Below are 144,179 nucleotides of genomic sequence, written 5' to 3' on the forward strand. Positions count from 1 at the left end.
ATTTCTGTCTGCATGATATCTGGTTAAGTTTATTTTCGTGTGTATATATATATATATATATATATATATATATATATATATATGAAAGATGGAAATCTTTCGCTGAACTTGTTTACTTAGTGACTGCAATGAATGTCAATTTTCATGGGGCCCAATTGAATTTCTTTGCTATGAATCAGAGTTTCGTTGTTATGTTATTCTCCCCAAACATCAGTGACATCATCAAATCGGGGGCAGACATGTATCAGCCGCTCCATAGGGAGGGAGAGAACGGATCAACGTCTGAGGTTAGTTTGGAAGAGTATGATCTGCAAGCTTCAATATGTATAGTCAAACGACCACACACCATCATTTGAAATTCGGATATATATTGCAGTTTTGGGTTGCACTGTATCCAACTCGCTGATGCTGGTGTTCCTTCTGAGACCCGATGTACAAATATTGATGCTTCTAAACTTTAATAGAAATAAAGACGGTTATGGATTGTGTATCGATATTTCCAGGTATTCATGGAATTGACAGTATTTGATCAGGATCTCTGGGAGTCTAGATGTATCTTCGGGGGGCGGGGGGTGCAATGTAAATGTCTACGAATTTACAGATCAGGCATCTGTCTGCATCTATCGAACCCATGTCCCACACTTACGACCTCACCCCTACCCCTCCCTCCCAGAACAGTTTCAGGGTTGTCCTCGCCCCCACTTTCCACTCCTGCAGCTTCCAATCCAAAATCTTATTTCCCTCAAATTTCCGCCACATCCAGCGTGATGTGACCAACCAAACACATCTACCCCTCCCTTCTATGTCAGCGTTCCGAAGGGACCATTCCTTCTGAGACACACTGGTCCACTCATCCATCAACCCGTCAGGCTTATTCCCTTTTCCACGGCACCTTCCCATGCAATAGCACGATTTGTAATACCTTTTACCTCCTCTCTTCTCACCATCCAAGGCTGCAAGCAATCTTTCCAAGTGAAGCAACGATTTAGTTGTACTTCTTTCAATTTAGAATAGCGTTATGACCAAGAGTTAATTCAGTCTCACAGCTCCACAGTTCACAACATATCAGTAAAGCTTTCCAGCTACCAGAAAAATAATCACATTAAACACTTTCTTTGCACCACTCCCGCAACACAAGCCCCCACAACCCCCCAACGCCCCAAGAATAAAGCATACCAAACCAGGTTTCTTAAACAACAGAATTAATTATTTTAATAAATTAAATCCTAAACAATAATGAAACAAATCTGCATATGATAAGATTTTATAACTTCTTACTCTTCCTAACTCTTATGCACACACACATATACATTCAAACACCGCTTAACCGGAGAAAAAGGGTTTTCTCTTTTGAACTGTTTCCTGAGAATAATAAAATAACTTGGTCATAATATTCTGGTCGGATATTCCCGGGTCGGTGATGTGTCCCAGAGTCCAATAGTCGGATGCAACTTGAAATCTCTCCAGGCGGGTTTAATGAACAGTCTGTGATGGTTTGGCGTTCATGGAAATTCGTCTACAGTAGGCGTCCCACATATCTTTCAGCAAAGGGTGTAGCAACAGGCCTACTTGTATTTTGAAGTAGCTGTCTAGCAATATAAGCTTTCTTGAGCTTTCTGGGTCTTTTAAAATATAAGAGGCAACAGGAATCACTCTTGAGGCAGAGAGTTTTCAGAGATTGGGGGCAATATTATCCTATTCCTTTAACAATGCAGGGCGTCCTTTCTGCAAAGTAGTTTTCCAAGACAGAATGTAACAACTCCTCTTTTCCTAGGTCTTTTCTCTCTCCAGGGCTCTTTATCCCTCTCCAAGCACCTCACAACCACTCCGCAAAAGTAAGATTTTTTGTTCCAAGTGAGGAAAATCTTATTTTTTCAGATAATAACTCTTTTCCCTTGTCTGCAACATCGGTGCCTGCCAGCTCGCTGCAATGCTGCTCAGCTCATTGATCTCTCACAGTGCAAAGTGAAACTAAAACCCGAACAATAAGTCATGTGACATTCATAAATCTTCTTGTCATTTCCCTGTTGAGCTGCTTGGCAACAGGTGCCGGCCATCTGAACTCAGTTCCAACACCAAGTTTCAGCATCCAATGTTCACAGAAAATCCTTTTGCTCAAACATTTAAAATCACACAGAATTCTCAGCATTCAATACAAAGAAATCACAGTTCTTGTGACATTATTGTCTTTGCTGTTTGACTACGAGCTTCCTATTACTTGCCATTTGAATTCCCCACCCTGCTCTCACACCCACATTTCTGTCCTTGGCCTCCTGCAGTGCTCCAGTGAAGCTCAACACAAGCTCGAAGGAAGCACCTCGTCTTCTGATTAGGCACTCGACAGCCTTCTGGGCTCAACATCGTGTTCAACAATCTCAGATCATGACTGCCATTAGTTTTTTTTATTTATTTGATTTCATTTTATTTTTAACCATGGGTCAGTTTTGCGTGCTTTTGCTTTTGGATGGAGCTTATCATTACACTGCAATTAACACCCTCTCTGGAGTAATACAATGTAATTCTACTACTACTCTTAGCACTCCATTTTCTTTTTAATCCGTGCTATCTCTGTTATTTCATACATCTGGAATGAAAAGTTAGTGTAATGATGACCGTGAACCTATTGTCGATTGTTGATACAACCCATCTGGTTCACTCAAGTCTTTTCCGAAAGGAAATCTGCTGCAGTAACCCGGTCTGGCCTACAGGAGAATCCAGACCCACAGCAATGCGGTTGATTCATAAAATGTCCTCTGAGCTAGTCTAGCAAGCCATTCAGTTGCATCAAACCACAAACAAGTCTAAGTGTGTTCGCATTGGAGTGCTGACGTGGGTTGCAATAGAGTGCAGTAATGGAAGTTTGGGAACTGAGGATCATTAAGGGTTAATTTTATCTTAAATCTAATCTGTCTTTTATTTAGCAGATTAACTTAACAGTTGCTGTTAGGGTTGGAGAAGCTTTAAACAGGGTTCACTAAGGCTCTGCTTGCAGCTTCACTTGTCAATTAGAGAATTGGCTTAAATCAGTTTTCAGGGGCTGGAGTCAGTCCGTATAAAAGTGAGCCATCTTACAGTGCTGACTTTGTTTGTACTGGAGTGCTCACTTGGGTTGCATTAGAGTGCGACAGTGGAAGTTTGGTAACTGAGGAAGTTCGGTAAGGAGGGAGTGAGGAGCTCCTTTCATTTCCTACCTGTCCTCAGAGTGAGGGGGGCCGAGAGCTTCCAAAGAGCACAGTTGACTGGGAGAAGATTCGGAGGGCGGATTTCCGTGACGATAAGCATAAAAAATCTACCTCTGGTGAAAAACAATGAAAGAGACTTCACAGGAAAGCTGTGACCTGAGTGGCTGGCTGGGCATTTTTACTGAATTTGAAAATAAAACATTGATGAAAATTGATTAAAAGCCTAATTAACAAATAAGTAGAGTAACTAAACCAGAGGGAGGAGATTACTGTATTTAGCATTTAATATTTATAGTAAGCATCCAGCACTAGGGACCATATAGTTAATTACAACAAGTTAGTAAGGATTTAATAAGTATTTACTTATTTTAAATTGATGTATTAATTAGTGCTAGAAATGTCAGTTAGAGGGGTGAAGTGCTTAACCTGTGAGATGTCGGAGGTCCGTGACGCTTCCAGCGTTCTAGACGACGACATCTGCAGGACGTGTACCCAATTGAAGCTCCTCACAGACCGCAGGACACTTAGGAGCATGCAGGTGGCAGAACGCGTCATAGACAGGAGTTTTAGAGAAGTGATGCCACCCAAGGTGCAGGCAGATAGAGGCGTGACCGCGAGAAGGGGCAGGCAGTCAGTACAGAAATCCCCTGTGAATATCTCCCTCTCTAACAAGTATACCGTTTTGGATGCAGTTGCGGGGGATGGCCTATCAGGGGAAACCAGCAGCAGCCAGAGCAGTGGCACCACGGATGTCTCTGTTTTTCAGCAGGGAGAGACAAAGCACAGAAGAACTATAGTTATAGGGGCCTCTATAGTCAGGGGCACAGACAGGCGCTTCTGTGGACGTGAAAGAGACCCCAGGAGGGCATGTTGCCTCCCTTGTGCCAGGGTCAAGGATGTCTCTGAACGGACAGGGGGCATTCTGAAGTTGAAGGGTGATCTGCCAGAGGTGGTGGTACACATCGGTTCCAACGACATAGGCAGGAAGGGTGAAAAGGTCCTGCAGGGGGATTTTAGGGAGTTAGGTCGAAAGTTAAAAGGCAGGACCTATCGGGTTGTAATCTCGGGATTACTCCCTGTGCCACGTGCCAGTGAGGCTAGAAATGGGATGATAGAGCAGCTAAACACGTGGCTGAAAAGCTGGTGTAGAAGGGAGGGTTTCAGATATCTGGACCATTGGGATCTCTTTAGGGATAGGTGAGATCTGTGCAAGAAGGACAGGTTGCATCTAAACTGGAGAGGCACTAATATCCTGGCTGCGAGGTTTGCTTGCATCACTCGGGAGGGTTTAAGCTAGTGTGGCAGGGCGGTGGGAACCAGAGCAGTAGGACAGCAAGTGGAAGAAATGAGGGGGAACTAGCAAATAAGGCCAGTAAGACTGAGAGGAAGAGCAGGCAGGAAGATGTTGCTGAGCACAGCGGGACTGGCGGTCTGTAGTGCATTTGTTTCAATGTAGATGTATAACAGGTAAGGCAGATGAACTCAGAGCTTGGATTAGGACTTGGAACTATGATATTGTTGCTATTACAGCGACTTGTTTGAAGGAAGGACAGGATTGGCAGATAAATGTTTCAGGATTTACAAACTTCAGGCGGGATAGAGGGGGATGAAAAAGGGGTGGCGGAGTTGCATTTCTGATTAAGGAGAATATCACAGCTGTACTGCTGGAGGACACTTCGGAGGGGTCATACAGCGAGGCAATATGGGTGGAGCTCAGGAGTGGGAAGGGTCACGAAGTTGGGAGTTTTCTACAGGCCTCCCAACAGCCAGTGGGAGGTAGAGGAGCAGATATGTAGACAGATTTTGGAAAGATGTAAATGTAACAGGGTTGTAGTGGTGGGTGATTTTAACTTCCCCGATATTGACTGGGACTCACTTAGTGCTACGGGTTTAGATGGGGCAAAATTTGTAAGGAGCATCGAGGAGGGCTTCTTGAAACAATATGTAGATAGTCCAACTAGGGATGGGTCCTTACTGGACTTGGTATTGGGGAATGAGCCCGGCCAGGTGGTCGGAGGTTCAGTAGGGGAGCATTTCGGGAGCAGTGACCATAATTCCAAAAGTTTTTAGGTACTTGTGGAGAAGGATAAGAGTAGTCCTCGGGTAAATGTGCCAAATTGGGGGAAGGCTAATTGCAACACTATGAGGCAGGAACTGAAGAATTTAGATTGGGGGCGGCTGTTTGAGGGGACATCAACATCTGACATGTGGGAATCTTTCAAACGTCAGTTGATTAGTATCCAGGACCCACATGTTCCTGTGAGGAGGAAGGATAGGTTTGGCAACTTTCGGGAAACTTGGATAACGGGGATTATTGTGAGCATTGTCAAAAATAAAAAGAAATACTTCATAAGGGCTGGAAAGCTTGGAACAGACGAATCCCTTGATGAATATCAAGACAGTAGGAAGGAACTTAAGCAAGGAGTCAGGAGGGCTAAAAGGCGTCAAGAAAAGTCATTGGCAAATAGGATTAAGGAAAATCCCAAGGCTTTTTATACATATATAAGGAGCAAGATGGTAACTAGGGAAAGAGTTGGCCTACTCAAGGACAGAGAAGGGAATCGATGTGTGGAGCCAGAGGAAAAGGGCGAGGGACTAAATGACTACTTTTCATGAGTATTGACAAAAGAGAAGGACTTGGTGGATGATGAGCCTCGAGAAGAGGGTGTAGATAGTCTCAGTCATCTCATTATCAAAAAGGAGGAGGTGTTGGGTGTCTTGCAAAGCATTAAGGTGTATAAGTCCCCAGCGCCTGATGGGATCCACCTCAGAATATTGAGGGAGGCAAGGGAAGAAATTTCTGGGGCCTTGACAGAAATTTTTGCATCCGCATTGGCTGCAGGTGAGGTCCCAGAGGACTGGAGAATAGCCAATGTTGTTCCTTTGTTTAAGAAGGATTGCAAGGATAATCCAGGAAATTATAGGCCGGTGAGCCTTACGTCAGTGGCAGGGAAATTATTAGAGAGTATTCTTCGGGACAGTATTGACTCCCATTTGCAAACAAACGAACTTATTAGCGAGAGGCAGCATCGTTTTGTAAAGGGGAGGTCGTGTCTCACTAATTTGATTTTGTTTCTTGAGGAAGTGATGAAGATGATAGATCAAGGAAGGGCAGTGGATGTTATCTATATGGACTTCAGTAAAGCCTTTGACGAGGTTCCTCATGACAGACTGGTACAAAAGGTGAAGTCACACGGGATCAGAAGTGAGCTGGCAACATGGATACAGAACTGGCTCGGTCATAGAAGACAGAGGGTAGCAGTGGAAGGGTGCTTTTCTGAATGGAGGGCTTTGAATAGCGGTGTTCCACAGGGATCGGTGCAGGGAACTTTGCTGTTTGTCGTATATATAAATGATTTGGAGGAAAATGTAGCTGGTCTAGTTAGTAACGACACAAAGGCTGGAGGAGTTACGGACAGTGATGAGGATTGTCAGAGGATACGGCAGGATATACATCAGCTGGAGACTTGGGCAGCTGGAGTTTAATCCGGACAAATGTGAGGTAATGTATTTTGGAAGGTCTAATGCAGGTGGTAAATATACAGTAAATGGCAGAATGGTTAGGAGTATGAACAGGCAGAGAGATCTTGGCGTACAGGTCCACAGGTCACTGAAAGTGGCAACGCAGGTGGATAAGGTAGTCAAGAAGGCATACGGCATGCTTGCCTTCATCGGTCGGGGCATAGAGTATAAAGATTGGCAAGTCATGCTGCAGCTGTACAGAAATTTAGTTCAGTCACACTTTGAATATTGCGTACAGTTCTGTTCGCCACACTACCAGAAGTACGTGGAGGCTTTGGACGGGGTTGAGAAGAGGTTTACCAGCATGTTGCCTGGTCTGGAGCGTATTGGCTATGAGGTGAGGTTGGATAAACTCGGATTGTTTTCACTGGAACGACGGAGGTGGAGGGGCGACATGACAGAGGTTTACAAAGTTATGAATGGCATGGACAGATTGGATAGTCAGAAGCCATTTCCCAACATTGGGTGGAAAAGTCAGTTACTAGGGGACATTGTTTAAGTTGAGAGGGGCAAGGTTTAGAGGAGATGTGCGAGGCAAATTCTTCACACGGAGGGTGGTGAGTGCCTGGAACCTACTGCCGGGAGAGGTGGTGGAAGTAGGTACGATAGCGACGTTTAAGAGGCATCTTGACAAATACACGAAAAGGATGGGAATAGAGGGATACGGTCCCCGGAAGTACAGAAGGTTTTAGTTTAGGCAGGCATCAAGATCGGCGCAGGCTTGTAGGGCTGAATGGCCTGTTTCCGTGCTGCAGTGTTCTTTGTTCTTTGTTCTAGATTAGAGGACAATATAAATGGCTTGGTGCGATGAGCGGTTCTTTGCCAAATGGAGTTTTATCCTGAGAGGTGATGCATTTTTGGGAGGAATAACAAGGCAAGGAACTATAATGTGGATATCGGACCCGAGGAAATAGAGGCTCAGAGAGACCTTGGTGTACTTGTCCATAGATCACTGAATGCAGCAGCACAGGTAGATAAGGTTGTTAGGAAGGCCTTGCCTTATTAGCCGAGGAACAGAATGTAAGAGCAGGGAGATTATGATGGAGCTGTATAAAATGCAAGTTAGGCCACAGCTGGAGTACTGTGTACAGTTCTAGGCACCACACGAGAGAAAGGATGTGATTGCACTGGAGAGGTTGCAGAGGGGATTCACCAGGATGTTGCCTGGGCTGGAGAATTTCAGCTATGAAGAGAGACGGCATAGACTCGGGTAGTTTTCCATGGAGCAGAGAAGGCTGTGGGTGTGTGTGTGGGGGGGGGGGGGGGGCGGTGGGGGCGGTGCATGTTTGAGGCATGTAAAATTATGAGGAGCATTTGTAGGTTAGATTGAAAGACACACGTTCCTTAGGGGAGGGGTCAGTAACCAGAGGGTACAGATTTAAAGTAAGGGGCGATCGTTTCGAGGGGATTTGAGGAAAAGAATTTGAACCCAGAGGGTCGTTGGAGTCAGGAATGCACTGTCTGAAGCTGTGGTAGAGGCAGGAACCCTCACAACATTTAAAACGTATTTAGATGAACACTAGAAACGCCATAGCATAGAAGGCTGCGGGCCAAGTGCTGGAAAATGGGATTACAATAGTTAGGTGCTTGATGGCCGGCACAGACACGTTGGGCTGAAAGGCCTGTTTCTGTGCTGTATAACTCTATGACTCTATGATTGACCATCGCACAGTAACTTTGGAGACCAAGTCCTGTCTTTACTTTTTATGAATACCCACCATTGCGCTGTGTGGCAATACCACCATGCTAACTGGCATAGATTGAAAACAGATCTAGCAATTCAAAACTGGGTATCCATGAGGCACTTTGGGCCATAAGCAACAGCAGAATTACATTCAACCACAATGTGTAACTTCACGGCACGGCATATCCTCCACTCTACCATTACCATCAAGCCACGGGATCAACCCTGGTTCAAAGAGACTGTTGGAGGGCTTCCCAGGAGCAGCACCAAGCATACCTTGAAACGAGGTGTCAGCCTGGTGAGGTTACAACACAGGACTACTTGGATACCCAACAATGGAAGCAACATGTGATAGACAGAGTTAAACAATTCCACAACACATGATTAGCTCCCAAACCGACGCCTTCCCCACCCATATTGCCAGTCCTCCTGACTCCCAGTCTATTGCCAAAAGGCTTGAAAAATTCAGCCTGTTGAAACAGGCAAGACTTCCAGCCACATGACACACCAGATATAATAACTTGTAGAGAAAACAGGCAAGTACCTTAGTCGATGAACTCCATTTTTCCCACAGTTCATATGAAACCCCTCCACCCCCCTCCCACAAGCTTCGTGTACTCTCTTAAACCGACAAGCTAACTGTTAAAAAATCATTCTTCATACTGTTCCCACTCACTTGTCTGGATGAGTGCAGGTCCAATAAAACTGAAACAGATCTGCAGTCCTGTCGCATCCAGTCGCGAATGTTGGTGGACAAATGATCAACCAACAGAAGGAAGAGGTTCCACAAATATCCACATCGTCACTAATAGTGGAGCCCAGCACATCAATGCAAAAGACGAGGCTGCAATATTTCCATCCATCTTCAGCCAGAAGTGCAGAGTGGATGATCCATCTCGGCCTCCTGCTGAGGTCGCCAGCATCACAGATGTCAGTCTTCAGCCAATCTTATTCACTCTACCTGATATCAATAAACAGCCGAAGGCTCCGGATACTGCAAATGCTCAGGGCCCTGACAATATTCTGGCAAGAGCACTGATAACTTGTGTTCCAGAGCTAGCCAGACGATGAGCCACGTTGTTGAATTATGACTACAACACTGACATCTACCTGGCAATGTGGAAAGTTGCCCAGGTATGTCCTGTGCACAAAAAGCAGGACAAACCCAACATGGTCAACTACCGCCTTATCAGTCTACTCTCGATCATCAGCAAAGTGATGGGAGGGGAGATCAATCGTGTTTTGAAGCGGCACCTGCTCAGCAATAACCTGCTCAATGACGCTCAGTTTGGTTTCCGCCAGGGCCACTCAGCTCTTGATTTCATTACAGCCTTAGTCCAAATATGGGCAAAAGAGCTGAACTCTAGAGGTGAGGGGAGAGTGACTGCTCTTGACATCACGGCAACATTTGACTGAGTATAGCATTAAGAAGCCCCAGCAAAACTGGGATCAAAGGGCATCAGAGGGAAAGCTCTCCGCTGGTTGAGTGGTACCCAGCACGAACGAAGTTGGTTGTGGTTGTTGGGGGTCAATTATCTCAGCCCGAGGACACCAGTGCAGGAGTTCCTCAGGGTAGTGTGCTCGGATCAACCATCTCCAGCTGCTTCCTCAATAACCTTCCCTCCATTATAAGGTCAGAAGTGGGGATATTCGCTGATGATTGCACAATGTTCAACACCAACTCATAATATGCTAAAGCAGCCTGTGTTCATATGCAGAAAGACATGGAGAACATGAAGGCTTGTGCTAATAAGTTGCAAATAACATTCACACCAGACAAGTGCTAGTCAGTGACCATCTCAAACAAGAGGTAATCTAACCATCTCCCCTTGATGTTCACTGGTATGAGAATTGCTGAATCCCCCGCTATCAATATCCAGTGGGTGACCGTTGACCAGAAACTGATCTGGAGCAGCCAGGTAAACGCTGTGGCTACAGGTGCAGGTCAGATGCCAGGAATTCTGCCGCAAATAACTAATATCCTGTCTCCCCACTGCCTGTCCACCATCAACAGGGCACATGTCAGGAGTATGATGGAATAACCTACACTTGCCTGGATGGGTGCTGTTCCAACAACATTCAAGAAGCTCGACACCATCCAGGACAAAGCAGCCCGCTTGAATGGCACCCATTCACCAGTTTCAACATTCACTCCCTCCACCACCGACATACAGTGGAAGCAGTGTGCATCAAGAACAAGGTGCACTGTGGCAACACACCAGGCACATATCAAAGTCGCTACCCATACTACCTAGAAGAACAAGGGCAGCAGATGCATATGAACAGCACCACCGTAATATTCCCCTCCAAGCTACTCACCATCCTGATTTAGAACAACACCATCATTCCTTTACTGCCGCAGTATTAAAATTCCAGCACTTCATTCCTTATAGCACTGTTTGTGTACCTGCACCCTAAGGACTGCAGCAGTTAAAGAAGGCAACTCACACCACCTCAAAGACAATCAAGGATAGTCAATAAATGCTGGTCTAGTCGGGATGCCCACTCCCTATGAATGAATAATAATTTAAAAAATCTCACCTGCCCTCCCTCCGATCGCACATCTTAACTTTATTTCTTCTTGCCCCCTTCTTTTCACTTTCTAAAAAAAACCTGTTACATTTCTAACCTTTTCCAGTTCTGATGAAAGGTCATAGACCGAAAATGCTAACTATGGCTCCACAGATGCTGTCAGATCAGCTGAGTATTTCCAGCACTTTCCGACTTATGGTCAGTGTTCATTAGGTTGACTGAGTAACACATTAATAACAGGGATATCAGAAAATGACAGTGTTGGCAGAGAGATCCTCAGTTCTCTACTTTTATACTGCATTCCCTTCAGTATTTGAGAAATTCTGTGCAGATCCTGCACGTGTAATATAATTTAAATCTGTTCTTTGTTGAGTATCAGTGGTTTCTGCAAGTTCCTTGGTTAGTGTAACAATTTTCAATCTGTTCATGTGTAATTGCCACTGTTTGCAGGACTGATTAGCTCTTCACAGATACAAGAGATTGACCCACATATCTTCAATCTCCACCACGCTGTGCGTGTGTTTCATGTTTCTCTGACAACCTGTTGCGGTCAACACCCATGGCTCATACTGAAATTGTCAGTCTGTGATATTTGCAAAACACACCTTGGGGGGACAAGTCTATCAGTTTGGAAAAAGACCGGATACAGCCACAGAAACCAAACAGTTTGTGGCAGTGTTATGGCGGTCTTTACCTTGTTTGAAATCATATTTGTTCGAGATTGAAAATGCAGTTTGTGGAATTCATTGATGAAATGTCCATTTCTGGGGAGTTTCTGTTTCATTCTAAGTGAGATACGGAGGAATTAATCATTTGAGAATTTTCTACCTGTGATAACTCTATAGTGGCAGCTCAGGGGCGGCCCAGTGGCGCAATGGTTCGCACCGCAGCCTCACAGCTCCAGTGACCCGGGTTCGATTCTGGGTCCTGCCTGTGCGGAGTTTGCAAGTTTTCCCCGTGATTGCATGGGTTTTTGCCGGGTGCTCCGGTTTCCTCCCACAGCCGAAGACTTGCAGGTGATAGGTTAATCGGCTGTTGTAAATTGCCTCCAGTGCAGGTGGGTATTTGGGTACATAGTAGGGTAGCATATTTGGGTGACACAGACTCGGTGGGTCGAAGGGCCTGTTTCAGTGCTGTATCTCTAAATAAAAATATAAATTTATTGATCTGTTATAGTTCTTGAGACTCTTTTCATTGCCCAGATCTACTTTCACTCCCAAAGAAATCAGGCTGACATTAAATGTGATATAATGTGGCACATTATTGAAGCAACCCTCTGCCTTCAGATCCCCTCTTTGAATTGAATCACAGCAAGTTAACCACTGACATTGACAGAGGCTGCATTTCCAGTGATCAGATCACAGCGAGTTAACGCTTTACATTAACATAGGCTCAAACCTCCTGATTGTATTTTATTCTTAACAGTATTCCTGCTTCATTAACCTATACAGGAAACAGCCTCAACATCTCATGGGATCTTCTATTTTAAATTAAAACCACAGCGAGAATTGATGCTTTGGAGTATCTGACTTGGATTGGACTCAGAGTGATTTATCGTGACCTGTTGATATTGTGCGTTATACATTTGGAAATTGTACACCGATTACAGATATTCTGTGCTGTGATTCAGTCTTTGTGATCAGAGATACGTTTATTTGCAGACGCTAAGCTGTCAAATATTTCCAATGAATTAATGATATTGCCCAGACATGCTTCCCCCAATACTTTGTCCTTTTGGATTTTAAACAACGTAATTTCAAATTCCGAGTTTTAATATGCTGCTGCAGTATCTTGACATTACTGAGCAGCAGGCAAGAAAAACAGAAGCAGAGAAATCACCACAACGCCAGGTGCTTCCTCTCAGTTCAACAGAAAAACACGCAGTGGCTGTTCTGAGGCTCTGCAGACTGTGAGCTGCTTTTTACATATTTCAGTCATGGAAAACCGTTCTTGACTCCACGTGATCACCTTCCAGAAAACAGATTCCTTTTTTTTTTGAGGGAACACATCACATCACTCCCTGTATAGTTTAACGATGGTGAAAATTCGCTACTTATGATGACCAGTCAGTGTGGCTGTGTGTGTTCCCCGTCTCTCGACAGTCTCAATGAGTGATTACATTTCCTCAAATAGGTGGCAGGTTTCCTGATAAAGCTGCACAGTCCTTGCATGGAGTGCAGCAGTTTTGAGAGGAATGGTACAGATACACTCTGCTGTTCTACAGTGGGCAAATACAGCAAAACTCAGCAGAAAAGCAGTGACTGCTGTATTGCTGATCATGGTGGTAATGGTAATCAAGGTGACTGCCCTCGACATCAAGGCAACATTTGACCAAGTGTGTGCTGAAGTAGATAACTTTCCTGATCCCATCATATTCCCTTTTCCCAGCCTCTCCAAAGTTATTTATCTATTGTGTGTAAGTCTTTACATTCAATTGTAACCTCACCCCATTTCCCCATGACATCATCTTCGTTAAAAAGTCAAAATACTGCAGATGCTGTAAATCTAAAATATGAACAGAAAATGTTGGAGCCACTTAATAGGCGAGGCAGCATTTTTAAAAAGAGAAAGAGACGTAACCTTCCCTTCTGGAGAATTTTCTTCAGAACTGGAACATGTTGTGCTGTAGCAGTGTTTCAGTAAGCACAGAGGCTGGGAATAGGGGAACGGAGGAAGGTGATAAAGAGAGAAATTGTGATGGGGTGGAAGGCAGTAGTGATTAAATGAAGAGCAGAATCATTACCAGAACCTGCTGTCAAAAACAAATGGGGGGCAGTAGGTCCCATGTGATTTTATTTTTGAAGTTGATGCTGAGTCAGGAAAATTCAAACAGTGTCGGAGGTTGAGTACAGATGGGGCAGCTGGGAGTGGGACAGGGAATTGTAATGGCAAGTGAATGGAAGCTAAGGGACTTAATGGAAGTACTCAGCAAAGCAATTGCGGTATGTGCTTCGTCATCGCAGTGCAGAGGACAATTGTTAATAATGGATACAATGGATTAGATAAAGAGTACAAGTAAATCACTGTTTGTGGGCCTGACGTTTGAAAGAGAGGAGGTGAAAATGGAGAGGAGGATGACTGGTGGTAGCGTTGCACTGAAGTTGGCAGAAGTGATGGAGGAAAGTTCATTGAATGGAGAGGCAGGTGGAGTGAAAGTTGAGGGTAAGGGCAACTTCTTTATGGTTAAGGAAGGATGGAAAGAAAGATAGTGGAACTGGGATTGAGAGGTTCGAATGCCCTTTCAGCCACAATGGCAATGAGCTAAATACACTTCATTCTAAAACACACTTCTAAATGGAAAAGAATAATCCCGTTTGCTTTACAATGTTCGTTACATTTCAAGTAAGATGTCCTTCTGATACAGCCAGGCCTGATAAGTCGACATTAACATTCGCACCACACACATGCCAATCAATTGCCTTGTCCAACAGGAGAGAGTCCAACCCCCTCTTCTCGAATTCAAACGACAATACCATCGCCGAATACGACAACATTAACATCCTGGGGCTTACCATTGACCAGACACTTTACTGGAGCAGGTATTTATATACTGTGGCGACAGTAGTAGGTCAAATGCTCGGTATACTGCAGCCAACAACTCATCTACTGGCTCCACAAAGACATTTCGCCATCGACAAAGCACAACTCAGGAGCTGGAAGGATATTTTCCACTTGTGTGCAGAGTGCAGCTTCAACTATTTATAACAATTAGATGCAGTTTCCATGGAAACATATGGTGACTGCACGGCTCTCGGTCTGCTCACTAATATCAAGCTGCACCTTGCAGTCGCAACAGAAACGGATAGAATTCTGCGCATTGAATATCAATCCCAGTATTTATGAGGAATGAAGGACTATTTCATTGTGAAGTGTAAAATATAGTTACCACGATAGTTTATATTTTAAATAAACTGCTGTTCTAATGTGTGAACTGACAAGTTGCTACTCCAGATCTATCCAAATGTAATTGTCCATCCATTTGAAGCCCGGCTGGAACAGATCACTAGGGGGATGGTGACGGACTCGCGAATCGACTGTCCGGAGTAGTTAAGCATCTCACATTCGCCTCTCTGACTGGGAGAAGTCAATTTAAAATGTAATCGTCACTCCACGATGAACCATTACTGGGAAAGGCTTTAACGAGGATTAACTGCTGTCAATGGGAATCAGAGGGAAAATTCTCCACTGGTGGAAATCATACCGAGGACAAAGCAAGAGAGTTGTGGGTGTTGGAGGTCAATCATCTCAGTGTCAAGGCATCAGTGCAGGAGTTCCTCAGGGTAGTGTCCTCGGCCCAACCATCTTCAGCTGTTTCATCAATAACCTTCCCTCCATAAGGACAGAAGTGGGTATGTTTGCAACAGAAGAACAATATACTGGGGGATTCAACAAGTGAATCTATTCACTAATCCATTCAGAAAATGAGTGTTAAATAGTTTAGTGTTTATTCTACACCCCCTGAAAGTGAGCACTAGATTATGGAGATATTCTATCAGAGAACTGCCTAAAAGCATAAAAACGGTTTCACCTTCAATTACACTAATATAGTCTGGGACAGACCATAGTAAAGGAGAAGGTGGAAAACAAGATCAACAACTTCTTATTTATGTAGTATCCTTCCATAGTTAAAATATCCAAATCATATTATCAAAGACAATTTGATAGCGAGCAACGTTATCAGATATTATGGCAGATGACCAAATGCTTCATCAAGGTGGTAAGTTTTAAGCAGCATCTTAAAGGAGGAAAAAGATGTAGAGAGGCAGAGGTTTAAGGATAGAATTCCAAAATTTAGGATCTTGGCAGATGAAAACAAGACAACTAGCGGTGGAGCGATTAAATTTGGGAGTGAGCAAGATTCCAGAATTTGAGGAGCACAAATATCTGATAGGGCTGAAAGAGATTACAGAGATAGGGAGAGAAGAGGTCATGGAGGGATTATAAAATAAGCGTGAGAATTTCAATATTGTTAAGGTGCATGACCAGAAGTTAATGCCAGTGCAGCGGTGATGGGTGAACGGGACCTGGTGTATGTTGTACATAGGCAGAAAAGGTTTGGATGTCCTCAGGTTAACTGAGGATGCAAAGAAGGAGGCTGGCCAGGACAGCATTGGAATAGTCAAGTCCAGAGGTGAAGATAGGGCAGTAAATGCTGCACTTTCTGGATGATAAATAAATTTTCAGTTAAGGGAAAAGAGAAAGAAGAAATTCATTACAAATTCTAATTCAAGAATATAATCGAAAACCAAATAGTAAATAGAGTGTACAGGGAGAAATAGAAAAAGAATACAAGAAGGACAAAGAGAGAGTACAGAAAAGCTTAGCACCTAACAGTAAAGGGGATCACAAATCTTATAAAACTCAGAAAAGTAAAAGGGATAGTTAAAGGAATGGTGGGGCTGATTATGAAGAAAGAAACAAATATTCCTGTCGAGGCAGAGGGCATGACTGAGGTACTGAATGAACAATTTGAAACTGCCTTCATAAAAGAAGAGGCTGAAATTAATCTCGCAGTTGAGGAGAGGGAAGTAGAGATCTTGCACACGTTAAAATAGATGGCAAGGGGGTGCTAAAAATTTTAACATCACTAAATATCGACAACTTCCCTGGTCCAGATGGGAAGCATCCTAGGTTGTTAAAGAAATCTGGGTTGGAGATAACAAAAGCTCTGACCACAATGTTTCAATCCTCCTTTTATATCGCACTGGGGCCAGAGGACTGGAATTGGCAAATGTTCGAATCCTTTTCAAAACAAGAGAGGGTAAGCCTTGTGACTACAGGCTAATCTATCTAATTTCAGTGAAAGTTGAGAGAACTGCTCGAGGCCTACATCAAGGACAAAATTAATTCTCACTTGCAGAAGCATGGGGTAAGATGATAAAACCATCTCGGATTTGTTAAAGGCCAATCGTGTGTAGCTAACCTGATTGAGTTCTTTAATCAAGTAAGAGACTGAAGTGGGCCTTGTGTATGTGGGCATCCAATGTTGACGAAGTACCTCATAGCAGACTTATTCAGATGATAGGAATGCATATTATTAAAGGGACTATGTCAGCACGAGTAGTCGATTGGCTAAGAGATAGGAGGCAGGGAGAAGTTGTGAATGGATGTTCTTCTGACCGGAGAGAGTGGGGGTTGCCTGGGAGTTGGTTTTAAGACTGCTGTTTTTCTCTCTACAAACAAATTACATAGACTTGGTTTTAGAATGTATAATTTTGACATTTGTCGATGGTTAAAAACATAGCTCTGTAGTAAATTGTGAATATTATAATAGCATATTTCATGTAGACAGTCTGCTGAAATGGGCAGATCCATAGTAGATGCAATTTATTGTGGTCAAGTCAGAAGTGATGCTCATTGGGAAAACATCATGTCAGTATAATATAAATGGTACCATTTTCATGGGATGCAGGAACAGAGGGATCCGGGGAATGCATGTTCATAAATCTTTGAGGATTGCAGGGCAAGTAGAGAAGCTGATTGAAAAATTGTATGGGATACGTGTTTTGAAATTGGGGTTATTAGATACAAACATAAAGGAAATCAAGCTAATCCTTTACAAATCAATTGTTATGACTCAGCTGGCGTCTTGTGTGCAATTCCAGGCACGAATATCTTGGAAGAATGTTAAGGCCTTGGAAAGGGTACAGAGGAGGATTAGCAAGAAGACACCATTGGTGAGGGAATTCATTTATGTGGAGAGAATACAGGAGCTTGGATTTTTCTCATTAGAACAGAGAAGGTTCAGTGGGATAGAAACATAGTAACATCGAAATAGGAGCAGGAGCAGGCCATTCGGCCCTTCGAGCCATTCATTATGATCATGGCTGATTATCCAACTCAGTAACCTGTTCCATCTTTCGCCCCATACCATTTGATCCCTTTTGACCCAAGAGCTATATCAAACTCCTTCTTGAAAACATGCAACGTTTTGGCCTCAACTGCTTTATCTGCCAGGGAATTCCACAGGCTCACCACTCTCTGCATGAAGACATTTCTCCTCATCTCAGTCCTGAATGGTTTATCCCGTATACTGAGACTATGACCCCTGGTTCTGGACTTCACACCATCGGGAACATCCTTCCTGCATTTACCCTGTCAAGTCCTTTTCGAATTTTATAGGATTCTATGAGCTTCCCCCTCACTCTTCTGAACTCCAGCGAATCTAATCCAAACTGACTCAATCTCTCCTCATTCGTCAGTCCCGCCATCCCAGATTGAACAGAACTCAAACAGATGAGGGGTTATGATAGAGTAAGAATGAGCAAATTATTTCCTCTCATGAATACATTTGTCATCAGAGATCATGGCCAGGATTTTACTGACCCCCAGAGGCGTGATTGGAAGCCAGGAGGGGTGGGGAGGGGCCAAGGAGAAAAGCGGCGCGTGGCAAGGGATGTGGCAGGATAAGATCCCATCGTTTCGCCATCTTCCAGTGATCTCGGGGGCGGGATAGGCTGACCACAGCCTTTTCGCCCAGTGACAGATTGAGGATCTTAAGTGGCCTATTAATTATGGGATCATTCCACCACCTCTGTGATCTTACCAGCAGCGAGGTCCTCCACCACATGGAGAGGACACCTTGTAAAACGAGGCATTATCCCTGTGGCCTTGTGGTTGGGTTGGGGCGTCGCCTCCTTCATGGGTAATTTGTGACCCACAGAGCACCCCCACCAGGAACCAGTTCATTCCCCGGGGCCTCCCTATTTCTGCACCACAAGAACACCGCCTGGAGCATCTCATCGGGGCTTTACGGACTGGCTTTAGTGACCCCGCCTCACCTGCCTCTTCCCTGGGATTCCAACGCTGGGCTTGGGTCTGAGACCTTCCGTAGAACCGGCAGAATAACAGAATCTTGTTAAGATCTGGAAAGCACTATCTGAAAGAGTGATGAAATCAGATTCCAGAGGAATTTATAAAGACAATTAAACAAATGCTTGCAGTGGAATAATTTGCAGGGTTACGAGAAAAAGCTACATATGTGACAATAAATTAGACAGCTCTTTCAAACGTACGACTGTGACTAAAGTAGCAGAATGGCCTTTCTTGTGCATCTATGATTCTATGATCTGGACGCCAGATCAATGATTCATTTACTTTTCACACTGTCACACGTCATTATCCTCGCAGGATAGGCTGGTAGTTGGAACTTGGGTTCATTTTATCCATTAATGGTCACATTTCGTCTCATTGGTGTGTTTTACCAGCCTGTAATTCACGGTTCACACAAGTCAAAATCTATTGGTTATTTGGAAGGAAACATTGGTTTCTGCAGAAACATCTGTCAAATAATTAATTTCCACAATAGCCAGACTTTCAGAAGCTGCTGGAAGGAGCTCTTAGTGTCTCAGAACAGCGTTCGATTAATGTTCTGTTCACATCGCTGTACCCGGCGCCAGAACGATGCTGCATTCCTTCCTGACCCTGTCTCTACTGCAGCTTTTGAACTGTGAGTTACGGATTACTGAATGCATTATGTTATTTACTGATACACTGATTATTATTACAAGACGTCTGTTTTGAATATATTTAACATATTTACTGAAGAACACATTCAGGTGATGCAGAAAGTAAATAATGCTTTATAAATGTTAATGTTCTTGTGTAGAGTTTAATGAAATATCGGAATTTGTTTATTGACTTCCACCTGCTGCTCGTACAGACAGAGCAGACTGGAGTTGAAAATCTAATGGGTCTATTTAAGCAGGGTCTGTTCGAAAAAGAGCCACTTCGCTGTTAGAATAGAATCTGTCAGTGTCTGGGATCAATTTACAGAAAACGGATCTATTTTATTTACAGTTGTCTTTCATTGGGTTGGTTTGAAATGGATACTGAAATGGTTGAGATAATTTGTCGAAGTTTCATTTGATACAAATTTTGGATTGATTGTTTCCATTTTAAGTTCTATCAGCTGCAAATAGGAATAAACCTCCATTTATATAAAAGTGTCTTGCGTTTATAAAGCGCATTTCACTACGTCAGGACGTCCCAAGAGCTTGACAGTCAATTAGGTAATGTTTTGTAGTGTTGTCCATACTGTAATGTAGGAAAGGTGGCAGCTAATTTACACAGAGCAAGCTCCGAAAAACAGCAATGTGATCATGATCAGAATACTTTTTTTGTGTGTGTGGTATTGATTGAGGGATGAACATTCGCCAGAGCACGAGGGATAATTCCCCTGCCCTTCCTCCAAATACTGCACCTGAAAGGGCCGACGGGGCCTCGGTTTAACTTCTCCTCCGATAGAAAGCAGCTTGCACAGTGTAGCACACCTTCAGTACTGCACTGGGGTGGCAGCTTAGATTTTGCGCACAAGTCCCTGGAATTAGACTTGAACCCACCCTCTCCTGACTCAGAGGCGAGAGTGCTAGCAATTGAGCTATTGCTGACAGGAATATTGTTTTGGTGACAGTAAACAAGTTTAGAATATTCTACAACTAATTAACGGGTATTTTAAATTCCCTGTTGAATTTGTGTCGAACACAAAGACCGCGGCAGTTTGTTTTATTTTTCCCCCTGCATTTCTTATACTGACACAGCCAGCTGAAATTGAAATTCTAATCTGATTATTTGAAGCGAGTCTGATAGAAGTAGAGCGCTGTCTTTGTTTGAATAGAGTTTATCAGAGTCTGGGTGTAAGTTATCTCACTGAGTGTGGAACAGCCGTCAAAACTACATCTACTGCCGACATGAACCGCCACACACATTTCTGTCACAGCTATTTCTCAATACAAGTGTTGTATGCTCTCCCAGTGATACAGTTCATGAAACTAAATATTTTAGAATAATTTGTTCAATGTTGAAGTGTTACCTTCAATCTATAATAACCACTCAACTGGAGATGGAACCAATATTTTTCAATTCGTTTTCATTATTAGTATAATTATCAAGTGCACTCTGCAAAAAAATATGTTACTATAAGTTCCTTAATCTTTGGGGAATTTGCTCTGTGTTATTGATCAGTTAGTGATGATCTTCAAAATTAGTATCTTTTATATTAAATTAATTATTCTATTTCCTCCATTTTTTGTACAGTGCCTAAAGATAGTTAAGTTTCCCCAATCACATATTTTGACACAGTGTCATGTAGTGTGTAATGAGTTAGTGATAATGTTCTTTATTATTTTTCCAACGGCTCGATGTTTGTTGTTTTATTCCATTGATGATTCCATTCTCTTCCTCACTATTTACCGTGTGTGTTTGGTTACATTGATCAGTCTCTGTCTATTGGAACTTTATTGGTTTACTGCCAGGACAACTTAGTCCCAGTGTTATCAGATACTTAATGTATTTAACGAAATATATTTCCGTGAGTATTAATAAATTGGATAGTAAAACCCTATTTTGTGGATTATTTAAATAACATTTTATTCAAGTCACAGAAAAGATAAACAATGAATTGCACTTGACTCCCTTTTCCTTTTCTCCAATCGCCAGTTGCTCAGAATAACTTTTAAAAAGCAGGCATGTTTTATGACAAAAAAACAATGTTATTCTTTGCTATCATATGAAGCGAATATTGAAATAGTTTATTTCATTTGTGGAATTCACATTGAATACGGATCTTGGTCTGTTGGTTTGAGTTTACATTCCATCAATATTAAATAGGGAGCAATTATCCATTCTTTTGCTTTCAGAAAACATTGTTTTATAATATCTTCCATCTGATTAACACGTCTTCTAAATTCCCAGGTGGTACATGTGCGAAACTTTGATTTAAATCCAAAATTGTGAACAAATACCTTGGCAATTTGTTTTATTTGGTCCTCAAAAGCTCTTGTACCGATACAACTGACTGGAGTGGAAATTCTAAGCAGATAATTTAAACATAGCAATCTAGCAGTGGAACGTGATCACTGTGAGAGTAGAAGGCCTCGCAGTGTGGGGTCTGGGGTCGATGGTAATGCTGGGATGAGAGAACAGTAGTCAAAGCTAAATCTACTGCTGACTGAACCCACACGGGAATTTCTGTCCCAGTTTTTTACAGCAGAATTGCTGTCTGACCCTGTGTGGTATACTGAATGGAGCTGAAATAATTTCAATAGTTTGTTCCACGTTAGAATGTGGTACATGATCCATAAATATTGTATAATATATTAACGAGAGGCAGAACCAATATTATTTCAATGAGCATTCATTATTACTGTAATTGTGAAGTGCCTCTCCAAAAGATAATGTTACCGAATATTCCAAAATCTCCGGAGGATTTTCCATTTATTATTATTTACTTAATGATGACCTTGAACATTTTGAACTTTGTATTGGAAATTCTCAACTTACTTCACATATTCATATGTGCAGCGTCAAGTAATAATTAATGTGACAAAGTCTCCTTCCACATGCTCCTTTGATGTTTAGCATCGTGAAGTGTTTCTTGAGATATCATGAATAGTCTCCTTCCACCTGCTCGATATTGTTGCAGAGTTTTTCGGTCGATGATTCGATTCAGTTTGTCACTGTTTCCAGAGCGGGTTTGGTTATTTTTGTTAATGTCTGTCGACAACAAATGCTGGTTCACGACTGGGAAACCCACCCTTAATGTTATTGGATACTTCCATGATGAATTTTCTTTTGTTTTTGTGAAAGGGATTGTATTGTAAAATGCTGATTTTGAAGGTAATTTAAGAATATTTTCTACAAACCATAGAACGGAGATAAAGTATGGAATGTAGAAGACTCCCTGAATCTTCTTTTTTTAGCAATCGGCCGCTGATCAAAATCAATTTATAGCAAATGTGCATATTTATTTTAATCTGTCATTTATTGAGATCGTATAAAGTGAATATTGAAACAGCTTCCTTAATATGTAAATTTATAATTTAATACATTTAGTCATTTTTGATTTTAAGTGTATCAACTTCAAATAGGGAACTGCTGTCCATTTTTGTCACATACAGTAAAAACGGATCTAATATTTTTCATCTGATTAACATGCAATTGCTTTTCCAGAGGAAATTTGAGTTAAATTTAGTTTTGTTACCAAAATTGAACATAAATGCGGCAAGGGTTGGTTTTATGTTGTTTCCTATGGCGCTCGTACAGATGCAAAAGACTGGAGTTAAAATTCTAATCAGGCATTTATAACGGAGACTCCTGGAAGTAGAAAGTAGTCAGTGTTGCAATCGAGTGTATGGGAGTCAAAACAACAGAATACTGGGATCTGTATCTAGTGCACTCATCCCACATTGTCGCCTGGATTTCTCAGTGGAGTGCCCTGTGATACAGAGAATTAGATGAAATAGTTTGTACAGCATTTGTAATATTCAGAAATGACAATAAAAGTTGTATAATATATTAACTGGAGGTGGAAGCAATATTGCTTCATGTTTACTGATTATGAATAGAATTATCAATTATACCCTCCAGAAATGATGCTACTGCTTTCAGGGGGATTCGCTGTCAGAACAGTTTTATTTAGTCATCGACATTCTTCAAAACTATGCCTTTTGACATCAAATCATGTTTTCTATTTCATACATTTATGTGCACGGTGTTGTGTAGTAATTAGTGTTTCTCAGTATTATTCCACATGGTTCATACATTTGATGCAGTATTTAACATCCAGAAGTGTTTCGGAATCTCTTTCCACATGTCCCATACTTTTTATATGGTGCTTTGCAGTGCTTAATGAAAGATCCGGAGTTGTTTCCCAATCTCTGGGGAAAGGTGGTAACGTGGATCTGGGGCAGTAGATCAGCCATGATCTTATTGAACGGTGGAGTAGTCTGTGTAGGTAGTATGGCCTAATACTACTCCTATTAAATGCATCAATGTCCTTCCACATGTCCCATACTCTGGTTACCTTGTGGAACAACTCCTGAATTCGTTTGCATATTTCAATTCAACAGACAATGCCCAGAACAATTAATCTCGGTATTGTAGATGTTTGATGCGTGTTTGGTTATTTCAAACCGCGGTAACGTTTCTTCAGGCACTAGCTCATGCCTTGTAGACATAGATTGTTAAAAGTTTCTGATAATGCTGTTGGCACACAGAATCCGGATTTGTGGTTTTAACCTACAATAACTGCAATTTTATCAATTAATTTGTTTCTGAAATCCACAAGAGCTCACTTAATTGCGAAAGTTGTTCAAATTGGGCCGACAATCGTTTGATATAATATAATCATTTAGAACCTTGACCCAGCTAATAATCTGCCACGAGAATCATGGACTGATAAACTCTCTGTATTGACTGTATATTGTAACCCCTAAACCACCGCTCTCCCTGGTATTGTAACTCATTCAAGAGGTTAAATTCTGGGCTTTGAATATCCCACATTTGTCCCGTTTCAGTTCACCTCCTCTGAGTTTATTATTTTTTTATAATTAATGTTTCTTTATTACTCGTTGTGGCAATACGGTTCAATAGCAAGTTAACGTAAGTATAAAATATTAAAATAACTTAACAGTTTGGCACCAAGACCATTAGTCCAAACATCAGGAAGGTAACGGTGCGACTAATGAAATCAGAGGTGTTGGGAAGCGGGAGTCATCATAGACAGTGAGAGCAGGGGAAATGGGCGAACGGGACTGTCCGTGCCAAGATAACAGCGGCAGCAGAGTTTTAGCTCAGTTGACGTTTACCTGGGGTAGGAGGGTATAGTGGGTATATTCCCTGTATATATAGATGATTTGGATCACGGTTCAAAAAGAAATGCATTCAAACTTTTTCAAGAACAACAATGAGAGCAGTTAGAAATTGTGAGGAAGCAAATGAGAGTGAATGGAGGAATCAGCAGACATGAGGAGCACTGTAGATAAATGGAAACATAGTAATGATTGAGAAATGGGAACGAATGATCATTTCTCTGAGACCGCAAGAGATAAACTTGATGAATAGGCAAGCATGGGAGTATCAGTAACAAATTGTTTAGATTTATTTTCGGGTCCTGAGCTCGCTAGACAGGTGGAATTTACTGAACTAACCTACTTAGCCAGAGGGGATGGCGGGGTGGTTTCCTGAACAACTGTCGTCATTTTGGCGATATTGTTCTGCACCAGTGTATTGCCCATCCCTAGTTTCCCGAAGAAGGTGTGCATCAGTTTACTCCTTGAACCACTGGATTATCAGGAAAAAAAAATCCGGCGGAGCATGTGTGGATCCATGCTGAAATGGTAAATGCAGGAAGTGTACAATAAAAGACTGAGTGGATTGAAGAGGATTCACGGACCCGATAGAAGCACTGAGGTTGGTCACTGGGAAAGGGGAATTTGTGCGAGCTCACTATTATCAGGGAAAGTTGGCAGGAATGCTGAGGCTCCAGGACTCAGAAGAAGTCGCACACTATTTACATTGCATAACTCGGAGCCGAAAGAGACCAGTGAGATTACAGTTGGGAAACTGTAACTCATTCCAGATTACTCGGTAAGCACAGCTGAGGACAGCAATCGGTATCCCGTTGTCTATAATATATCAGCAGAGTATATAAAGAGACAATCGTACATGGGAGACATATTATCACCTGGGAGATGGGGAGCAGGTCAACACACCGTCTATAGTATATAATGTTGCGAATAGAAGAACACCTGGAAATCTGTGAGACACATTATCATCAGGGAGATTGGGTAAAGGTCAACGGACTGACTGCATTTTTAAAAAGCTTACCAGTAAACGGGAGGACCATTGATCGAACATCATTAACGGGTAAAAGAATAGGGCACGACGGCGAGGGCAGGTTACAAGAGAATCAGAACCGCAGGAACTTTTTAAGACACAGTCAGCACGGAGTTCGGAGACTGACAGACCATTCATCTTGTTTTGTTTTGTTTGAGGAAGCTATATATTTTATTGAACAGCAGAAAGGCCCAATTACATCTTTATAGAAACTTTGAAAGTTACAGGTGGAAGACTTTGCAGTAAAATAAAAGGCATCAACATTTACCACAAGATCGGAAAATCTTTAATTTAATTTAAATGTTCCCATTCCTTCTCGAACTTTCGATCGGAATGCTCAATTCACTGAGAGTTTAAAAGCAGATCCATCACCACCCTCTTCTTACGGCACCTACACACTGGTCATCAATGGTCAGAGCACCATCAGCACAAATTTACAGGGCGAAGGGGAAAAGAAGTGGGACAGATTAGACAGCTCTTACAAAGAGACAGCATCGGCATCATGGGCCGAATGGCATCCCTCTGTGCTGTTTCATTGTAAGATTCTATAAGGGAGAGGACCATCACCACTGCCTTCTCAGAGCACCTTCACACTGGTAATACATGGAGCCCACCCACCGTCACCACAATGGGAGAGTGTATCCGAGTGTCAGTGTGTGTATATGTTAAAACAATGCTGGATACATTTTGGCCCATAACCAATATTAATTTGTTGCAGAAACTGTATTTTCTGTTTTAAGAAATGAAATCACAGATCCTAATATTATTTATTCAGCAAAGGCACGGGAATAATGACCCTGCAGTTCGTTGTATTCGTGTTTTTGCTTTCTGACAGTTTCATTCATTTCTTGTCCCAGTGAACTCTAATTGTCAATTTCTCATTTCAGGCAGACCAGGGAACAGTCAGGCTGACCCGTCAGGTAATCGCCCTTTATTTCCACACTATCTGCTATCTCTCTGCTCTGATCTATCCCATTAAATATTAAGCTTGGACGACACTCTCAGTACTTTTTTTGATCACGGATTAACCCGCTGCCCGGTTGCTAGTCAGAAAGGGAGTGTGTCCCTCATTGTGTTAGTAAAGATCTTTAATTCCAGCTGAGAGATGGCTGCTGCCTTCATGTGGAGGGACAATAACTGAGGGTCTCTGAAGAGCAGAGTGTGAAGGATCAGCTCCACTCACACTGTTACCGAGCTGAGAGATGACTGCTGTCTTCATGTGGAGGGACAATAACTGAGGGTCTCTGAAGAGCAGAGTGTGAAGGATCAGCTCCACTCACACTGTTACCGAGCTGAGAGATGGCTGCTGTCTTCATGTGGAGGGACAATAACTGAGGGTCTCTGAAGAGCAGAGTGTGAAGGATCAGCTCCACTCACACTGTTGCGGGTCCAAAGGTCCACCTCACCAATCTGACGTGATCTCCAGTTCACATGACCATCCAGCCCTGTCTTTATTGGCTGTGGTGGTTGTGGCGGAAATTTCCTCTGCTCTTCCCTGGTGCTGGTATCTCACTGTGTTCGCCCAATCAGTACTGAGCACGTAACAATGTGATAATTACAGCCACGCTCCTCTCCCCACTTCTGCAGGTTAAATATATTCTGAGCCTGAACACACCCCGTTCCCTTTGGAGCCGTTGGGTTGGTGGGAATATCTGGCTGTCTCCCGGCTCCCTGCTCCTTTGCACTGTTTATTAGTATTACCGTTTCTTTTTTATCATGTGTAATATTTCCACCGGGTTTTATTAGGGTTCTGAATGTAGACGGATGTTCCTATCAATTCATGCCTGGTTAATGGGGAGGGTCCGTGCGCTGGGAATCTGTGGGTTTAACGCAATATGAACGCTTGATAATATTTCTGATCTTTTACAGAGAAGGTGAAGCTGAGATTAGTGAATGGTGGCAGTCGGTGCGCTGGGAGAGTGAAGATTCACTACAGGGGACAGTGGGGGACTGTGTGGGATTCCTACTGGGACCTGCTGGACGCTGCTGTTGTGTGCCGGGAGCTGGGTTGCGGGACCGCGGTCTCTGCACCGGGTGAAGCTCACTTTGGGGAAGGGTCCGGACCCGTTGTGACGGGTTATGTAGAGTGCAGCGGGACTGAGGCTGCTCTGCGGGACTGCAAATCAGATCAATGGGATCACTATTCCTGGTCACACGTCTATGATGCTGGCGTCATCTGCTCAGGTAAAATTCTTTCTCAGTTTCTCATCTCCCGCCGCAGCTAATGAATCCAGGAAGAAGTGAAAGTAAAGCAATCCGGGATGGTCCCTACCCGGAAAGTCAGATGATAATAATTCCATTAAACTCCGGTTGGAATTAATGTTAATATTCGGATCACTATTTAAAATAATATCATTAGTACTATACTGAAGAAACATTCTCCACCGGGAGCAACAAATATCTGATACTCAGCATACTTACAATACAGACAGAGCAGTTTGTATTGAGATTTTCCTTAAAGCCGCAGTGAATGATCTGAACCGCTGGAAATGTCACAATCTCAATCCAACTCTCCATTCATCAACCCAGCTGCCGCTACCGGGCATGTACTGTCAGCCCGGCTGTCCACCCGCAATGATCGCTTGGCCTCAGATCTGATATATTACACAGATTGTGAAGCTGAGACTGGGGATCAGAGGAGGGAGGGAGGTAGGTTTCTCAGCCTCGGGGAGCCAAAGTAATGGGTCCGCAGTTATTGTGGGTATCACAAGAGGAAACTGCTCTGTAACATCCCACGGCTGCCTGCGCATTGCCATTTAAATATTGAGAAAGTGAAATTCACAGAATATTAAACGAAAGAGCTAAGATAATTCAGGAAGCAGTTGCAACGATTAAACTCAACACAGTTGAACTATTCGAAGAAAAGCGGCGAGTTTTCCTGAATTCATGGCCAGTTACTGTAAGGAGGATATTGATATCCTTCAAGAGGATAAAGAAAGGCTGGTGAAATGGGCGGACGGGTGGCAGATGAAATTTAACGCAGAGAACTGTGAACTGATACATTCTGGTTGGAACACGGAGGAGAGGCAATATCACAGAATCACTGAACTGTTACAGTGCAGAAGGGAGCTATGCGGCCCTTCATGTCTGCATGGGCTCTCTGAAAGAGAAGTTCACTCATTTCCATTCCCCTGCCGTCTGTCCATCACTCTGCACATTCTTCCATTTCATATAACTGTCTAATTCCCTTTTGAATGCTACAATTGAACCAGCTTCTGCCACGATCTCAGACAATCATTCCAGATCTGAACCACTCGCTGCATGAAAAAGATTTTCCTCATGTCACTTTAGCTTCTTTCACCAAATACTTTAACTTGGTGCCCTCTTATTCTCGATCCTTTCACCAGTAGAAGCAGTTTCCTTCTAGCTTCACTGTCCAGAACCCTCATTATTATGAATAGCTCTATCAAATTACCTCTCCACCTTCTCTTCTCCAAGGAAAACAGTCCTAACTTCTCCAATCTATCTTCATAACTGAAATTCCTCATCCCTGGAATCATTTCCATGAAAAGTCTCGGTACTCTCTCCAATGCCCTCATATCTTTCCTCAAGTGTGGCGCCTAGAACTGGATGCAATTCTCCATCTGAGGCCGAACTAGCGTCTTCTACAACTGCAATATTACTCCCTTGCTCTTGTATTCTATGCACTTAGTTATGATGTCCAGGACAGTGTACGCTGTATTAAACGCTCTCTCGACCTAGCCTGCCACCGTCAATGACTTATGCACGATGAAACCAAGGTCCCTCTGCTCCTGTTACCCCTTTAGAATTGAACCCTTTATTTTATATTTTATCTCCATGTTATTCCGACCAAAATGAAACACTTCGCATTTCTCTGCTTTGAACTTCATCCGCCAACTGTCTGCCCGTTTCACCAACTTGTCAATGTCCTTTTGCAGATCTGCACTATCCTCCTCACTATTCACGATGCTTCCAAGTTTTGTATCATCTGCAAACTTTGAAATTGTGCCCTGTACACCAAGGTTTAGTTCATTTATATATATAGACTGGGACCGGAATATTGAAGGATACATGGCATTTAGGAAGGGCAGGAAGCTAGGAATAGGTGGAGGGGTAGCTCTGTTAATTAATGATGGTATTAGCACAATGGTGAGCGATGACCTAGGTTCAGGAGACCAGGATGTAGAAGCTGTTCGGGTAGAGATGAAAAATAATTCAGGCAAGAAGTCACTTGTCAGAAGTGGTGTCTCGGACACCTAACATTAACCACACTGTGGGAGGGGGTATAAATGAATAAATAATGGCAGCCTGTCAGAAAGGTACAGTGATAATTAGGGGCGGATTTTCGCCTACATTTAGACTGGAAAAATCAGATGGGCAGAGATAGCCTAGATGAGGACTGCATGGAATATTTTCGGGATAATTTCTTGGAACAATAACTTGTGGAGCCAACCAGAGAGTAGTATATACTAGACCTGGTATTGTGCAATGAGGTAGGAATAATTAATGACCACATAGTTAAGGCGCCCCTTGGTAGCAGCGATCATGATATGATTGAATTTTACATTCAGTTTGAGGGAGAGTAGAGTGGGTCCAAGACTAATATTTTAAACTTAAATCAGGGCAATTATGAGGACATGAATGCAGAGCTAGCTAAAGTGAACTGGCAAATCCGGTTAAGGGATAGGTCAATAGAGATGCATTGGCAGACAGTTAAGGGAGTATTTCAGATATTCACACAATTTCACATATTTCAACAGGAAAGAAACATTCCAAGAGTGTGTCCCACCATCCGTGAGTAAGTAAAACAGCCAAAGGTCGTATCAAACTTCATGAAAAAGCCTATAATTGCGCAAAGATGGGAGGCAGGTCAAAAGACTGGACAGAATATTTTTAAAAAACCAAAGGATGACGAAAAGATTGATAAGTGAGGTAACATTAGAGGACGAGAGAAGGCTAGATAGATATATAAGGAGAGATGGTAAGAGTTTATATATATATATATATAATTTTAAAAAAAGAAAAGAAAAGAGGGAACAAAGTGATCGTTGAACTTATTAAATGTGAGTCTGGGGAATTAATAATAGAAAATAAGGAGATGACAGATGAATTGAACAGATGTTTGGCATCGGTCTTCACTATTGAAGATAAAAGTAACATCCCAGTTTTAGCTGTAAGTCAGGAAATGGAAGGGAGGGAGGAACTCAAGAAGATTGCAAACACCAGGGAAAAGGAACTGAGCAAATTGTTGGAGCTGCAGGCTGACAAGTCCCCGGGACCTGATGTACTTCATCCTAAGGTGTTAAAAGAAGTAGCAAATGAAGTAGTTGATGCGTTAATTTTAATTTTCCAACATTCCCTAGATTCGGGGAAGGTTCATTTAGATTGGAAAATAGTGAATGCAACTCCTTTACTCAGAAAGGGAGGGAAACAGCAAGCAGGAAATTACAGGCCAATTAGTTTCCTCAGGGAAAATGTTACACGCCATTATTAAAGATGTTATAGCAGGGCATTTACAAACATTCAAGGTAATCAGGCATTGTCAACATGGCTTTGTGAAAGGCAGATCATGTTTAACCTATTGATTGGAGTCCTTTGAGGGAGTTACATGTGCTGTGGATAAAGGGGAACCGGAGATGTATTGTACTTAGATTAACAGAAAGCATTTGAGAAGGTGCCACATCAAAAGCTATTGCAGAAAATAAAAGCTCATGGTGTCGGGGGTAACATATTAACATGGATGGAAGATTGGTTAGCTCACAGGAAACAGAGAGTAGGCATAAATGGGTCATTTTTTTGGTTGACAAGATGTAACGAGTGGTGTGCCATAGGGATCTGTGCTGGGGCCTCAACGTTTCACAATTTATAGAAATAACGTAGATGCAGGAACCGACGGTATGTTTGCTAAATTTGCTAATGACACAAAGCTAGGTATGAATGTAACTTTTGAAGAGGACATAAGGAGTCTGCAAACGGATATAGATAGGTTAAGTGAGTGCGCAAAGACCTGGCAAATGGAGTATAATGTGGGAAAGTGGGAAATTGTCCAATTTGGGAGCAAGAATAGAAGGGAAGCATATTATCAAAATGGTGAGAGATTGCAGAGCTCTGAGATACAGAGGGATATGGTGTCCTAGTGCATGAAACGCAAAAAGTTAGTCTTCAGGTACAGCACGCAATTAAGAAAGCTAAGAGAATGTTCCCATTTATCGTGAGTGGAATTGAATACAAATGTAGAGAGGCTATGCTTCAGTGACACAGGGTATTGGTGAGACCACATCTGGAATATTGTGTACAGTACTAGTTTCCTTATTTAGGAATGATGTAAATGCGTTGGAGGCAGGACAGAGTAGGTTTACTTGTCTAATATCTGGAATAGGTGACCTGTTATACGAGGAAAGATTTGACAGGCTAGGCTTGCATCCTCTGGAATTTAGAAGAGTAAGAGGCGACATGAGTGAAACATAAAAGCCTGAGGGGCCTTGGCAGGGTTGTTGTGGAAAAGATGTTTCCCCTTGTGGGAGAATCTCGAACTAGTGGTCACTGTTTAAAAATAAGGGGGCGCCCATTTAAGACAGAGTTGAGGACAATTTCTTTCTCTCAGAGGGTCATGATTCTTTGGAATTCTCTTCCTCAAAAGGCAGTTGAAGCAGAGTCTTTGATTTTTTTTAAGGAAGAGGTAAGTAGATTCTTGATAACCAAGGGGGTGGAAGGTTATCGGGAGTAGGTGGAAATTTGGAGTACTCAGTTCAACCATGAACTTATTGAATGGTGGAGCAGGCTCTAGGGGTTGAGTCGCCTACCCCTGGTCCTAATGTGTATGTTCACGCTTACGTTCATATGTAACAGGGTATATCTAATACATCCTCTTTATTAATTTTAAAACACTCTTGTATCTTAATTACCTCCTCGTTCACCATTGCCTGGGGTGCACCTTCTTCCTTGGTAAAGACAGACGCAAAGAATCCAGTTAATACCTCAACTATTTCCGCTACCTCCATATGTAAATCCCCTTTCTGATCCCTCATCGGCCCCACTCTTCCTTTTACCACCCTTTTACTATTTCTCTTTCGAGAGAAAACTTTGGAATTTATTTTAATGCTACCTGCCGGTCTCTTTTCAGGGGTACAATTCTAAAGTGGCTGCAGCCAAGAGTGACCTGGGAGTATTTCTGATCAAATCGTTGGAGGTGGCATGGCAGGTTGAGAAAGTGGCCTTTTTAAATAGAGGCATCGAGTACAAAAGTAAGGAAGTTATTATGAACTTTTTTGAAACACTGTGTTCACCTCAACTGGCGTATTGTGTACAATTCTGGACGCAGCACTTCAGAAGAATATGAATGCTTTAGATTGGGTGTAGAAAGGATTTACAAGGAATTTTCAAGGGATGAAAGACGTCAGTTCCATTGATAGGTTGGAGAAGCTGTGGTTGCTCTCGTTAGAACAGAGAAGGCTGCAAGGAAATTTGATAGAGGTGTTCAAAGTCATGAGGGGTCTAGACAGAGTAGACAGAGAGGAAGTGTTCCTCTTGGCAGAAAGGTCAATAACCAGAGGACACTGTTATAAGGTGGATGGGAAAAGAACCAACCGTGACATGAGGATAAACTTATTTACATAGCGAGTGGTTAGGATCTGGAATGTTCTGCCTGCGAGTCTGATGGAGACAGATTCAATTGTGGCTTTCAATATGGAATTGGACAAGCGCCTGATGAGAAAATCTTTGCATGTCTATGGAGAAAGAGCAGAAGCATAGGACTAGTGATGTGCTCTTACAGATAACCAGCATGGACACAACGGGCTGAATGGCCTCCTTCTGTGTTGTAAACGTTCTATGATTGTATGCTGACTGCTGCAGCTTGTTGGTCACAAACTGTCTGCCCAGTTTTTAAACTTGAAACTGTGAATGTGGTTTCAAGGTAATTAATTGCATACGAAGGGCTTTGAAAGGTGATCATGACAGACTATAGCAAACTGGCTGCAAAACAGGCAACACAGTGTGGGTTAAAGGTAGTTATTAAGACTGACAAAAGTTGAGAAGTATTGTGTGACAATTCATGTCAACGGGTTAGCGCTGGGCAAATGCGTTCTATTGTTTGGTCCATTCTGAAGATTACGGCACACAACATTAAGAAGCGGCTGATCACGCAGCACAAAGCAAAAGTTAAGGGCCCGATCATACTCCAGCAGTAGTGCTGAAGATCAGTGCTCTAAAACTAGCGACAACTCTAGCCAAGCTGATCCACTACAGTTACAGCAGTTGCAGCACCAGGATTCAACTGACATGGTGTAAAGTTTCTCAGTTACACACTGCCGAGAAAAGTAGGGAAACACTGACTCGTTAGCACCCAATCAACCTACTGCCAATCAACAGCAAATCTTTCCTTGTGCTGGGTGTGACTCCCCTTTCAACATATCTCTCATAAATAAACAACAATCTTTTTTTCTGTATTTTCTAGAGCTTTGTTAACGTGTATTGCTATTTTATTGATTTGTATATCTGTACCCCTGAGTCCCATTGCTCCTCGACACAATTCAGACGATCATTGTCCAAGGAATATGGGTTCTCAGTCTTCCTACCCAAATGAGTAAGTGTACATTTATCTGCATTAAAATTCATTTACAATTTCGTTAACGTAAAGTATTTTTCTCACTATCTGCCTTTGTATTAACTATTGCTCCACGTCGATGTCATTAGTGAATGTTACAATTGCACTTCCTTTTTCTGAGTCGGAATCATTTATCTTAAATATGAACAACTGTACTCCTAACACCAGTTCTTGTCACACAATACTTCTTGCCCAGTTTTAACTGCTGATACAGTGCATGTTTCTCAGTTACTGTGACGGCGACTGGGGAAGTTATAAATAAATAAAGGAACATTTTAAACATGATAGTTCTGGCACATTATAAGCAGCAGTGATGCAGGAACTCCAGCATAATCAGTTTTGAACAGAATCTGGGAACGACTGTTACCAGATCTGTGATTAATCAGATGCGTATTGAAATATAAATATTTGTATTATTGTGATTATTAATGTATTACGCTAATTATGATATAATATGCTTATTAAGATCACAGATATCCTCGACTAACATCCGTAGACTCTCCATGCTCAGGCAGACTGGAGATCCAGTACGGTGAAAACTGGGGAACAGTGTGTGACCTTGACTGGGATTTGAAAGACGCCAATGTGGTCTGTGGTCAGCTTCAGTGTGGAGTCGCCGTGTCTGTGCCAAGATATGCCCATTTTGGAGAGGGCACTGGCCTGGTACGGACTGATATCTTTGAATGCACTGGAAACGAGACCAGTTTATTGGACTGCCGTCTTTTTCAAGGAACTCAGCAGGAGTGCAGCCATAGGAACGATGCCAGTGTGATCTGTTCTGGTGAGTACAGACTTACTGAAAAGCAGACAACTTCCTGCTTAATATTTGGAAAACTGAGAAAGGTGGAATTCCCATGTTTCTGACTGAAATGTTCACATATAAACTACTCATTATAGTTTACTATCACTGCTATAGGTTTGGTGTCACGTGGTACAAAATACCCGCAATTACTGGTAAACAAGATGGTTCGAAATCTTAACATTTATTCTGCAAGAAGCAGAATTTTCACAAGTTTGTTTACCACTGCACCGAATGTATATTTAGAATTGAATATTGGCTGCAACAGTTGGGAGTTGACTAAATGAATATGCATTGGCCTATTTCGATACTTTAATTTGAACACCACGAATGATCCGCCATTACAATAGCCTTCCGACCCTCCCTGACCACGTTCTTATTCTTATCATACAGCACTGAAACAGGCCCTTTGGTCCACCGAGTCTTTTCCGACCAGCAACCACCTATTTACACTAATTCTACATTACCTTCCAATCTCCGACCACCTACCTACAATTTACAATGGCCAGCTGACTTTCGACCTGCACGTCTTTCACTGTGGGAAGAAACCAAAGCACGCGGCAGAAGCCCACGCATTCACAGGGAGAACGTGCAAACTCTGCACAGGCAATACCCACGACTGAACCCGGGTCACTGGAGCTGTGAGGCTAACCGCTGCTCCACTGTACCCACGTTAACACTTACTGAACGGCAGGATATAAAAGAACGGATGTACTCTAGCACTGCTCAGTGCAATCAGGCCAGAAGTGAAAGATTACCAAGTTATTTCATAGAATGTTTGCATTTTACCCGCTAAATATGATAGGATTAGACACATATCCACATGATCAGTACAGAGCTTTCAGCTTCTCTCGCCTGTTCGATCATTCAATTAGATCCTACCTGATATGTTCTTCAAGTCTCATTACCTGGCTTTGAACCGGATTCCTTGATACACCGAGCTAACAAAAATCTATCAATATTAGTCTTGAAAAGTTAGATTGGATGTAACACCCACAGCTCTTTACTTTGGAAGTTGTTGGGGAATGTTCCAGATTTCCACTACTTTTATCGAAAAATGTGTTTCCTAATTGTTCTTTGAGGCCCAACTATCTTCTGGTGCGAGGTAAGTTACCTTTCCACCATCAAAATGTCAGATGTTGGGCTTTTTGCTGATGATTGCATGGTCTTTAGTTCCATTCATAATTCTTCTGATAAAGAAGCAGTTCGTGCTCACTTACATCAAGATCAGGACATTATTTAGACTTGGGCTGGAAGGTAGAAAGTAACACATTCACCACCTCCCTGTCAGGCACCGACTGTCTCCAACAAGAGAGAGAATAACACTTCCCCGAGCTATTATAATCAGTGAATTCACTGCCACCATCAAATCCTGCTGGGTGTCGACATTGACAAGAAACTACACAATAATGCAGTGGCGAATAGAGCAGGTCAGATGATATCGGCATTCTGTAGCAAGTAGCTCACCTGCAGAATTCCCAAAGACTTTCCAGCAGCTGGAGGACATAGGCTGGGAATCTGAAAAGACAAGTCTCTTCCAAATTTCAGGGAACCTAGCCACAGTTTGTGTAATCCTTCTTCATAATGAGGGGAGGCAGTGGCGTGGTGCTCATGTTACTGGACTAGCAATCCAGAGCCCCAGGCTATTTCTGGGGATGTTGGTTGAATTCCCACCATCGCAGCTAGTGGAATTTAAATGCAGTTAATACATCTGGAATTGAAACCTCGTCTCAGTAATGGTGACCATGAAACCATTGTCGAATGTTATTAAAAAAAATCTTGTTCAGTCATATCCTCAGGGGTGATGAAATCTGCCATTGTTACCTGGTCTGGTCTACATGTGACCAGAGACCCACAGCAATGCTATTGATTCTTAACTGTCCTCTTACATAGCCTAACAAATCACCCAGTTGTGAAAGGTAACGAGGCATGAACAACGAATGCTGGCCTTGCCTGCGACACCCACATCTTATGAATGAATAAAAAACAAACATTTGCAGCCAAGGAATCATTCTAGCATCTCTGATGCTGCACACTCTTCCTGGTCAACATATCCTTCGCAACGCAGATTGCCCATAGCTTAACATTACACCAGATGGGGCCTGACCAGTTTTTTTTTTAGCTGCAGCATCATTTCTAGCCCTTGTATTTCATTCCTCTAGATATAAAGCCCACTATTCCATTGGCTGTTTTGATTTCCGTTCCTGTACTTGCCCATGACCCTGAAGTCTCTTTTCCCTGTGTTGCGTCTGGATTTTCACCATTTAGAAAGTACTGTAATCTTTTTAAGTCCAATTTGGACACCTCACACTCACCAATATTGAAATAGTTTTACACAGTCACTGAATCCTTTGTTTGCAAAGTTATGCTTAAAATATACATGATTGCAAAATGGCTGATGGTTTCTTTCAATGGCAATATTGAGTATCAGAATTAGAACATTACAGCGCAGTACAGGCCCTTCGGCCCTCGATGTTGCGCCGACCTGTGAAACCATCTGATCTACAGTATTCCATTTTCATCCATATGTCTATCCAATGACCAGTTAAATGCCCTTAAAGTTGGCGAGTCTACTACTGTTGCAGGCAGGGCGTTCCACGCCCCTACTTCTCTCTGAGTAAAGAAACTACCTCTGACATCTGTCCTATATCTATCACCCCTCAACTTAAAGCTATGTCCCCTCGTGTTTGCCATCACCATCCGAGGAAAAAGACTCTCACTATCCACCCTATCTAACCCTCTGATTATCTTATATGTCTCTATTAAGTCACCTCTCCTCCTCCTTCTCTCCAACGAAATCAACCTCAAGTCCCTCAGCCTTTCCTCGTAAGGCCTTCCCTCCATACCAGGCAACATCCTAGTAAATCTCCTCTGCACCTTTTCCAAAGCTTCCACATCCTTCCGATAATGCAGTGACCAGAACTGCACGCAATACTCCAGGTGCGGCCTCACCAGAGTTTTGTTCAGCTGCAGCATGACCTCGTGGCTCCGAAACTCGATCCCGCTACTAATAAAAGCTAACACACCATATGCCTTCTGAACAGCCCTATTAACCTGGGTAGCAACTTTCAGGGATTGATGAACCTGGACACCAAGATCTCTCTGCTCATCTACACTGCCAAGAATCTTCCCATTAGCCCAATACTCTGCATTCCTGTTACTCCTTCCAAAGTGAACCACCTCACACTTCTCCGCATTAAACTCCATTTGCCATCTCTCAGCCCAGGTCTGTAGCCTATCTATGTCCCTCTGTACCCGACAACATCCTTCGGCACTATCCACAACTCCACCGACCTTCGTGTCATCCGCAAATTTACTAACCCACCCTTCTACACCCTCATCCAGGTCATTTATAAAAATGACAAACAGCAGTGGCCCCAAAACAGATCCTTGCGGTACACCACTAGTAACTAAACTCCAGGATGAACATTTGCCATCAACCACCACCCTCTGTCTTCTTTCAGCTAGTCAATTTCTGATCCAAAGCTCTAAATCACCTTCAACCCCATACTTCCGTATTTTCTGCAATAGCCTACCGTGGGAACCTTATCAAAGGCCTTACTGAAATCCATATACACCACTTCCACGGCTTTACCCTCATCCACCTGTTTGGTCACCTTCTCGAAAAACTCAATAAGGTTTGTGAGGCACAACCTATCCTTCACAAAACCGTGCTGACTATCACAAATGAACTTATTCTTTTCAAGATGATAATAAATCCCATCTCTCATAATCTTTTCCAACAGTTTACCCACAATTGAGTATGTCAATTATATGTGGCTTTCTATCCAGTCATCTAAATCATTAATAAATATGGTGAATAGTTGAGGTTCCTGTGGGACGGCGCCATCACATCCTACCAGTTAGATGATCTGCCTATTATCCCTGCTGTCTATCTCCTGCCACTAAACTAACGTCCTAAGTAGGTCAATAATTTTCCCTACATTCTAAAAGCTTCAACTTTAGCCAACAATCAGTTACGAGGGATTTTGTTGAGTGCTTTCTGGAAGTTCATCTGAATAACATCCATTGAGGTTCCCCTGTCCTCTACTTTAGTTTCCTACCCAAAATATTTGATCAGGTTCATCAAGCATGATCTACCTTTTTCAAATCCACGATGGCTCTCTCTGATCCGCTATAACTTTTCAAGGTGATCAGACACCCCATCTTTAAATGTAATGTACACTCTAGTAATTTCCTGACAACTGCTGTTAGGCGAACCAATCTATAATTCCCTCGGTTCACTCGCTAACCTTCTTTCAATAGCAGTGTGACAATTGCAATTTTCGAATTACTTTCCCAGCAGTTTGCTCTCAATCATTAACAAAGTAATGGAAGGTGTTGTTTACAGCGCTATCAAGCAGTACTTCCCAATAAACTACTCACTGATGCTCAGTTTGAATTTGTTCGGACCACTCAGCTTCAGACCTCACACATCACACCCTTTGTACAAACATGGATGATTTAGCTGTATTCCAGATGAGAGTGACTGCCCTCAATGTCAGGGCAGCATTTGGCCGACTGCGGCAACAAAGAACCTTAATAAAAGTTGTGTCCATGTAAATACTGATGCAAAGTAATTGTGTATAATTCCTGCCATTTCCTTATTTTCATTTATAATATCACAACTGTCATCGTAATGAGACCACATTGCTTTTAATGACAATATATTTTTGAAGTTATTGTAAACGTTTTGTATCTCTTGCGATCTATTTTGTCATCCTTTGCTATTCTTTGTATCTCTGCCATTCATGAAGATCTGTGCATTTTTTTTGCATTTTTGCATGTTTTTGCTCTCTTTTATATTATGATGTTATTGTGTCGTGCACGCCAGTCCATAATAGATGAGGTTGAGTTTGGAATTGGACCATTCAATGCGGTGGTCATTGAGTTGAGCTTCTTTGATGGCAGGCTTGTGCCGTTCATTGCGTCAGGGAAGCTATGGAGATCGATAAACTCAAGACCTTCCCCCTAACCGTGGCCTGTTCCTCGGTGAATATCAGGGTTTCCCTCCTCGAGAAACGCACAAGCACCTGCTGTGCAGCCAACATACCACGACCAGAACAGCAGCATGGATTGACTTGCCACGATGCACAATAACTGATGAATCAGCAGCAAGAATAATGGCATATACTGACCTCTCATGGAATATAATTAACTGACCAATAACAGCCAGAACAATAACATGTAATAACCTAACAGTAGTCAGATCCTGCCCACATTCCCGTTCTGCACTACATATAAATAGACAGCTTCCACCAATTACAATTATTTCTCCAGACAATGGGCAGAGTACATGGCCCAAAACGTCATGGTCTGTCAGTATTTCTAACAACTGCTTTTTCAAGAAAGCAACTGCTGTTTTCAGAGCAAAGGCACGTGATGTAAAACCGTAAAATGGTCTGACTCAAATGTTGCATATTTTAGTTTTCTATTTCCCTGTCGCACCTAGATATGCTACATTTACAACTGTGCTCTGCCCCCTCACCCCGGCCCCACCAGCCTCCCCTCACCCATTTACTAGTTTAAGTTTCCTGTAACAACCCTATTTATCCTTTATTCTGGGACCCTGATCCCAACCCGATTCAGGTGCTGCTCATTCCAACAGAATAATTCTTTAATATCCCAGTACAGGTGCCAGCGTCCCATGGAGTGTATCACCGCTTTCCAACATCGTAATCTTCAAGCACGTGTTCATCTCCTTAATCGTTTATTTTTCCTATGCCAATGTGCAAGCAGCTTGTATAGAAATCCAGAGATTATAATCCTTGAGATCTTCTTTTATATTTCAGCTCCTGGTACTCTCCGAAAAGAACCTCTTGCCTACTCTTCGCTATGTTGTTTATCCCTACATGGTCCACAACGACTGGATATTTCCCCTCCATTCTTGCAATCTGATTTGAGATATCCCTCACTTCGCACAAGTTGGGAAAATACTGTGTGGAACTCTTAATGCCCTAATTATTGAATCACTTAAAAGTATCACATTATGCTCCACTCCTCCTCCTTTTGAACAGCTTCCTATTCGAAGGTATCCCGGTCAACATTCTGGCTGTCCTTCTGACAGTCTTCATCCTTATCCTCACAAATAGACAGTACTTTGTTCCTGTTCACTTCTGTATATCCTCGTTCTCCATTACATCTGGATTTCCATTACTGAGCACTATAAGCTGCAACAACCTCATTCTGATCCTGCAGCTCTCTACAAGGTGTGACTGAAATCTGCAGCAAACTGTCAAATACTCTTCTTGCTGCCATATGTGTTGGCGTTTCTCCAATTCCCACAACAGCTCTGTGATCCCGAGCCAGAGAGTTTCCAGGTGGCGATATCTACGACAGACAAGTTCCCTCGGGACAGTTCCATTATCTACACATTCCAATATCGAGAAAAACCTGCTCTGCCAGAACTTAGTCTGTCTTTATTTTAGAGGTCAAATTATTAGTAGATGCATTTTAGCTTTAACACTATTTTACTGGTCAGCTAACGCCGAAACACTAAGCACTCATCAATTAACTTAATACTTATTTACAACTTACCCACGTCCTCTCACACTCTGACCTGACAATTGCTTCACTTAGTGAGATTTTCCCTCGATTTGCCTGGTGTTTGCCTCTCAGCCCCTTCCAATGGGTTCTGCTACTGCTGGCTGTGGCGCTGTTTTAAACCGGTGGCTCCAGTCACTGACTTCAGTTTAACAGACAAAACAGAACACATCCATCCGAACGCTCACCCTCTACTACCTAGAAGGACGAGGATAACAGATGCATGGGAACACCATCTGCATGTTCTCCTCCGTAGCACACACCATCCTGATTTGGAACTATATAACTGGTCTTTCACTGTCGCTGGGTCAAATCCAGGAACTCCCTTCCTCACAGCAATGTGAGTGCACTGAAAGCGCATGCACTGCAGTGGTACAAGAAGGCGGCTCACCACCGTCTTTGCAAGGGCAGTTCGGGATTGGTAATAAATGCTGTCCTCGCCCGAAATTCCCACCCCCTGTGAAAGAATAAAAAATACCTCCTTTTCCCCCTCTGCACCGAATTCCTACTCTTAGCAAACTCTAACTTCCCACTATGTTCATAATGTATTCAGTTAACATTGCAATCTGTGGTTACATTCTGCCTTACTAGAAGTCTAAAAATAGAATCATAGAAAATAGGAGTAGGAGTAGGCCAGACAGCCCTTTCGAGCCTGCTCCGCCATTCAAAAAAAGTCATGGCCTATCATCTAATTCAGTACTCTGTTACCGTTTATCCCCATATCGCTTGATTCCTTTGGCATTAAGAAAGCTATCTATCTCCTTCTTGAATATATTTAGAGATCTGGCCTCCACTGCCTTCTGTGGTAGAGAATTCCGCAGGTTCACCACCTTCTGAGTGAAGACAGTTCTCCTCATCTCGTTTCTAAATGGCATACTCCATGTCCTGAGACAGTGACCCGTGGTTTTGGACTCTCCAGCCATCGGGAACGTCCTCGCTCCATCTAGCCTGTCTAGTACTGTTCGAGTTTTATAGGTTTCTCTGAGATCCTCTCTCATTCTTCTAAACTCTAGTGAATATAGTCCGAGTCGATCCGATCTCTCTTCATACGTGAATCCAGCCATCCCAGGAATTAGCCTTGTAAATCTACTTTGCACACTCTTCATGACAAGGGCATCCTTCCTCAGATAAGGAGACCAAAACTGCACACAATACTCCAGGTGTGGTCTCACCAAAGCTCTGTATAGGTGCAGTAACATCTTGCTCCTTTATTCAAATCGTCTTGCAATGACGTCCAATATTATATGCTTTTAGAGGTACATTCGAGATGCAACAGTTTAGACAGTTTCCAGCTGACAGTAATTACCCGAGTTCGCACAATCACAGCTGATTGACAGCTTACTGCGAACCTGACTTGCCCTGTTCACTGCGAACAATGAACTGCCTTGCAGTTTGTTTTTTAATTCCAAGCGAATTGCTAAATGTTACGGCTAGATTTCAGTCTTAGCCACTAATTACCAAATTCCAAACTTCCCACTCTGCTTCCAACACATGCAGTTAAAGGTACACTCTATGCTTGCACACTTTGCCTTAACTCTACCTTACTGCATTGCAGAAGAACATTCCCCATGCAGGCAATTGCAGTTCAAGAGGACAGTCCTGACACCGGTTTCAAGGGCAAATAGAGTTGAGCAATAACTGCCACCTCTGCCAGAGATGTCCACATCCGCATAAAGAAAAGCAGCTCCTAAATGGGCTTGTTTTGTATTTGTTCTCCAGATCTTCTATAGCTCATCTATCAAACCCCTTAACCATTTTAAACACATCAACCAGATAAGCTGTAATCCTTCCAAACCAAATCTACTACAAACAAAGGTTATGCAACTTGTCTTCATAATGTAACTCTTTAAGCATTGTTGCCATTCTGGTGACACTGTTCTGAACAACCTCCAAAGCCAATGGTTTTGTGAAGTGCAGTGCCCAAACGTGACAACAGAGACAACAGAAACATCACATCCTTCATCGTTTACATTCCAAAATCCAAGAGATAAAGACCAACAATCGATTAGCGTTTGCAAGAAGAGCTGTTAATTTTTGAGTGTTCAGCCAACTTCTTAAAGAGGTCCTGTAGTAATTATTGTGATGAAAGTGCACAGACCTGAAACATAACTCTCTTGCTCTCTCCACAGATGCTGCTAGCCCTGCTCAGTATTTCCAATATTTTCTGTTTTATTTCAGATTTCCAACATCTGCAGTATTTTGCTTTTGTGTTGCTGTGGTAATTCGAATTGTTTTTTGATAGATAATTTGTATAAAGTATGGAGAGATAATCGTGTACATAAGATTCAACTTTTATACCCATTTTCTATTTTGCTGTTTCTATGCAGAGGATGATTTATAAATTATTTGGATTTGGATTGGTTTCCAATACAGGGAAAAATGGACCTCGATTGGTTGATGGGACGAACAGATGCTCTGGCCGTGTGGAGGTGCTGCACGGAGACCAGTGGGGGACGCTGTGTGACATGTACTTTGATCTAGAAGACGCCAACGTGGTCTGTGAGCACTTGCAGTGTGGGACAGTAACCTCAATCCCGGGAGGAGCTCACTTTGGGAAGGGAGCCGGTCCAGTGTGGAAGGAAAGGTACAGGTGTCGGCGGAAGGAGACACGATTGTGGGATTGTCCTGTTTCATCCTGGGAACAGTTTAGCTGCTCCCATGAAAATGATGCCAGTGTCATCTGTACGGGTGAGTCATCTCAGTCAATTGAACTGAAATACACCAACTGTTCTGCTGTCAAGCATCATTAACTATTTCCACAGGTCGCTGATTCACTAGTTTTGCTGATCCCATGCTTCCTTCGACACTAAGATTCTGAGATGTGTTTGTCGGTTTATTGGTCTGAATTAAATTACAAATAAATCAAAGAGTTTCACTCTAGTAAACATTGAATACATACAATGTCTCGTGATTAGTACTTATCGCTCATATAATATCTCTTTTGTGGTAAATCTAGGGCATTGCTCAAGGGCTATAGAATCAGCAATTTGCTCCCAGGACCACTGCCATAGAATGGAAATGTTGCTCGAGCATTGAAACTGTTATCAATGTTGGCCGTTCAAATATGAATTATCATGGAATTCTCTGCAAAGATCAGCTGTACAATAGAAAAAACTGTGAACTTGTTTCCAGCTAAATAACATGAGATAAATTTTAATTTCCATTACATTAAGGGCAATAAAATGATCGTGAGTGAAGTAACTCGTTATTTCACCAATATGCCATGCCTTTGATTAGTTCACAAACTTGATGTAAATTACAATTCTCCCAGTTATCCCTCAACCAGCGCCCTCTCATAACAGATTATCTGCTCAGTTAACTGATAGCTGTACGTGGGACATTGCTCAACGCACATTGCTCCCACTTTTCACAATTTAAAATATAGGTAATAAAAACAGTAAGTGCTGAAAATACTCAGAAGTTCTGGCAGCATCTACGGTGAAAGAAACAGAATCAACCTTACAGTTTGCTGATCTTTCATCAGAAGTTAGAGATTTAACAGTTTTTAAAGAAAGGGGAAAGCAAGGAAATAACGAAAGGAACAATCTGTGATATGGTGGAAGGCAGGAAGAATTAAATGATAAATGGGACAATGCAAGGCAGAAAGAGGTAGGAATGGGCCAAGTGAAAAACACATTTCGAGAGAAGCTGCAAATTGGAAGGCAAGACATCGTTCCAAAAAGGGGAGGGAATCTTTCCTGAAATTGCTGAATTCAGTGTTCATTCCTAAAGCCTGTAAAGAGTCTAGTGGAAAGAGGAAGTGCTGTTTCTCAAACTTATGTTAATCTTCATTGGAACTGTGTCGGAGAAAGAGGAGAGAGATGTCAGAGTGGGAGCGGAATAAATAATGAAAAGGACAGGCAACTGGAAGCTAAAGGTAAAGCTTGCAGACTGAACAAAGGTGTTGTGCAAAGTAAGCACTCAATTATGTTTGGTGTCCCAATGTAAAGGAGACGGTATCATGATCAGTCAATGCAGTGAATACAGTATACTAAAGAGAAAGCAGTACAAGAAAATCGCTGTTTCACTTGGAAGCAGTATTTGGCGGCTTGGATGGTGAGAAAGGTGTAGGTAACAGGGCAGTGGTTGCACCTCCAGCGCATTCATGGGAAGGTCCTGGGGGAAGGGGAACTGAGAATGATTGAAGAGTGAATCAGGGTGCCACAGAGCGAATGGTCCCTTCAGAATGTTAAACGTGGAGGGAAGGGGAAGATGTGATTTGTAGTGGCACCACATTAAAGGTGGTGAAAATGGTGGAAGATGATCTGTTGAATATGGAAGCTGATGGAGTGGAAGATGAGGAGAATCAGAATCCTATCATTGTTCCGGGAGGGGGAAAGGGTGAAAGCAGACGTTTGGGGAATGGAATGGACGTGCTTGAGGGCCCTGTCAACTATGGTGGGTGGATGAGGAGGTGAGGAGAGTCCTCGGTTGAGGAAAAAGGAATACATATCTGGAACCACTGGTATGGAAGTTTGCATCACCAGACATTGCAGATGGAGCAAGTGAAAAAATGTGATAGAGTCATTCGAAGAACTGGGGTGTGAGGAAGCATAGACAAGGTAACTGTGAGAGTCCCTGGGTTTACTCTTTATATTAGTTATTAACCTATCCCCAGAATCAGAGACAGAGATGTTGAGGAAGAGAATGGAAGAGTTGAAGATGGACCATGTGAATATAAGGAGGATAAATTGGAAGAAAAGTTGATGATATTTTCAAGTACAGGGCGAGAGCTGGAATATCAGTGCATGTGGACAGGAGGACGACCTTCAGTCCCTCGGCTATCACCGACAGTTCATTTTACCCTCTGTCCCCAGTTCAGCAACCGTAAGCTACTCGGTCCGTCTCGAAAATGTATTTACAGAGAAAAGGTAATGGTGAAAATGATCTTTCAACAAGCCTTCTGAACAATGATGACAGGAATAGTAAACATTAATATTAATGACTTTTCGGGTGGCAGTAAATTCTGAGATATTTTGCTTCAGTTTCACCGTTCTCAATGTGTTTCATGTTGTAGATGAAAATTGGTCACTAAGACTGACTAACGGGGGAAGCTGGTGTGATGGGCGAGTGGAGATTTACCACAATGGCAGCTGGGGGAGATTGCAGGATAGACACTGGACCCTGAATGATGCCAACGTAGTCTGTACACAGCTGGGTTGTGGTGAAGCGACAGCCGCTTATAACGAGTCAAAGGACGGAGAGAGTGAAGGACCCGTCTGGGTGAATGATGTCCAGTGTGAAGGAAACGAATTGCAGCTCCAGAACTGCAGCTTATTCACATTGAATTCGTCTCTCACTGACAGTATGGATGTTGGGGTCCTGTGTTCAGGTAAGCAAATTCTTCACTGCTTTTACAAAAACATAAAAGTGAAATGTCTAATCTGCTGAGAAAAGTGATAATATCGGTTACTTGTTCCTGTGTTTCTCAAACCAGTAATTTCACTCGAGGAGAGTGGGAGAGGATGGTGGGCGGTCGGGGAGCTGGGGTGGTGTACAGAGAGAGAGGACACGGACACAATTAAACAGCAAGAACGTTTGTATTACAGAAATTTCAATTAACACATACATCACAAGGGGTTTAACAGGAATGTAAACGGAGAGAAAACTGACACAGAGCCAAACAAAGAGATGATGGCGTGGGTGACGAAATTCTTAGTCAGATGGTTGGATTTGAAGAGCTGGAGACACGGAAATATTTCTGGTGGAAATTCAGATCTGGGGGTTAGATGGTTAAAGGCAAAACTGAAAGTTGTGGGCAATTGAAGTGGGTGAAGTACAAGAAGCTGTATTCAGAAAAAAGCAGAGCTCCTGAAATGATTCAGGCTGGAGACGGTTATACTGATGTAGGGGGAGAGCATGAAGGTGTCTGAACAGGAAGATCATATTTGGAAACTCTAGGTATTGATCGCAGGGAAACCAATAGATCGTCGTGTGCCATGGCGTTCCTGAGAGGGGCTTCATGTCGGGCAGGCAACAAAACTTTGGATAAGCTGATGTTTCTGGAGGATGCAAGATGGGTGATCGCCCAGGAGAACATTGAAATATTCGATTCTGCAGGCAACAAAGCATGGGTGAGCATTTCAGCAGCAGATGGGCTGAGGCAGGAAGGGAGGTGAATGATGATAGAGGTGAAAGATAACGGCCTTATGATAAAGAGAACACGGAATTGGAATCTCAGCTGTGGTATCACATCCGGCGCCAAGCTTGCAATCAGTTCTACTGCATAGTATATAAGTGGAGGTAGCTGTGTGGGAGTTGGTCTGGTGCAAGTTTCATTAGGTTGTGTATAAAAGTAGACAGATGTTTTGGACTAGACACTTTAAAGTTTCATTGTGTAGCATGTTAATGCAGGCATGTGTTCTGGGGATGTTGCATTATGCAGAGTGTAGTTTAGTTTTGTTTAGTTTAGAGATACAACACTGAAACAGTCCCTTCGGCCCACCGAGTCTGTGCCGACCATCAACCACCCATTTATACTAATCGTGCACTCATCCCATATTCCTACCACATCCCCATCTGTCCCTATATTTCCCGACCACCGCTAGGGGCAATTTATAATGGCCAATTTACCTAACAACCTGCAAGTCTTTTGGCTTGAGTGTGGGCAGATGTTTTCGGGTTGTTCCAATGAACATTTATTTGCATACGACATGTGGAACTTACAACATATGAGATCGTTAATGATTCAGATTTGATACCGATTGGTTACAGTAAGCATTTTCTTCGGACACTGCGGAAATCAATACATCCAGCGTTTCACGTCAGAAGTTTACAGTGCTGAATGGTTATTACACACTCAGTCACTGGACAGAGTCGAGTATGTCATCTTGTTCTTCAGTTAGGTAGATGTTAAGCTCCACCCAACATTTATGCCCACCTACAGAAGCCATGTGTCTTCTCCTTGTCTTCTACTTCTGTATCTGATGGGTCACATTGCTGATGTTTACTCTCCAAAGTGCCTGACGCAATTAGTCCAATCATTTTTGTCCAGTCCAGATTAAATACTGGTTTCTGTTTAGCCAGGAGGTCTACACATCTGGCGTCCAATTGCCTGTAGGTGCTTCCTGATCCTGTCCAACATTTTGCAGTCAGATCCTGTTTTCTGCCCTCTTTGGTCCGGTCCAACAGTCATATATTGATAGAATTAGTCGTTTAGTTCATTGAATCTTTGCAGACAATAGCAATTGCTAATGTGCCTCACAAGTTTCGTTTGCTCATTTAACATAATTGCAGCAGTCTGTCTGGACAGACAAGTCTGCATATTCTCTGTTCAGACATGCGGTTTATGTCTCTAAAATTGCTCAAATATATTCCTTGTCAAAGACAGAGTCCCATCCTTACAAAGGTAAGTGATTCTCTTATGCTATTAATATTAAATTGATTTATGATAATGTAGTAATCAACACAACCCTAGAACGTAATTCTGCACGAAGATACTGCATATTACAAGGCTGATGTTTAAGGGCAGTACTTGTGGACCTTACATTCTCCAATATGAAGTGGAGTAGTAAAGTAATAATGAAGTAATAAATAGCGTGGATTAAACTGCTGGTCTTGCCAGTGACACCAACATTCCCTAAAATAATTAAAAAACAGAAAGGCACGGTGACATGTGGGGAACTATCTGGTAATATAATCCTGAATGGATCAATCACAAAAAGCATCATTGGGTCCTCCTCATCTTCACTAAAACCTCCCGTTTGACAAAGATTATCCAGGAAGGCAAAGAAAATGCACAGCAAATATTCTCCATCATAAATCTTCCTCCTGAACCACTCCCCTGCCTCATCCACCCTGAACTCCAAAAATAATTGAGAGGAGCTCATAGACTTTTTGTCACAAAGTTCAAAAACATCCGTTCAGTCACCTCCACTACTTCCTTTTCTTCCCCAACCCATCAGGCCTAACTTCCTATCAGTTCCCACCCCCATCCCATACGATCACCCTGAATTCACATTTCTTGTTTCTCTCCTAGAATCCTTCACTCTCACTCTGAACCTGTGCTGTTGATGGTATCCACATTTTGCTGGATACACCTTATTTCTATTAAACTACTGAACACAAACATTCCCTTCCTGGGTTCCATGTTAGCTGGCAATATTAACGATTCTCTTTCTCTCTCTCTCTCTCTAAATGTTCAGGCTCCTCTCCTTCAAATCAGCAGTCATCACACCTCTCCTCAGAAAGGAACCATTGACCACCTGTCCATGCAGGTTACTGCCCCAGCTCCAACTGTTCGTACCTCGCCAAAGTCCTTGAATGTGTCGTCGCCTCCCAAATCCATGCTCATCTTATATGAAGCTGCATGTTTCAATTCCGCAAATCAATTTTCTATTCACACCACAGGACGAAAACAAACGACATCCGAAGTGATTGTGACAAACATAAACGATTCCACCTCCTCTTTCTTGATTTGTCTCAAATTTTTATATGATTGATCATGAAATACTTCTCCAATTCCTCCCCATTAACACACGGCTGGGTGGGACTGCACTCAGCTGGTTCTAGTATTATCCATGCAGTCATGGTAAGAAAGTGGCCTGCAATGGCTTCATTCCCGCTCCTTCAAAGTCACCTATAGTGTCACCAAAGGATCGATCCTTTGACACTTCATTACTCATTTACATGCTGCCTTTCAGCGATATCCGCAAACACAGCCTCAGTTTCCACATGTATCTCACTGTATCCAACTCTACCTCACATTCAACACTCTTGAGCCCTCCAATGCCTGTACACTGTCAGAATTCCAGGCTGACATTCAGTACTGCATCAGCAGAAAATTCCTCCAACACTGTATTGAAAAGATAGAAACCATCAGTCCCCACCGCATGTTTCCTTGTCTCCAACTCCATTTCTCGCCATGCTAACTGTCTGTCACTCAGCCAGACAGCTTGGAATCTTGGTGTTAATCTTGCTGTCATTCCTGGTTTTAATTGTGCACCATTGGCGACCGTGCCTTTATTTGCGAAGGTCACATGCTCTAGAATTACATCCTTAAATCTCTCTGCCTTTCAACCTGTCTTTCTGTTTTAAGACGTTGCATAAAAACTAACTCTTTGACTTAGCTTTTGGTCATCTGACCTAATATATTTTTCGGTGCTCTGTGTTAAAATGTCTTTGCTATCACTCCTGTATCGCGCCTTGGGATGTTTAATTACGTTAATGGCGCTAGATAAATGCAAGTCACTTGTAATTGAAGATGAGGGAAATAGCAGATGGCAGTAAATGTCTGACCAAGATAACAAATAAGGGTAACATACATGGATAAAGAACAGATACAGTTATATAACATGAGTATAAATTAACTGTTAATCGTGTGAGTGATTGCCTGTTTGACACCGTACACAGCATTCAAAACATAAAAGGTGAACTGGAGATCAGAACTTGTCAAAGCCAGATGTAATAGCATATCTGAAACATTGCCGTTCTTTACATTCTATGTAAGAAGTAAGTGTAAACAGATATTCTGTTGTATATTTTTTTTACCTGTCACCGGTGCATTTAACCTTCATTTTTTGTGCTGGTGATGATAAAATCAGTTGTATTGAGTGATGATGTGAATGTCTATTGAAAGTATAATCCTCATGTACTGTTATCCAACAGACCACGTGCAGTTAAGGCTGGCTGACGGTGGAAGCCCATGTACTGGCCGAGTGGAGCTTTATTACAATGGGACTTGGGGCTCAGTTTGTGATGATTCCTGGGATCTGGCGGACGCTGACGTGGTTTGCAAACAGCTGGGTTGTGGAAAGGCATTGGACCTGGCACTTCCTGCATCTTGTGGACCAGGCTCAGGGCCAGTTTGGTTGGATGAACTGAAGTGTTCCAGTAACGAATCATTTCTCTGGGAATGTCCCTCAGCATCGTGGGGTAACCACGACTGTTCTCATAAAGAAGATGTGAGGATCATGTGTTCAGGTAAAGGTGCTTCCATGTTCCCATTTTCCGTAGTGTTGTGCACGTGGTTTCACAGGGAAGATATTACTTCGAAATACATACATTGGACAGCACGGAATCTGGCCATTCGGACGAACTGGTCAATGTGGTGTTTACGTTGCCTACGAGTATCGCCCCACATCACTGCACCTAACCCTCTTTGCATATCCTCTAGCTTCTTTCTGCCTCATGTACCTGCATAGCTTTACCATAAAGGCATCAGTGCAAATCACCTCAGCAATTGCATGTGTTCGGAATTCAAAATTCAAACCACTCCCTAGGTAAAAAAAAAATTCTCCTGAATTTCTTATTAGATTTATTCGGGATTATCCTATATTTATGATCACTCGCTTCGGTCTCTGTCACTTCAGAAGTGATTAGTGCCTCTGTATCCCGAGGTCTCTTTGCTGATCTATATCATTTTCACTCTTATTTTGCAAGAAGTACGTGGCCTCTTTATTCTTCCTGTCAACACTGAGCACCTTAGGCTTATCTGTATTCAACTCATTTGGCAATTGTATGCCCATTCGGCCCGTTTATTAACGTCTTCCCGTATTTTGTCTCTGTCTTTCTTAGTGTTTACTATACCCCCAAATTGCTGTCATCTTAAAATTTGAAATTAAGTCTCCCTTGTCTAAATCCAAATCGTTCATGTAAATGTTGAGCAGCAGTGACCCCAGACCTGTGGAACACCACTTCCCACCTTCCGCCATTCTGGGTTACCACATTGTACCCGGACGGTGTGCTTTGGAGCTGGTTTCCTATCATTCTTCCACTGATCTCTTGACTTCACAGGCTCTGACCCCAGTCATGATCCTTGTCAGAGGCCTTCTGATAAAAAAACATGCATATTACATCGACTGCATTATCCCTGTTATCTTTCTGTAACTTCTTCAAAGAATTCAATAACGTTGTTTGTCTTTCTGTTGTGAAATCCGTGTTGATTATTCTTTATTACTTTATGGGCTGTCGGTGTTTTTCTATCGCTTTTCTGAAATAATTACTGGAAATCAGTAAACACAACCGGTGCAGCATGTGTTGAGCTGTGCAGTATGAACATACAACGAGTTATCAATCTAACTATCTGGATATTTCTTGTGTCATTGACAGAGCACAAAGAGCTGCGGCTGGTGAATGGGAAGCATCGCTGTGAGGGGAGAGTGGAAGTGTTCTACAATGGCACCTGGGGAACAGTGTGCTCGGATACACTTGATGGACCTGATGCAGAAGTGATCTGCAAACAGTTACAGTGCGGTCCCCTCAGTTCTATCGATTATTATGCTCAGTCATTTGGAGAAGGATCTGGACCCATTTGGCTTGATGGGATGGAATGTATTTCACACGAATCGTTCCTTTGGCAATGTCAAAACGAACCGTGGGGTAAACACAACTGTGAACACAGGGAGGATGCTGGTGTTGTTTGTTCAGGTAACACAACAAACCTCTAAATGTGCGAGTGTCATTTCAAACATTGGTGTCTGATACAGTCAGCATGTTTCTCTTCTGAACAGAAGCAAAAGTAACTAAGGAGCAGCACCACAGATCAAAGGACTGCATTCGAGAATATGATTGCAAACGTGGGCTTTCACCAGGTGCTACTTCCTCTTTATTATACCAACTATTTGACATGTACTCCTTTCTTATACTACATCAATAATAACCATTGATTCTCTTTGCTAGATTCTGGACATTGGTTGCGCCTGTTTGGAGGTAACACCAACTGCTCCGGGAGAGTTGAGATATTGTGCAATAACAGCTGGGGCACGGTGTGTGATGACTCCTGGGATATGGCCGATGCCAATGTTGTCTGCAGACAGCTGGATTGTGGTCACGCTCTTTTGGCCCCAGGAGGAGCTACTTTTTCCCAGGGTGACGGTGTTATCTGGCTGGATGAGGTGAAATGCACTGGAAGCGAATCTTCTCTGGCCGACTGTCCTTCTTCATCGCCGGCTCAGTCTGACTGTGATCACAAGGAAGATGCCAGTGTGATTTGTTCCGGTGAGGGTGACAGGGTTTGGAGAGTGGGGTTAGGGTTCATTGTTTTGTTAAATTGACTCACTAGTTCCGGAAATTAAGAACAGTATTTATCGTTTAAATGGAAAGTGCTGAAATTTCATCCTCCTGAACCTTTTGTACAATATACTCCACAGGGCTCGATGTGCCTCCAATTGCTGTCCCGTCCACATCTGCAGGTACTTACCATTATTAGTATCCTCGCCAGCGTTAGGGTTTGAATTAGTTGAATTGGTATTGTAGTCATTTTCTCAAGATGCTATGAGCACTTTCTCACTGACTGGAATATCTTTTCCTCACCGCATTTTTCAAATGGTCTGGTTGAAATTCAGCTAATTTCAGATTCTGGCTGTACCTGAACTGTCGTGTTCTCATCAGAAACATGGGGGCACTGTCTCTGTAATTTAGACTGGCTCACACTTCCCTCTGGTGCAATGTGCACCACACATATTGCAGAATGTTCAGCCTGACTCATCGCCCGGAAGCAGTGGATATAATTATTAACTCCCTTTTGTAAATATGTTATTGTGCAAGACGGACTGTGTATGTGTTAAACCTTTCTGTATTATTGTCATTAAGAACAGGGATATAAAACTACTTCCATCCTAGTTGCGGTCTGCTTCGGAGTTCTGCTAATCTGTGTGTTGATCTCACTGATGGTGGTTATACAGAAAAAGTCAATCAGAAGAGGTGAGGTTCATATCTTACCGCGGATCCAACGAAAGGTCCCAGATATTGTGTCATATGCATGCAAAACTCTCGTTCCTTGCAGATTTCTATGGACTGTCAAGTGGCCTTGTTAGAAACACATTTTTTTTTTGTTGCTGATTTTCTCCATTCAATGTGCTAAGGATTTAGTAAAATGTGACATTTAAAATGGAGAGTGATTTGAAGTGTCCACATTCACTGTGAGAGTTCAGCACATCATACATGAAATTCTGGAAGAATTTACTTATTGTAACAAAGGATCCGGAAGTTTACTTCAACCTTTTAAGCTGTGCATTCAACTATTTACTTGTCTGTTAATCTTCCTTCATCCATTGGTTATCAGTTCCAGCCTTTCAGATTCCGGCTCTGGGCATCCAATATCGAGCTGTCTAACCGTGTCTGACTGTTATTTTGACAGGTGATACTTGTCTAGGACCTTCTGTATTCACCAGCGGTGCTTCAACATTCCAAAACGACGCTTCCACTCATATTTCACCCATCCAAATCACTCCTGATTTATTATAAGGAATGGGACGCTTAATAAATGACACTTTTCATAATAATATAAAGTTCCTATAGAAATAGACCTCTCTCTCGAAAGAAAGATTCTATAGCTGGGACAGCATAGGCGCCGAGCACTGCCAAGGATCCGACCAGAACAGGCTCTGTAACAAGACAGTCCTAAAGCTGATAAGATCGAGCCTTGTAACCTCACTAGACTGGCAGTCGTTTACAAACGATCACAAGCAGGAGATCAGGTCATAGAGTAATAGATTAATAGAGTTATTCAGCACTGAAACAGTCCCTTCGGCTCAGCGTATCTCTGCCGGCCATCAGGCACCTACCTATTCTAATCCCATTTTCCAGTACCTGGCCCATGTTGTTGTATGCGATGGCATTTCAATTGTTCATCTAAATACTTCGGAAATGTTGTGAGGGTTCCTGCCTCTACCACCTCTTCAGGCAATGTGTTCTAGACTCCAACCATCCTCTGGGTGATACTTTTCCCCTCAAATCACCTCGATATATCCTTCCCCTTACCTTAAAACGATGCCCCCTGGTTGCCGACCCCTGCACTAAGGGAAAAGTTTTCTTTCAATCTATCCTATCAATACCCTTCACAATTTTGTATACCTCAATCATATTCCCTCCTCAGCCTTCTCTGTTCTAAAGAAAGCAACCCCAGCCTTTCCAGTCTCGCTTCATAACTGAAATGCTCCTACCCAGGCAACATCCTGGTGAACCTCCTCTGCACCCTCTCCAGTGCAATCGCATCCTTCCGACTGTGCAGTTCCCAGAACTGTGCACAGTACTCCAGCTGTGGCCTAACTAGCGTTGTATGCTGCTCCATCATAACCTTTCTGCTCTTATATTATGTGCCTTGGCTAATAAAAGCAAGAATCCCATATTCTTTCCGAACCACCTTATCTTTCTATGCTGCTGCCTTCAGTGATCTATGGACAAGTACACCAAGGTCCCTCTGACTCTCTGTACTTCCTATGGTACTGCCATCCATTGCATATTCCCTTGCCTTGTTACTCCACCTAAAATGCATCACCTCACCCTTCACAGGATTAAATTGAATTTGCTGCTCCCTTGCCCATCTTACCAGCCCATCTATATCGTCCTGTAATTTAAGGCTTTCTTCCTCACTATTTACGACACCACAAGTTTTTGCATCATCTGCAAACTTACTCCGCATACCTCCTATATTCAGGTTTAGATGATTAATGTTCACTACAAACAGCAAGGGTCCCAGCACCGATCCCCGTGGTACATCACTGGTCACAGGCTTGCACTCAATAAAACAACCCTCGACCATTACTCTTTGCTTCCTACCACTCAGTCAATTTTGGATCCAATTTGTCAAATTGCCCTGGATCCCATTGGCTCTTACCTTCAAAAGGGAAATATTGAGAGTTCAGGGCTAAAATGTTCCCACAGAGTTGAAGGGTTAGACGAACAATTCCAGGGATATTGTGGGTGTCAAGGGATATGGAGGATTGGATAAGGATCAAAAAGGAGGCTACTGGCAGATTCAGAGCGCTGAAAAACAGCGGACTCCCGAGAGGAGTACAGAAAGTATAGGGGGTACTTAAAAATTGAATTCGGAGAGCGAAGAGTGGGCATGCAATAACACTGGTGAGGAAGATCAAGGGAACGCCCAATGCAAGGGCAAGAGGATAACCAGGAAAAGAATGGGACTGATTAGGGATCAAAATGGCCGTCTGCAATGTGCAGGCAGAGGACGTAAATTCGGCTTTAATGGATTTCTTTTCATCTGTGTTCACCATGGAGACGGCCGATGGCGGTGTCGAGATCAGGGTTTGTGAAGTACTTAAATGAATTAGCATTGAAAGGCAGCAAGTGTTTGTTGTTTTAGCGGGCTTAAAATAGAAAAATCCCCAGGCCCAGATGAGATGTGACCTAGGCTGTTAAGTGAGGTAAGGGAAGATCCAGCAGGGGCTTTGACAGACATTTTCAAATCCTCGCTGGCCACAGGAGATGGACCAGAGGATTTAAGGACAGTGAATGTCGTACCATTATTCAAGAAGGGTAGCAGGGGTAAACCAGGTAATTACAGGCAGGTGAATCTAACGTCAGTGGAAGGGAAAATATTGAAACAATTTTGAGGAACCTGATTAATCTCCAATTGGAGAGGCAGGCATTAATCAGGGACAGTCAGCATGGCTTTGTTAGGGAGAGATCGCTTCTAACAAACTTGATTGAAATTTTTTCCTCAGTCAACACATTTGTCCTCAGTCTGCTGCAGGTGAACATAGGGATATGCAGTAAAATTGACACATAGACATTCACGAAAATACGCACAACAAAACTACTCCACATTCACTGTACCCGAATTTGTCCCTTTACTTTCTACGTCTCTGTGATTTGGATGTGTTCGCAGATAATTTACTGTTCAACGCTCGTGGGTTGCAACTAAACTTTCATCTTCCCACCCTCCATCTGACAGGTTCTGTCACTAGTGGCAAGGGTTCACCGGCTGGTTTATACCAAGCAATTTATGAAGAGATTGGGAATATTCCACCTGGCAAGGATTCCTATCAGATCCGGCGTTCAGGTCTGTGTTTTATATTTCATGCCGAATGTTCACAAGACAAATGTCACTTCCAAATAACTACCCCATGTTAATGGTCAGTTTACTGACTGAACACTGTCAGAAATCCGCTCGCTATCCCCAGGTGAAGGAGTCATATCACAGTGAGAATGTGTCTAGATCTGTGCGTATAGCAAGATTAGCAATGGGTTTGAGAAGATTTCCGCCCGTTGCTACTGCTTAAAGAACGTGATTTCTGTTTGTTTGTAACTATCATGTCATTTTATTCCATTTCAGCTAGACCATAAATAGTCACTGCTCTCAGGAGGAGACAGTCACATTGACTCAGAGTTTATTTCTCTAAGTGACTGGATTTCTGGATCAGAAACACGCTTCCATCAGGAACTCCTAAACTGAAGTCGGTGGTTCCTGCAAAAACATATCCTAACACTTCGTATTCTGAAGTTTAACATTAATCTACAAATTCTGTTTCACAATACTGGGGCAACAACACTAGCAAATCGATAAAAGTTTTGTCTTGCGATATATTTGGAGGGCAATTTAACCATTGAGATTAATTTCTCAGGTTGCAAAAAAAAACAGTAAAGAACAAATCCGTTATTCGTCTCCTTTCACTCTTTACACTTTTCTGCCCCATTATCCGGGGTGGGGTTCGGTTTTAAAGCCACCACCATCCATTTGAGACATTGAAATTGAAAGAAACGCGGACAGAATGGAGGGATTCTGGATTATGAAACTGTGCGAACTGATTATGTTTTACACTATTGTCTCTGCTCTGATGTCTGAAATCTGACCCACCAGCTGTTTTAACTGCTCGCTGTATGAGCCAACATTCATGGTCCATTCCTAGTTGCTCTTGAACCACTGCAGTCCCTGTGATAAATGTTTTACAACCGTGTCAGACACAAAGTCCCAGGACATTGTCACCAGATGATGACGGTATTATGTTATTTGCTGGAACGTCCCAATCGATCTCTCCAATAACCATTCATGTTTGTGTTTAACAGCTGCTGATTCCATTGAGTCCCTCAATCAGATTGAATATTACACCAGTCACAGTTTGGGTGATACGGATCCTGAATCAGAAAATCCTGAAGGGAACTCCTCCAGTATTCAGGGTGGGTACAATTTTATTTGTTACCATCACGTTTTTTTAATCCATCACGCAGTCTGTTATCTAAAATCAACAACTAAATATATCAGAACTTAATCGCTGTAAAATGATGCTGCTGAATACATGGGGATTTGCTGAGGGATTTTAGTTTTTAAAAATGGAGAAATAATTTGGATGTCTGCAAAATAATACCGATTGCAACCAATACTTTAATGGAATGAAACATTCAATTATTGTGATTTCTGACACTGTTGTGTGGGAGGTGAAATGTGACATTTGTGTGTCTGTTGAATGGGTGATTCAATGGGACAGATGTGACTTTAAAACGGAGGGCAGAATTTTGTCACACAGTGGCGACAGACTGGGAGGGAAATTGCCGCTGGATAGCAGTGCAAAGGAAGCCCGACGTATTTACTCTGTTAAGTGATATTCCTGGAAGCGGCCGAGCTGGTGGGTGGAGGCTGCACTTTAAGGCACTGGGCAGGCAATTGAGTCAATAAACAGGAAATTCATGGCAATTTTCCAAACCATTCACAATTTAATGAAAGGTGACAACAGTTTTCAGAGACTCGCCATCTATAAGGAGGGGGAAGGACAGAGGAAGGTCAGTTTTGGCTGTGAAAAGCAGTGTGGCACTGGAGGGAGGGGGAGAGATACTGTATCGCGGTATTGGCAATCTGGAGGCTGACCTATCTTGGCGATCATAACAGAGGTATTTAGGATGAGCATCCTCTCCGACTTGAAACTTACCTACACCAAGTAAAAAGAATGGAGACCTTGAGAAGTGAGTGCAGCAATTTACAATAGGTCTAAGCCACTCCGGTTTTGAGGCCTCGTATTGTGGAGGAGAATGAGAGATGGAAGCAGCTGCAGTCCCCAGGAGTTGGGCTGCAGCACCCAGACAGGGACAATAATCATGAGGCTGGAAAAGAGTGAGGATGAGCAGGGCACACAGCCGCAGGCAACCAGCTTCTTGAGTGCAGAAGATGCTACCCACCAGAGAGGGCTTACCATCAGAGGCTCTGCTTCCTGCAAATGTCGGAACAGCAGTGTCACTGAAGATTGTGCTTCTCCAAGAAGGTGGGCACTGAGCTGTGCTCCATGGTGTCGGAACATCTGAACCAATGAGTGGGGCACCCCTTCTCTAATTTAATTTTTATCATTTGTGACATTTAATGCTGTCAAATTAATGTTAGGCACTGCATTCACCTTGTCATACTATATCAGGGCATTGATCCCGTTCCTGCACTGAAACCTCTTACATGGGACTACCTCACGGCTGCTCACTCCCTGCTCAATCTCCTGCCATGTCCTCCCCACCTGCCTCGCTGGCCTCCTCCTCCGGTCCTGATGGAAAAGCGCTTCCCTCCTTGCCCTTGCTGCCTGGAGGAGCACTTCCATGGAGGCATGCGAAAACCTGGGCGCCAACCTTGCTCTGGCTGCTGCCATCTGCCAAACATGCAGGTTGTCAGTCTCCCAACCAATATCCTACACTGCCCCTTCCTTTTAATCGATTACAGGCTGCATTTTAAACATCGCATGAGCTATGACTCGCCTATCGTGACACGACACGGTCCCATCATTCGCCAGCCTCTAATCTCACTGCGGCTGAAGATCACAGTTTACCCTGGCTGGCCCGTGTCGACTGACGTCTAATAATATAATTCTAAGTATTCAGTGATACCATTTAATTTCAGTGAAAATCATTATTTCCGCTCAGGTCTGGTTCCGGGTGATTATGATGATGTTGAGACTGGAGCCATTGACACTCAGGATGGTCACCTGTTGCTGGACAGTAGTCCTGATGATCTCTTCACAAGTGCTGGCGGTGATCTCTCCACTCTCGGTGAGTTAAACTCCCACAGTCACCAGCTCTCTGTCACTACTTTGAATTTCGTTCCACTCGGCGATGTCACAGACTGCTGGTTGATTTAAATACATGTTGTGATTAAAGGAAATTAGACAAAACAATGCTTGAAATATTTTAGAAAAGACACCCTTATGTTATTCGGTGTGTGATATCTCTCTTGCTAACACTTTGACTGGAAATCTTCCAGGTGCTCAATCTGAACACCCTGATTCAGTCTTAGCTGATCCATTTCATCTGCTATCACCCAGCGGTAAAAAACAACAACACGGTGAATGGAGATGGAAAACATTCCGAGGCCAACAAATTCCAGTCCCCTTTACGTTATACGTATATAGATGACCCGCATTGGACCAGCTTTCAGTCCAATCATTAAATCATAAACTTTCTTTCCACAGTATACAGCTCTCAGACCCGCACTGAGCCCACTTTCAGTCCAGTCATTCATCCATAATCTTTCTCTCCACAGTATACAGCTCTTAAACCCGCACTGATCCCGCTTTCAGTCCAATCATTAATCCATAATCTTTCTCTCCACAGTATACAGTTCTCAGACCCACACTGAGCCCACTTTCAGTCCAATCATTAATCCTTAATCTTTCTCTCCACAGTATACAGCTCACAGACCCGCACTGATCCCGCTTTCAGTCCAATCATTAAGCCATAATCTTTCTCTCCACAGTATACAGCTCTCAGACCCGCACTGATCCCGCTTTCAGTCCAATCATTAAGCCATAATCTTTCTCTCCACAGTATACAGCTCTCAGACCCGCACTGATCCCGCTTTCAGTCCAATCATTAATCCATAATCTTTCTCTCCACAGTATACAGCTCTCAGACCCGCACTGATCCCGCTTTCAGTCCAATCATTAATCCATGATCTTTCCCTCCACAGTATGCAGCTCTCAGACCCGCACTGATCCCGCTTTGATGCCTCCCTCCATTCCTGAAAACAATGAGGATGTTCACTGTGACACGTTCACAATAGCAGACATTACACCAAAGATGGGCACTGACTGTGTGGTTCAACATCTTACATCTCCATCAGTCTGGTAAGACCAATGTTTTATAATTTGTTCCATGTATTGTGCTGACAGTGTGCAGTCCCAGCTGTTCCCGATATTAAGAATATCGATATTGATCCCAAAGTATCAGAAAGATGATGGGTGGCACAGTGGTTAGCACCGCAGCCTCACAGCTCCAGCGATCCGGGTTCAATTCTGGGTACTGCCTGTGTTGAGTTTGCAAGTTCTCCCTGTGTCTGCGTTTTCGCTGGGTTTCCTCCCACCACCAAAAGATTTACAGTTGATTGGTAAATTGGTCATTATAAATTGCCCCCAGTAGACGTTGGTGGTAGGGAAATGAAGGAACAGGTGGGGATCTTGTACGAATATGGGATTAGTGTAGGACTAGTAAAAATGGGTGGTTGATGGTCGGCAGAGACTCGGTAGGCAGAAGGGCCTGTGTCAGTGCTGCATCTCAAAAAAAGAGAGAACATTTTCTGTACTTACTAAAGAAATAAGAGGCTTATTAAAGCAGAAATATTCTGAGGAGATCATATACTGTATTTGATGTATTTGTTTGGTGGTTAACATTGCTGTAAACCTCTCAAGTAGTTTTTGTTGTTCTTTCAGGTAAAAGTCAGCCTCAAATCCAGTGTATGATGTCTGGAGGTGGATCACAGACTGATGTGTTATTCTGTGTTAAATCTGAAGGAACGGCATGAACTTTCCCAACAGTGTGAACATGATAATTGTACTTTGTTTTACGATACAAACATCACTTTATTTTTATCAACCATCATTTTACATTGTGTTGAAATAACTAGATTTGGCTTTTCTCTTTATTTTGTCTGAAGGTGCGTGTTTTCTGTTTAATTAAAATACCAAACAGAATTGATTTCGGATCATTTCTCTGTCTGCACAAATACTGAGATATATTACTCCGGATGTAATTACCAACAATGTTACAGAGATTAAAACCAGTGCTTATTAATAAAGAGTTTATGCAAAGTTCGTTTTGTAACCGATTCACTTTTCCATATCCTGTTAAAAAAGGTTTAGAACACGTCAGGTGACAAATAAATGGTCTGTCTCTTTAATCTGCATTTATTGTAACTTCTTCCTCCACCACCACATACTCGATATGGACAAATTACTGCAGTTTTTAATGTAAGTGTTGATGTACAATGGGAATAACCTTCCAAAATAATTAAAATGATTTATTCAATGTTGCAGTTGGAATTTGTGCCTTTGTCAATATTAACGACTGCATTGTGGTTCAAGGACTAAATATACAACAATTTCGAGATGCAATATAATGTTTTCCTGCGCTACACTATCCCGGAGTATGGTGGGAGAGCAGGAGAAACTGGTCAGTAATTCATGCGTTTTTGCCGTCAATTTTAAACATTTCAGTTAGTCATCAGCAGAGCACAATTGTTACTCTGTCGGGAGAGCAGCTACACCATGCATTACTCTCCAGAAAATTGTGATTTTTGTGATTCGTCGGCTTACTGAAATACCCGTATCCACCAGCAGACGGCGAACATCATTTGAATTGAAAACGAATTTTGCTGGAAATACATAACAGCTGGGATATCATCTGTGGCGAGAGACACAGGACGAGCTTTGAACGTAATTGCGATTTCGTCAGAAATATATATTAGTCGAGATTAATTACTTTTAGCAAATACAGAATCAGGGAAAAAGGATGGACTGGAGAGAGTAAAAGAGTGAAGGTTTGTGTTAAGATGGAGGCAAGTGTTATGAAATGAATTCCGCCCCCTTTACTCTCTCTTAACTATCTCCCTGTGATGTGCAGCACTTTATTCTCTCAACCCTCACATTGTCATTAAACCTGCTGACAATGGAATCGCTGTTGTTGTTTGTTGTAAAGACCTCTACCTTGGGGAGCCTAAACACGAAACTCTCTGACACATCGTTCCACTTCCCCCAGACCATGAGTCCATCACTGAACATCATGTCATCCTTTCCCATATTATCTTTGAACTCATTTCCTCTTGAGATCTTCACCCCGTGCCTGTGACCGCGCACAGCCCCTTCGAAATCCTCCAAACATCCACAAACAAGGCTACATCGTAAGACTCAACATTTCAATCTGTTCCTTTCCGATGGATCTTAACTCTTTCTATTGCACTTTCTCCCCTTGTCTTCTTCTGTCGCCATCCACGATTTTAGCTACTCTGGTTTCCGGGCCATAAATGTTTCCTTTTCACCATGGACATCCAGTCCAACACTGTAAACAAGATATGTAGGTTCCTTCAACTACATCCCTCCCCAGGCCGTCCAACCACTCTGCATTTACATCTCTCACCAAGATGTTCATTCCCTTTAAACTTCTCTTTCCCTCTCCAGAGCATGTAATTCTCTTAAAACTCTATCTCTCACTAGGGTGATCAATCCCTTTAAAACTCATTAAATCCATTCAGGAAATTCGGATCCCTACAAGTCCATCCCTCATCAGGACGGCCATACCCTCAATACTTCCATCTCTTACCAGGATGTTCAAACCATCTGCAACTTAGCCCATTCAAAATATTCAGGTCTGTACTTTTCCATCCCACACCGGGATGTCCAGTCGCTTTGCAGTCCATCTTTCACCAGGATGTATCTTCCACCTACACCTGTATCTCTGAATAGGACATGCAGCCTTTCTGCATCGCAATACCTCGCCTCACCATCCAGTTGTTTGACACCTTTACGTCCCACCAGCACACGACATCTTGTTTGGGTACATTGATGACTATTTCATTGTAGTTTCCTGACCTCATTCTCAGCTGAAAGGAATTAACTTTGCTTCCAGCTGCCAGCCCTACTTTACATTTACACGACCCATCCCCAATTCGATTCCTCGAAATCTTATTTCTAAAACTGAGGATCGGCAGGTAGCTCACAATGTCTATCTGTAGCCACCAACCCAGAGACCTAGCTCAATTATGCACCCCACCTCCCCCATCCTGCTTCGTGTCAGGTCTCTATTGCCTTCTCCAGGTATCTACATCTCTGTTACAGCAGTTCCAATGATGCCACCTTCCACATCATCATTTCCGAATTGGCTTCTGTCTTTGATCGGCTGAAGAGTTCCCTTCTTCAGGCACGTAACCTGCAATTCCGCCCTCATCCCTTCTCGTCACCACCAGAGCCATGATCCAGTTAGCCTTGTCCTCACTTGCCACAGCAACACCTACATATTCAACAGTTTTCTGCAATTTCAGCCGCCAGCGCCATGTGACGACTAAAGGCATCATTCCCTCCCTTCCCCATTCAACAATCCAAAGGCACTATTCCTTCTGTCAAGCTCTTGGTTAGTCCTCTGTCAATCCCAGAATCACTCCTCTTGCAACAAAAAACATCTCATGCAATGGTTGAATGATGCAACACCTGTTCTTTCCCCGCTTCCCTTTTCACAGCGAGCGTCCCAAACATTCTTTCTGGATGAAACAAGCATCTAATTGTACCTACTTCGAACTGAATACATGGTATTTGTTACTCACAATGTAGTCTATTCTGTTGAGAACAAACGGCGATTCGATGAGGCTTCAATGAACACGTCAACTTTATATTAGCACTTTTCAGCCCCAAAAAGTGCTCCTGTATTTTTGAATAGCGGGTATTTGTAATGGACGAGCAAGTTGAATTGGAGGAAGTATGGGTTCGTGCTCGGTGTCTGGATCCCCTATTGACTCACGACAGTAGCAGTTACCCTGGACTCAACCTTCCTCTTTCCTATCATATTGGCAGATATGTGGTCCTCTTTGACAGATATTTCATATTTCCCTCCCACTGCCATGTATCAGCCGCCAGACCTGGAGCCCACACTGAGAGATGGCTCTGTCGTGCCAGTCACTGCACTGTCATTGTGCAGCAGAATTGGAGACCACATCGAAATCTGACCACGTGGTGCCTGGCATTGCACGGTGAAGCAGCGAGTAACATGTGAAGTCTGAGAACAAGTGATTAAATATTGGTTGCATTGAAATGCTACTCAAACCCCTTCCTCCCACCCCTGCACCAAGTGATTCACGAAGATGATTCTTCCCCTACATTTAGGTCAAATCTCCACTGCACCTGGACAGAGAAAATCCCTGCATGAGGCATTCCCACGCCCACACACTGTGAGGGCCCTAAGTTATTACTAAAACATTTTGCACAAATTGACATGGATAAATGTTTGACTAATATTACGTTAATAAATTGCACTCAAATTAATATTCATTCATGTGCCACCTAATAGTGTTCCCTTGAAGGCTGGTATTTTCTAATTGTAGAGCTGCCCCTTTTAATTCAGCGTGGTGGACGCTTGCAGCTGTCGTAAAAATGGTACTGCAGATATTTACAACCAGCATTTTCGGCGGTGCGACCGAGAATGGGACTGGCTTCAGGTTGGTGCATCTGGACTACATTGCTGGTGCGTGCATGGGCATGGGACGAGGGTCTGTCAAGGGCACAGATGTACTTCCCTCTTGAAAGAGGACACTACCTGCAGTTGCCGTCGCGCCAGTCTGATCCCATGGGGCTGTGCATTATCTCTCACTGATCTGCATGAGAGAAAACTAAAGGACACCACTGATCCGACCCAAGCTCCTCTCCATTCGAACCACTAAATCTGTCAACGCTGCTTCACTACTTTTCGAGGCTGGACGTCACTGTAGAAACCAAAGCCCCAATAGCAGCAGGTTGGGTTTCAATCAAAGCTGGCCTTGGTGGTTACCAGGGCTCTTGCATAGTAAGCTTCCGTAGAGGACAACACATTCTTCATAAGAGAACACAGGCAACTCGTTCCATGAACAGGAACGTCCGGGTGCCATTCAGAGACTATTGGCTCCTCCATAGTCTCATCCATGATGTTGAAAGTCTTTGACAGGTTACCCACGCAACCGTTCTCTACTGGTACTATTCCAATTTCCTTTGCGTGAACAGCCAGGCATTGAATTGGTATTCCCCACACTCTTCAGCAATGTTTGGGTCAGGGCGCATTCGCCTGCCTCCTCTGTCCTCTACTGTGCCTTTCACCACTACCCGTGCTACTCACTTGCAATGTGAACTTCACCCTGTACAGACTGTGCTATCTCACCATCATTCCCATGCATTGTGCTAAATGCTGAACTGGTGCGTGTTGAAGTCAGAGGGGTGACTGTTCAGATTGGTATTGCTGGCTTGGTTCTCCTGCTTCTGAAGGGCCGAGTCGTGCAGAAGAATCTGTCAGCAGAGACAGTAAAAGCGAAATATGAGTACTGGGCAGGCTAAGCAACCTCATATCTGTGAGAGTGGAGAGGCACCTACAATTTGCCGCAGCTCCCTTAAAGAGATGCACATCTAGGACAAGAAGAAAAGAAGAGAACCTTTCGCAAAACAAATCAATGTCGATGGTTATGTATTTTGCTGCGATGTGTCCGCTTTAGAGACCTGTTAAGTTAGTGAGTCACGCAGCATTTTCTGAATAGTTCAGATGTGTGGTCGGGGTCAGTTTATTTGAACTTGTTCAGTTTGTCCGTAGGAGGTCAGTTTATGAAACTACTGTCCGTTTATGGTTAGTGGCCAGTTGATGTTCAATGTGCCATTCTATAGATGCCGTGCACATTTATTTTCTTGACCATGAAACAGTTATGAAATACTGGATAAACACATATTGCATCAGTTGGAGCCATTGGTGCAGTTTATGGAAGTGGATCTACCAGTGGCGGTAAGCATTATGATATTAAACATAATGTCAAGAAAACCTGCGATAAAAAGGGGATTTTTTTTAATTCATGGATTGGCAACCGACTTTAAACGTTTAATTATTAAGTATAATAAACTCACCTCTTCCTTGTTTAAAATCAAGAAAACTTGTCCAATTGGTTCTTTTACGATCACAACAAAGGACAAAGGTAAAACACTCACTCGAGTGTTAAGTACATCCAGTGATTAGAAAGGAATAACCCCTGCTGCGGTCAAATGAGAAGAAGGACAATTGGGGTATAGTGTGACCCTCGTCACCTGATCGTAACAATAACCAATGCACTATTCTGTATTCCAAAGAGACGAGGATACCACTGTGAAAATGTAGCCAGTGCACTGTTTAGTCTTCCCCACCAGAGGTGTAAGCTGGTATTCACCAAATGAGGTAGACATTACTACATCATTGTAGTCTTTGCACTCATCATTGCTATATAAATATAATACTGCACTGTCATACCTACAAAAGAATGGAGGTATTACTGTATCAATGCAACAATTGTATTGTGCAGTATTCACCAGCAGAGGGAGGCAGTACTGTTTAAATGCAAGCATGACACTGTTCGGAATCCACAGGTAGATATGGACCGTATTATACCAATGTAACTATTGCGCTGTGCAGTTTTCACCAGTGGAACAGTCAATCAAATTATATTCTGGGCTTTGGGAAGTTTCAATTCATGTCTGTGCAATATCTGGGCAAGTACACCGTTTGACATATAACGTGTTCAGAAGAAAGCATGTTACTGACCTTGTTTGTTTAGTGACTGTGATTCATGGCACTTTCCAAGGGACCTATTTGTGTCACTGCGAGGTTTCTCTTTGATATCAATAAGATTCTCCTTGCAATGTTACTCTACTATTGCGTCAATGACTGACAGGCACCTGTAGCTTGACAAAGAGGGAGAGAATGGATCAACATCTGAGAACAATAGGCTGGAAGAGTATGCTCTGGGAGTTTCAAAGTGTATATTCAAATTGCCATATAGTATATATAGAAATTATGATACATATGGCAGTTCAGAGTGTCCACAGGTTGTGCTATCTCTGCTCGTTAGTTCCTGGTGAGCCTCCATCTCCAACCATTAATTCAGTAAACTACTGTCTTTTTGTTTCATTAACCACCTCATTACTGCTGCCTGTTCCTTGTAAGGATCAATGACTCTGATGGTCTCTGAACTGGCCTGTGGCTTCGCAGAGTTTAGTAAGACATATGAGGAAAAGACTGAGGACCGAGTCAGCAAACTGTTGAACATAATGGAGTCTTCTTCACTCTGTTTTCTTTCACTTTCTCTTTCAGTGCCATCTGCTGGCTCGTGTGTGCATGGTAGCCTCAAATGAACAATAAGTACAATACAATTGTCAAAACACTACAATATCCAGTTAGTAACTGTCTGAAGCATGCTTTACTGTATTTGTTTTATCATTTAACAACGTATATTGGCGGCTCTTGGTGGTAATTGCATCTCGCCATTTGAACAATTACATGACATCCCTGGATTGCGAGTTGTGTGTGCAGGGGATCCCTCGGGTGCGAGAATTTATTTGCAAGAGAATACTGGGAGTGAGACGATGTACTAGTTTTTACAGAATCGTAGGGCATTCTCAGCATTTACAAATAGACCTCTGGATTTATGTTAACGACAGACAGTTCTGGGATTGCTTATCAATGAATACAATTTGTCTATTGAAGTGACAGCATTTGAAAAGAATTTCTGGGAGTCTTGTAATATCTTCTGTGTCCATAAGATTTTCGTAACAGGAGACCTTGCAACTGTCAGTATTTATTGTGTCCCGTTAATGTTATCTATTGACAGAGATACTCGGAAATTACCGTGTTGACAAGGAAATCCTCGAATTTCAACGTTTATACAGGATCCTGCATGTGTGGCATAAGTTACATCCGAATATCAGTGCTTACTGGATGTTCCTTCGTTACTTGCACAATTTTCAGAATGTTAATGGCTAATCAGGGCGGCACAGTGGTGCAGTGGTTTGCACCGCAGCCGCACAGCTCCAGTGACCCGGGTTTAGGTCTGGGTACTGCCTGTGCGGAGTTTGTAATTTCTCCCTGTGACCGTGTTGGATTCTGCCGAATGTTCCGGTTTCCTCCCACAGCAAAAGACCTGCAGGTTGTTCGGTAAATTGACCATTATAAATTGCCCCGAGTTTAGGTAGGGAATGTGGGATTAATTTAGGATTAGCATAAATGGGTGGTTGTTGATCGGCACAGAGTGGGTTTCCGAAGGGCCTGTTTCAGTGCTGTATCTCTCAATGAATACGTAACAGTATTTATGATTTACAGGATTGGTCGGCTTCTCACAGATACAAGAGACCCAAACCAAACATCTTAAACCTCCATCATTATGTACGAGTAATTCAAGTTGCTGTGGCAAACAGTTGCTGTCAACACACATATCTCATACTTACTGTATTGTCAGTCTGTTTGATACGTGCAAAACATAGCTCAGGGGGACAAACCTATCAGATTATGACAGGACCCGAGATCCCTGCAGAAACCAGTGAGTGGATGGCAAAGTTATCAGAGTTATTAGCCTGGTTCCAATGCAGTTTGTGAATTCTTTGGTTAAATGTCCATTTCAGGAGAGTTGCTGTTTCACATCCGGGGAATGAATTCATTTCAAGGTTTTCTACTTGTGGTAACTTTATAGTGAAACCTCAGCTGTGCTAATTGATTGATCAGAATTCGATCTTCAGGCTATTTTCATTCTCCAGGTCTACTTTTACTCCCGGATATATCAGGCTGACATTCATTTTTATTTATTGAGTTACAGTGGTCAGTTTATTGAAACAATCATCTACCTTCAGCTCTCATCTTTGCATTGAATCATAGTGAGTTAACAAATGACATTATTAGAGGCTACATTCCTGTTGATTGGATCACAAGGAGTTAACCGTTTACAGTAACACAGCCTCACTCGCCTGACTAGATTATTAACAGTATTGCTGTTTCATTAACCTATATATGCAGGTAGAGAAAACAGCCTGAACATTTCACGAGTTCATCTATTTTACTTTAAAACCACAGGGAGAATTGATGCTCCTGCTTTACCTAACTTTGCTGATTGATTTGAACTTAGTCATTTATCGTGACCTGTTGATTTTGGGTTTTACATTTTGGAAAGTGTTCACCGATTACCGTATCTTTGTACTGTGAGTCAGTCTTTGGAATAAGAGATCAGTTTATTTGCAGTCACTAAGCTGTCACATTCTTCCCCCGATACTTTGTCCTTATGGATTTTATGTAGCTAAGTTCAAAGTCCGAGGTGAAATGTCCTACAGCAGTCTGTTGATGTCACAGAAATCATCACATTGTCAGGCGCTTCCTCTCAGTTGAACAGAACAGCAAAACACACAGTGACTGTTCTGAGGTCCTGCAGACTGTGAGCTGCATTTCATATATTTCGGTAATGGAAATTCTTTGTTGATTCCAAGTGATCACCTTTTATAAAACACATTCTGTAATGCTTACAAGGAACACATCACATCCCTCCCTGCACAGTTCAACGATGGTGAATGTTTGGAACTTCTGATTACCAGTCAGTGTGTCTTTGTGTTCTGATTCTCCAGACAGTCTCACTGAGTGATTACGTTCCCTCAATGATTTGGCAAGTTACCCTCCAAAGCTACACAGTCCTTATATGGAGTATAATTGTGCGGCATTTCTGAGAGGTACGATTCAGAAACACATTGCCGCTCTGCAGTGGGCTTATACAGCAAAATTGGGCAAGAAAAACAGTGATGTGGTCATGGCAATCGAAGTGGCTGCCCTCGACAGCAAGGCAGCAAGTTACAAAATGTATTTCGAATGAGATCACTTTCCTCATCCCCTCATGGCCCCTTTTTGCCAGCCTCTCCAAAGTCATGTTTCTATTGCATGTATTTCTTTCTCTTTGCATTCAATTGCAACCTCACTTCTTCTATAACATTCTATGACATTTCCTTCTGTAAAAAGGCAAAATCCTGCGGAAGCGTGGAAGCTGAGAAATTAACAGCAAGTGCTGAAACTGCCTTGTAGTCAAGGTAGCATTTTTAGAAAGAGGAACAGAGTTAAAATTCCCGGCTGGAGAATTTTCGCCAGAACGATAAAGTGTCCTGTTGCACCAGTATTTAAGTAAGAACAGAGGGTGGGAAAAGGGGAACAGAGGAAAGGAATAAAAGAACTGAAGAGAATAACTGTGATAGGGTGGAAGGCATGAATGATTGAATGGAGAGCGGAATCATTCCTAACCCCCGCTGTCAAAAACAAATAGAGGAGTAGTTATCACGTGCGCTTTTGAAGTTGCTGCTGATTCCGGAAGATTGAGACCGTGGAGCAGGCCCTGGACAGAGAGGTCAGCATGGGAATGGGGCAGGGAATTATAATGACAAGTGACTGGAAGCTAAGCATCACGTTTGCAGTCTTATTGGAAGAGCTCAGCAAAACTGAACATGTGTTTGGTTTCCTCAGTGTAAAGGACAATGATCGTGAATACAACATTTTATTATTTAGAGATACAGCACTGAAAAAAGCCCTCCGGCCCACCGAGTCTGTGCCAACCAACAACCACCCATTTATACTAATCCGACATTAACCCCACATTCCCAACCATTCTCCGACCACCTACCGACACTCGGAGCAATTTACAATGGCCAATTTACCTATCAACCTGCAAGTCTTTGACTGTGGGAGGAAACCAGAGAACCTGGCGGAACCCCACGCAGTCACACTGAGAACTTGCAACCTCCACAAAGGCAGTAGCCAGAACTAAACCCGGGTCGCGGGAGCTGTGAGGCTGCGGTGCCAACCACTGCACCACTGTGCAAGTACAAGTAAATCACTGTTTCACCTGGAAAGAGTGCTTGCAGCCCTGACGGTTGAAAGAGAGGACGTGAAAGGGCAGGTGATTCATCTCCAGTATTTGCATGGGAAGGTGCCATTAGAAGGGGATTGGGTGTTTTTACTGATGGAAGAGTGAGTCAAGATGTGCATTCAGAATGCTGAAAATTCCACCCAGCAAATTATTCCCCCGTCACAATTTTCCCCCTGCAAATTTATCCCCCCCCATAAATTTCTTCCCTCCCCCGCAAATTATTTCTACCCCCCGCAAATGTCCTCCACTCCCAACTCAATGTTTAAAAAAGGCAACATTTCCCCCCCTGGTAAATTCCTGCACTGCGAATCCCCCCCCAGGCCTTGAATAGACGCCCCCATCTAATTACCCCTCGTCTACACCCCTATCTGATATCTCTCCTGTGAACAGACTCCCATCTAAATACCCCCAGGAACAGACTCACATCTAAATACCCGTCCTGTGAACAGATCATCCATCTAAATATACTCAGGAACAGACGTCTATCTAAATACCCCCAGGAAAAGACTCACATCTAAATACCCTTCCTGTGAACATTTCCCCCATCTAATTACCCCCTGAACAGACTCCAACCTAAGTACCCCCAGGAACAAACTCCCATCTAAATACCCCTCCTGTGAACAGACTCCCATCTAAATACCCCTCCTGGGAATAGACTCCGATCTGAGCACTCCCAGGAACAAGCTCCCATCTAAATAACCCCAGGAACAAACTCCCATCAAAAAACCCCTGTGAACAGACTCCCATCTAATGCTCCTCCTGTGAACAGGCCCCCCCATGTAATTAATCCCTACCCTCCCCGTAAAAATTCCCACACCTAAACACCCCATGAACAGACTGGAGAATATGCACTCCCCCTCCAGTTTTAAACCTGGAGTATCCTCCCCCTCCAGTTTTAAACCTGGAGAATCCTTCCCCTTGCATTTTTAGCATAACTAATTCCCTGTGTAAATATTGCCCTCTATTTCTTCCCACTGCTCCCACTGTAAATGCCTCCTTTCTAAATACCCTCCCTGTCCTCTAAATGCCCCACTCTACTAATTCCCATCATGTACCATCACCCCCGTGAGCATCCCCACCCCTCGCCCCCCATGTAACTTCCATCCCAGTCAACAGTCCGCCCCCGTTCACCCCACCCCCCCAACCCCATCCCGTGTAATTGCAACCTCCATCACTTTCCTGGGTGTGGCTCCGTCTCCCGACAATTGATAATTCTCTTTAATTCCTGGTCTGGGTAAGCCACTGGAATTCCATCAACTGGCTCCCAGACCCCCGGCAACTTTAACTCATGTACGGCCAACGGCAGGGCCGGGCATAGAGCAATGACCAACACCCAGAGGCTAACGGCATTCTGAGCCTTTAACGCACAGGAACATCCCAGCCCAGACACATCCCCGTCTGCAAAAAGGCGTTTCACCTGTTCTCCCGTCAGCTTCAGGGAATGAAGCAGAGGAGGACACACACAGACACACACATTGACTGAAACAAGGACAGGAGGAGGCCATTGAGCCCTTTGAGCATGTTCCACCCATGTTAGATCATGGCTGATCAGTCCCTTCCCTCCTTGAGCCACAAGAAGACAGGTAGAGACAGTCATGGAGCAGGTATACAGAGAGACAAAGAAACTCTGGCTTGACTCGGACTTGGTGCCAATAGTGCAAACCAGGATGGAGGGAAGGAGGGTGTTTGTGAATCGGCTGTCCGTTCAGCATCTCTCCCCTGTTTTTACCTCAATGGGAGCTAAACTAATGGAAAGCAGGATCCCTGTTCACAATCACCCTGTACAACACCAAGGCAGCAAGTTCAAATCCACCACCGAGAAAGGTAAATGGAAAGGGAGATGGAGAATGAGATGCAGGTAGTCAGAAACCAGTGAGAGAGAAACTGAGAACAGAGGAAACAGAGTTACCTTGACAGCTGGAGGTGCAGAGAGTGAACACAGCAACGGTATAGATATTGAGAGACGCAGAGATGGAAAGAAGTGGAGGGGCAGAGATACAATGTAAGATGTGTTAACATAATAACGAGTGGTGCCCCGGGGCAGTGGGGGTGGAAATGCAGGGATAATCTTTCAGGAAAGGAGGAGCAAAGATGGAAAGAGTCAGGTATTTGGAAGTGACTGAGTGAAGAAATGGACTGAGAGAGAGACAGATAACGATGCAGAGAGTGGCAGAAAGAGAATGAAAATGAAAACTTGTGAGACTCTAGAGAGGGCCAGAGATGGAAAGTATGTGGAGAGATACAGAGAAAGTGATTTAAAGATGTGAAGAAACAGAGCTAAGGACATGGAGGAAGGTGCAGGGAACAGGTTGCAGCAAGAGATAGAGAGGGAAATCTACGGGATTACATTGACTGTTCTGGAGCAGCGCTTCCCAAACTATTTGCTTCGGAGCGCCCTCCAGCCCATCCCTTGTGGTAAAATAAAATCGCAAACCCCTGAAAAACACAAAACCAAAATACTACGGATGCTGGAATTCTGAAAAAAAAACAACGTGCTGGAAATACTGAGCATTTCCAGCACTTGATATTTTTTTCTATCAGCCCTGCAAACACACAGTCTTCTTTTCTATATCTGGAAATGAATTTGACAATGACACATATATATGTATTATTACTTACCTCTCTGGTTAAAGTACTTGTCTGACGATTCCACGTGGCCAGAAGATTTCCCCTCCGCATCATCAAAACTGCAGTTTCCAAAAAGATTCTTCTTGGGAATAAGAGAAATAAAATTGATTCAAAGAAAGCAAAGCATTTTTGAACAGAAATAAAACACAGCAAGAGCACAGGACTCTTTCCCTCACTCACTAACACAAAACAATCTCTCAGTGACACCCCATCTTACAAACACATCCCCTGACACAGAGCTGAAGAATGGGAATTGTGCATGTGTTTACCCTGTCATTTCCTGTTGTCTCTCTCCCTCTCTCTCTCGCTCTCCCTCTATTTCGCTGTGTGTCGCTGTCCATCTGTTTCTGCCTCTCCTCTACCCCTGCTCTCCCCCTCTGATTCTCTACATGCTTCCCTCACTCCCCTGCGCCTCTCTCCATCTTGTTAATCACATTCAGAAAGACAGATGGAGAGACAGGGAAAGAGACAGGGAAATCTACTCTCAGAACCTCACTCTCAATTCAAATGACTGCTGCACATTTCATTTAACGTTCAAATTCATGGCACTGCCCAAATCACCAGCATTATTCGGGAATTATACCGGCATCACGCTCAGGACTTTACTCCCAGGCCTTCTGGAGAACTTTACACACAATGAACTCACTTCTAAAATTCAGTCACTGTGAAAAGGCAGGGAATTCTGCAGGCAAGCTGTGCACTCTAATGTCCCAGCAATGGTGACGCAGCAGTATTCAGTTTAGCAAGGTTTTGATTGTGGATTCCTTATCTCTCACTCTCTCTCTCTCTCAATCTCTCTCTCTTCCTCCATCTTTCTCTGCCTTCCCTCCCGCACCCACACCCCAGCTGCCTCTCTCTCTCTGTCTCTCTCCATCTTTCTCTGCCTTCCCTTCCTCACCCACACTTCGCCTGTCTCTGCGTTTAACCTGCCACCCACAGCTATTTCTCACTCTCCCTTTTTTTCTCTCCATCTGTTGCAATGTAGGAATTGATGTAGGGAATGTATGCACAGCAGGATCCCACAATGTAATTATAGCGAGATATCCCATCACAGTTCTCAGAAAATGCTGAACTCCACCTTTAAACTTAGAACAAGTCTTTATACAGCTTCACGTTCAGCTCTTGTAATTATTGGCCCTCGGGAGCAGTTGACACTCAATGAATTATTTCTTTAAAGTGGCCATCACTGTTGCAATGTAGGAAACCAGCAGACAATCTTTGCACAGCAAGATCCCACAGGCAGCAATATGATCAGATGCAGATAATCTGTTTTTCGTGATGTACGTTTCGAGATCCCAGAGGGAGGAACATTCCTGCAGTTTGAAAATCTCAAACACCCTTCTCCCTGTCTTTTTTCCCTGCTCTGCCACCCACCCCCCCTCCCCCGCACCCCCGCACTCCATCCACATTTGTTTCTTCTTCGCTCGATCTGGGATTTAATCTGGATTGAACTGTCCTGAGAAGTATTTCTATCGCCATTTAAAATAACCATACCTCACATTGTGGCACCTATTGATTCATGGTTAAAATAGAGAAAGTGCGGGGGAGAGAAAAGCAGAGGAAGATGGAGAGAAAACACAGAGTAAACCACACTCAGAACCTCAGGAACTGAATTTTAAAGTGTCCTCATTGGTGTCATGTATGTAATGCTGCAGGGCGCCTGAAGCACAGCAAGACTCCACAAGCAGCAATGTGAAAATAGCCAGATTTCAGTCCCCAGAAAGGGCAAAACTCCCTCTTTAAACTGGGAACAAGCTGTTGATTTTGTCTCACCATTTCAAATAACGACATTGCTGTGTGTGTTTTTTTTATTAATTTATTAAAGGTTTAAATGGAGAAAAGGAGTGTGAAACCGAGACAGAGAAGAGAAAGCATGGGCAAGATAGAGACAAAGGAAAAGAATGCGGAGATGGAGGGATGCGAACCTCAGAACTACTGTAAAATGAATTAAAATGGGCACAAACAAACCTCACAGACAGCACAGGAAAGAGCAAGTGGCAAATGGGAATTCCTCCTGGGGCTGTTCCTTCAACCCCAGGCTTTCAACCTATCTAAAACTCCAGGGCCCCAATTGAGCAGGAACTGGTTAACCCAGGGCCCCAGAGAGGAAATTAAACCTCGGTCTAATAAACAGACACAACTCACTTGGTCCCATTGAGTGCAGCCTGTGGACAAGGCCTCAGTCTGTCCCCTCTGGAGGAAGTTCCTGTCCAATGATTTCTCGTCGCAAACTTACCCGATCTTCATGATGCAGTTTTCAGAATGAAAATTCCTTAGAGCAAAAGGGACAGAGAGCAAATTGATTAAAAGTCATTGTAAAACAACATCGCACAACAAGAGCCCATGAATTACCCTCGGTGACACAGAGACTCTCTCAGCTGCACCCAAACACTGAAAAGCGGGATTAGACTGGATAGATCCAGCACAAGGATGATGAGTCGAATGGCCTCCTTCTATTCTGCGAATATTTGCACTTTCCTTTGTTTCCAAACCATTTTCTTGAAGCCAGATAGTACCCCTTGAAAATTGCGGAGAGAAGACAGTTCTCGAAACCACGGGAATGAGTGGGAGCTTATGTTGGCCAGCGTGTGCAGCAATCGAGCAAGCTCTGCGTTCACTTTTTTCTCTGATTGTTCCCCGATGCAATACTATACCATGTGATAAATGCTTTCATTTGGCTTGGCATGAAAGGTATTCAGACAATATAAAACACGAGGACGCCTACTGTGATGAACATATGCAGGCTGATCACCGGTACTGTGGAGAGGAACGTTATCTAACGGACAATGAAACATTCAGGATGTCCTGAATCCTAACTCGCACCAAGTCCTATTCACCTGTCACTTCTTGTGCTTGATGATTCACATTTGCTGCTAGTCCAGCAACTCTGGTATTAAAAAAATCCTCTTCCTTCAAATCCCTCCCTGGCCCTCACTCCTTTCCCTATCTCTGTGACCTGCTTCAGCAACTACAACCCTCCCTATTTCTGTAACAGCCTCCAGTCCCACACTGCTCACTATCTCTGTAACGTTCTGCAGAATCTACAGCCCTCCTTATCTCTGTAACTTCACCTAGTCCTATAAGCATCCCTGTCTCTGAAACCTCGGCCAGAAGTAAACTCAGCCTATCTCTGCAGTCCAATCCAGCCCTGTCTCTGTAGACTTTCATGCAGCCCTACAATTCCTTCAAGATCTCTGTGACCATCTAGTTAAGACCATTTTCGTCCCTGATTTACATCGCTCCACAATTGGCGGTCGTGTCTTCAGTTGCTGACGCCCTGAGCTCTGGAATTCCTATCTTAACCTTCCCCGCCAACATACCCTGCAATACTTTTCAAATGTCTGCATCGTTTATTTATTTATTAATTTATTTTGCCCTGATGCGGCCATTAAAACGGTTGACTCCTTTTGAAGGCTGGAGGATGCTACAGAGATAGGGAAGTTTTTTGTGGCTGGACAGGTTACAGAGACAGGGAGGGTTGAGTGGCTGCAGGAGTTTACAGAGATAGGGAGGTTCTCAGGGGCTGGAGGATTATGCATAGCTGGGAAGGCGTTGGAAGAGTTTACAGAGATTCAGAGAGCTGCAGGGTCTGGTGGAGGTTATCGGGTTATGACGGTTATAGGTCTTGGAGTAGGTAGAGATTCATGAGGGTTTAGGGGCTGGTGGAGCCTACAGAGATAGGGAGGTTTGTAGGGGCTGGAGGAGTTTTCAGAAGTAGTGAGGGTTGTCGGGGCTACTGGAGATTACAGGGATAGTAAGGTTTGTGGAAACTTGAGGAGGTTACAGATACGGGGAAGCCTTGTAGGGATTAAAGGATGTTCCAGCAATAGGGAGGTTTGTATTATCTAGAGGATGTTACCAAGATAGGGATCAGCTGTAGGGACTGGAGGAGGTCAGAGACATAGTCAGGGTTAGCGGTTTCAGACGTTATTGAAGCGATAGGGAGGTTTACCGAGGCTGGTTCATCTGACAGAGGTAGGATTATTTTTTCAGGGCTGATGAGATTACAGAAATCGAGATGGATGTAGCGTCTGGAGGAGGTTACAGAGAAAGGGAGGGCTTTAGGGGGCTGGATGATCTTACAGAAATTGGTAGGATTTTAGGGGTTTCAGGAATTTGCAGAGATATGGAGAGTGTAGGGGCTGGAGTAGTTTTCAGAGATATGGAGAGTTGTCGGATCCGGAGGGAATTCCAGAGCTCAGGGCCTCAGCAAATTACAGAGATAGGGAACGTTTCAGGGTTGGAGGATATTACAGACATAGGGAGCACTGTGGAAGTGGAAGAGATTACTGAGATAGGGAGAGTTGTAGTAGTGGAGGAGATTGCAGGCATCGGGAAGGTTGTAGGAGTGAATTGATTTACAGAGGTAGGAAGGGCTGCAGCGTAGGTTTTGATTAAAGATTTTCAGATATAAAAGGAATTGATAAGAATTGTGTGGACATTAGCCTTTTCCTGCTGGTGTTAGATTCAAGGGCAAACCTTTAAAGCAGAAGGCAGGCCATTGATGGTGGAAGACAGGAAACAGTGCATCGCATTGAGAATATTGCTTGAGTGGAACTCTCTCCCATGAAATAAAATCAGGAAATGCTGGAGCCTAATAAATAACTTTAAACCTGTGGTAGGTAGATTTTTTCCCCACCAAGTGGATTGAGGAATATGAACTCTCAGGTGGATTCTGGAGTTCAGATTCAGATCTGCCATGATGTGACTGAGTGGCACTTCATACTTGAGGGCTGAACGGCCTCCAGCTAATTATATGTATCTCAGTAGCAAGAACATTAAACTGAGCTGATTAGATCCCGTTATTATGTGCAAGGAATGATGAACAATCATTTTTTTGTAAGTACTTGCTACCTACGATTATTGCATTAACGCCAACATCATCTCCTCCTCATTTCCCCTCATTCTCTTATCAGCAGCAGTTTTTTCCACGAGAAGTCAGTTCCTACTGCCACAAGACTCACTCTGGATTGTGTGTGTGGGTGTGTGGGGGGGGGGGGGGGGAGGGTAGGGTGGGGGTGCGTGCATGTGTATTTATGTGTGTGTGGTTGCGTGTGTGTCTTTGTGAGTGTTTGTGTGTGTGAATGTGAGTGTGCTTTGATTTTATTCTTTAATGGGCTGAGGCGTGGCTCGCTAGACCAGCATTTACTGCCGGTGTCTAACTGCTCGTGAGAATGACATGGTGAGTTTTAATTAGTATGTGTGTGTGTGTGTGTGTTTGAGATGGTGTTTATGAATGTGACTGCGCGTTTGTACTTGTGTGCATGTCACATTGAGCGGGGTTTGAGGTAAATGTGTAACCCATGTGGCTCCAAAAATATTATTAGTTTTAAAACTTTCAGTTTTCTGTCATTCATTGGGAATGGTCAGTATTTTATTCTGGCCCATTTGAAGTTCACTTGTTGCCTTTTTTTTGTCTTTGCCTCTCACAAAGATGGCGGCCGCTGATGGACAACAAGACAGGCTACGGCCGTTATTGTTGGCAAAGCGAATCCGGGAAGAGACAGGGTTGAGCCAAAGTTATCCGTCTTCTCCAACAGCGCCAGGAGGAATTTGTGGCTTTCTAGCTGCAGCAAGCAGATTGTTTTATTTGATTAAAATAGTTATGAAAGAAAATATGTTACATTTCTTTCTGGCAATTCCTCAGACTCCCTCATCCAAGTGGCCCAGTTTACACCTGAGAAAAAAAAAGACAGTTTGTTGGCAGGCTATTCTACCATGGAGAGCTGTACAACTGAGCCAGATCCTGGAACTCACTCAAAGGTAGCATCTGTTGGAGCTCCATTGCCGGGGGAAGAGCAGCTAGTTGAAGCCAGAAGGCTGGGCATTATCTTCTCAAGGGGCAATTAAGGATCGGTAATTAATGCCATAGTTGCAAATGGGAAGCACATGCTGTGAATCAATCTACACAGAAAATATTTTGAAAACAGCTTTATTCTTTCATGGAGTGGCGAATGACACTGCAGTATGTACTTATGATCTGAGAGTAAGTAAGTGTGGTTTATGAATGGGTTAATGTGCGATCTCAATCTAATAGTGCCACTGAATGTGAGCGGGAGGGTGAATAATGTCCATATTCTCCATTGTCTCAGCTCATCTACGGTGGAAACCATCAGACATGACTTTGTTATCTAAAACTTGATAAATCAAATACTCTCCTTACTGGCCTCCCTATTTTCACTCTCCATAAAGTTCAGTATATCCAACTCCCTGCTGTCCCATCTCTTAACTAGGATTAGGTCCCGTTCACCCACATCCTTCGTGTTTGCTGACCGACATTCGACCCTGGTACAACAACATGATTTTTAAAAAAAATAAATATTCATCCTTGTGATCAGATCCTTCCATGACCTCATCCCCATCTCTGTAACCTCCTCAGGCTCTTCACCCCTCCCTATTTCTGTATCCTGCACATGCCCCAGCAATACTCCCCAACTGTAGCACGTCCTGCAACCCCTATTACAGTCGCTATTGCTGAAACCTCGTCCAGCCCTGCAACCCGCCCTATCCTTTTCAGAAAGGAACCTGGGAAATACGATGTACTGATCCTTAACAGTATGACCTCAGTGATAATGACCAGTAGATCTGCCGTTGCCATAGCCACCAGGTAACGAGTTGTGCAGGTGGAGAGGCCGCATTTTCCCTGAGCCAGGATAACAATCGCGAGTAAATTAACTGGAAGGGAGAAAAGGGAATAATGACTGGAAATTAAGGATCAACATTTTACCGACAGTAAGGGCAGGTTTTTATCACGTCAAATAGGTGAGTTGCTGATGCGTCAGAGGTTAAAATTTTAAAAATCCCACAACCCACCTCTGACCCGTCCATTTCTGGTTTTAATGGAGCTGTGACAGGGGATGGGCAGACCCACGTTCCAAGGAGGCAGGTTAGCAATTGGAATATTTTACTGATGCTGGAAATTTCTGATTTTATGTGTTTGACAGGTTTAACTCTGGCCGGCCCGCTTTCCCTGTTATCATAGGGAACATTTGCATGTATGTAAAAATAAAGCAAGGTTTGGCCATTCTAACCATCCCCCACCAGAACTGGACCCCGAACGGCGAGATTAGACCGCACTCCCGGAATTAGACCCGCACTTGCAGGATTAGAATTCCCTCCAGGATTGGACCCCTCTTCCTTGATCAGACCAGTCGTCGTCTCTTGGATAACATACTCTCCAGGACCCATCCTGCCCTGGCCTGAGATCACACTTCAGGATACGAGTCCCATCCCCTGCTTTCAGGATTGGGAACCCAGTGATCGGACATTTCAAGACACTCTCTCGCTCTCGTGTTAGCCTTTGGAGACCCCAATGTCAGGCAGCTCTTCCCATACCCCGGGGTCAGTATTTGGACAGCACTGATCCTAAGATCTGGTCGACACTTCTTCCTACCCAATTGGAAGCAAAGCCTGTTAGTGTGACATCAGGCGGGGTACCTGTCAAGGATTAAAAAGTTAGTGCGTGCAGTTAAAACTCAGGAACACCTATCCCCACGTATGTCATTCATTCTTTAATATCTATACCAAAGTAAAAACAAAATATTGACACTGCTGTAAATCTGATTGAAAATAGGACAATGTTGAAGTGGAAAATGTGTTGTCATGCCACTAAGCTAGTAATCAAGAGGACCAAGCTAATGCCCCGGGGTCACGGATTCAAATCCCACCTTGGCAGTTGGTGGAATTTAGATTCAATATAATTAATAAAGTCAGCAAGTCAACAAAAGGCAGGAATTGAAAGTTAGTCTCAGTAATGGTGGTACTCGCATTTATATTGTCAAAACTTATCTGCTTCACTAATATCCTGTAGGGAAGGAAATCTGATATCCTTACTTGGCCTGGACTACCTTTAACTCCAGTCCAAGCACAATGTGGTTGACTCTTAGCTGCCCTCTGAACTGGTCTGGCAAATAACTCAGTTGTCGAGGGAAATAAGGGATAGCTAGCCAATACTGGCCTTACCAGCAGCACACACATCCCGTGGCAGAATTAAAGAAAACACTCAGCAGGGCAGACACCATCTGTGGATACAGCAAGGGTGTTAACGATTCAATCTGATTGGTTTTCTCCAGTACTGGGCGATATTAAAGATTAACAGTTTTAAAGCAATGATAGAGTCTGTGAAAAGTCTGGTATGGGGGGAACTAACAATGGGGAAGATCTGTGATCAGTTGCAGGGCAGGAATGATACAAAGACAAAAAAATATGGCGAATGGGACAAAGAAACAGGAGAGGATTAAAAAGTGGGTTGTTTAAATGGCTACAGCAGATTACAGAAGGAGGGTGGAACCTGGAAAATCTGGCAAAGACGAGCCTGGAAAAGTGACTCAGAATGGTGAGTAAACCCACCAGCTGTGTATGAATTGGGAAACCCCGCACCACATCCACTCTGACTGACTCTGGTGTAACCATCCCCCAGTAACAGCACAGGCTGTCCGAGAAAGTGGAAGCAATGTTTATGATCTGAATATTTTAATCTAAGTGTTGAACCCGAGATGCAATAAAACACCTATTCGAAATTGAGCTGCAATGAAAGAGGATAGGGGGTCAGCGGTAGAGAGGTCAGAGTGGAGTAGGATGTAAAATTAAAATGATAAGTGACTGTAAGCTCAGGGTTACATTTTGCAGACTGAATGGACGAGTCATGCAATGCAATCACCCAATCTGCATTTGCTCCTGTCCCAATGTCCAGCAGATTTCACCATGCGTACTGAATACGATTACTAAATGGAAAATAGTACAGCAAATTGTTTCTCTGGGAAGGATTGTTTGGGGCCCTGGATACCTCTCCTGCCCTTGCATGGAAATGTGACAGGGAAAATTACCTTACATTGTGGGTAATAGAGGAGTGGACCAGGGTGCAGGGAACAGGGTGGCAGAAAAGGAGCCAAATATATGTTTAGTGCTGGACTTAACCGGATATGGTGGAAATGTTGGAGGATGGTGTGTTCATTGTGGAGGCGAGTGGGGTGGAAAGTGTGGACAGGGGGAACATTATGATAGTTTTTGCTGGGAGGGGAATGGGTGAAGGCAGTAACACGGAAAATACGATAGACATGATGTAAGGTCTTGTTAACCACAGTGGCGTAATCTTTGATGACGGATAATGACGACATTTCTGAAGCACTGGTGTGAAGGGGCGCATCATCGGAACAGATGGAATAGAGATGGAGAAACTGGGAGAATGGCACGGAATCTTTCTAGGAAGTGGGGTGGATGAAAGATAATCAAGGTAGTTGTGGGAGTTGGCGGGATTAAAGTAGATAATCGTGTATAGCCAACCCATGAAATAGAGGCAGTATGGTCAAAGAAGGCAAGGGAAGTGTCAGAGATGGCCATGAGAAGCCCAAGGACGGATTATATTGAGAGAAAAAGTTGATGAAATTATCCAGTTCAAGGCAAAATAAGTAAAAAGCAGCAGCACAGTCAGCAAACTATCGGGAAAAAATGTGAAGGAAGGGAACAAAGAATGGTCCCCGTATTCTAAGCAAATGAAGCACTGCTTATCCCATACAGTCTTCCAGAGATATTGTTTGAGTGTGTAATATCCCATTGTTTACACCCGAGGTCCATATACAGGGAGCAGGGACAGGAATGGATGTTGCGGGTTCCGGGATTTAGATGTTTCACTAAGAACAGAGAAGATGGTAAGAGAGGGAGGGATGTGGCATTGTTAATCAAGGAAAGTTTTACAGCGGCAGAAAGGACGTTTGAGGACTCGTCTACTGAGGTAGTCTGGACCGAGGTTAGAAACAGGAGAGGAGAGGTCACCCTGTTGGGAGTTTTCTATAGACCTCCAAATAGTTCCAGAGATCTAGAGGAAAGGATAGCAAAGATGATTCTTGACAGGAGCGAGAGTAACAGGGTAGTGGTTATGGGGGACTTTAACTTTCCAAATATTGACTGGAAATACTATAGTTCGAGTACTTTAGATGGGTCTGTTTTTATCCAGTGTGTGCAGGAGGGTTTTCTGACACAGCATGTAGACAGGCCAAACAGGGGCGATGCCACATTGGATTTGGATCGGGATAATGAACACGGCCAGGTGTTAGATTTAGAAGTTGGTGAGCACTTTGGTGATAGTGATCACAATTCGGTTAGGTTTACCTTAGCGATGGGCAGGGACAGGCATATACCGCAGGGCAAGAATTATTGCTGGGGGAAAGGAACTTATGATAAGATTAGGCAAGATTTAGGATGCGTAGGATGGGGAAGGAAACTGCAGGGGATGGGCACAATCGAAATGTGGAGCTTATTCAAGGAGCAGCTACTGCGTGTCCTTGATAAGTATGTACCTGTCAGGCAGGGAGGAAGTTGTCGAGCGAGGGCGCCGTGGCTTACTAAAGAAGTTGAAGCGCTTGTCAAGAGGAAGAAGAAGGCTTATGTTAGGATGAGACGTGAAGGCTCAGTTAGGGCGCTTGAGAGTTACAAGCTAGCCAGGAAGGATCTAAAGGGAGAGATAAGAAGAGCAAAGAGAGGACACGAGAAGTCATTGGCGGATAGGATCAAAGAAAACCCTAAGGCTTTCTATCGGTATATCAGGAATAAAAGAATGACGAGTGATAGGTTAGGGCCAGTCAAGGATAGTAATGGGAAGTTGTGTGTGGAATCGGAGGAGATAGGGGAAGTGTTAAATGAATATTTTCCGTCAGTATTTACAGTGGAGAAAGAAAATGTTGCCGAGGAGAATACTGAGATACAGACAACTAGGCTAGTTGGGATTGAGGTTCACAAGGAGGAGGTGTTAGCAATTTTGGAAAGTGTGAAAATAGATAAGTCCCCTGGGCCAGATGGGATTTATCCTAGGATTCCCTGGGAAGCCAGGGAGGAGTTTGCAGAGCCTTTGTCCTTGATTTTTAAGTCGTCATTGTCGACAGGAATAGTGCCGGAAGACTGGAGGATAGCAAATGTTGTCCCCTTGTTCAGGAAGGGGAGTAGAGACAGCCCTGGTAATTATAGACCTGTGAGCCTTACTTCGGTTGTGGGTAAAATGTTGGAAAAGGTTATAAGAGATAGGATTTATAATCATCTTGAAAAGAATAAGTTCATTAGCGACAGTCAGCACGGTTTTGTGAAGGGTAGGTCGTGCCTCACAAACCTTATTGAGTTTTTTGACAAGGTGACCAAACAGGTGGATGAGGGTAAAGCCGTGGAAGTGGTCTATATGGATTTCAGTAAGGAGTTTGATAAAGTTCCCCACGGTAGGCTATTGCAGAAAATACAGAAGTATGGGATTGAAGGTGAATTAGTGCTTTGGATCAGAAATTGGTGGTGGTTGATGGTAAATGTTCATCCTGGAGTATAGTTTCTAGTGGTGTACCGCAAGGATCTGTTTTGGGGCCACTGCTGTTTGTCATTTTTATAAATGACCTGGATGAGGGTGTGGAAGGGTGGGTTAGTAAATTTGCGGATGACACGAAGGTCGGTGGAGTTGTGGATAGTGCCGAAGGATGTTGTAGGTTGCAGAGGGACATAGATAGGCTGCAGAGCTGGGCTGAGAGATGGCAAATGGAGTTTAATGCGGAAAAGTGTGAGGTGATTCACTTCGGAAGGAGTAACAGGATTGCAGAATACTGGGCTAATGGGAAGATTCTTGGTAGTGTAGATGAGCAGAGAGATCTTAGTGTCCAGGTTCATAAATCCCTGAAAGTTGCCACCCAGGTTAATAGAGCTGTTAAGAAGGCATATGGTGTGTTCGCTTTTATTAGTAGGGGGATCCAGTTTAGGAGCCACGAGGTCATGCTGCAGCTGTACAGAACTCTGGTGCGGCCGCACCTGGAGTATTGCGTGCAGTTCTGGTCACCGCATTATAGGAAGGATGTGGAAGCTTTGTAATAGGTGCAGAGGAGATTTACGAGGATGTTGCCTGGTATGGAGGAGGGAAGGTCTTACGCGGAAAGGCTGAGGGACTTGAGGTTGTTTTCGTTAGAGAGAAGGAGGAGGAGAGGTGACTTAATCGAGACATATAAGATAATCAGAGGGTTAGATAGGGTGGATAGTGAGAGTCTTTTTACTCAGATGGTGATGGCAAACACGAGGGGACATAGCTTTAAGTTGAGGGGTGATAGATATCGGACAGATGTCAGAGGTAGTTTCTTTACTCAGAGAGTAGTAGGGGCGTGGAACGCCCTGTCTGCAACAGTGGTAGACTCGCCAACTTTAAGGGCATTTAAGTGGTCATTGGATAGACATATGGATGAAAATGGAATAGTGTAGGTCAGATGGTATCACAGGTCGGCGCAACATCGAGGGCTGAAGGGCCTGTACTGCGCTGTAATGTTCTATGTTCTATATACCTATAATTTACAACAGGTTCCTGCGCAGGGGTCAGGATCACAAAACGGGGTTGGGTTTAATTCCCAGGCCAGAGTCACTGCCAAAGAGTGGAATTCCCGTGGAAATGGTGAGAGAATGACACAAAACCAATCAGGAAATTAGGTTGGAATCAGACTCATTTTGCTGGAACCTGTTCTCCTACCGAAGTCGTGATTTGCAGTGCAAGCTTGGAGAATCAAGGCAGAATCATTTCCCACAGAACCTGACACCAGGATTGCAGGTTCTGATTCTCCTGGGAGCTGGATAGGCCAAATTATACCTTCACACCCAGAGGCCAACTGAGGCCCTCGAGTGGCATATTAATGGGGCTACAGCTTCACAGGACTGGAACTAATATCCTCATAGGGAGATTGGACAGTGCTGCTGGAGAGGGTTTGAACAATCTTGTCAGTGGGATGGGAACCGAGGTATGGCTCAAATTGGAAGGATGCAGAGCTTAAAACAGGAGGTATAAAAGTAGACAGTAGCATTAGAAGGTAGGCGAAATAAAGGCAAGCCTCAACTAGGTTTAGAATGCAGAATAATATTAAGAAGACAAGGTTAAGAGCACTGTACCTGAATGCATGGAGCATTCGAAACAAGGTAGGTTATTTAAAGGCACAGATAGAGGTTAATGGGTATGATCTCATTGTCATGACGGAAACTTGACAGCAGCGTGACAAAGACTGGGAACTGAAGATTCAAAGAGATTCAACATTTAGAAAGGAAAGGAAGGCAGGAAAAGAAGGTGGTTTAGCGCTTATAATAAGGGATGGGATTAAAGCAAAAGTACGGGATGATCTCAGATTGTAAGAAGAAAATGTGTTGTTTGGGTGGAGCTACGAAACAGCAAGTGGCAGCAAACATTGGCAGGAGTTGCTGATAGGCCAACAAGCAGTAGTGACAGAGTGGGGCAATGTATTAATCAGGAGATTAGAAACATGTAGCATGTGTAATAGAGTGATTATGGGTGTTTTCAATCTGCAGATAGACAGGGTAAATCTAATGAACACTAATGCTGTGGAGGACGAGACGTTGGAGTGTGAGGAATGGTTTTCTAGAGCAATATGTTGAGGAACAGACTAGAGAACAGGTTATTATAGATCAGTATTAGGTAACGAGAAAGGGCTAATTAATCATCTTGTTGGTAAAGATGCTTCCGGGATGAGTGACCATATATGATAGAATTTTACGTTATGTTTGAAAGTGAAGTAGTTCAACCTGAAGCCAGGGTGTTAATTTTGAACAAAGGAAATTATGAAGGTATGATTTACTATATAAACATCACTTTGTTTTAATCAACCGTCATTTTACTTTGTTTTGAAATAATTAGATTTGTTTTTTCTCTATATTTTGTCTGACAATGTGTGTTTTCTGTTTAATTAAAATTCCAAACAGAATTGATTTCGGACCATTTCTCTGTCGATACAAATACTGAGATATATTACTCCACATGCAATTACCAACACTGTTACAGAGATTAAAACCATTGTTTATTAAGGAAGAGTTTATGCAAAGGTCCTTTTGTAACCGCCTCACATTTTCATCTCCTATTAAAGAAGGTTTAGAATACATCGGGTGACCAATAACAAATCTGTCTCTTTAATCTGCATTTCTTGTAACTGCTTCCGCCACTGCCATATAGTTAATGTGGACAAATTGCTGCAGTATATAAAGTATGTGTTGATGTACAATGGAAATAACGTAAAATAATAATAACACATTTATTCAATGTTTTAGCTGGAATTTGTGCCTTTGTCAATATTAATGCCTATATTGTATTTCAAGTACTAAATGTGCACCAATTCCTCGATACAATATATTGTTGTTTTACTGTGCCACACTATCCCTGTGGATTCCGGAGTATGTTGGGAGAGCAGGAGAATCTGATCAGAAATTAAAGTGTTTTTGCACTTTAATTCTTAATATTTTAGTTATTCATCAGCAGAGCATAATCGTTACTCAGTCGGGAGAACGACATGGAGAGCGGACCTGTGTGAGAAGGGCAGCGGCGGTGGGAGATAAAAAGCAGCGGCAGAGAATCCCTTCTCCCTCTCTCCACCTGTCAGAGCCGAGGTGTGACATCTCAGGAAAACAGGTAGGTGATTGGTGGGTATCTTGACGGTGTCTCTTTTGATTAGTCAAGTGGTTTAAATCAAGAAATTATTACAGCTGAAGAGTACAGGTAAGAAATTCACTTTTATAACATTTAACATCCAAATTAATTAATTAAATAGAATAGAAATGGCTGGGAAGGCAATGTGTTGCTGTTGCAGCTGTAGTATGTGGGAGTTGGTGGACGCTGGTGCGATCCACGGTGACCACGTCTTCATCAAGTCTTAGCTGCTCGAGGTACTTCCGACTCAGATTTGATGAGCTGGAGTCCGAGCTGCGGTCTGTGCGACCCATCAGGGAGGGGAAGAGTTACCTGGACACAGTATTTCAGGAGACAGTCACACTCTTAGATTAATTAAATCAAACTTGGACCATGGTCAGGGACATGAGGGTGTGACTGCGATTGAGGTAGGTATGCTAATCCCGAGTTTAGCTTTGGAGGATACTTTGCCAGTCCCCTGTTTCAATAGGTAAGAGGTTCTTGTTCCCAGTGTGGACGAGGGCGCAGACTGCAGGGAGGATGAATGAACTGAGCACATCACAGTTGTTCAGAGCGCCATTCAAGTGAGGGGTGAGAAGAGAAATATAGTGGTAATAGGCGATAGCATTGTTAGGGTAATAGATATGGTTCTCTGCAGCAAAGACAATGAGTCCTGAAGGCGGTGTTGTCTACCTGGTTCCAATGTTAAGGACATCTCTTCTGGGCTAGAGAGGAACTTAGAGTCGGAGGGGAAGGATCCAGTTGTTATAATCCATTTAGGTACCGACGACATATGTAGGCCTAGGAAAGAGGTTCTGCTAATGAACTATGTGCATCTCGGGGTTAAATTAAGAAACAGAACCACAAAGGTAATAATACCCGGATTACTACCTGAGGCACATGCACATTGGTATTATGAAAATAAGATGAGAGAGGTAAACACGTGGCTCCAAGATGACTGTGGGAGAAATAGGTTCTGATTCATGTGACAATGGCACCAGTACTGGGTAAGGTGAGAGGTGTTCCGTTAGGATAGGCTCAATTTGAACCAATCTGGGACCAGTGTCCTGGCGAATCGTATAACTCGGATTGTAGATCGGACTTTAAAATTATTAGTTGGGGGGGGCGGAGTGGGGGTGGAGGTGTAGGGCGGGGAGGGTAGTGGTAGGGTTCAATTGAAGAGAAGTTTAAATAAGTCAAGGAAGAAGCGAGAGAGAAGAGCTGCAGGGTCATGAGGAAGCGATAAGTAATCAAAGTGTGACAGGAAGGGACAGAAAATATAAGCTGAAGCGTTAAGCTAAAATTAGAACCAGGATGAATAATAATGGTAAAAAGTCAAAGCTTAAGGCTTTTTATCTCAATGCAAACAGCATTTCTATAAAGATAGACGATTTTATGGCACATATAGAAATAAATGAATATTACTTGATAGCTATTATAGAGACGTGGTTGTCGGGTGACCAAGACTAGGAGCTCAATATTCAAGAGTATTTGACGTTCTGGAAAAATCGGCAAAATGGAAAAGGAGGTGGAGTAGCTTTGTTAAGAAAAGAAGCTAATAGTACGGTGGTGAGCAGTGATATGGATGCAATTTTGGGTGGAAATAAGGACTAGCAAGGGTAAGACGTCACGCGTGGGGGGTCGTCTGTAGGCCCCTGAAGAGATGCCTCACTGGAGGACAAATTTTAAATCAGACACAATGGAGGCGTGTAAGAAGGGCGCTACAATTGTCTTGGGTGATTTTAATCTGCAGACTGACTGGACAAATCAGATTGGCAGAGGTAAGATGGAGGACGAATTTATAGAGTGCATCAGGGATTGCTACTGAGAGCAATACGTTGCAGAACTTACCTGGGAATCGGCTATTTAAATCTAATAATGTGTAATGAGGTAGCATTAATAAGAGATATCATAGTTAAGGATCATCCGGGGGGAATGAGCACAACATGGAAGAATCTCAAAATCAGTTTGAGAGAGAGCAACTCGGGTTTCAAACTAGTGACCTCAACTTAAACAAAGACAATTATGGAGGTATGAAGAAAGAGTTGTCTAAAGAGGGCTGGAAAAAAAAAGACTAAGGGGAAGGTCAGTGGATGTGCAGTGGCAGACATTTAAACAGATATTTCATAATGCTCAGCATAAAAAAATATCCAGGTCAAAAAGAAGGACTTGATGAGAAGGATGAATGGCCGGTGGTCAACAAAGACGGTCAAGGAGAGCAGCCAATCAAAAACGAAGGCATACAAAGCAGCAAAAACTAAGGATAGGCCAGAGGATTTGGAATATTTTAGCAACAAGCAGTGGATGACTAAGAATCTGATAAAGAAGCAGAAAATCCATTATGAAAACAAATTGGCAGGAAATATAAAAACAAACAGCAAGAGCTTCCACGGTTATATAAAAAGAAATAGAGTAGCTAAGGTGTGTGTGGGACCCTTGGAGGATGCGACTGGAGAGTTGATAACATAGCAGCATCCTTAAACACGGGTGAGGTCCCGGAGGACTGGAGAATTGCTAATGTTGTCCCCTTGTTTAAGAAGGGTAGCAGGGATAATCCAGGTAATTATAGACCGGTGAGCCTGACGTCAGTGGTAGGGAAGCTGCTGGAGAACATACTGAGGGATAGGATCTATTCCCATTTGGAAGAAAATGGGCTCATCAGTGATAGGCAACATGGTTTTGTGCAGGGAAGGTCATGTCTAACCAACTTAATAGAATTCTTTGAGGAAGTGACAAAGTTGATTGATGACGGAAGGGCTGTCGATGTCATATACATGGACTTCAGTAAGGCGTTTGATAAGGTTCCCCATGGCAGGCTGATGGAGAAAGTGAAGGCGCTTGGGGTCCAAGGTATACTAGCTAGATGGATAAAGAACTGGCTGGGCAACAGGAGACAGAGAGTAGCAGTAGAAGGGAGTTTCTCAAAATGGAGACGTGTGACCAGTGGTGTTCCACAGGGATCCGTGCTGGGACCACTGTTGTTTGTGATATACATTAATGATTTGGAGGAAAGTATAGGTGGACTGATTAGCAAATTTGCAGACGACACTAAGATTGGTGGAGTAGCAGATAGTGAAGGGGACTGTCAGAGAATACAGCAGAATATAGATAGATTGGAGAGTTGGGCAGAGAAATGGCAGATGGAGTTCAATCAGGGCAAATGCGAGGTGATGCATTTTGGAAGATCCAATTCAAGAGTGAACTATACAGTAAATGGAAAAGTCCTGGGGAAAATTGATGTCCAGAGAGATTTGGGTGTTCAGGTCCACTGTTCCCTGAAGGTGGCAACGCAGGTAAATAGAGTGGTCAAGAAGGCATACGGCATGCTTTCCTTCATCGGACGGGGCATTGAGTACAAGAGTTGGCAGGTCATGTTACAGTTGTATAGGACTTTGGTTCGGCCACATTTGGAATACTGCGTACAGTTCTGGTCGCCACATTATCAAAAGGATGTGGATGCTTTGGAAAGGGTGCAGAGGAGGTTCACCAGGATGTTGCCTGGTATGGAGGGCGCCAGCTATGAAGAGAGGTTGAGTAGATTAGGATTATTTTCATTAGAAAGACGGAGGTTGAGGGGGGACCTGATTGAGGTGTACAAAATCATGAGAGGTATAGACAGGGTGGATAGCAAGAAGCTTTTTCCCAGAGTGGGGGTTTCAATTACTAGAGGACACGAGTTCAAAGTGAAAGGGGAAAGGTTTAGGGGTGATATGCGTGGAAAGTTCTTTACGCAGAGGGTGGTGGGCACCTGGAACGCATTGCCAGTGGAGGTGGTAGATGCGGGTACGATGGAGTCTTTTAAGATGTATCCAGACAGATACATGAATGGGCAGGAAGAAAAGAGATACAGAAGCTGAGAAAATAGGCGACATGTTTAGAGAGAGGATCTGGATCGGCGCAGGCTTGGAGGGCCGAAGGGCCTGTTCCTGTGCTGTAATTATCTTTGTTCTTTTGTTCTTTTGTTCTTTGTTCTTAACAGAGAACAGGGAAATGGCAGATAATTTAAACCAATATTTTGCATCGGTCTTCACGTTGGAGGACACTATAAGAATCCCACAGATATCGGATAAGCAAGGAGCTAATGGGAAGAAAGAATCACAAGGGCCCAGAAATGGAGAATCGCAGAAAAACAATTATTTTACTCTTCAGTAGACCTGGCAGTTTTATAATGCTTTGAATCACACTGGTTGTGTTTATCATTTACAGCCGAATTGCAGATATTCAGTACTTTTTCTCCAATATTGACCCTCACTTTATCACAAATAAAACATCAATGATGCTGCAGATTGTCAGTTCCTGAACCAACACATGTATTTACGCAGCAACCCAGATTAAATTCAGACAGGGGCTGAAGAACGCAGTGAATTACATTCTCAATCTCATTGTTAAATTAGTGAAATCATAGAAAGAGCTGAAGGTTTCGAAGATTGGAACTAAATCCCATTCATATTCCATTCCCTACCCTCCACACATGACCAAAAGCATATTTTATATTCACAGCAATGAGCCCTGAAATGATTTAAATATGATTCTGAGATTATATTTTATCAATAAACTGACATATTTAGGTGGGACTTCACACAAAGGCATCACTGAAAATCTCAGCTGGATTCAACCAAAGCCAGCCTGGACGAAGAGCAAAATGGACATAGCGACAAATCACAGTGATTGTGAGATGATGAAAGGAACAGAAGTTGCAGTGAGACAGGGACACCAGTAGATGGAGATGGTGAGAGTGGGACAGAAACTGCAGTGAGGCAGGTACTCCAGCAGACGTGGATGGTGAGAAAGACAGTAAGTGCACTGAGGCAGGGTCGCCAGCGGATGGAGATGCTGAGCAATTGCTGATGGGAAATTCTGTGTTCATGAGTTTGGAAGTTTCCACTTGTTTGAGGTATTTACTTCATTTAAACCTGAGATGCTGAATAAAAGAATTGCAATACAATTTACGTTAAATGGCTATTTTCCCACTATGTAAACACTTGTAACATTAAACTGGCTGATGTTTGTAAAATTATTTTGATTGATTAAAGGTAATGTATAAATAAAGCAACATCATTAAATAAAACTCATGCAATCATTCACACATAAACACTCTCTAAATAGGTTGTGTTGAGTTCTTCATCGCTAAAGTTATGCCATCGATCTCTCTCACCTATCTTTCCATGCTGGTATCTTTTCTACTATATCTAAGAGTAATTGAAGTTTTTATCCTGTTGGCTTTTGAAAATTAATATTGAATCTGCTTTGAGAAACCCATCAGATAGTGAATTCCAGAACATAACAACGCCCTGCCTATTAGTTTCTCCCCTCTGTTGTGTAAACAGTTTTTCCTCATCTCTCCAAACAGAGTGAAACATTTTAAATACAGTTGATTTCTCCAGGACAGCAGCTGCAGAGGAGCTGGAACCTCCTGAATTTGGACAAGCGATGAACAAAAATCCCTCTGAATCCCCCAGGAGAGCTGAGGAAAGAAACAGTCAGGAAGCAAATGGAAACTAGTGACACTTTCTTGCAGCAGTAAAAACTCTTTGCCCCAATGTGAAGGTCGTTATCGCTGAGCTTAAAAAGTGAGGAGAAAAGTGGAAGATTGTGAATAAAATTTGTGTTAAATGTCCATTTTCCAGCTTGATAAACCCTTGTAACATTAAAGTGGTAAATGAGAAGGAAGTTTTTCTTTTCCAATGATTACAGGCTAATGTTTAAATTCAGAGACCCGATAAGCAAGACCAGAGCGGCGTCAGCGAGAGCGGCAACAGGGGCGAGGACACGGGGATAAAAAAAAGAAACAGTGGCTCTGTACTGTGGACCTGCTTGACCAAAAGAATCGAATGGGACGCCACAGGAGAGCTGGTAATTGACGGGTGGGTATTTCCTCCGTGTCTCTATTTTTGTTTTAAATCATTACACGTTGAGTGTTCACTTAAATAATTATTTTTTTAAATACTATGATCCAAATGAATTAATTAAATAGAATAGAGATGGCTGGGCAGATTATGTGTTGCAGCTGCAGTATGTGGGATCTGGTGGACGCCGGTGCGATCCACGGTGATCACATCTGCAGCAAGTGTTGGCCGCTCGAGGGCCTTCGGCTCAGAGCTGATAAGCTGGAGTCCCAGCTGCGGACACTGCGACACATCAGAAATGGGGGGGAGTTACCTGGACACTGTTTTCAGGAGACAGTCACACCAATTAGATTAATTACATCAAAATTAGACCGTCGGCAGGGACAGGAGTGTGTGACTGCGAGTGACGCAGGTATGGAGATCCACAATTTATCTTTGGAGGAGCCTCAGCCAGTCTTTTTTTTATTCATTCATGGGATGTGGGCGACGCTGGCCACGCCAGCATTTATTGCCCATCCCCAATTTCCCTTGAGAAGGTGGTGGTGAGCTGCCTTCTTGAACCGCTGCAGTCCATTTGGTGCAGGTAGACCCACAGTGCTGTTAGGAATGGAGTTCCAGGATTTTGACTGCGTGAATGAAGGAACGGCGATATAGTTCCAATCAAGATAGTGTGTGATTTGGAGGGGGACTTGCAGGTGGTGGTGTTCCCATGTATTTGCTGCCCTTGTCCTTCTAGTTGGTAGAGGTCGTGTGCTTGGAAGGTGCTGTCGAAGGAGCCTTGGTGCATTGCTGCAGTGCATTTTGAAGATGGTACGCACTGCTGCCAGTTTGCGTCGGTAGTGGAGGGAGTGAATGTTTGTCGATGGGGTGCCTATCAAGCGGGCTGCTTCGTCCTGGATGGTGTTGAGCTTCTTGAGTGTTGTTGGAGCTGCACCCATCCAGGCAAGTGGAGAGTATTCCATCACACTCCTGACTTGTGCATTGTCGATGGTGGAAAGGCTTTGGGGAGTCAGGAGGTGAGTTACTCGCATGATGATTCCAAGCCTCTGACCTGCTCTTGTAGCCACGGAGTATGGCTAGTCCAGTTCAGTTTCTGGTCAATGATAGCCCCTTGGATGTTGATAGTGGGGGATTCAGCGATGGTAATGCCATTGAATGTCAAGGGGAGATGGTTATATTCTCTCTTGTTGGAGATGGTCCTTGCCTGGCACTTGTGTGGCGCGAATGTTACTTGCTACTTATCAGCCCAAGACTGGATATTGTCCCGGTCTTGCTGCATTTCTACACGGACTGCTTCAGTATCTGAGGAGTCACGAATGGTGCTGAACATTGTGCAATCATCAGCGAACATCCCCACTTCTGACCTTATGATTGAAGGAAGGTCATTGATGAAGCAGCTGAAGATGGTTGGGCCGAGGCCACTACCCTGAGGAACTCTGCAGTGATCTCCTGGAGCTGAGATGATTGACCTCCAACAACCACAACCATCTTCCTTTGCACTCGGTATGACTCCAGCCACCGGAGGGATTTCCCCCTGATTCCCAATTGACCGCAGTTTTGCCAGGGATCCTTGATGCCATACTCGCTCAAATGCTGTCTTGATGTCAAGGGCAGTCACTCCCACCTCACCTCTTGAGTTCAGCTCTTTTGTCTATGTTTGAACAAAGGCTGTAATTAGGTAAGGAGCTGAGTGACCTTGGCGGAACCCAAACTGTGCATCACTGAGCAGGTTATTGCCTAGCACGTGCTGTTGATGACACCTTCCATCACTTTACTGATGATTGAGAGTAGGCTGATGGGGCGGTAATTGGCCGGGTTGGACTTGTCATGCTGTTTGTGTACAGGGCAGACCTGGGCAGTTTTCCACATTGCAGGGTAGATGCCTGTGTTGTAGCTGCACTGGAACAGCTTGGCTAGGTGTGCGGCAAGTTCTGAAGCACAGGTTTTCAGTCCTGTTGCCGGAATATTGTCAGGGCCCATAGCTTTTGCAATATCCAGTGCCTTCAGTAATTTCTTGATATCACGCAGAGTGAATCGAATAGGCTGAAGTATGGAATCTGTGATGTTGGGGACTTCAGGAGGAGGCCGAGATCGATCATCAGCTCGGCACTTCTGGCTGAAGATTGTTGCAAATGCTTCAGCCTTATCTTCCACACTGATGTACTGGGCTCCCCCATCACTGAGCATGGGGACATTTGTGGAGCCACCTCCTCAAGTTAGTTGTTTAAGTGTCCAACTCCATTCACGGCTGGATCTGACAGGACTGCAGAGCTTAGATCTAATCCGTTGGTTATGGCATCGCTTAGCTCTGTCTATCACATGCTGCGTACGCAGTTTGGCATGCAGATAGTCCTGTGTTGTAACTTCACCAGGTTGAAAGCTCATTTTGAAGTATGCCTGGTGCAGCTCCTGGCATGCCCTCCTGCACGCTTCATTGATCCAGGGTTGGTCTCCTGGCTTGATGGTAATGGTAGAGTGGGGGCTATGCCGGGCCATGAGGTTACAGATTATGCTGCTGCTGATGGCCCACAACGCCTCATTGATGCCCAGTTTTGCATTGTTAGATCTGTTGGAAATCTATCCCATATAGCACGGTGATAGTGCCACACAACACGATGGACGGTCTCCTCAATGTGAAGGCGTGACTTCGTCTCCATAAGGACTGTGCTGTGGTCACTCCGACCAATACAAACATGGACAGAAGCATCTGCCGCAGGCAGATTGGTGAGGACAAGGTCAAGCATGTGTTTCCCTCGTGTTGGTTCCCCTACCACCTGCCGCAGATCCAGTCTAGCAGTTATGTCCTTTACGACTCGTCCAGATCTGTCAGTAGTGGTGCTGCAGAGCCACGCTTGGTGATGGACATCGAAATCCCCCACCCAGAGTACATTTTCTGTCCTGGCCACCTTCAGTGCTACCTCCAACTGGTGTCCAACATGGTGGAGTGCTGAGCCATCAGCTGAGGGCGGGCGGTACGTGGTAATCAGTAGGAGGTCACCTTGCCCATGTTTGATCTGATGCCGTGAGAATTCATGGTATCCGCAGTCGATGTTGAGGACTCCCAGGGAAACTCCCTCCCAACTGTATACCACTGTCCCGCCACCTCTGGTTCAGTGCGCCATTCAAGTGGGAGGAGAACAGAGAAATGTAGCTGTAATAGGGGATAGCATAGTTAGGGGAATAGATGCAATTCTCTGCAGCAAAACAGAAAATTCCAAAGGCTGTGTTACCTGCCTGGTGCCAAGGTTAAGGACATCTCTTCTGGGCTAGAGAAGAACGTGGAGTGCAAGTGAAGTATCCAGGTGTCATGGTCCACATAGCTATCAACAACATAGGAAGGAGGTTCTCCTGAGGGACTATGAGCATTTCAGGGCTAAATTAGAAAGCAGAACCACAAAGGTTCCAGATTGCTACTTGAGCCACGTGCAAGTTGGCATTGGGGAAATAAGATTAGAGATGTAGATGTATGGCTCAAAGATTGGTGTGGGAGAAATGGGCCCCGATTATGGGACACTGGCACCATTACTGGGGAAAGAGAGAGCTGTTCCATTGGCATGGGCTTCACTTGAACCATGCTGGGACCAGTATCCTGGAGAATCGTACAAGTAGGTTTCTCGAAAAGACTTCAAAGTAAATAGTGGGGGGAGGGTCCAATAGAAGGGAAGTTTAAAACGTCGAAACGTGAAGAGGCAGCAGAAGTGCAGGGTAGAGAAAGGGCATACATTAATCGGAATGTGACAGGAAGGGACACAGAATACAAGCATCAGAGTACAGCAGACATTAGAACCAGAGTACGTAAAAATGGTTTTAAAAAAAAGTCAAAGCTTAAGGCTCTTTATCTGAATGCATGTAACATTTGTGACAAGATGGATGAGCTGATGGCACAAATAGAAATAAATGAATATGATTTGATAGCTATCACAGAGATGTGGTGGCAGGACAACCAAGACCGGAACCTCAATGTTCAAGGATATTCGGCGTGCTGGAAGAATACGCTGAAAGTAAAAGTAGGTGGGGTAGCTTTGCTATTAAAGGAAGTGATCAGTGCAGTTTTGAGTAAGGATATAGGTGCAGTAGATCGTGATGCAGAAACAGTTTGGGTAGAAATAAGGAATAGCAAGGAAAGAAATCACGGGTGGCAGTGGTCGATAGGTCTCCAAGGAGTTGCCTCTCTGCAGGACAATGTATTAATCAGGAAATGATGGATGCGTGTGGGAAAAGCACGACAATTATCATGGGTGATTTTAATCTGCATTTCGACTGGACAAATCAAATTGGCAAGGAAGACGAATTTGTCGAATGCATCAGGGATTGTTTCATAGAACTACACATTGCAGAATCTACCCGGGAACATGCTATTTTAGATTTGGTAATGTGCAATGAGGTAGGATAAAGAAGATATCTCGTAGCTAAAAATCATCTCGGGGGATGTGTTCATAACATGGTACAATTTCAAATGCAGTTGGAGGGTGAGCAACTCGGGTCTCAAACCAGTGTCTTCAACTTAAACAAGTACATTTACAGAGGTATGAAGAAAGAGTTGTCGAATGCGGGCTGGTAAAATAGACCAAAAGGAAAGACAGCAGATGAACAGTGGCAGACTTTTAAGCAGATATTTCATAACACTCAGCAAACATTTATTCTGGGCAGAAGGAAGGACACAATAAAAACGATGGACCACCCGTGGATAACAAAAAGGACGTTAAGGAGAGTATCAATTCAAAAACAAAGGCGTACAAAGTGGCGAAAGTTAGTGGCAGGGCAGAGGATTGGGATTTTTTTTTATAAATCTGCGGATGACTTAAAGACTAATGAAGAGGGAGAAAATTGATTAAGAGTAAATTGGCAAGAAATATAAAAACAAGCACAAAGAGCTTCTGCGGTTATGTGAAAAGAAAGAGAGTAGCTAAAGTAAGTGTGGGACCCTTAGTGGATGAGACTGGGGAATTAATAACAGGGAGCAGGGAAATGGCTGCTAATTTAAATCAATATTTTGTATTGGCCTTTACGGTGGAGGACACTATAAACATCCCAACAATAATAGATGTAAATGGGAGGGAGGAACTTGTAACAATCTCTATGACGAGGGAAAAGGTTCTTGAGAAACTTATGGGAATAAAGGCAGACACGTCGCCAGCACTTGATGGCCTGTATCCAAAGGTTTTAAAAGAAGTGGCTGCAGAAATAGTAAGTGCATTCGTCATAACATACCAAAACTCACTGGATTGCGTAAGGTACCAGCGGTTTGGAAAACCGCTAATGTGACGCCCCGATGCAATAAAGGAGGGATACAGAAAGCACAAATATATAGACCAGTTAGCTTAACATGGGAAAATGCTCGAGTCCATTATTGAGGAATAAATAGCAGGTCATTTAGAAAAACATAATGCAATCACACACAGTCAAAATAGTTTAATGAAAGGCAAATCATGTTCGACTAATTTGTTAAAGTTACTTGAGGATATAACCAGCAGTGTGGATAAAGGGGAACTGGTAGATGTTGTGTTTTTGGATTTTCAGAAGGCTTTCAATAAGGTGCCGCATAAAAGTTTATTGCTGAGGGTATTGGGGGTAATGTGTTGGCACAGATCAAGGATTGTCTGGCACATGGAATGCAGAGAGTCAGGATTAATGGGTCTTCTTCTGGTTGGAAAGCCATAACGAGTGGGATGCCAGAAGGTCCTGGGGCCTCAACTATTTACTATCTATATTAATAACTTGGAGGAACGGACAGAGTGTAGTGTAGCCAAATTTGCTGACCATGCAAATTTAGGTGAGAAGGCATGCTGTGATGAAGACAGAAATAAGCTGCAAAGGGATATAGATATGTTCAGTGAGTGGACAAAAACATTGACAGATGGTATTCATTGTGGGAAGGTGTGAGGTCATCCAATTTGGTAGGAAGAGTAAAAAGGCAGATTATTATTTAGATGGAGAAAGACTACAAAATACTACAGTACAGAGGGTTCTGGGTGTTCTTGTACATTAAACACAAAACAGTTATCATGCAGGTTATCAGCGAGTAATTAGGAAGGTAAGTGGAATTCTGGCCTTTATTGCTAGGGGGTTAGAGTTTAAATGTATGGAAGTCTTGTTACAACTGTGCAGGAGGTTGGTAATGCCACACCTGGAGTACTGCATACAGCGTTGGTCCTCATATTTAAGGAATGATATGCCAGCATTAGAGGCAGTTCATAAAATTATTACTAGGCTGTTTCCTGGGAGGAAGCCTTGTCTTTATCAAGAACAGCTAAACAGATTAGCCCTTTTTTCATTGGAATTAGAATAATTGTTCACCTCCAGGGTTCTATTAATTTGCCTTCCAATTGATTCAAGGCCACGTTATAAATGAGTTTTTATGATAAAGGAGGAACAGTTTGGATCTTGTTGCGCTGAACCAACTTGCCAATACGGCACATTTCAATCGTCATTGGCAACTCTGTCGTCCGTCACCCATACACATCAAAATATTATACAGAAGTGCCAATTATCAGCAATTCATTTCTTTATCTTAGCATCACCTGTGGCAGAAGGTTCCTCAGGAACATTTCGTGAACAATCCATTCACTGTCATTTCGCACGTCGGCCTAGTTTTGCTTGTGTATCACACAGCACAGAAGGCAGTGCATCGTGATCAATGGGTCTTTTTCAGATTGGAAAGCCGTAACTAATCGGGTGCCACAAGGATCGGTCCGAGGACATCAACTATTTACGATCTATATCAATGACTTGGAGGAAGGGACAGAGTGTTGTGTATCTAAATTTGCTGATGATTCAAAAATAGGTGGGAAGACCTGTTGCGATGAGGACACAGTATCTGCAAAGGGATATAGATAGGTCAAGTGAGTGGGGGGAAGAAAAGAAAACTTGGCAGATGGAGTTCAATGTGGGAAAGTGTGAGGTCATCCACTTTGGTGGGAAGAATAAAAAGACAGATTATTATTTAGATGGAGAAGGCTACGAAATACTGCAGTACAGAGGGATCTGGGAGCTCTTGTACATTAAACACAAAATGTTAGCATACAGGTGCAGCAAGTAATTAGGAAGGCAAATGGAATGTTGCCCTTTATTGCCAGGGGCTTAGAGTTTAAAATAGGGAAGTCTTGTTCCAGGGTATTGGTGTGGCCACATCTGGAGTACTGTGTACTATTTTGGTCCCCATATTTAATGAAGGATATATTAACATTGGAGGCTGTTCAGAAAAGGTTCACCAGGCTGATTCCTGGGATGAAGGGGTTGTCTTATCATGAACGGCTAAACAGGTTAGGGCTTCATTTATTGGAGATTAGAAGAATAAGAGGTGACCTTTTTGAAACATATAAGATTTTAAGGGGGCTTTACAGGATAGATGTTAAGACTATGTCTCCACTTGTGGGGGAATCTCGAACTCGGGGTCATAATTACAGAATAAGGGGGCACAAATTTAAAACTGAGATGCAAAGGAATTTCTTCTCTTAGAGGATGGTGATTTTCTGGAATTCTGTACCTCAGAGAGTTGCGGACGCTAGGTCACTAAATATATTTAAGGAGGACGCAGATAGATTTTTGAAATCTCGTGGAGACGAGGGGTATGCGGAGCTGACCGAAAAGAAGAGTTGGGACCTGGTGAAGCCCATCCATAATCTTATTGAATGGCGGGGCAAGCTTGAGGTGCTGAATGGCCTAATCCTGCTCCTATTTCTTATGTTCTTATGCAAACCATCTGGCAGATCTAAATTTCTCAACTGAACTGACAGCAAAAATGTGTATTGGTGTAAATGGGAGGTGAGCTCCCTCACCCCCAGGAACAGCGGGCAAGCAGAGTAAATTTAATGGAGTATGTATTGCAAATGAATATTATATAAGGCAATGTTGCAGGCAAGTAACAATGAAATGGAATTAGGAAAGTAAAAGGTGAACATTGATTGTGGAATGAAGAGAAAAACCGACAGTTCCAGAGTAATAGCGCTCGACCTCGCGCATGTTTCAGCTAATCTGCTACTGAAACGCTCATTTATGCTTTTCTTTCTTTTAGACTTGACTCATTTCCTTCATTTTTAATCTCTAATGGGATATGGGCGCCGCTGGGAAAGCCAGCATTTGTTGCCCATCCCTACTAGCCATTGAGAACTGAATGACTTGTTAGGCCATTTCAGAGGGCAGTTAAGAGTGAATCACATTGCTGTGGGTCTGGAGTCACATGTCGGCAAGACCAGGTAAGGATTTCCTTCCCTAAAGAACGGTAGTGAACAAGATAGCGTTTTACAACAATCAATGATAGTTTCATGGCATCATTACTAAGAGTAGATTTCAATTCAAGATTTTAACACACTGCTGGCTTGTCTCACACATGCTGCTCTTTGCATACTTGAGGTCATACAATCTGTGTTGCTCTTGTATTAACTCACACCAAATCTCTTTACACGATCATTGACCTAGATTGGCTCCCAGCCAAGCAATGTCTTGATTTTGAAAATTTCCATCCTTGTTTGCAACTCCGATCCATGATTTCGCCCCTCCCTATCTCTGTAATCTCCTCCAGCCCAACAACCCCCCGAAATACCTGCGCTCCTCTAATTCTGACCTCTTGTGCATCCGTGATTTTAATGCTGCATCATTGGCAGCTTTGTCTTCAGCTGCCTCGGCCCCAAGCTCTGTAATATCCTCTCTACACTTCTCCGCCTCTCCACCTCGCTTTCCTCCTTTCTGACACTCCTTAAACCCTACCTCTTTGTACAAGCTTTTTGTCATCTAACCTAATATCTCCTGTTGTGTCTCAGTGTCATATTCTGTTTTAAAATGCTCCTGTGAAAAACCCTTGTGATGTTTTATTATGTTAAAGGCACTGCATGCATATCAGTTGTGCTTGTTAAAGTTTGCAGACATGATATGATATTAACATATCTTTTCTGCTTGCCAGTAATTATCCCATTTTTATCCAAACAACGAATTATTTTCTCCTGGGTTGTGACCTCTGGAAATTTGTCCTGTAGTGACGTTGGACTGATTGGTTAGGAGTTACAGGGTTTACCGCATTTCTGTTTTTTTAAACAGTTTATAACATTTGTAACCCTCCAGTCCTCTGGTACCATCTCATATTCCAGAAGGATTGAAAGATTCTGGCCAGTGCCTCAACTATTTCCACCATATTTTTCTCTCCTACATCGCATCCGGACTTGGATTATGGCACAAAATATTCGACTTTATTATGGAAAGAAGAAGGTGAATTCAACTTGTTTGTTCAGTGACTGTAATTAATGCCAGTCTCCATGAACCCTAATTGGATCACTGGAGGATTTCCCTCTTCTGTTAATAAGGACCTCCGTTCAGTGTGCTGTCCCATAGTGTCCGCAAGAATATCACCCCAGCACTAACAGGGATTTGCAGTTCCAGAGAGAGGGAAAGGATAGATCAGAATCTGAAAACATTAGTTGTACTGTTACAGCAATGGGTCAGAATCTGAGAACCATAGATTGTAACGTTACAACAATGGGTCGAAATCTGGGAACAATAGATTGGAATGTTACAGCATTGGATCAGAATCTGAGAACAATAGATTGGAATGTTGCAACAATGGGCAGGAGTTTCTCCTGGAATCAGTACATTCTTTCTACATTTTATGATGTGCTATCATTAGACACCCGGATCAATCTCACACTTCGGTTGATTCAATTCATTTACTATCCTATGCTGGCTATGATTGGTGTCACTGGTAAGTCTCTCTACATAGCTATTAATTTTATAAACCACGTTTAACAGCATTACTGTCCTTATCATTTACTATGCCTTGCTTTTTTTATTATTCATTCATGGGATGTGGGCGTCGCTGGCCAGGTCGGCATTTATTGCCCATCTCTAATTGCCCTTGAGAAGGTGTTGGTGAGCTACCTTCTTAAACCTCTGCTTTCCATGTGGGGTAGGTACACCCACAGTGCTGTTAGGAAGGGAGTTCTAGGATTTTGACCCAGCGACAGTGAAGGAACGGCGATATAGTTCCAAGTTAGGATGGTGTGTGACTTGAAGGGGAACTTGCAGGTGGTGGTGTTCCCATGTATGTGCTGCCCTTGTCCTTCTAGTTGGTAGAGGTCGCGTGTTTTGAAGGTGCTGTCTAAGGAGCCTTGGTGCATTGTTGCAGTGCATCTTGTAGATGGTACACACTGCTGCCACTGTGCGTGGGTGATGGAGGGAGTTAATGTTTGTAGACGTGGTGCCAATCAAGCGGGCTGCTTTGTCCTGGATGGTGTCGACATTCTTGAGTGTTGTTGGAGCTGCACCCATCCAGGCAAGTGAAGAGTATTCCATCACTCTCCTGACTTGTGCCTTGTAGATGGTGGACAGGATTTGAGGAGAGTTACCAGCCACAGGATTCCAAGCCTCTGACCTGCTCTTGTAGCCACCGTTTTTATATGGCTACTCCAGTTCAGCTTCTGGTCAATGGTAGCCCCTAGGATGTTGATAGTGGGGGATTCAGCGATGGTAATGCGGTTGAATGTCAAAGGGAGATGGTTAGATTCTCTCTTGTTGCAGATGGTCATTGCCTGGCACTTGTGTGGCGCGAATGTTACCTACCACTTATCAGCCCAAGCCTGGATATTGTCCAGTTCTTGCTGCATTTCTACACGGACTGCTTCAGTATCTGAGGAGTCGCGAATGGTGCTGAACATCATGCAATCATCAGCGAACATCCCCACTTCTGACCTTATGATTGAAGGAAGTTCATTGATGAAGCAGCTGAAGATGGTTCTGCCTCGGATGCTACACTGAGGAACACCTGCAGTGATGTCCTGGAGCTCAGATGATTGACCTCCAACAACCACAACCATCTTCCTTTGTGTTAGGTATGACTCCAGCCAGCGGAGGGTTTCCCCCCTGATTCCCATTGATCTCAATTTCGTTTGGGCTCCTTGACGCCATACTGGGTCAAATGCTGCCTTGATGTCAAGGGCTGTCACGCTCACCTCGCCTCTTGAGTTCAGCTTTTATGTCCATGTTTGAACCAAGGCTGTAATGAGGTCAGGAGCTGAGTGGCCCTGGCGGAATCCAAACTGAGCGTCACTGACAGGTTGTTGCTAAGCAAGTGCCGCTTGATGGCACTGTTGATGACACCTTCCATCACTTGACTGATAATTGAGAGTAGGTTAATGGGGCGCTAGTTGGTTGCGTTGGATTTGTCCTGCTTTTTGTGTACAGGACATTCCTGGGCAATTTTCCACATTGCAGAGTAGATGCCAGTGTTGTAGGTGTACTGGAACAGCTTGGCTAGGGTTGCGCCAAGTTCTGGAGCACAGGTCTTCAGGACTATTGCCGGAATATTGTCAGGGTCCATAGCTTTTGCAGTATCCAGTGCCTTCAGACCTTTCTTGATATCACGTGGAGTGAATCGAATTGGCTGAAGTCTGGCATCTGTGATGCTGGGGGACTTCAGGAGGAGGCCGAGATGGAACATCAACTCGGCACTTCTGGCTGAAGATTGTTGCAAATGCTTCAGCCTTATCTTTCGCACTGATGTGCTGGGCTCCCCCATCATTGAGGATGGGGATATTTGTGGAGCCACCTCCTCCAGTTATTTATTTAATTGTTCACCACCATTCTCGGCTGAATGTGGCAGGACTGCAGAGCTTAGACCTGATCTGTTGGTTATGGGATCGCTGAGCTCTGTCTACTGCATGCTGCCTACGCAGTTTGGCATACAAGTAGTCCTGGGTTGCAGCTTCACCAAGTAGACACCTCATTTTGAGGTATGCCTAGTGCTGCTCCTGGCATGCCTTCCTGCACTCTTCATTGAACCAGAGTTGGTCTCCTGGCTTGATGGCAATTGTAGAGTGGGGGATATGCCGGGCCATGAGGTAACAGATTGTGGTTGAGTGCAATTGTTCTGCTGCTGATGGCCCACAGCGCCTCATGGATGCCCAATTTTGCTTTGCTAGATCTGTTTTAAATCTATCCCATTCAGCACGGTGATAGTGCCACACAATGCGATGGAATGTATCCTCAATGTGAAGGCGGGGCCTCGTCTCCTCAAGGACTGTGCGGTGGTCACTCCTATCAATATTGTCATGGACAGATGCTTCTGCGGCAGGCAGATTGGTGAGTACGAGGTCGAGTATGTTATTCCGTCGTATTGGTTCCTGCACCACCTGCCGCAGACCCAGTCCAGCTGCCTTGTCCTTTAGGACTCGCCCAGCTCGGTCAGTAGTGGTGCTTCCGAGCCACTCTTGGCGATGGACATTGAAGTCCCCCACCCCGAGTACATTTTGTGCCCGTGCCACCCTCAGTGCTTTCTCCAAGTGGTGTTCAACATGGAGGAGTACTGAGTCATCAGCTGAGGGAGGGCGGTAGGTGGTAATCAGTAGTAGGTTACCTTGCCCATGTTTGACCTGATGCCATGAGTCTTCATTGGCTCCGGAGTCGATGCTGAGGACTCCCAGGGCAACTCCTTCCCTGCTGTATACCACTGTGCCACCATCTCTGCTGGGTCTGCCCTGCCGGTGGGACAGGATGTACCTGGGGATTGTGATGGCAGTGTCTGGGACATATACTGCAAGGTATGATTCCATGATTATCACTGTGTCAGGCTGTTGCTTGACTCGTCTGTGGGACAGCTCTCCGAACTTTGGCACAAGCCCCCAGATGTTAGGAAGGAGGACTTTTCAGGGTCGACAGGGCTGGGTTTGCCGTTGTCGTTTCCGGTGCCTAGGTCGATGCCGGGTGGTCCGTCCGGTTTCATTCCTTTTTATAGACTTTGTGGCAGTTAGGGACAACTGAGTGGCTTGATCGGCCATTTCAGAAGGCATGTAACAGTTAACCACATTGCTGTGAATCTGGAGTAACATGTCAGTCAGACCAGGTAAGTGCAGCAGATTTCCTTCCCTCGAGGACATGAGTGAACCAAATGGGCTTTTCCAACAATTAACAATGGTTACATGGCCATCATTAGACCAGTTTTAATTCTGCTGTGGTGGGATTCGAACCCATGCCCCCAGAAGAATACCCTGGGATTCTGGGTTACTAGTCCAGTGATAATACGACTACGCCACCTCCTACACTTGTTGCTGTTGATATTCCTGGCGAAACTATTTCCCTCAGCATCCGACACTGGCCAAGACTTTCGGCTCAATGTCACCACTGGAGATGACACTATGAAAGCCTGGATCAATAAAACAGTGCACGATAAACAGTCGGCCACTTGTGCACGAGTCGTTTTTAAAGTATTTTTCCTTCCCTCTCTATCTTCTCCGATTGTGATCTTTGGCTCTACAGCACTGCTGACACCAACACTCTGGAAGCCTTGGTCCATAAAATAATGGGATCTGCGAAAACAGACAATTCAATCTCGGCTTGCACAGTACCCATGCTGGGCATGGCTCCAGCCTGGACATACGGAGCATGTGGTGTTACTGTTAGGAGGAGTTTGAATGAGACATCAATCTCCCATTCCGATAGCTTTGATGTACGTCTTTGAAACTTGATCTGTGCATGTCCACTGACCGCCTGTGTTAGTCACTGGCAGCTGAACATATATTAAAGCAGCGCGACGAAACCCCTCTCGTGTTATTTAAGAGGACCAGACATCCAGCTTTCTGGTGAGGTGCTTGTAACTTACTTCTGCTATTGTAAAGATTGTGGAGGTGCTGTGGATGTTTTTCTGCAGGTTGTGTTGTGAGCTGCTGCAGACAAAGAGAACAAAGAACAAAGAGAATTGCAGCACAGGAACAGGCCCTTCGGCCCTCCAGGCCTGTGCCGATCCAGATCCTCTATCTAAACATGTCGCCTAAAAGAACAAAGAAAATTACAGCACAGGAACAGACATTCACGGAGGTCACAGGAGTTGGTGACCCAAGTCTGGACAAACTATAGGGACTGTATTTACAGTGTGTCTGGGTCTGTAACATGAGCAACAAATGGAGCAGAGGCTGCAGAGAGGGGATGTTCTTGCAAAGTGGGGTGGGGCCGTCTCTGCCCTACTCACCAGGGGTTTTCCAACAGCATTTTTTATACCTACACCAAACCCAGGAGCAGTGTCTGAGGTGACTCGGATTCAATAAGGAGGTGGTCACAGAGCTATGTCGCCTCCTGCAACACGACCTGGAGCCTCACATCAGTGTGAGGACGGAGCTGTCAGTGGCCGATAAGGTCATAGCTTCATTGAATTTCTATGCATCTGGATCTTCCAGGCATGAGCGGTCGTTATATCCAACATAGAGTCACAGAAAGTGATAGGGGCAAAGTCATAAATAGGAAATAAGGAGGTCATTACTCCCATCGTGTCCATTCAGGTTATCTGGTGAAGAGCCCGTTCAGTCCTACTCCCCGGCTCGTTCTCCATAGCCCTGCCAGTCCATTTCCATCAAGTGTCCATCCAGTTTCCTTTCAAAAACATTGATAGCCTACACTTCCACCACACTCGTGGGCAGTGAGTTGAAGGTTATTACCACTCGCTGCATAAAAAAAAGATCTTCCACATTGTCCCCTGCATCTCTTACTCTGGCAAGAGAGAATCTGAACATCTCCCCTTGGCATTCAATATCATTCCGATTGCTGAATCATCCACCATCAATATCCTAGGAGTTACCATTGACCAGAAACTGAACGAAGGTAATTATATAAATGCAGTGGCTACAAGAGCAGGTCTCCTCCTGATTCCCCAAAGCCTGTCCATCATCTACAAGGTATAAGTCATGAGTGTGATGGAATACTCTCAAGTTGCCTGGATGGCTGAAGATCCATCAACACTCAAGAAGCTCGACACCACCCAGGACAAAGCAGCCCGCTTGACTGGCACACCATCCAAAAACATTCACTCCCTCCACCATCGACGCACAGTGGCAGTAGTGTGTACCATCTCCGAGATGCACTGCAGCAACTCACCATGCTTCCTTATGGAGCATCTTCCAAACCCCTGTCCTCCGCCACCTAGAAGGACAAGGGCAGCAGATACATAGGAACACCACCACCTGCAGGTTCCCCATCCAAGCCACACAGCACCATGACTTGGAACTATATCACCGTTCTTTCACTGTCATTGGGTCAAAATCCTGGAACTCCCTTCCTAACACACTGAAGGTGTACCTACCCCGCGTGGACTGCAGCGGTTCAAGAAGGCAGCTCACCACCACCTCCTCAAGGGCAATTAGAGATGGGTAATAAATGCTGACCTAGCCAGCGATGCCCACATCCCATGAACGATAAAGCCTGCAGATTGTGTTTATAGGCGTTGCTCCATCAGTTAATGGAAATGGCTTTTACTCATCTAACTGATCTAAATCTGTCAGAATCTTGTACTCCGCTATTATATCTTCCTTAATCTCCTTTGCTGGAGCTAGATCAACCCCAGATGTTCCAACCTAACCTTGCAGCTAATATCCTCCAACCCTGGAACCATTCTGTTAAATCTCCTCTGCACCGTCTCAAGGATTTTCTTATCCTTCCTGAAGTGTGGTTATCAGAAGTGGATGCAATACTCCTGCTGCTGCCTAACAAGAGCTCTATTTAGGTCCATTCTAACGTCCCTGCTTTTGTACTTAATTTGTCTGTTCAGCTGCTGTTTTTCCCGCCAAACTTTGAGTCCAATTTATTCTTCCCAGATCCATTCCTACCCCATTGAATTTGGCTTTCCTGCAGATTTTGTTTTACCTTAGCTTGTTCTTTGTCCTTTTCCATAACCAACCTAATCCTAATGATGCAATGATCAGTGCACCATAAAGGTTCTCCAACTGCTATTCTAACCACTTGGCCCACCTTATTAAGAAACACTCAGACCAGCAATGCCGCCCCCCCTCCCCACTTCACACGCTCTCTCGTTGGACTGCAAATATGTAGCTTCAGAAATTTTCCTGAACCCATTCTTGAGACTTTCCCCCCTGTCTGCCATCCACACTACTGCTTTATCAGTCTATATTTGGATAATTAAATGCCGCATTATAACTTCTCTATAATTAATTCATCTCTCTGGTAAAAAATGCCACCAACACAATCGTTTAATTAACATCTTTATCAAACAACACATCCAATTATACAAACAAAACTGAACTATTCAGACTTGAGTACTCCCTTGGAGCCTGTCTTGTTGGTGTCCTCGACTTGCCTCGTGTTCTTGCACAGTGTTCCCCAGTGGCCGCAGCATGGCTGGTGAAAGGCTGCTGACATTCACTGGGAGAGATTGCAGATGGTCTTGCAGGACACACTCGGATAGCTCTGTGCTTGAGGACTCGGATTCAGACTGCACCACCTCGAAATGAGAAGCAGCAGCCTGGGCTGGCTGATAGGTAAGAGCAGGGACACTGGTTGAGTGACAGCGAAGGAAGAAGAAATACTGTCATCCTGAGAGAGGGCAGCAGGTTCATGTACCACGGAGTCACTGCCACTTCCACGGGGAGACAACTCAGAAATACTAGTAATCTACTGTATCACAGATTGATGGACAGCTGTGAGAGTCTGCGAACCCCAGTGACATCCACAGCCATGTTGGAAGCAGTCTGTTCCTACATGGCAGCCAGCATGGATCTTATGATCTCAGTCTGACTTTAGGTGTCTGCCGTCTGTACTGCAGTGGAAGCTGAAGAAATGGTCACCAGACTCTGCATCACAGCTGGGACCACGAGTGCGGTCATGGAGTTAGTGACCACGTCCACAGCGGAAAGAATGGGCATCATGCTCTGTACAATGTTCTGTGTCCTGTTGGGGCTGGATCCCTCCATGCTCATGGAGAGTGACAACAAACTGTCTGACAGACCTGTCAATGGACAAAGTATCTCAGTGTACATGTCCATCGGCATTCTCCTGTGTGCTGCTCCAGCAATTTTCACATCTGAGTTCTTGTGTGTTATAGCTCGTTTATGAACTCGCCCTCCGGTGAGCTGACACATGAACTGTCTTCCCCCCTCCCCACCTCGGCTTGGCTGCAGCTTACTTGTGCTCAATGCCACACCCCGTGCAGATTCAGACTCTATACCAGCCACTAAGGTTCAGGCAGTGTAAGTATTTAATCTGGTGGTTGTGAATATCAAACCATGTTATGGGGCTTCTCCATCAGTGCTGTGCCGCTGCTCTCTCTGTCTCCTGGAGCTGCTGTGACTGGGAAGGCGGCAGTTTTGGGTTAGCATTGGAAATTATAAAATCAGAAGGGGAGAGTTGGGGGTGAGGGACTGAGGGTGTTATGGAAAGCAGGAGGTTCATGGTCCCGCCGTCTGCAGCTTCTGCATCATCCCAGACAGCAGAAAGAAGGGGAGGAGGCAGTTAAGAAGGGACATCAGGCAGGAACATGGCATCATACTGAAATCACTCGGTGATGCCAGAAGTTGCGAACGAGCTTCAGATAAAATTAGGTTCCTGATAATCGTGCAGCCAGACAGCAGCCCAGAACACCCTGGGCGGCACGTAGAATACATGGACATAAGGAGGCAGCATGAAGTTTGTGTGTTACCTGCGTCAACAGTATCTGGCACGGACAGATCATGAATCACAATACCTTGTCCTGAAAAGCAGCAGAAACATATTTTTATCTCTGTGTCTATTAACCTTTTTCTCTTTCACCTGTGTCTCACTCTCTATTTTTTATTGTCTGTCTCTTGCTCATAGAATCAAAGGTTGATGCAACGCAGAACGAGCCTATTCGGCCCATCGTGTCAATGTTGTTTCTTTGAAAGAGCTATCTAATTAGTTCCCCTTTCATCCTCTATCCCCAGACTCCAGCATTTCTTTTCTTTCAAGTATTCATTAGATTCCCTTTTGAAGGATATTATTGAATCTGCTTCCACCATGTTTACGGGCAGTGAATTCCAGCTCCCAACAATTCGCTGTGTAAGAAAATGCTCCTCATTTCCACTATGGTTTTTGCCAATTACCATCATTTTGTTTTTTCTTAATATTGAACTTTCTGACATTGGAAACACTTTCTCCTTAATTACACTATAAAAAGTCTTCCTGATTCCTATATTCAATATACCCTTACCCATCGTTTTTCAAAAGAGAACAAACAAAGCTTTTCCAATCTCTTCTTGTAACTGAAATCCCAGATCGCTGGTACACTATGATTAAAATGCTGTTGCTCCACGTAACATTCACTGAGGCATGCCGTACTGTTTTGTATCAGTTTAGTATAACTTTCTTTCTATGGTTATCTATGTCTGTATTTATAAAGCCCATGATCCCATATGCTTTCTGAACAGCTTTGTTAACCTGTCCTGTAACCTTCAATGATTTGCACACGAACTCGCCAGGGCTCTCTGTCCTTGCACTCCCTTCTGTAGCTTGCATTGTATCACGCAAACATACTTCCAAAATGTAATCCCTTTCACATCTATAACAGATACAAAATACTGGGGATGCTGGAAATCTGAACTAAAACATAAAAGTGTCGGAAATACTCAGAATTGATGAAGGTTCACAGACCTGAAACATGAATTCTGTTTCTATCTCCACAAATGCTGCCAGAACTGCTGAATATGTCCATCATTTTATGTTCTTAACTCACATATTTGCTGTGCCGATTAATATTTGAGAAGAATGAAGCTATTGTTTACAGTTCCCACTCCAAACTCTATTCCCTCGCTCCCTGCTCCATCCCTCTTCCTGGCAACTGTGCGAGAATCAACCAGACTATCCATAACTTGGTGCCTTATTTGATACCGAGATGAGCTTCATAGGAACGTAAGAACATAAGAAATAGGAGCAGGAGTAGGCCATTCGGTCCCTCAAGCCTGCCTCGCCATTCAATAAGATCATGGCTGATCTGCTCCAGACCTCAACTCATCTTTCGTTCCAGCTCCTCATAGCCCTCAATTTCCCAATGTTTCAAAAATCTATCTACTTCCTCTTTAAATAATTTCAGCGATCTAGCCTCCACAACTCTCTGGAGTAGAGAACTGCAGATATTCATAAGCCTTTGAGGGAAGAAATTCCTTCGCATCTCAGTTTTAAATGAGTGCCCCCTTATTCTGAAACTATGTCACCTAGTTCAAGATTCCACCAGTAGTGGAAACATTTTCTCAACATCTACCCTTTCAAGCCCCCTCTGAATCTTGCACGTTTCAGTAAGATTACCCCTCATTCTTGTAAACGCTAATGAAAAAAGGCCTACCTTTTAGCCATTCTTGATAAGTTAATCCCTTCATCCCAGGAGTCAGCCCAGTGATTCTCTTTTGAACTGCCTCCAATGCCAGTATATCCTTTCTTAAATACGGGGACCAAAACTGTACACAATACTCCACGTGCAGCCTTACAACACCCTGCACAGTTGTCACAAGACTTCCCTATTTTTGTACTCCAACCCCCCCAGCAATAAAAGCCGAAATTCCATTTGCCTTCTTAGTTACTTGCTGCATCTGCGTGCTATCTTTTTTGTGTTTCATGCACAATAACAGATCCCTATATGCTGCACTTTCTGGAAGTCTCTGTCCATTTACATAATGGTCTGGCTTTGATTATTCCTACTGAAGTGCATGATCTCAGACTTCCCTACATTAAACTCCATCTGCCAAATTTTTGCCCACTCACTAAACCTATCTATATCCCCTTACATATTCCTTATGTCCTCATCACAATATGCCCTTCCACTTATTTTTGTATCGTCAGCAAATTTGCATACATTACATGCTGTCCCCTTTGTCCTCCAAGTCATTAATATAGATAGTAAAAAGTTGAGACCCAAGGACTGATCCTTGTGGCACTCCACTGGATACGTCTTTCCAACCTGAAAAAGACCCATTAATCCCGACTCTCTGCCTTCTGTGAGTTAAACAATCCTCAATCCATGCTGATACAATGCCCTGAATACCAGGAGCTCCCATCTTGTGAAATAGTATTTTATGTGTCACTTTATCGAATCCTTCTGGCAATCCAAATATTCTACATATACCAGTTCCCCTTTATCAACTCTGATTGCTATATCCTCAAAGATCTGTTGCAAATTTGTCAAACATGATTTCCAACCACATATATGCCCTTTCACAAGGATGGCCTATTTCCACCTCTGTAGCATCGCCTGACTTCGCCCCTGTTTCAGCACCGCTGCTCAAAGCGCTCATTCATGCCTTCCTTACATCTAGACTTGACCATTCCAGTACCCTTCTGTTGATCTCCCACATTCTACTGTCTATAAACTTCAGGTCATCCAAATCTCTGCTGCTGGTGTGTTAACTCACAGTAACTCCTGTTCACCGACCACTCCTGAGCTCGCTGATCTACATTGCCTGTTGATTAAGAAACGTCTTGATTTCAAAATTCTCATCATTGTTTTCAAATGTATGCATTACCTCACCGCTCCCTGTGTTGGATTTTATGGGTGCCCATAAATTGAGGTCGTTGGTGGGGCCCCAGACAAACGTGATGGTTAGTGGGGGCAGAGGGTTTGCCATTGCCCCATTGCCAAGTGATCCTGCCAGGGGAGGGAGGTTGTCCGATGATGACCTTCCCACCCTAAAGACAAATGTAGCCCTTAAGTAGCCATTTGAGGGCCCCTTTCCGCCACCACTGGAACCTAACCAGTGGGAGGGGTGGGGTGACCTCACCTGTGGAGCGTGACTTGCAAAATGGAGCACCCTCTCTGCGGGCTTGGTGGGAGGCTGGGTTCTTTGTGCGCAATCTGTGGCCCACGGGGGTCCCAGCCGTGAAACAATGAAGCTCCCATCCGCTCTCCCTGGACATTATGACCAGTGCTCTAATCCCCCTCACTGGGGCCTTCCAGACTGGACCTGGCGACCCCGCCTCACTCACCCTGGGTCCAAGTTCCAGCGCTCGGTCTGGTTCCAAGACCTCTGCAGTACTGACACAAAGAACAAAGAACAACGAAAATTACAGCACAGGAACAGGCCCTTCGGCCCTCCAAGCCTGCGCCGATCCAGATCCTCTGTCTAAACCTGTCGTCTATTTTCTTAGGGTCTGTGTCTCTTTGCTTCCTGCCCATTCATGACAGTGGACATCTTCCCGCTGACAGTGCCTATTCTGCTGAACTGCCGAAGCTCGTTTTGGCCAGCAGCTCATGGAGGTGGAATTTTCATATATAAAGGTACTAGGATCCTGGCTGGCAGACTGAGACAGGAAAAAAACCATGCAGGATCACTCCATGACATGGGGATGGTACGAAAATGTGGAGCTGGTATTGCCACCGCCTTTCTGGTTTGGCGCTGCGAGCACCGCCTGTTACACATGTCCAGTCCACTATGTCTGTAATCTCCTCTTCCCCACCAGACAATAAGGTATCTGTGTTCATCTATTAGGGGACTTTGAGTTTAATCTATTCACCACTGGTGGCTGCACCTTCAGTTGCCTGGGTCTAAGCTCTGTAATACCCTCTTCACACCGCTCCACCTCACTTTCTGCCTTTAGGATACTCCTTAACGCCACCCCACCGCCCCCCCCCACACAACCCCCCCCCCATCCCCCACACTCTTTGATCCAACTTTTGGCCATCTTACCTCCACTCTCTTTATGTGATTTGATGTCTTATATTGTTACATAAGGCACCTGTGAAGCATCTTGAAATGTTTTACTGCATTAAAGGCAGCGCTATATAAATACAAGTTGTTGTTGTTTCTGCCCATCTCACCAATCTGTCTCTGCCCTCATGAATTATATTACTAGTTTCCTCGCCCTTCACTGACCTTTCACGCTGCATGACCTCTCCATGAAGTCTAAGTCATTAATGTACATCAGAAACAGCAGTGGTCCTAGTACTGAACCCTGGGGAACAGCCCTGTACACCTCCCTCCAGTCTGATATTGATAAAAGACCTCCTGCAAATGGTTACTGTCCTCGTCAATATTTACTGGGGGGGCTGATGTATTATAAACCCATTATTACTCATGTTTAATTTAATCCTATTATTTTATTAACTTGTTAATCCACTCCTAATTCCAGTTGAAATCCGTTTGTTTTAATTCTATTTCCGAATCCAATCATGCTTCTATAATTTAAACCCTGGGCGGAATTAAATGGGTTCCCAGGAGTTAGGATAGAAGGCGGAGGGGCTCCTACGGCGGTGATGCAGACAACCTTCTTACCCAGAGGTCAATTGAGGCCGTTAACTGGAATTACACGAGCGGTTGGTGGCAGCTCCACAGCTTGTGCAGGCCTCCCAGTAAAACAAGGCATCCCCTCTGCAGGATTGGGGGAGGCCTCCTCCGAAGGGTAATATGTGGGCCGTGGACGGGCACTCAACAGCAAAGACTTCTTCTGCATTAAACTGCTCCGCACTCAGCCAGCCCCATCACCACCTTCCAGGAGCAATCAGACTGGACGCTGATACCCTACCGCACTTACCTGGGGTCTGGAACTCCAAGGCTGCTCTGGTCCCAGGCCTGGTGAAGTATCAGCAGTGGTCCCCGCTCCCTTGCTGGCCACGGCCATCCCACATCACTTCCCTGAGGTCCCGGGTTCTGGCTGTGGGCCTGCTTCCAGGACTGGTGCATTCTCAGCAGTTGTCCCTCCTCCGTAGCTAGCCCCAAATTGCCCACCACACATACCTGGCTCTGGGGTCTCGAGGATAGGCAGTGGTCTTGTACTGGCAGTGTCCCTCCCCCCATTTCCTTATAGGTCCCAGGCGACAGACTCACATGTACCTTGGCTATGGATGTCCAGGAATGGTCCTTGTCCCAGGCCAGCTGTAGTACTGGCAGTGGTGCCCGTTCCCTGACTGATCCTGGCTATCCTATCAGCCTTATCGGAAATCCAACCACGAGTGACATTCCTGGTCCCAGGACCTATGTAGTACGGGCAGTGGCACCCAGTCATTGATAGGCCCTGAGACCCCGCAACACTTGCCTTTCATGTCGGGCTCCAGCAGGGCACCTAATTCCAGGTCTGCTGTAGTACCAGCAGTGGGCCCCGACTCTGACGGGCCCCCACGAACTCCGAAGCTTATCTGAGAAATGGGACTCCAGTAATGGTCCGGGTTTCAGGACTGGAGTAGTTCCGGCAGTAACACCCACTCCCTGACCAGACCCAGAGGATCCAAAACACTTACCTCGGGTCCCGGCTCTCCAGTCGTGCTCCTGGTCCTAGGCCTAGTACATTACTGGCAGTGGCCCCGACCAGTTGAACTGTCCCTGGTGTCCTCGCCGTATTTACCTAGGTTCTAGGGCTCCAGCTACGGTCCTGAACACAGGCCTAGTATAGTGCTAACATTTCCACTGCTCCCGGCGGTGTTGCCAATGCTGCTGAGCTGCTGGACCTCTGATTGTTCAGTAACTTTGGCAGGTGGTATTCCCATCCTAAAAGGGGTGTAGACCACGGTACCAGGCAGTTCATTTTCCGAGCACCACTGAACTGCACCGGACGTGGGCTCCAAATTGCCATGTCGGGCTCACCTCATGTTTTCAGTCCGCTGTTACAGACTCTGCTGGCTCCGCTAAAGTCAACTCCCTGTTGGAAGCAGAAATCACTTTCACGACTGCATTAATTGGAGACATACTGAACGTGGTAACAAAATGTACAATGTTACCTGAAATCCTTCAAACTGTGTTTTTTTCTCCTAACCTGATGCATAATTTCCTGATAATTTCCCTTGTCAACTTAGTGACGATTGAGAATATTTGTTTCATTGATTTTTTCTAATGGACCCATTCCCAATTATTGCTTTGAAATAATTGAATTCCGTGCTGCCTGTCACAGGTGAGAGAAGCTCTCAGTCAGTCCAGCCTTTAAATTTCTATGCAACAGCAAAGTGCTGCAGATGCTGCAAATCTGAGATAAAAACAGAAAATGGTGGACATATTCAGCAGGTCTGGCAGCATCTGTAGTGAGAGAAACTGAGTTATTGTTTCAGGTCGGTGACCCTTCATCAGAACTGGGAGAGATTGGAGAAGGAACAGTTTTTAATCCAGACAGGGAAAAGAAGGAGGGGGAGAATTATGATCCACACTGAGTTGAACAATTTCACTATCATCCTTTTGTCAGTTAAGCTCTCCTGCCTTGCATTGCAAGACACACCTTCCTGTTTGTTCTTTCAGTTCCAATATTTCAATGTATCACTGGATACAGGAGTACATTTGTAAATCTCGATAAGTTTGAAATCAAACTGGTCACTTTTCTCCCAGGTTGTTGACCTGTTTATTTCCCTTCCTCACAGTCAACTTGCTGACGATTGGGATCCTGCCTCAGGGAAAATGTGGTCTCTCCAACTGTATCACTCGGTACCTGGTGGCCATGTCAGTGGCGGATCTACTGGTCATTATCCTGGACCTGATATTGAGACACATTCCCATTGTTTATTGGGAACAGTTTCAGTTCCTGTTGTTCATCCCCGTGTGTAATATTCACGCCGTCCTGCTTTATGCAGCCACAGACTGTTCTGTCTGGTTCACCGTCACTTTCACCTTTGATCGATTTGTGGCCATTTGTTCCCAGAAGCTGAAAAGTAAATATTGCAGAGAGAAAACGGCTGCTGTGGTTTTGGGAACAGTGACAGTGCTGAGCTGTTTAAAGAACATCTTCTGGTATTTTATGTTAACAAGTCAGTATCGGCTGGGGAACCTGCCCTGGTTTTGTGATGTTACAGAGAATGTTGCGGAATCACGTGTCTGGGGAACAATCGAATTGGTCCATTACATTCTAACCCCGGGGCTCCCATTTGTGGTGATTCTGCTGCTCAACGCTCTCACCGTCAGGCACATTTTAATGAGCAGCAGAGGACGCAGAAGACTCCGGGCTAACAGCAGTGGAGAGAGTCGCAGAGACTCAGAGATGGAGAGCCGAAGGAAATCCATCATTTTACTGTTAGTTATTTCGGCAAATTTCATTCTGTTATGGACACTGTTAATGCTGTACTCTATATGGAACAGGATGTGGTACTTGGGGTCTGTGTCTGCTTATCTAGCTGTGTTTCTGCAGGAATCGGGCTTCATGCTGCAGCTCCTCAGTTGCTGCACAAACACTGCGATTTACGCCGTGACCCAGGCTAAATTCAGAGATCAGTTGAAGAATGTGCTGAAATATCCCTTTCCTGCAATTGTTAAACTCATTCAATGATGACAGGCACTGAATCACTGACTATTTCCAGCAGCTGGGGGACGGGGCCTGTCACTATGGATCCAGATCGGGGGGGCGGGGCCTGACGCCATGCAGACCGACCGGGGGGCAGGGACTGTCTGTGCAGACAGAGCGGGTGCCGAGACTGTCGCGATGGTGACATAACGGGGGTGGGACCTGTCGCTATGGTGACAGCACGGTGACAGTGCGGGGGTTGTGCTTGTCGATATGGTGACAAAGCGGGGGTGGGGCTTGTCGCTGTGCTGGCAGGGCAGTGTGGTGGGGCACTTTGCGATGGTGACGAAGTGGAGGGCGTGGGTCTCGCTATGGTGACAGAGCGGGGAGCTGAGCCTATCGCTATGTTGACTGACCGGAGCAGGGTCTGTCGCTATGGAGACAGCCGAGTAGGCGGGCCTGAAGCAAAGGTGACGGAAGAGTGGGGGAGGATTGTCTGCCCCATGGTGACCGGGGGGGGGGGGTGTGGGTGGGAGCGATACCTGTTTCCCATGGTGGCGGGAGAATGGAGGCGGAGCTCGTTACCCATGGCGACGGGAGACTCGGGGCTGAGCCTGTTCCCTTGGTGATGAGTGTGTGGGGGCCAGGCCTGTTCTCGTGGTGACAGGGAAGTGGCAGTCAGAAATTTGCAGAATCATTTGTAATCTCGAAAATCTCTTTATATTTCCCCTGACCCACCCGGTTCCCCTTCCACCCTCTTCCCCTTCCCAGATCCCCCCTCCCAGCTCACACCACACGCACCCTCTTCCCCACCCCATCCCCCTTCGCAACCCCTTCCCAGCTCCTCTCTCGCAACATCTTCCCACTGCACCCCGATCGGCTGTCCCCACCCCAGCCCTCTACAGCCCCCTGTCCAGCTCCGCCTCACACACCATTCACATCACACCTCCCCCTCTCATCCCCTCCTCCTACCGGCATCCACCTATCCCTGAGCAGGGGCCCTCATAGCCCCACTGACTTGTGGGCGTCTCGGGAGAGTCCAAGGCTAAAGGAGTAAACCCTAACAGAAGATCCGGAGCAGAACCCCGCAGGCGGTCATGTGTCACCTTTGGCATGTTTCTGGCAGTCCCTGCAGCCATACTGGTGCCAAACGTCGTGGCCTGCACTCCTTTGTTCCCCACCAGAAAGGCTGAGAGGGGGTTTTCACGCTTGGGCAACTCACAACGTCCATACATTCGCCCAGGCATGCGCTATGGAGAGGTCATTCCATAGTCGCCTCACAGCGACCGAAACAACACAGAAGGCAACAGTTACGGGTTGTAAGTCCAGCTCAGCTGGCATAGAGATTGGGCGTCACGGGTTGCCTTTGTCGGTGCGAGAGGTCATCGCACCTCATACCGGGCAGCCCCCGGTCAATGAGTGGAATCAGTGAGTGGGCATCCGTGAGTGGAGTCTGTGAGTGGGGTCGGTGAGTGGGGCCAGTGAGTTTATCCAGTGAGTGAGATCAGTGGATGGGCGTCGGTCAGTGTAGTCTGTGAGTGGGGTCAGTGAGTGGGGTATTTAATTGGTGTCAGTGAGTGGGGTCAGTGAGTTGGTCCAGTGACGTTCGTCAATGAGTGGGGTCTGTGAGTGGCGTCAGTGGGTGGGGCCAGTGAGTTTAGGCTGTGAGTGGGATCAGTAAGTGGAGTCATTGACGTGGTCAGTGAATGTGGTCAGTGAGTTTCGTCAGTGAGTGGAGTCAGTGAGTCGAGTCAGTGAGTCTGGTCAGTAAGTGGGGTCAGTGAGTTTAGAGCGTGAGTGGAGTCCGTGAGTGGGGTCAGTGAGTGGAGTCAATGAGTGGGGTCAGTGAGTTTTGTCAGTGCGTGTGAGGTCAGTGTGTTTAGTCAGTGAGTGTGGTCAGTGAGTGGTGTCAGTCAGTGGGGCCAGTGAGTTTAGATTAGATTAGAGATACAACACTGAAACAGGCCCTTCGGCCCACCGAGTCTGTGCCGAACATCAACCACCCATTTATGCTAATCAGACACGAATCCCATATTCCTACCAAACATCCCCACCTGTCCCTATATTTCCCTACCACCTACCTACACTAGTGACAATTTATAATGGCCAATTTACCTATCAAAATGCAAGTCTTTTGGCAGAAAACCGGAGCACCCGGAGAAAACGCACGCAGACACAGTGAGAACTTGCAAACTCCACACAGGCAGTACCTGGAATCGAACCCAGGGCCCTGGAGCTGTGAGGCTGCGGTGCTAACCACTGCGCCACTGTGCCGCCCTAGTTTAGTCATTGTTTGGGGTCAGTGAGTGGGCGTCAGTGAGTGGTGACGTTGAGAGGGGTCAGTGAGTTTAGTCAGTGAGTGGGGTCAGTGCGTGGGATCAATGAGTGGGGTCAGTGAGTGGGGTCTGTGAGTGGTGTCGGCGAGCGGGGTCGGTGAGTGAACGTCTGTGAGTGGAGTCGGTGAGCTTGGACGGTGAGCGGAATCGGTGTGCAGAGTCACTGAGTGGGGTCAGTGAGTGGGGTCAGTGAGTAAGATTATTGATTACGACTTTGAGTCCTTTCTCTCTCACCTTCCCCTCTCTGTTGCTCAATGGTCTTTCAATTTAACTGGACCCGGCCCTGCTCCCCTCATCACATATCATCAGAGGATAATAGACCGTGGCCGTTGTCGCAGCTCCAGACCATCCCGTGTACCAGCTGTCATTCTCCACTTCAGTTGCAGCCTACCCGAGGCAAGGCCGGTGAGGCTGATCCCTGTGCCTGGGAGCAGTCACAAGCTCTCCCAGCTGCCTGAACAAGTCTGACATTAAATACACTTACTGTGAGACAATTGCAGCCAAGACATTTTCATTTAGTGCAGCAGCATTTGACTCGGGGATCCAGAACAGCACCAACATGAACAGGCAGAGAGTCTGCATTGTGGGATCTGCCAGCACACTCCAAATCCTGAAAGAGTGAGCAAAGAGATGACGTCAGCAAAGGGGCAGGGTGTCCAATTGAAAACCCAGTCAGTGTGAGAGTGAGACAGAGAAAGAGAGAGGGTGACAAAGATACAGAGAAAAAGATAGAAGGCTGGCGGCTGCTGATCTCTGCTTGTTCCCGGTCCTGTTTACCGGGTGGTGGTGGCACCCCTCCACCGCGGTTGTTCGGCGGAGAGTTTCACGTGATGACTTTTGTTTATTAAACTAAAACCGCCAAATTTGCATATGAAGGCACGTGATGGAAACTGAGAGAGAGACAGAGAGAGATGGAGAGAGAGCGAGAGAGCGACAGAGAGAGAGGGCGATAGAGAGAGAGAGGGAGAGAGAGAGGGAGAGTGAGAGGGAGATAGAGAAAGTGAGAGGTAGAGTGAGAGAGAGACAGACAAAAGTGACAGATGGGGAGACAGAGATAGACTCTTTCTAGAGCTGCCTTTTTAAGGTAAATGTTTGTTACCTCTCACCACTGCTGGGAAAGAGGGATTTCCTACCCTGTAGTGACCGGCAATGACTACTTCACCACTTCTTTATTTCTGAAGAACCCATTCTATTCTGGAATGTTTTAGGAGTGTGTCGGATGGGTGTAATTGACATGGCTCGGTTTGAAGGGATTCCTCATTCTAAACAGACAGTGTGGCCATGTTTGAATACACAAGCAGCGATGTTTTGCACACTGTCCATTTTTTTAAACAATAGCAACGTCCGGTTTTTATAACTCCTCAGTTTTAGCCCATAATGTTTAATCAGTGCAATTCTTGTAAGTGTGACAGCGATAAGGAGGGTTGTATTGGGCTGGAGGAGGTTACAGCGACAGGAAGGGGAACAGCAACAGAGATAGGGAGGATTGTAGGCGTTGGAGCAGGTTACAGAGATAGGGAGCATTGTAGGGCCTGGAAGAGGTCACCAAGGTAGGGAGTGCTGTCGATGCTGGAGGAGTTTACAGACAGAGGGAATGTCATAAGGGCTGTAGGAGGTTACAGAGAGAGTGAAGGTTGTAGGGACTGGAAGAGGTTACAGAGATAGAAATGGTTGTAGGGGCTGGAGGAGGTTACAGAGACAGGAAGGGTTGTAGGGGCTGGAGGGGATTACAGAGGCAGGAAGAGTTGCAAGGGCTATAGGAAGTTACAGAGAACGGGAGGATAGAAGGGGCAGGAGGAGTTTGCTACACAGTTGGTACAGAGGCAGTGATTCTCTGTCAAAGCGTCTGTACTGAGTGAGAGCTACACTGTCAGAAGGTCAGTACTGGGGGAGTGCTGCACTGTCGGAGGGTCAGTACTGAGGGAGTGCTGCATTGTCAGAGGGTCAGTACTGAAGGAGTGCTGTACCATCAGAGGGTCAGTACTGGGGGAGTTCCACACTATCGGAGGGTCAGTACTGATGGAACACTGTGCTGTCGGAGCGTCAGAACTGAGGGAACGCCACACTATCGGAGGGGCAATACTGAGGGAGCACCGCAGTGTCAGAGGGTTAGTATTGAGGGAGGGCCGCTCTATTGCGGTGGCAGTAATGAGAGACCACCGCACTGTCGGAAGTTTAGTATTGAGGGAGTGCTGCACTGTCGGAGGGTCAGTACTGCGGGAGTGCTGCACTGTTGGAGTGTCAGTACTGAGGGAGCGCTGCACTGTTGGAGGGTTAGTACTGAGGGAGTGCCGCACAGTCGGAGGGTTAGTACTGAGCGAGTGATGCCCCCATGCCAACGATGCCCACATCCCAAGAATACATTTTTACAATTCTCTACATGTCTTTAAACAACGTCATCTACGATCAGCTGGCAACATGAAATATTTCACCGATTCGCACTGTGATTATAATTTATACTTTACCTCCGATCAGTCTCTTCTGCTTAAACCACCAACAGTTGGCAGTCCAATGTTCTCACTGTCCATCTGACAGGGTGACAAACACACAACGATTTCAGTTCAACTCCTGTTGACTTAACCGCTGCCACAATAAACCTGTGCAGATCCACCCCCCCCCCCCCCCGCCCCCCCCACTCTCTAAATCACAAGTGGGCTGTGATGTAAAGGGGTCAAGGATACAATACAATTCTGGGAAACTCTGACTGAACCCCATGTGGAGTAACTACATTCAGTTCTGTACACCAGAGCTCAGAAAGCATCGTCCTTGGAGGGGGTGCAGACCAGGTTCACTAAAATGATACCTGAGCAGAAGGAATTCAATGATCAGGACATTTTGGTGAAAGTAGACTGGCATTCCCTTCAATATAAAACAATAAAGTGTCATCTAATTGAGGTGTTTTGGATGAGTGGTGGATGTATTTGAGCAGATATGGAGAAACTCTTTGCTCTCATGGTTTCCAGACCAAACGTGATTAAGCTCAACATTTGAGCTCAGGAGTGGTTCTGTCACTGAACCCGCTCACTGTCCACACACAGAGCAGAGGGAGGAGTGAGAGAAGGAGGGGGAATGGAAAAGTGGAGGGCAGTAGAGAAATGGAGAGCATGATGGGCAGGGGAGCATATAACTCATTAAAGAGCTGCAGGAGCAGGCCATTCAGCCCCTCGAGCCTGCTTCACCATTCAATAGGATCACAGCTAATCCTCAACCTCGACTTCACCTTCTCACCCAATCCCCATATCCCTGGATTCTCTACGAATCTAAAAATCTATCAATCTAGCTCTTAACTGTACTCAACGACTGAACATCCACAGTTCTCATGGGTAGAGAATTCCAAAGATTGACAACCTTCTGAGTGAAGAATTGTTTTCTTCTCATCTCATTCCCAAATGGCCGACGCCTTATCCTGAAATTGTGACTCCCTGGATCTGGAGTCTCTATCCCCAGGGGAAAGGTACTCTTCGCATCCACCATACCCTAACAATTGTCTTTGTTTCAATGAGAAATCCTCTCATTTTTTTTAAACTATGGGGAACATAAACCTAGACCTCTCAACCTCAGCTCATAAAATAATCCCGAATTCCCAGGAATCACCCTTGTGAACCTTCACTCAAATGCTTGCATAGCATTCCTAAATAAGGAGACCAATACTATACACAGTACTCCAGGACGCCGTACAACTGCTGTGTGGGAAGAGTGATGCTCCGATAGTAACGCTCTCCCTCAGAACTGCTTCCCGAGAGCACATCACCGTCTCCTTACTGCACCTCCGATGGTGCTGTAGTCTCCCAGTAGGGCCCAGATCCACTTGAGTACAGCGCCCCTTCTTTCTTCTTTCGCTGAGGTTCGTTGCAGCAACCAGCAGTCAGCACATACAATCAAGCAACAGCCAACCCCGCTTTCTCTTTCTTTTTTATCGGCACAGCGTAGAGTGAGCTTTATTCTGTATCTAACCCCGTTTGTTTTTAAAGGAAGCCTTCATACCCCAGGCCCCTTTTATATATTATTTGTCGAGGGGGCCTTAATTCCCCAGGCCCCCTTACAGCGCCCCTCACAACATAACTCATTCAGTATTATCCCTCCGAGAGTGTTGTGCTCTCTAAGTATGGCCCCTGAACAGTTAACAAGGCCTGAGTTAATTGGTGACAGCAAACAAGAAGGGGTAAAAGGGCCAATTGTGTTTTGCTGATATCACTGAGTTTTTATTGATCTGGTGACTGATTGGTTCAATGAGAGGCGTTTACAAGTGGGCAAATAAACTTTGGAAAATCGTTGGAAAAGTGCCAACATATTAAAGTGCAGCGCTCCCTCAGTACAGACACACAAAAACACACAAACATGCACATATGCACACATAGACACACCAACAAACATGCAGACACGATCTCGGAGGGGTGTTTGGTTGGAGGTGGTTCAGAGCTAGTGAATGCCGAAGCCAATGAGGCATTTGAGTCTGAGGATGAGAAATATATACGCGGGCCATCAGTGGACTGGGAGCTGCAGGGCGACCGTTTTTGTGACAATACAAGACGGTTAGGATAAAACTCAGAAACTAAATGCAGATACACTGGCGAAGATGCAAGGAATGCCCTCCTTCTGTATTGTAAGTTTTCTATCTTTCTATTAATGATTAACAAGGATGATGCTAGAACTGAGAGGTTGTAACTATCAGGGGAGGATATCAGTAAAAAGATTTGGATGCTATCCATTGGCACAGTTTCTTCTTTCCCTGGGATGAGGAAAGTGATTATCAGGAACACAGTAAACAGGAGGAGGCCATTCAGCCCCTCTGGATCCAGCACACCCACACATTTCTCCTATCCTCCATACAAATGTTCCCTGCATCCTCCCATCGAGGTAAAGCTGAAACGAGCTATCCGTTTTCTAATGTGGGGCGGGGGGAGGGGGGGGGGGGGTGGGGACGGAGTGGGGGGGGGGTTGCGGGGGAGGTCTGGTTTTCACATTTTGTGAGGGGGAACGGATGTAGGAGGTAACTACAGGACGTCATGCCTTAAAAAAAGACAGGTTAGAGTGGCAGTGAGAGATTAGAGATGCAGGCAGTGGAGAAAGGGGCAAAGACCGATTCATCAGGATGCCACCAGAACTGAGATTGTAACTATCATGAATCAATGACAATAAGATGGGTTTTTGTGCAGTGACCCTGTGTTTTCCTTCCCCACACGGACAGCAGAGTGGGGCTTCAGGACCTTGGAACGAACAATGGCTTCGAGAAGGATTTAGTGAGAAAACTGAAAGAGCAGGAGTTCATGCAGATCCAGCTTGATACACATCAACAGGACAAGGACACCCACTTTGTCAGAGACAGAAAGAGAGTGTGTGTGAGAGAGAGAGAGAGATCTAGAGAGGGAAAGGACAGTAAAAGGAAAAATGACAGACAGAGTTAAAGAGACTGAGACAGAGAGGGAGACAGAGATACAGGCAACGAAAGCGAGACAGCAAGAGACACACAATGAGAGAGAGAGAGTAGGACACTGAGAGAGAGAAGGAGAGAAAGAGAGACTGAGATAAAGACCCTGAGACAGATAGGGACACAGAGCTAGAGAGAGGCAGGGACAGAGAAAGAACTGAAGAGATAACAAGAGTAAGAGAGAGGGAGAGTCAGAGAGAAGGAAAGAGTGGGAGATATAACCCTAAATACACGAGAGAGGGAGAGTCAGAGAGAGAAAGAGAGGGAACATGGACTGAGATAGAGAGAGAGAAAGAGAGTCAGAGAGAGGGCGAGAGTGGGCGACATAACTCCAGATACATGAGGAGAGCTAAAGTGACAGAGAGAGTGCAAGAGAGCAAGAGAGCGGAAGGTAAGCTGAGAGAGAGAGAAGGAGATTGGCAACCAATTCAATTCTGGTTTGTTGACCTCGAGGAATGGGAGTCTCCAACATTATATCACTTCCTAATAATCTTCATGTTCCTTCCAATGATTTGTAAAGAGTGAATTTGGACCCTCACAAGACTCTAAGCTCCTGCTCTCACTCCTGTGTCGATTAAGAGAACAAGTTGAAGTGAATGATGTCTCTGTTACTGGGTCTGATCATCCTGTTTCATTGTAAGTGAGTGTGACGTACAATAATATTGTTAATAACTTTCCTTTCCTCTCCCAGTCTTCCTTTCACTCCCACAAGTTCGCTATCAGAAACAACGAGAAAGAAGGAGACAAAGAGAGGCATTGACAATCTTCTGCATTCTGATTTGTTGACGTGGAAAATGAACGTCACCATCTCTGCCTCACTTCCTAATTCTCTTCCTGTTCCTCCCAATGACTTGTAAGGAGTTGGTTGGTTATTGACAACACTCATCGTTCCTGCTCTCTCCCCTTTGCTGATTCAGAGGGCAGCTTAAAATAAAAGATATATTTGTTACTGGCTCTGATCACCCAGTTTCATCATAAGGGGTTTGTTTCAACAATAGCTCTACTTAATTCTTCACTTATTTCCACTTTCTCTCATTCTTTCACTAACTCTCTCCACTGGACTGATTGTCCCTGTTTACTGATCTCCTCCTCTCACTGTCTCTTTCCCAGATGTGAACTCATAGACTATCCACCAGACTCCCACCGCTGTCTCCAAATTTCCTGGAGAGCAGGTGAAGCTGAAATGCACCGTGGATGGGACCAGTTTCCCTCAGATGTACTGGTACAGACAATACCCAGGGATAGATAGTTAGATAGATGGATGGATGGATAGATAGATACGGTGTGGTTTTATGTCACTGTGCAGTGAGACAGGGACACCAGCAGGTTGAGATAGAGAGAGGGGGACAGTAACTTCAGTGATACAGGACCACCAGCAGTTGGAAATGGTAAGAGGGAACAGTAACTGCAGTGAGACAGGGACACCAGAAATGGAAATGGTGAGAGGGGCCAGTAACTGCAGGGAGACAGGGACACCAGCAGATGGAGTAGGTGGGAGTGGAAAGTAACTGCAGTGAGATAGGGACACCAGCAGATGGAGATAGTGAGTGGGGAGACAGTAACTGCAGTGAGACAGGGACACCAGCAGATGGAGATGGTGAGAGGATACAGCAACTGCAGTGAGACAGGGACACCAGCAGATGGAGATGGTGAGAGGGGACAGTAACTGCAGTGAGACGGGGACACCAGAAATGGAAATTGTGAGAGGGGCCAGTAACTGCAGCGAGACAGGGACACCAGCAGATGGGGATGGTGGGAGCGGAAAGTAACTGCAGTGAGATAGGGACATCAGCAGATGGAGATAGTGAGCGGGGAGACAGTGACTGCAGTGAGACAGGGCCACCAGCAGATGGAGATGGTGAGATGGGGACAGTAACTGCAGTGAGACAGGGACATCACATTGGGGGATGACAAAAGCACTTCTCCTCTTTGACAGATATTTTATATTTCCCTCCCACTGCCCTGTCTCAGCAGCCAGACCTGGAGCCCACACTGAGAGATGCCTCTGTCGTGCCAGTCACTGCACTGTCATCGTGCAGGCAGAATTGGAGACCACACCGAGAGCTGACCATGCGTTGCCTGGCATTGCATGGTGAAGCAGCGAGTAACATGAGAAGTCTGAGAACAAGTTATTAAACATTGATTGTATTGAAATGCTACCCATCCCCCTTCCTCCCACCCCTGCACCCCGTGATCCACGAACATCATTCTTCTCTTCCATTTAGCTCAGATCTCCACTGCACCTGGACAGAGAACATCCCTGCATGAGGCATTCACATGCCCACACACTGTGAAGGAACTAAAGTTATTAACAAAACAATCTGCACAAATTGACAGGGATAAACGGTTGACTAATATTACGTTCACAAATTGCACTCAAATTAATATTCATTCATGGGCCACCTAATTGTGTTTTCCTGAAGGCTGCGTGTTTTCTAATTCTAGAGCTGCCCCTTTGACCTCAGCGTGGTGGACGCTGACTGCAGTAGTAAAAATGGCACTGCAGATATTTACAACCGGAATTTTCGGCAGTGCGACCGAGAGCAGTGAATGACTTCTGGTTGATGCATCTCGACTAACTTGATGGGCATCGAACGAGGGCCTGTCAAGGGTGCAGATGCACTTCCTTCTTGAAAGAGGACACCGCCTGCAGCTCGCATTGCGCCAGTCTGCTCCCATGGGGCTGTACATTATCTCTCAGTGATCTGCATGAGAGAAAACTCAAGGACATCAGTGATCCGACCAAATCTCCTCTCCATTCGAATCACTAAATCTGTCAATGCTGCCTCTATACTTTTCGAGTCTGGAAGGGATTGTGGAAACCAATGCCCCAACAGCAGCAGGTTGGGCGTTAATCAAAGCTGACCTGTGTGAGTTGGTGCATGTTTGTGTGTGGCGTGTGTCTGTGTTTGTATCTCTGTCTGGCTCAGTGCCTCGGGTCTGATCGGTGTGTGTGTGAGTTTGTGTTTGTGTCTGTGTGCACGTGTGTGTGTTTGTCTTTCTAGATCTGTCTGGCTTGCTGCCTGGGTTCAGATCGGTGTGTGTGTGTGTGTGTGTGTGTTTGTGTGTGAGCCTGTCTCGCTCTGTTTGTGTCTATGTGTTTGTATATCTGTCTGATTCAGTGCCTGGGGTCTGATCGGTGTGTGTCTGTGTGTGTTTGTGTTTGTGTGTGCGTGTGTGTGAATGTGTGTGTGCGTCTTTGTATCTCTGGCTGGCTCACAGCTGGGTTCTGATTTGTGTGATTGTGTGTGTGTGTGTCTCTCTCTCTGTCTGTCTGTGTGTATGTGGTTGATTATCTGTCTGGATTAGTGCCTGGGCTCTGATAAGTGTGTGTGCGCGATTGTGTATATGTGTGTCTGTGTTTATGTGTATGTGTTTCCATATCTGTCTGGCTCAGAGCCTGTGGTCTGATTGGTGTATCTTTGGTGAATATTTGTCTGTCTGTCTATGTTTGTGCCTGCGTCTGTGTGTCTGAATATCGGTCTGGCTCAGTACCTGAGGTCTGATCGGTGTGAATTAGAATTATGAATTAGAGATACAGCACTGAAACAGGCCCTTCGGCCCACTGATTCTGTGCCGACCATTAACCACCCATTTACACTAATCCTACACTAATCCCATATTCCTACCACATCCTCACATGTCCCTATATTCCCCTACCACCTACCTATACTAGGGGCAATTTATAATGGCCAATTTACCTATCAACCTGCAAGTCTTTGGCTGTGGGAGGAAACAGGAGCACCCGGAGGAAACCCACGCAGACACAGGGAGAACTTGCAAGCTCCACACAGGCAGTACCCAGAATTGAACCCAGGTCGCTGGAGCTGTGAGGCTGCGGTGCTAACCACTGCGCCACTGTGTCGCACACTGTTTGTGTGTGGGTGTGTGGGTGTGTGGGTGTGTGTATGTGTGTTTGTATATTGGACTGGCTCAGTGCCCGGTATCTGATCTGTGTGTGTGTGCGTGTGCCTGTGTCTGTGTGTTTGCATATCTGTCTGGTTCAGTGCCTGAGATCTGATCGGTGTGCATTTCTGGGTGTGTGGTGTGTGTCTGTGTTTGACTTTATGTGCTTGTATATCGGTCTGGCTCAGTGCCTGGGGTCTGATCAGTGTTTGTGTGTATGTGTTTGTGTGTATATGTATATCTGTCTGGCTCAGTGCTTGTCCTCTAATCTGTGTTTGTGTGCGTGTGTGTTTATATGCAAACCTGTCTGGCTCAGTGCCTGTGGTCTGATCGGTGTGTGCCTGTGCGTGTGTGTGTGTGTTAATGTATGTGTGTGTGCTGTGTATTTGTGTCTGTCTGTCTCTTTGTGAGTGTGTGTTTGCATATGGCTCCAGCTCAGTGCCTGGAGTCTGATCAGTGCATGTGTGTGTGCGTCTAATTTGTCTGACTCAGTGCTTGTGGTGTGATCGGTGTGTGTATGTCTGTAGGAGCAGGAGTAGGCCCTTCGGCCATTCGGCCCTGCTCCGTCATTCATTATGATCATGGCTGATCACCTAACTCTGTAGCCTGTTCCCGTTTTCGCCCCATATCCTTTGGTCCCCTTAAACCCAAGAGCTATATCGAACTCCTTCTTGAAAACATACAATGTTTTGGCCACAACTGCTTTCTGTGGGCGAGAATTCCACAAGCTCACCACTCTCTGGGTGAAGTAATTTCTCCTCATCTCAGTACTGAAAGGTTAACCCCGTATCCTTAGACTATGACCCCTGGTTCTGGGCTCCCCCACCATCGTTAACATCATTCCTACCTCTACCCTGTGATGCCCTGTTCGAATTTTATAGGTTTCTATGAGATCCCCCCTCACTCTACTGAACTCCAGCGAATATAATCTGAACCCACTCAATATCTCCTCATACGTCAGTCCCGCCATCCCAGGAATCAATCTGGTAAACCTCCGCTGCACTCCCTCGATAGCAAGAACATTCTTCCTCAGAGACCAAAACTGCACACAATATTCCAGGTGTGGCCTCACCAAGGCCCTGTATAATTGCAGCAAGACATCCCTGCTCCTGTACTCGAATCCTCTCACTATGAAGGCCAACATACCCTTTGCAGTTTTTACCACCTGTTGGACCTGCATGCTTACCTTCAGCGACTGATGTATGAGAACACACAGGACTCATTTCATATTCCCCTCTCTCAGTTCGTAGCCATTCAGATAATAATCTGCCTTCCTGCGTTTGCTGACAAATTGGATAACCTCACATTTATCCACATTATACTGCATCCGCCAAGCATTTGCCCACTCAGTCAACTTGTCCAAATCACCCTGAAGCCTCTCTGCATCCTCCTCACAACTCATCCTCTCACCCAGTTTTGTGTCATCTGCAAATTTGGAGATATTACATTTAGTTCCCTCAACTAAATCATAAATATATATTGTGAATAGCTGGGGCCCAAGCACCGATCCCTGTGGTACCCGACTAGTCACTGCCTGTCATTCAGAATAAGACCCATTTATCCCTACTCCTTTTTTCCTGTCTGCCAACCAATTTTCTATCCATCGCAGTACAGTACTCCCAGTCCCATGCCTTTTAATTTTACATGCTAATCTCTTATGTGGGACTTTTTCAAATGCCTTCTGAAAGTCAAAATAAACCACATCCACTGGCTCCCCCTCATCATCTCTCCTAATTACATCCTCGAAGGATTCCAGTTGATTTTCCAAGCATGATTTCCCTTTCTTAAATCCATGTTGACTCTGGCTGATTCTCCCACTGTTCTCCAAGTGCTCTGCTATAAAATCTTTGATAATGGATTCTCGAATTTTCCCCACTACCGACGTCAGGCTGACTGGTCTATAATACCCTGCTTTCTCTCTACCTCCCTTTTTAAATAGTGGGGCTCCATTAGATACCCTCCAATCTGTAGGAACTGTTCCAGAGTCGATATAATCTTGGAAGATGACCACCAATGCATCCACCATTTCTAGGGCACTTCCTTAAGTACTCTGGGATTCAGACCATCAGGCCCTGGGAATTTATCAGCCTTCAATCCCACGAATTTCCCAACACCATTTCTCTGCTAATACTGATTTCCTTCATTTCCCATCTCTCTCTGAGCCCTGTGTTCCCCAACATTTCTGGTATGATATTTGTGTCCTCCTTTGTGAAGACAGAACCAAAGTATACAATTAGTTGGTCAGCCATCTCTTTGTTCCCCATAATAAATTCCCCTTTTCTGACTGTAAGGGACTTACATTTGTCTTCACTAAACTTTTTATCTTCACATATCTATATAAACCTTTACAGTCAGTTTTTATGTTCCCCACAAGCTTGCTCTCATTCTCCATGTTCCCCTTCTTAATCAATCCCTTGGTTCTCTATTGCTGAATTCGAAACTGCTCCCAATCCTAAGGTTTGTTGCTTTTTTCCTAGCGAATTTATATGTATCTCCCTTGGATCTAATGCTTTCTCTAATTTCCCTTGTAAGTCATGAATTGGCTACCTTTCCTGCTTTACTTTTGCGCCAGACAGAAATAAACAATTGTTTCAGTCCGTCCATGCAAACTTTGAATGTTTGACATTGCTTTTCCACCGTCGTCCCTTTAAGTAACGTTTCCCAGTCTATCATAGACAATTCGCGCCTTATACCTTCATAGTTTCCTTTACTAAGATTCAGGGCCCTCGTCTCAGAATCAACTATGTCACTCCCCATCTTGATGAAGAATTCTATCATATAATGGTCGTTCTTCCCCATGGGGTCTCGCACAACCAGAGTGTCAATTATTCCTCTGTCATTACACAATACCCAGTCTAGGAAGGCCTCTTGCCTAGTTGGTTCCTCAACGTATTGGTCCAGAAAAACATCCCGTTTAGACTCCAAAATTCCTCCTCTATGGTATTGTGACTAAGTTGATTTGCCCACTCTATAGTTTGATTAAAGATACCCGAAAATACAAATGTTCCCGTAATACATGCGTCTCCAATTTCCTGTTTTATGCCATTCCGAACATCACTACTACAGTTTGGGGATCTATATCGAACCCCCACTAACCATTTCTGCCCATTAGAGTTTCTCAGCGCTACCCATACATATTCCACATCGTCAGAGCTAATATCCTTCCTGATTATTGCATTAAAAAGCTCTTTAACCAGCAATGCAACTCCAACGCCTTTTGCCTTTTGTCTGTCCTTCCAAAATACTGAATAGCCCTGGATGTTCATTTCCCATCCCTGATCACCTTGCAGCCATGTCTCCATAATCCCGTCTGCATCATACTCGTTTATATCTATTTGCGCGATTAATTCATCCACTTTATTGTGAATGCTCCACGTGTTAAGGCACACAGCCTTAAGGCTTGTTTTTAAAACATTAGTTGGCCCCTTCCCACTATTTTTCACTGTGGCCATGTTTGATTCTGGCCCTTGATTTCTCTGGCTTTCACTTTTCCTATTCCTCTTACTGTCTTTTGTCCTTGTCTTTGATCGTCCCTCCTCTGACTCTTTGCAAAGGTTCCCATCCCTCCGTGTGTTTGTGTGTGTGTGTGTTTGTGTGTATCTCTGTTTGTGTATGCGTGTTTGTATATCTGTCTGGCTCAGAACCTGGGGTCTGGTCGGTGTGTGTGTGTGTGTGTGTGTGATTCTCTTTGTCAGTCTGTGTATGTGGTTATATATCTGTCTCGCTCAGCGCCTGGGGTCTGATCGGTGTGTGTGTGCCTGTGTGTGTGTTTTATCAACCTCTTTGCTGGTAGATTTGCTGGTGCTGTTGGGGTTGGGGGGTGGAGTTGCTGTTGGGGGTGAAATAATTTGGCAGCGCAATGATAAAAGACTGGAGGTACAGTCGGGATGATGCACAATCAAATGAAGAAGAAAATCTAAATCAGTTTGGAAGGCAGAGCAAATACAGACCTGTTAAGTCACGAGCGAATAATGCAAGGATGGATTGCATCTATTTTTTTAATGCGAGGAGTCTTACTAGCAAGGCAAATGATTTGATGGCATTAATTATTACATGGGATTTTGATATTAATGCTATCACAGAAACATATTTTTGGGAATGGCAGGACTGGCAGCTCAGTATTCAAGGGTATAGAATCTTCAGGTGAGACAGACGAGGGGGTAAAAGAGGAGGTGGCATTGCACTGTTGATCAAGGAGTCAATTACTGCAGTAAGGAGGGATGATATCTTAGAGGGATCCTCAAATGAGGGTATATGGGTAGAACTTCAAAACAAAAAAACTGGCAAACACTTGGCTGGGAGTGTACTACAGGCCTCCAAACAGTCAGGGAGAGGTAGAGGAACAGATACGTAGGCAAATCTCAGGCAGGTGTAACACTGATAGGGCTATAGTAGGGGAGTTCATGTTCCAGCAATATTAACTGGGATATTCTTTGTGGAAATGGCTGAATGGGGGCGGAGTTCTTAAAATGCATAGAGGAGAGTTTTTTGAGCCAGTACGTAGAACGTCCGACAAGATAAAGGGCAGCACTGGACCTAATCCGAGGGAATGAAGCTGGACAAGTAATAGAAGTATCAGTGGGGGAGCATTTCGGGCTTAGTGGTCATAAATCTGTAAGATTCAAGGCAGCTATGGAAAAGGACCAGGAGGGACCGGAAATAAAAGTACTGAATTGGGGGAAGGCCAATATCAATATGAAAAACAGGATCTGGCTAAAGTGGACTGGGAGCACCTAATAGAAGGAATGTCTACATCAGGCCATTGGGAGTCATTCAAGGAGGAAATAGTGAGAGTTCAGAGCCAGCACGTACCCGTAAAGATGAAAGGGAGGTCTAACAAACCCAGAGAACTCTGCACGTCAAAGGATCTCGAGGATTGGATCAGGAAAGAAGGGGGCTTGTGGCATATTTCGAGCGCTGAAAACAGTGGCGGCCATGGAGGAGAATAGAAACATAGAAAATAGGAGCAGGAGTAGGCTATTCTGCCCCTCAAGCCTGTAGAATGTGTAGGGAAAGGAAAGGCCCAAGGCGTTTTATAAGTATATTAAGGGCGAGAGGATAACTAGGGAAAGAGTCGGGCCCATTAGGGACCAAAGTGTCAATCTGTGTGTAGAGCCGGAGGATATAGGTACGGTTTTAAGTGATTAGTTTTCATCTGCTTTGACGATGGAGAAGGAGGATGTAGGCATAGATATCAGGCAGGGGGATTGTGATACACTTGTACAAATTAGCATTGAAACGGAGGAAGTATTAGCTGTTTTAGTGGGATTTAACGTGGATAAATCCCCAGGCCCAGACGAGATGCATCCCAGGCTGTTATATGAGGCAAGAGAGGAGATAGCAGGGGCCCTGACTCAAATTTTAAAATCCTCTCTGGAAACAGGAGAGTTACCAGAGGACTGGAGGCCACTGAATGTGGTACCATTATTCAAGAAGGGGAGCAGGGATCTAACAGATAATTACATCAGTGGTATGGAAACTATTGGGAAAAACATTCTGAGGGTCAGGATTAATCTTCACTTGGAGAGGCAGTGATTAATCAGCGATATTCGGCATTGCTTTGTCAGGGGAAGATCCTGTCTAACAAACTTGATTGCAATTTTTCGAGGAGGTGACTAGATGTGTAGATGAGGGTAAAGTGGATTCTGTAGTCTACATGAACTTCAGTAAGGCTTTTGCTGAGGCCCCGCATGGGAGATTGGTTAAGAAGGTAAGAGCCCATGGGATCCAGGGTAATTTGGCAAATTGGATCCAAATTTGGCTTAGTGGCAGGAGGTAGAGGCTGATGGCCGAGGGTTGTTTTTGGGAGAGCAGACGTGTGACCAGTGTTGTACCACAGGGATCGGTGCTGGGACCCTTGCTGTTTGTAGTGTCCATTAATGATTCAGACGTGAATATAGGAAGTATGATTAGTAAGCTTGCAGATGGCACTAAAATTGATGATATTGTAAATAGTGAATAAGGAAAGCCTTTGATTACAGGACGATATAGATGTGCTGGTGAGCTGGGCGGAGCAGTGGCAAATGGAGTTTAACCCTGCAAAGGTGATGCATAGGAGGGATAACAAGGCAAGTAAATATAAAATGGATGGTAGGACCCTAGGAAATAAAGGGTCAGAGGGACCTTGGTGTACTTGTCCATAGATCATTGAAGGCAGCAGCAAAGTTAGATAAGGTGGTTAGGAAGGCGCATGGGATACTTGCCTTTTTTAGCTGAAGCATATAATATAAGAGCAGGGAGGTTATGATGGAGCTGTATAAAATATAAGTTAGGCCACAGTTAGGGTGCTGTGTACAGTTCTAGCCTTCACCTTATATGAAGGATGTAATAGTACTGGAGCGATTGCAGAGGGGATTCACCAGGATGTTGCCTGTGCTGGAGTATTTCAGATTTGAAGAGAGACTTAAAAATTCTCGGGTTGTTTTCCATCGAGCAGAGAAGGCTGAGGGGGGACGTGATTGAGGGAAACAATATTCTGAGGGCATTTATAGGTCAGATAGGAAGAAACGTATTCCTTCAGCTGAGGGATCAATAACCAGGGGGCATAGATTTAAAGTAAGGGGCAGGGAGTTTAGAGGGGATTTGAGGAAAAGAATTTGAACCCAGAGGGTCGTTGGTGTCTGGAACGAACTGCCTGAAGATGTGGCAGAGGCAGGAACCCTCACGACATTTAGGGATTATGTAGATGAGTATTTGAAACGCCAGAGCATACAATGGTCCGGGCCAAGTACTGGAAAATGGAATTCGAATAGTTAGGTGCTTGATGGCCAGCACAGACACGTTGGGCCAAAGGGCCTGTTTCTGTGCTGTATTACTCTATGGCTCTCTGATTGACCACCGCACAGTCCCTCTGGAGCCAAGGTCCTGTCTTTATATTGAGGTATACTCACCATTGTAGTGTGTGGCACTGCCACGACGCTAAATGGCATAGATTGCAAACAGATCTAGCAACTCTAAACTGGGTAACCACGAGACGCTTTGTTCCATAGGCAACAGAAGCAACAGCAGAATTATATTCAGCCATAATGTTTAACTTCATGGCACGGCATATCCCCACTCGACCATTAACATCAAGCCGTGGGATCAACCCTGGTACAATAAGAGTGTTGGAAGGCTTCCCAGGAGCAGCAACAAGCATACCTAAAAATGAGGTGTCAGCCTGGTGAAGTTACAACACAGGACTACTTGCATACCCAACAGTGGAAGCAACATGTGATAGACAGAGTTAAACAATTCCACAACACACAGATCAGCTCCCAACTCGATGTCTTCCCCACCAGTATTGCCAGCCGTCCTGACTCCCAGACCATCTCCAAAATGCTTGAAAAATTCAGCCTGTTGAATCAGGCAAGGCTTCCAGCCACATGACACACCAGATAAAATAACTTGTAGAAAAAACAAGTAAGTCTTTTGGTCGATGAACTCAATTTACCCACAATTCATATAAAACTCCTCCTCTCCCATCCCACAAGCTTTGTGTGCTCTCTTAAACCCAGAAGCTCACAGTTGAAAAATCTTTCTTCATACTGTCCCCACTCACTTTCCTGGATGAGTGCAGGTCTAATAACACTGAAACAGATCTGCAGTCCTGCCGCATCCAGTCACGAATGGTGGTGGACAAATGATCAACCAACAGGAGGAAGAAGTTCCACAAATATCCACGTCCTGACTAATAGTGGAGCCCAGCACATCAGTGCAAAAGACAAGGCTGCAATATTTACATTCATCTTCAGCCAGAAGTGCAGAGTGGATGATCCATCTCGACCTCCTGCTGAGGTCCCCAGCATCACAGATGTCAGTCTTCAGCCAATCTTATTCATTCCACGAAATATTAAGAAATAGTGAAGGCACCGGACACTACAAATGCTCTGGGCCCTGACAGTATTCCGGCAATAGTACTGATAACTTGTGTTCCAGAGCTAACCATACGCTGAGCCAGGCTGCTCCAGTACGGCTATAACACTGACATCTACATGGAAATGTGGGAAATTGCACAGGTATGGCCTGTCCACAAAAAACAGGACAAATCTAACCTGGCCAATTACCGCCTTATCAGTCTACTGTCGATCATCAGCAACGTAATGGGAGGGGTGATCAACCATGCTTTCAAGCAGCTCATGTTCAGCAATAACCTGCTCACTGGCACTCAGCTCTTGACCTCATTACAGCCTTGGTCCAAACATGGGCAAAAGAGCACAACGCTAGAGGTGAGGGGAGCGTGACTGCTCTTGACATCATGGCAACATTTGACTGAGCATGGCATTAAGAGGCCCGAGAAAAACTGGAATCAAAGGACATCAGAGGGAAAGCTCTCCACTTGTTGGAGTAGTACCTCGCACAAAGGAAGTTGGTTGTTGTTGTTGGATCTTAATTATCTCAGCCATAGAACATCAAGGCAGTGTGCTCGGCACAGCCATATACAGCTGCTTCATCAATAACCTTCCCTCCATTATATGGTCAGAAGTGGGGATGTTCGCTGCTGATTGCACAATGTTCAACATCATTTGTGAATCAGAATATACTAAAGCAGCCTGTGTTCATATGCAGAAAGACATGGAGAACATCAAGCCTTGTGCTAATAAGTTGCAAGTAACATTCACACCAGACAAGTGCTAGTCAGTGACCATCTCAAACAAGAGGTAATCTAAGCATCTCCCCTTGATGTTCACTGGTATTAGAATTGTTGAATCCCCCACTATCAATATCCAGTGGGTGACCGTTGACCAGAAACTGAACTGGACCAGCCAGGTAAACACTGTGGCTACAGGAGCAGGTCAGATGTTAGGAATTCTGCCTCGAGTAACTCATACCCTGTCTCCCCATTGCCTGTCCACCATCTACAAGGCACATGTCAGGAGTATGATGGAATACTCTAGACTTGCCTGGATGGGTGCTGTTCCAACAACACACAAGAAGCTCGACACCATCCAGGAAAGCAGCCCGTTTGATTGGCACCCCATTCATAACCTTCAACATTCACTCCCTCCACCACCGGCACACAGTGGAAGCAGCGTGTATCAAGAACAAGGTACACTGCGGCAACACACCAAGCACATACCAAAGCCGCTACCCTTACTACCTAGAAGAACAAGGGCAGCAGATGCAGATGAACACCAGCACCTTAAAATTCCCCTCCAAGCCACTCACCATCCTGACTAAGAACAATACCGTCGTTCCTTCATTGTCGCTGGATTGAAATTCTGGCACACAATTCCTCAAAGCACTGTGGGTGTACCTGCACCCCATGGCCTGCAGCAGTTAAAGAAGGTAGCTCACACCATCTCAAATACAATCAAGGATGGTCAATAAATGCTGGTCTAACCAGGGACGCGCACTCCCCATAAATGAATAATAATTTAAAAAATCTCTCCTGTCCACTGTTCGATCACACATATTAATTTTATTTCTTCTTGCCGCCTTCTTTCCACTTAAAAAAAAAAACTATTACATTTCTAACCTTTTCCACTTCTAACAAAAGGTCACAGACCAGAAATGCCAACTCTGTCTCCACAGATGCTGTCAGATCTGCTGAGCATTTCCAGCACTTTCTGATTTAAGGTCTGTGTTTATTGTGCTGCCTGAGTGTTACATTATTAACAGGGATCCCAGAAAATGACAGTGTTGGCACAGAGATCCTCACATTTCTGCTTTCATACTGCATTCTCTTAAGTAATTGTGAAATTCTGAGGGGATCTTGCATGTGTAACATAATTTATATAGTTTCTTTGCTGAGTATCAGTGCTTCCTGCAAGTTCCTTGGTTAGTGTGACCATTTTCAGTATGTTTATGTGTAAGTGCCACTGTATACAGGATTGATCAGCTCCTCACAGATACAAGAGATTGACCCAAATATCTTCAATCTCCACCATTCTGTGCGTGTGCTTCAGGTTTCTCTGACAGCCGGTTGCTGTCAACATCCATGCCTCATTCTGAAATTGTCAGTCTGTGATCTCTGAAAAACACACCTCAGGGGGACAAGTCTATCAGACTGGGAAAGACTGGATACAGCTGCAGAAACCAAAGAGTGTCTGGCAGTGTTATGGGGCGCATTAACTTGTTTCAAATCATTTCTGTCCAGATTGATAATACAGTTTGTGGAATTATTTTATTCAATGTCCATTTCGGGAGAGATTTTGTTTCATTCTATGTGCGATCCGGGGAATTCATCATTTGAAGGTTTTCTACCTGTGATAACTTTACAGTGGCAGCTCAGCTGTGTTCATTTATTGATCTGTTTTAGTTCTTCAGACTCTTTTCATTACCCAGATCTACTTTCACTCCCAGAGAAATCAGTCTGACATCAAATGTTATTTATTGAGGTACAGTGGGCAGTTTATTGAAGCAACTGTCGACCTTCAGATCCCCTCTTTGAATTGAATCACAGCAAATTAACCACTGACATTGACACAGGCTGCATATCCGGTGATCGGATCACAGAGAGTTAATGCTTTACATTAACATAGGTTCAATCCTCCTGATTGTATTTGATTCTTAACAGTATTCCTGCTTCATTAACCTATACAGGAAACAGCCTCAACATCTCATGGCATCTTCTATTTTAAATTAAAACCACAGCGAGAATTGATGCGTTGGTGTATCTGACTTTGCTGATTGAATTGGACTCAGAGTGATTGATCGTGACCTGCTGATATTGTGTGTTATACATTTGGAAATTGTACACAGATTGCAGTAATTATGTACTGTGATTCACTCTTTGTGATAAGATATACGTTTATTTGCAGGCGCTAAGTTGTCAAATATCTCTAGTGAATTACCGATATTGCCCACACATGCTTCCCCCGACACAGTGTCCTGGATTTTAAACAACGTAAGTTCAAATTCCGAGCTGAAACATCCTGCTGCAGAATGTTGATAATTCAGAGCAGCAGGCAAGAAAAACAGAAGCACTGAAATCACCACAACGCCAGGTGCTTCCTCTCAGTTCAACAGAAAAACACACAGTTGCTATCCTGAGGCTCTGCAGACTGTGAGCTGCTTTTCACATATTTCGGTATTAGAAAGCCGTTCTTGACTCCAAGTGATTAGCTTCCAGAAAACAGACTCCTTTTTTGAGGGAACACATCACATCCCTCCCTGTATAGTTCAACGATGGTGAAAATTCACAACTTATGATGACCAGTGTCTCTGTCTGATCTGCGTGTCTCACAGTGTCAATGAGTGAACACATTTCCTCAAATATTTGGCAGGTTTCCCGATAAAGCTGCGCAGTCCTTAAATGGAGTGCAGCAGTTTTGACAGGAATGGCTCAGATACACTCTGCTGCTCTGCAGTGGGCAAATACAGCAAAACTGAGCAGAAAAACAGTGACAGTTGTATTGCTGGTAATGGTAGTAATGGTAATCGAGGTGACTGCCCTCGGTATCAAGGCAATATTGGACCAAGAGTGTGCCTAAGGAGATGACTTCCCTGATCCCATCATATTCTCTTTTCTCAGCATCTCCAAATTTATTGATCTATTGTGTGTATGTCTTTACATTCAATTGCAACCTCACCCCATTTCCCCATGATATCATCTTCCTTAAAAAGTCAAAATACTGCGGATGCTGATTATCTAAAATATGAACAGAAGATGTTGGAAATACTTAGTCGGCGGGGCAGCAGTTTGAGAAAGGGAACGAGACTTAACCTTCCCCGCTGGAGAATTTTCTTCAGAACCAGAAAATGTTTCAGTAAGCACAGAGGCTGGGAATGGGGGAATGGAGGAAGGAGATAAAGAGAGAAACTGTGATCGTGTGGAAGGCAAGAGTGCTTAAATGAAGAGAAGAATCATTAGCAGAACCTGCTGTCAAAAACAAATGGGGGCACCCGTTCCCATGTGTTTTTATTTTTGAAGTTGATGTTGATCAGGAAAATTGAAACAGTGTAGGAGGCTGAGTACAGAGGGGTCAGCTGGGAGTGGGACAGGGAATTATAATGGCAAGTGAATGGAAGCTAAGTGACTTAATGACCGCCCGTAGGATGTTGATAGTGGGGGATTCAGCGACGGTAATGTCGTTGCATGTCAAGGGGAAATGGTTAGATTCTCTTTTGTTGGAGTTGGTCATTGCCTGGCACTTGTGTGGCGCGAATGCTAATTGCCACGTATCAGCCCAAGCCTGGATATTGTCCAGGTCTTGCTGCATTTCTACACAGACTGCTTCAGTATCTGAGGAGTTGCGAATGGTGCTGAACATTGTGCAATCATCAGTGAACATCCCCACATCCGACCTTATGATTGAAGGAAGGTCATTGATGAAGCAGCTGAAGATGGTTGGGCCTGGGACACTACCCTGAGGTACTCCTGCAGTGATGTCCTGGAACTCAGATGATTGACCTCCAACAACCACAACCATCTTCCTTTGTGCCAGGTATGACTCCAGCCAGCTTAGGGTTTTCCCCCTGATTCCGATTGACCTCAGTTTTGCTCGGACTCCTTGATGCCATACTCGGACAAATGCTGCCCTGATGTCAAGGGCAGTCACTCTCGCCTCACCTCTTGAGTTCAGTTATTTTGTCCATGTTTGAAGCAAGGCTGTAATGAGGTCAGGAGTTGAGTGGCCCTGGCGGAACACAAACTGAGCGTCACTGAGCAGGTTGTTGCTGAGCAAGTGCTGCTTGATGGCACTGTTGATGACACCTTCCATCACTTTACTGATGATTGAGAATGGGCTAATGGGGCAGTAGTTGGCCGGGTTGGATTTGTCCTGCCTTTTGTGTGCAGAACATACCTGGGCAATTTTCCACATTGCAGGGTAGATGCCAGTGTTGTAGCTGTACTGGAACAGCTTGGCTAGGGGCGCGGCAACTTCTGGAGCACAGGTCTTCAGTACTATTGCCGGAATATTGTCAGGGCCCATAGCTTTTGCAGTATCCAGTGCCTTCAGTCGTTTCTTGATATCACGTGGAGTGAATCGAATTGGCTGAAGTTTGGCAGCTGTGAAGCTGGGGAC

General features: G+C 44.4%; 2 protein-coding genes across 2 annotated transcripts; both read left to right on the plus strand.

Annotated features, from left to right (window-relative positions):
* Positions 1-19,259: 19,259 nt before the first annotated feature.
* On the plus strand, positions 19,260-51,537 carry LOC137359208 (scavenger receptor cysteine-rich type 1 protein M130-like). Its single transcript, XM_068025266.1, has 8 exons — positions 19,260-19,369; positions 26,424-26,456; positions 27,406-27,720; positions 34,569-34,883; positions 43,818-44,132; positions 46,462-46,776; positions 51,051-51,186; positions 51,399-51,537. Exons 1-8 carry the CDS (start codon positions 19,324-19,326, stop codon positions 51,535-51,537), a joined length of 1,614 nt encoding a protein of 537 aa, XP_067881367.1. The 5' UTR covers positions 19,260-19,323.
* A 1,070-nt stretch (positions 51,538-52,607) lies between these two features.
* Positions 52,608-56,062, plus strand: LOC137359209 (deleted in malignant brain tumors 1 protein-like). Its single transcript, XM_068025267.1, has 4 exons — positions 52,608-52,811; positions 52,895-52,975; positions 53,064-53,294; positions 56,049-56,062. Exons 1-4 carry the CDS (start codon positions 52,709-52,711, stop codon positions 56,060-56,062), a joined length of 429 nt encoding a protein of 142 aa, XP_067881368.1. The 5' UTR covers positions 52,608-52,708.
* Positions 56,063-144,179: the final 88,117 nt, after the last annotated feature.

Source organism: Heterodontus francisci, unplaced genomic scaffold (genome assembly GCF_036365525.1).
Source record: "Heterodontus francisci isolate sHetFra1 unplaced genomic scaffold, sHetFra1.hap1 HAP1_SCAFFOLD_124, whole genome shotgun sequence".
Lineage (NCBI taxonomy): Eukaryota > Metazoa > Chordata > Chondrichthyes > Heterodontiformes > Heterodontidae > Heterodontus > Heterodontus francisci.

Coding starts and splice junctions, on each gene's coding strand:
- LOC137359208 (XM_068025266.1), top strand. CDS start 19,324: ATGCTGCATTCCTTCCTGACCCTGTCTCTACTGCAGCTTTTGAACT. Junction 27,721..34,568: donor TGCTGGCGTCATCTGCTCAG/GTAAAATTCTTT, acceptor ATGCTTATTAAG/ATCACAGATATCCTCGACTA. Junction 34,884..43,817: donor TGCCAGTGTGATCTGTTCTG/GTGAGTACAGAC, acceptor TTTCCAATACAG/GGAAAAATGGACCTCGATTG.
- LOC137359209 (XM_068025267.1), top strand. CDS start 52,709: ATGGAATGTATTTCACACGAATCGTTCCTTTGGCAATGTCAAAACGAA. Junction 52,812..52,894: donor TGCTGGTGTTGTTTGTTCAG/GTAACACAACAA, acceptor TCTTCTGAACAG/AAGCAAAAGTAACTAAGGAG. Junction 52,976..53,063: donor CAAACGTGGGCTTTCACCAG/GTGCTACTTCCT, acceptor TCTCTTTGCTAG/ATTCTGGACATTGGTTGCGC.